This window comes from Lepidochelys kempii, chromosome 13 (genome assembly GCF_965140285.1).
Source record: "Lepidochelys kempii isolate rLepKem1 chromosome 13, rLepKem1.hap1, whole genome shotgun sequence".
Classification (NCBI taxonomy): Eukaryota; Metazoa; Chordata; order Testudines; family Cheloniidae; genus Lepidochelys; species Lepidochelys kempii.
This window is the reverse complement of record NC_136392.1, coordinates 35020385-35153841: the sequence shown is the minus strand read 5'-3', so window position 1 is coordinate 35153841 and position 133457 is coordinate 35020385. Positions and strand designations below refer to the sequence as shown.

General features: G+C 60.3%; 10 protein-coding genes across 33 annotated transcripts; 5 read left to right on the top strand and 5 right to left on the bottom strand.

Moving 5' to 3' along the window:
* Positions 1-304: 304 nt before the first annotated feature.
* On the bottom strand, positions 305-2816 carry LOC144929230 (protein mono-ADP-ribosyltransferase PARP15-like). Its single transcript, XM_078848295.1, has 4 exons — positions 2737-2816; positions 2321-2448; positions 1796-1967; positions 305-600 (listed from the first exon to the last, which is right to left on the bottom strand). The coding sequence occupies exons 1-4, from the start codon at positions 2795-2797 to the stop codon at positions 305-307; spliced, it is 657 nt and encodes a 218-aa protein (XP_078704421.1). The 5' UTR covers positions 2798-2816.
* Positions 2817-15510: 12694 nt separating this feature from the next.
* LOC140897046 (uncharacterized) lies at positions 15511-18270 on the top strand. The gene is made up of 2 exons (XM_073309316.2): positions 15511-15593; positions 16379-18270. The coding sequence occupies exon 2, from the start codon at positions 16399-16401 to the stop codon at positions 17770-17772; it is 1374 nt and encodes a 457-aa protein (XP_073165417.1). The 5' UTR covers positions 15511-15593; positions 16379-16398; the 3' UTR covers positions 17773-18270.
* A 1874-nt stretch (positions 18271-20144) lies between these two features.
* On the top strand, positions 20145-30728 carry PARP2 (poly(ADP-ribose) polymerase 2). Of its 14 annotated transcripts, none has more exons than XM_073308520.2 (19): positions 20145-20310; positions 22044-22181; positions 22265-22383; positions 22711-22923; positions 23275-23409; positions 24366-24436; positions 24675-24725; positions 24864-24960; positions 25118-25193; positions 25268-25364; positions 25795-25948; positions 26256-26394; positions 26551-26614; positions 26698-26832; positions 27046-27170; positions 27482-27581; positions 27731-27829; positions 28005-28129; positions 28747-28973. In XM_073308520.2, the coding sequence occupies exons 1-19, from the start codon at positions 20231-20233 to the stop codon at positions 28904-28906; spliced, it is 2178 nt and encodes a 725-aa protein (XP_073164621.2). In that variant the 5' UTR covers positions 20145-20230; the 3' UTR covers positions 28907-28973. The 14 variants fall into 14 exon arrangements, with proteins under 14 accessions (XP_073164621.2, XP_073164625.2, XP_073164622.2 ...); XM_073308524.2 differs by having other exon boundaries at positions 20146-20310; positions 22044-22161; XM_073308521.2 differs by having other exon boundaries at positions 20146-20344.
* TEP1 (telomerase associated protein 1) lies at positions 29308-52967 on the bottom strand. 5 transcript variants are annotated; one of them, XM_073308508.2, is made up of 54 exons: positions 52897-52967; positions 52167-52453; positions 51744-51899; positions 51471-51605; positions 51100-51261; positions 50714-51010; positions 50437-50558; positions 50143-50300; positions 49476-49585; positions 49144-49234; positions 47218-47404; positions 46692-46884; positions 46306-46458; positions 46118-46192; positions 45776-45900; positions 45391-45450; positions 45172-45309; positions 44462-44638; positions 44173-44293; positions 42915-43039; positions 42453-42569; positions 42252-42369; positions 41936-42148; positions 41496-41683; positions 41091-41244; positions 40826-41005; positions 40478-40570; positions 39969-40101; positions 39510-39660; positions 39029-39168; positions 38806-38894; positions 38456-38570; positions 37847-38063; positions 37194-37311; positions 36807-36931; positions 36576-36675; positions 36293-36448; positions 35808-36020; positions 34301-34454; positions 33875-34087; positions 33525-33685; positions 33000-33116; positions 32795-32902; positions 32563-32689; positions 32392-32456; positions 32153-32285; positions 31844-31986; positions 31541-31662; positions 31212-31358; positions 30971-31091; positions 30570-30681; positions 30302-30414; positions 29773-29877; positions 29308-29538 (listed from the first exon to the last, which is right to left on the bottom strand). In XM_073308508.2, the coding sequence occupies exons 2-54, from the start codon at positions 52440-52442 to the stop codon at positions 29344-29346; spliced, it is 7617 nt and encodes a 2538-aa protein (XP_073164609.2). In that variant the 5' UTR covers positions 52443-52453; positions 52897-52967; the 3' UTR covers positions 29308-29343. The 5 variants fall into 5 exon arrangements, with proteins under 5 accessions (XP_073164609.2, XP_073164612.2, XP_073164610.2 ...); XM_073308511.2 differs by lacking the exon at positions 52167-52453 and having other exon boundaries at positions 52897-52934; XM_073308509.2 differs by lacking the exon at positions 52897-52967 and having other exon boundaries at positions 31844-31983; positions 52167-52848.
* Positions 49150-72340, top strand: LOC140896618 (solute carrier family 12 member 3-like). Its single transcript, XM_073308535.2, has 27 exons — positions 49150-49262; positions 60214-60521; positions 60734-60865; positions 61069-61144; positions 61359-61454; positions 62208-62347; positions 63808-63918; positions 64061-64172; positions 64256-64386; positions 64473-64557; positions 64734-64894; positions 65158-65265; positions 65680-65803; positions 65914-66015; positions 66934-67089; positions 67188-67287; positions 67501-67612; positions 67707-67835; positions 68681-68787; positions 68969-69051; positions 69281-69352; positions 69583-69687; positions 70059-70170; positions 70514-70600; positions 70997-71132; positions 71288-71355; positions 71722-72340. The coding sequence occupies exons 2-27, from the start codon at positions 60231-60233 to the stop codon at positions 71861-71863; spliced, it is 3078 nt and encodes a 1025-aa protein (XP_073164636.2). The 5' UTR covers positions 49150-49262; positions 60214-60230; the 3' UTR covers positions 71864-72340.
* Positions 53421-70179, bottom strand: KLHL33 (kelch like family member 33). Of its 3 annotated transcripts, XM_078848214.1 has the most exons (6): positions 70082-70179; positions 65772-67593; positions 56363-56917; positions 55076-55997; positions 54360-54530; positions 53421-54072 (listed from the first exon to the last, which is right to left on the bottom strand). In XM_078848214.1, exons 3-6 carry the CDS (start codon positions 56901-56903, stop codon positions 53427-53429), a joined length of 2280 nt encoding a protein of 759 aa, XP_078704340.1. In that variant the 5' UTR covers positions 56904-56917; positions 65772-67593; positions 70082-70179; the 3' UTR covers positions 53421-53426. The 3 variants fall into 3 exon arrangements, with proteins under 3 accessions (XP_078704340.1, XP_078704341.1, XP_073164631.2); XM_078848215.1 differs by lacking the exon at positions 54360-54530; XM_073308530.2 differs by lacking the exon at positions 65772-67593.
* A 513-nt stretch (positions 72341-72853) lies between the features above and the next one.
* OSGEP (O-sialoglycoprotein endopeptidase) lies at positions 72854-83941 on the bottom strand. 3 transcript variants are annotated; one of them, XM_078848216.1, is made up of 11 exons: positions 83486-83937; positions 78038-78157; positions 77702-77877; positions 77497-77592; positions 76036-76085; positions 75674-75752; positions 75495-75560; positions 75094-75184; positions 74625-74700; positions 73106-73204; positions 72854-73031 (listed from the first exon to the last, which is right to left on the bottom strand). In XM_078848216.1, exons 1-11 carry the CDS (start codon positions 83604-83606, stop codon positions 72992-72994), a joined length of 1014 nt encoding a protein of 337 aa, XP_078704342.1. In that variant the 5' UTR covers positions 83607-83937; the 3' UTR covers positions 72854-72991. The 3 variants fall into 3 exon arrangements, with proteins under 3 accessions (XP_078704342.1, XP_078704343.1, XP_078704344.1); XM_078848217.1 differs by lacking the exon at positions 73106-73204 and having other exon boundaries at positions 83486-83941; XM_078848218.1 differs by lacking the exons at positions 75674-75752; positions 76036-76085.
* APEX1 (apurinic/apyrimidinic endodeoxyribonuclease 1) lies at positions 83771-89180 on the top strand. 2 transcript variants are annotated; one of them, XM_078848220.1, is made up of 5 exons: positions 83771-83977; positions 84494-84629; positions 84910-85097; positions 87455-87647; positions 87910-89180. In XM_078848220.1, exons 2-5 carry the CDS (start codon positions 84569-84571, stop codon positions 88422-88424), a joined length of 957 nt encoding a protein of 318 aa, XP_078704346.1. In that variant the 5' UTR covers positions 83771-83977; positions 84494-84568; the 3' UTR covers positions 88425-89180. The 2 variants fall into 2 exon arrangements, with proteins under 2 accessions (XP_078704346.1, XP_078704347.1); XM_078848221.1 differs by lacking the exon at positions 83771-83977 and adding an exon at positions 84240-84368.
* PIP4P1 (phosphatidylinositol-4,5-bisphosphate 4-phosphatase 1) lies at positions 86284-95601 on the bottom strand. Of its 2 annotated transcripts, none has more exons than XM_073308534.2 (7): positions 95323-95601; positions 94793-94983; positions 94269-94375; positions 93795-93900; positions 93328-93380; positions 92852-92942; positions 86284-86509 (listed from the first exon to the last, which is right to left on the bottom strand). In XM_073308534.2, the coding sequence occupies exons 1-7, from the start codon at positions 95483-95485 to the stop codon at positions 86489-86491; spliced, it is 732 nt and encodes a 243-aa protein (XP_073164635.1). In that variant the 5' UTR covers positions 95486-95601; the 3' UTR covers positions 86284-86488. The 2 variants fall into 2 exon arrangements, with proteins under 2 accessions (XP_073164635.1, XP_073164634.1); XM_073308533.2 differs by lacking the exon at positions 86284-86509 and adding an exon at positions 86958-92617 and having other exon boundaries at positions 95323-95598.
* A 3837-nt stretch (positions 95602-99438) lies between these two features.
* On the top strand, positions 99439-107965 carry PNP (purine nucleoside phosphorylase). The gene is given in 7 exon segments (XM_073308504.2): positions 99439-99521; positions 100462-100634; positions 100894-100997; positions 106436-106611; positions 106996-107186; positions 107667-107797; positions 107799-107965. Coding segments are annotated over 7 exon segments (927 nt in total). The 5' UTR covers positions 99439-99453; the 3' UTR covers positions 107883-107965.
* Positions 107966-133457: the final 25492 nt, after the last annotated feature.

Genomic DNA, 133457 nt, shown 5'->3' with positions numbered 1-133457 from the left:
TGACACACAACTGAGTGATGGGGGGCAGCAGGATGTGTCTCAGCTCATCTTTCTTTCCCATCCCCTGGCCCAGTCAGTCCTCTCTGCTGGAGCTGTGAATGCCAGGAATGCTCTGGAGAATCTCCATTAGCTGTCAGCAGTATAGGGCCGGGGACATGCAGCCGAGCGGTTCCAAATCTAACCAATGCGCGAGCACACATGTGCACATGTTCCATGCCCGATGCTGCCCGGCCCCACAGCTGTTCTTTGGCTGCCAGGCAAGCAGTACCCAGGTCCTGTGGCCTGTCCCAGGGCAGCACAGTTCTCAGTTCAGGGGCAGCCTGGTGCCCCGGAAGGTGATAAGGTACTCAGGGTAGGTGAGGTCGTCGAAGAAGGTGACAAAAATGCTGGGGCGGGAGACCATGTTTACCACGCTGTCGTAATGGCCACCCCCGTCCGGCTTCTCCGGGGGCAGCACCATGTCCTCCTTGCCCTGGGTGAACTGCCCTGTCAGCACCCGCACCTGGAACATAAAGCGGTGCCCATGGGCGTCGGGCTTAGCGTAGTCTGCCAACCGTGCAGCCTCCACCGCGAAGTACAGGCCCTGGCCATAGATGCCCACTGTGAGAAATGAGAGAACAGAACAGACACCCCCAGACACTGACAGATGGGACACGGTGCCGTTGTCCTTCGAGGGAGTGCCAGCCTTGACCCGCTGCAGGCTGAAACTGGCTGGCTTAAGGGGGCAGGGAATGGGACATAGAGGGTCTTTCATGCAGGTCCCCACATCTGTACCCCAGAATTCAGAGTGGGGAAGGAATCTTGACAGACCCTAAGCTTATTTCTACCAGCTTAGGTTAAAAACTTTCCCAAGGCACAAACTTTGCCTTGTCCTTGAACTGTATGCTGCCACCACCAAGCGCTTTAACAAAGAACCAGGGAAAAGGACCACTTGGAGTTCCTCTTCCCCCAGCAATCCCCCCAAGCCCTTACATCCCCTTTCCTGGGGAGGCTTGAGAATAAACAAGTTGAGCACAGACCAGCTTGGGTTTCTTAGGACCCTCAAAACCCAATCAGATTCTTAAAAAACCAGAACTTTACTAGAAGAACAAAACAAAGATAAAAGAAACACTCTGTATGATTAGAATGGAAGATAATCTCACAGGCAGTCAAATTCAAAACATAGAGAATCCCTCTAACCTTAAGTTACAAAAAGATACAAAAACAGGAATACACATTCCCTCCAGCACAGTGAATTTACAAGCCAAAACAAAGAAAACCTAACGCATTTCTAGCTAGATTACTTACTAACTTTACAGGAGTTGAAGGGCTTGTATCCTTGATCTGTTCCCAGCAAAAGTATCACACAGACAGACGAAAGCCTTTCCCCCGCCCCCTCCAGATTTCAAAGTATCTTGTCCCCTCGTTGGTCATTTTGGGTCAGGTGCCAGCGAGGTTACCTGAGCTTCTTAACCCTTTACAGATGAAAGGATTTTGCCTCTGGCCAGGAGGGATTTTATAGGACTGTATACAGAAAGGTGGTTACCCTTCCCTTTATATTTATGACAGGGCCCTTCTCCTAGGGCGGGCACCGGCCCCGAACCGGCCCCAGGGCAGGGGACTGGCTGGTGCTGGGGGGTGAGGAATGGGACACAGAGCCTTTCCCCTCAAGTGGGGTGGAAACATGGGGCCTTTCCCCTCTAGGGGGCCCCAGTTCCCATCTGGGCCCAGGGCAGGTCTGGGTGGCCCAGAGGGCGGGGACAGCATACAGTCCTGGTGCCCCCAGCCCGGAGGTCCCCCGGGGGCCCAGACCCACCTTTGTGACAGGTGATCCTGAGGCCGATCTCCTGGATGGAGTGCCTGTTCTCGGGCTGCGAGCCGTGGTAGAGGAGACGCTTGTTGAGCTCGCCCGGCTGGTTCTTCTCCTCCATCCAATGGTGCTGCCAGCAATAGGAGACCCACAGGACCCGGTTCTGCACCCTCTGGATCTGCGGAGGCAGGGCAGGGACCATGGGCATGGCCAGGAGCTGCCAAGGGCACCGCCATGTGGGATGGAGGGGGACACCCAGCCTTTCGAGGTCTTCCCATCCTGCCTTGGCCTGAGCTTCAGTCCCAGGTCCCCAATCTCCTGCAGCTCTGTTATAGGACACCCCCCAATGGCCGTGGCCATCTGGCCTTTCTGCCCCCACAGACAGCCCTCCAAAGACCTCTGTCCCATCCCCCACAACCAGGCAGGGCCAGGGCAGCCCCCCCTCACTGAACTCCCCCTGACTGGGCTCTGGGACCCACATGGGGTGTCTCTCAGCCCCAGCCCCAGAGCCCCCCAGCCCCTCACACTCACTTGGAGGATGCAGTAGCCCGGGGTCATCCACTTAAACCCCTCAGCCATCTCCCGGTACTCCTCCGAGCCCTCTGCTAGCTCCACCAGCCTCTTGCCCATGGGCTCCCAGTGCGGGGCAAGGCATCTGTCTGCAATGAGAGATGGGGTCTGTCAGTGGGGAGCCGCCCCAGGCCCAGTCCCTGCCCTGGGGCTGGATGGGAGCTGGCACCCCCAGGAGGGGAAAGGCCCCATGCCCCATTCCCTGCCCCATTCCCAGTCCCCTGAGGTTGGATGGGAGCTGGCACCCACTGGAGGGGAAAGGCGCCATGGCCTATTCCCTGCCCCCAAGGCAGCCAGTCCCACACCGGTGCCCCTCCAGCAGTGTCCAGCAGTGGGGCAGTGGGGGAGGTGTCTTTGGAAGGGGGATGGTTCCTCACCCAACAGGCAGATCTCCCGGTGGAGGTGGATGGGGGCCCCAGTGCCCAGCTCAACGCCCATTGCCTTGAGCAGGTCAATCTCCACCCGCTGCCCGTCCCACTCGATCTCTGCCCCTCCTACTCGATCTCTGCATACGCCGTCTCCAGCTGTTGGTTGGTGGCCACATTGAAGGGACGCCAGCCGGCCGGGGCCAGGTGCTGCCACTTCACCAGCCCGTACAGCACCTCAGCCTCCACCCGCTGGCGCTGGGCAGCCTGGATCCTGGCGTGGACAGCGGCCACGGCCTTGGCCACATCCTCCCAGGTGCCCCGCACCTGCAGCACATTGCCCGGCAGGCGCTGGAGGCTGACGGGTAAGTGGTACAGTGAGGCCTGGCTGAGCTCCCGCAGGGCCTGGGTGCCTACGGCCACCAGCTCCACATTGCAGATGCTTTTGTCATGGAACTGGGCCATGAAGCTGGCCACGGCTGCCTTCACCTGGCCCACATCAGGCCCTCAGCCCACCACGCAGAGCTCCAGCCCCTGGGGGGCCCCTGGGAACGCAGAGAGGGGTCCTGAATAAGTGGGTCAGCACCAGTGGGGCTCGGTTAGCAGGGGCAGCGGGTCAGGAGTGAGGGGTACTGGCAGAGCTGGAGGGGGCCCAGGGCTAGGTTAGCAGGGGGCTATGGACTGGGAGTGCGGCCAAGCGCTCCAGGTCCCTGTGTTGCTCTTACCTGCCTGCACCTTCTGGGGCTTCCTTGGGGCATTGGGAGCCTGCAGAGCTCTGCCCTGCGGAGAAGGACAGAGCCAGGTGAAGCAGGCACAGTGGGCACTGGCTCCTCCATGCAGCCCATGGCCGTGCTGCTCCCCCAAACCCCTGCCCCAAGCCTCAGGTGCCCTGCCTTGCCATGGGAACAGACACCTGGCCGGGCAGGATGGCCACTCGCCAGGTTCGCAGACCCAGAAACTGAGGCACAAAGAAGGGGAGGGAGGCAGGAAGTCAGGGGCAAAGCAGAGAATAGAACCCACACACCGCCCCAGCTCCCACTCTAAACACTAGGACCCCACTCCCCTCCCAGAGCCAGCAGAGAACCCAGGAGTCCTAGCTCCCAGCCCCCCTGCTCCACGCACTAGACCCCACTGCCCTCTCAGACCTGAAATGGGCCCCAGGCCTCCAGTCCTCTCAGCCCAGACAGCCCAGTTCCCAGTTCTTGTAGCGCCAGCTCCCATGTCTCTGACGCTGGCAAACCCAGCGACCCTGGGCGGCCTGCCCGCCCTCAGGCTGCCCCCTACCGCTCTCATCTGCCCACAGGTGCTGGATGGGCCATTTGTAGGGGGGTCTCCTCGCAGGCTCACCACGCAGCAGAGCTGCTGGGCCAGGTCCTGCAGGAGGGTCGCCCCCTCCCCACAGAGGCCTGGCCCTGATGGGCAGTGTGCCCAGCACCAGGGACTCCAGGTCAGCCTTGATGGCCCTGCTGCAGGTGGTGCAGGAGGCCTCGCAGCCCCAGGGACAGCACCTGAGGGTTGGGGTGCAGCTGGACGGTGACCTGGAGGTGCTCCCAGTCCATAAGGCGCAGCAGCTGCACCCCGGTTTCTGCCAGCTCCGGCCGGGGGACGTCCAGTTGCTCCTCGGCCAGTGAGTTACTCTGCAAATACTCCCGGACGGCTGCCTCCGCCTGGGCCACATAGGGCTGGAAGCCCACCACCACCAGCTGCTCCTTCTCCACCATGTCCTTGATGATGACCCACCTAGGCAGTGGCTCGGCCAGGTACTCCTGGCTCACCAGCTGCCTCTGGAAGGCCCTAACAGTCAGGCGCTGGAGGAATGGTGCCATCTCCCCAACCAAGCCGACAAAGTCCTCCCCGTCATAGACCCGGATGACCCGAACGCCTTTACCAGGGACGGCTCGGTGGCCAGGGCCTCCAGCAGGTCCTCCCAGCCCTCACGATGCACCACGTAATGCTGGCTCACCGAGCAAAACACCGCTTCCCAGCCATGCAGCTCCGCAGGGCTGGCCACTGCTGGGAAGGTCAGGATTTCCCACTGGGGACAGGCCCGGAATCCATAGCCGGCCTCCTCCAGGCATCCCTTGAACTCCCGCCGCACAGCTGCGCTCTTGTCCACATAGCGGAGGAAGGGGGGGTGCTCTGGCCAGCAGAACCCCAAGGCCTCTGCGGGGAGAGAGAAGAACGGCTGGGACCCATCAGGGAGCCGGGAGAGGCCTGGACCTGGGAGATCAGGCATCCGACTGCCCTGGATTGTACAATGGGAGGAGGAATCAAGCTACATGGGGGGGTTAGATACCCTTGAGTCCTTCTGAGATACCTCAAATGGCACTGGGGGGCTCAGCTCTCCCCCCAGCTTGCAGGGCTGGCTCCAGGGCGGCGCTAGGGTTGCTGTGCTACAGGGAGCGGGATGGGGGCTCAGCAGGGGGCACTCTCCCCCAGCAGTCAGTGCTGGTCCCATTGTTTCGCTAGGGGGCGCTGTGTTGCCGGGAGCAGGGTGGAACTCAGCACTTTCCCCTGGCAGGCAGGGCTGGCCCCATGGCAACACTAGGGGGCGCTGTGCTGCAGGGAGCAGGACTTCAGCAGGGGGCGCTCTCCCCCCAGCAGTCAGGGCTGTGGTGGCGATGCAGCATTTCAATATGGCTGGTCCTGGTGATTTGGGGAACTGGGGACATGCCTCCCTTCGGCAACTGCAGCAAGAGGCTGGCAGCTGCTGCCTTTGACGACTCCCAGCTGCCTGAGTCATGCTGCTGGTGCATGGCACCCACCCACCTGCCTTCTACTTAAGGTGGTGAGAGGCCAAGAGGGCTGCGAGTGCGGGGGTACACAGCAGCAGGGATTGCTGCTGGTTCTGACAGGGGAGAGGCACAAGGAGTCATTGGATTGGAGCTCCAGGACCAGCCCAGGAGGGTGGGCTCTGACCTCCAGCCCAGAGAATGCTTCTGGGCGGTGGGGAAACTGAGGCAGGGCTGTGCATATTACTGTGGGTATGGCTGTAAGTCGTACTGGAGTTGGGGGCCCATCAACTATCACGGGCCCCTGACCGTAACCCTCAGTGCCCCATGGCTGGAGAGACTTGGGGGTTGGCCCTGCTCCTGGGAGCCCCATTTCTGAGAAGCACCAGGGAGCGGGGCCTGCGCCAGAGAAGCCAAGCGAAGAGACAGCCTGGGGTGCAAGCCTCAAACCTAGCCACCGCGGCAGCTCTACCAGGGGGTGCTCTGCCACAGGCCCTGGAACGCAGGAAATGGCAAGGGGTCACCGGTATCACGCTCAGCTTACCAGCCCGGGTGCTGGGATCTTCAGCCACCTGCCAAGGAATGCAAGAAAGGGGTCAGTTTATTTATGAGCCATGCCCCTCCCAGAGCTGGGGATAGAACCTGGGAGTCCTGACTCCCAGCCTGCCCCCCCAGAGCTCTAACCCTTAGATCCCACTCTCCCCCTCCAAAGCCAAGGATGGAACCCAGGAGTCATGCCCTGCACCTCCCGCCCCCACGCCCGGCTGGTGACCTGCCCCATTTACCAGGCGAGGAGCCGGCAGCCCAAGCGGGTGGACAATTTGCACCAGTTTCATCCAGATGTTGGGCTGGTGCTCCAGGAAGCAGCTGATTTCCTCCAGCATGGCCAGCAGGGTCTGACTAGCCCCCAGCAGTGGGAAGGACATGGACTCCAGGAACGTGCCGTACATGGAACAGAAGCAGCATTGCACCATCTGGTGCATGACCTGCGGGGACCAAGAACAACGGGGGGATATATTATGGGAATAAGTAAGAAGATTCTCCTATCTATCTATCTATCTATCTATCTATCAGAGAGGTAAGCCGATATTCCTTCAGCAAGGCCTCCAGTTCTGGAAGTGGGAACTCGAGGAGAGAGGAGACAGACGAGCGATGTCTGTCCATTATCGGCACCTAGCCGGCGACAGAGGCTGAGAAACACAAAGTGTAACCCTTCTGCCCGTCAGAGTTGGCAGCAACAAGGGCCGGGTTCAATATCTAGGGGATCCATTCCAATAACACAATGCAAACCGGCTCGAGCCCCCACCCAGTGACCTGGGACAAATATATACCACCCCCGCTGAGCGCCTCCAAGAGGCAATACTTCCCCTCTTGCAAGCACATAGTCTGAGTGTAGCAAAAGCCTTTTAATAACAGAGAGAAACAATGTGGCATTATGTTGGGGAAACACCACCAACAGGATTCATAACACAACCCATGAGCAAAAAAAACCCACCCCAAGCAAATTGGGGCGTGTCCTTTCCCTTTGGTTCTTGAGTCCGGCAACCCCAAATCACTCAAAGTCCCAAAAGTCCAATGCCCCAAAAGTCTCTGTCCCTGGTCAGGGCAGCCCTAGAGTTCGAAAGTTTATCTGCGGAGCTTTACCTCCCAACCTGGGTGGAAATGGGACGGGGGTAAGAGGCACCTTACATGATCTGAAGCTGACCGCCCCATAGCTCCATAGCAGCGCTCCGCTCTGCCAGCCGCTCCACAAACTCCTTCGCTCAGCTGCGCTCTGCTCTGCCAGCCGCCCCACGAACTCCTTCGCTCAGCTCCATGGCCCACAAGCAGCTCCTGCCATCCACAAACTGCTCCGCGTCGAACTGCTTCACCAGCTGGTCCGCAAGGCACTCCAGCCGTCCAGCAAACTGCTCCACAATATATCTTCAGGCTCCCCCACTACTTAACACAACACTCAGTGATTTCAGCTCTTAGGTGAATTCAGCTTATAATAGGGGAGCCCCAGTGCTGGTGCACTGTCAGCCCAAAATGAGCTCAGCAGCCTATAACTAGACTTCTAATGAAATCAAAATTAGCTCTGATATTCCACAGTGGAGAGAGGAAGAAGTGCAATTAGCATGTAAAGCCCTCACCAAGGGGCCCATACCACCAAGTATTAATACTTGTCCCCAGCCTCTCTCCATTCACACAGTTTTGGAACCCATGACCCTTGCCTAGCGAGTGCTACTTAGTTGATGGTAAAAAGAAAAGGAGTACTTGTGGCACCTTAGAGACTAACCAATTTATTTGAGCATAAGCTTTCGTGAGCTACAGCTCACTTCATCAGATGCATATCGTGGAAACTGCAGCAGACTTTATATATACACAGAGAATATGAAACAATACCTCCTTCATATTCTCTGTGTATATATAAAGTCTGCTGCAGTTTCCACGATATGCATCTGATGAAGTGAGCTGTAGCTCACGAAAGCTTATGCTCAAATAAATTGGTTAGTCTCTAAGGTGCCACAAGTACTCCTTTTCTTTTTGCGAATACAGACTAACACGGCTGTTACTCTGAAACCTGTCATTAGTTGATGGTGAATCCCTCCATCATAACAAAAGGCCACGTACAGTTCCAAGCACAGTTCCCATAATCAGGGTAATAACAATTTATTCTTCCTGCCCCAATAACAGAGACACTGGGGATCCCACAGCAGCCAAAGTGACCATTTGGGCAGCTATGGTCTCATTCTAGGTGTGGTGGGTGTGCCTATGCAAATGAGATCGGCCCCTGAAGTTCTTTTCCACAACTTGCCACACCTCACCACCAGATGTCAGGGTGGAGCTTGTCCTGACACTGCTTACAAGGTATTTAGGATTCTCAGTTATCTTAGTTTTTCAAGGATGACCTAACACCGTTTTTCCCCCGGCTTGGTTAACCCGTAAGAACTCCCGGGCTTTTCTCCCCTGGAAGTCTCTATGGATGCCAGGGAAACCAGGAGCCCACTGGCAAGTTCTTTTGGTTTTCAAAACATATTTTTGCTTTTCGGAAACTGCCCATGGCAACAGCTTCAGTAAAAAGTTTCATTTTTGGCAGGGAAAAATTAGTTTTCAGAAACTGCTTCCAGCAAACCAGCTGCTTTTCGGTGACATCTCTGGGGGCTTAGGACAAACGTTCATTTTACAAAACCTGCTGATGCTAAAACAAAATGGTAAAACAATGGCTATTAGCCAGGATAGGCAGGGACAGGGTCCCTAGCCTCTGTTTGCCAGAAGCTGGGAATGGGCAACAGAGGATGGATCACCTGATGATGACCTGTTCAGTTCAGTCCCTCTGGGGCACCTGGCATTGGCCACTGTTGGAAGACAGGATACTGGGCTGGATGGACCTTTGATCTGACCCAGTATGGCCGTTCTTATGTTCTTGTGTTCAGGTTTTGGCCAAAATTTTCAGTTTGGGGGGAAAAATCCATTTTGGGGGAAGAAAGACTTTCCGATTTTCCTAGGACTTAGAGAAAAGATTCTGAATTTCCCTAACAAACCAGATATGGTGGATGGAAAATGTTTGCCACAACTTTACAGTTTATGGGCTTTTCTATGAAAACTGAAATTCATCAATTTCTCCAGGATGCTGTTTGGTTACTCCATGTTCCATTCTATGCATCTGATGAAGTGAGCTGTAGCCCACAAAAGCTTATGCTCTAATAAATTGTTTAGTCTCTAAGGTGCCACAAGTCCTCCTTTTCTTTTTGCTCTAGTGAGTGATATTCGTAAAGGCCCGGTGTACCAAGGGGTTTAGGAGCCTAAAGATAAAGTGGCACCTCATCGGCTCTTTAGATGTGCTAAGGCCTGTCTAGGCACCTAAACTCCTTGGTACGTCCTGTCCCAGGCATCTAGTGGGGCTGCGTAGCAGAGGGAGAGGGGAGATCTAGGGGCTGCAGCAGGGATCCGTGGGGTATGGGGTGCCCCCCCCCTTTTACCTCAGGTGCCCCCTGCTGCTGCAGTGCCTCGCCATCCAGCTGCACAAGGTACAACACTTTGCAGTGGAGATCCGGGAGGGCCGTGCCCAGCACTGTCCGCACCTTCCCTGGCTGGAGCTTCCCGCTGTGGCCTGCAGCTCCCAGCGCCCTCTCGGCCAGGGCCTGGACCTCCTGAGGGCACCATTCCAGCCCATCCGTCTCCAGCACCACCGGCAGCACCACCGCATCTGTCTGTCTCCAACACAGAGCCAAGGAGCATGAACAGACGCTTGGACCACCTCCTTGGGGGCTCACCGCTTCCCCGTCTGGGCCTGGGGACAACAGCCCCGGGAGGCTCCAAACAAGATGAGCCCTAGAGAGACTGTCTTCCTACAGAGCAGCTGGGAGAGAAGGTGCTAGGGATAGAACCCAGGAGTCCTGGCTCCCAGCCCCCGCTCTAACCAAGGTACTGACCTTCTGGCTGGCGAGGGACCCGCTGACCACTTGGGTGCTGACTTTCTCCTGGGCCCGGAGGACATTCCCCAGCAGCTCCTGCCGGCTCTCGCCAGGTGGCCACCGCTTGGCACACGCCCCATGGAAGGTGGCCACCAGGGCCCTGTCGGCAGCCACCATGAAGACACTGCTCAGGGGGGCGGCAGGACAGCCTCGGGCAAAGGTGTCGATGGCCTCAGCCACAGCCTCCACCAGACACACGCCTTCCAAGTCCATGCAGATGGCCACAGAGGCGACCTGCGCCCGGGCCACGGCCTCCAGGGTCAGCAGCACTGCCCCGGCTGCCAGTCCCATGGCCCCTGGCGGGGAGCAGACCTCCAGGCAGGTGTGAGGAGCCCCTCGCCAGCTCAGCACCCTCCGGGTCACCACACTGGCCCCGCTGTCCGGGCCGGACTTGCCACCAAGCCTCTCCACAGCGCTGGCCCAGAGCCCGGTGCCGTCTCCCTCCCCGAGGAACAGGCTGAGCCCTGGGCATGGCCAGAAGAACCAGCCCATCGAGGGCACTGCCCTGCCCATCAGGATCAGCAGCTCACTGATGGCCACCTTGGTGGCCAGCACTGCCTCCTGGGGACCAGAGAGGGCCAGGTTGCCGGCATCCACCTGGCAGTGCCCTCTGGCCATCACATCCCCGAAAGCTGCTCCCACAGGTCCATCTCTGGCAGTGTGATGAACAAGGTCTCTGTGCATCGGTCTCCCAAGGGAGCTCCCTGTGGGCCCCGGTGCGGGGTTGGCTCCGTCCTCGCCACAGGCCCCTCAGGGCACAGCTTGGCCCCCTCCCGGGCCTTGGTGTCGCTGGTGGGGGGCTGGAGGCACCTCCCAGCTCTGCCCCCGAGGACCACCGGTGCACCAAGCTTGCTTGAGAATCGTCCCCAGACGGCCAAGACAGGTCCCATTGTGGCTCGGAGCACCCAACAGGTTGACAGAGCGGCCCGCAGCAGCGGAGAGGGGCCAGGAACAGCTCAGGGCCCACGCCTAGTCTTGGAGCTCAGCTAGAGACAGTGCCGGGTGGTGGGTAGAGCGGGCACCAGCAGCCTGGACACCTGGGTTCTATTTTGGGCTCGGGAAGAGGAGTGGGGGTCTAGTGGTTCAAGCAGGGGAGCTGCAATCCAGGACTCCTGGGTTCTATCCCTGATTCTGGGAGTGTAGTGGGTCTAGTGGTTAGAGCGGGGGGAGTTGGGAGCCAGGACTCCTGGGTTCTGTCCCCGAGTGTGGGAGGGGAGTGGGGTCTAGTGGTTAGAGCCAGGGTGGGGGGGCTGGGAGCACAAGGAGAGATGTCCCCTCCACAGGGTGCTGGCAGCCAGTGCCGCCTCTGCCCTGGGCCTGAAATGGGTGGCCAGTGCCAACCCCAGCGCTGTGCCTGTCCCCTGGCTGTGCCAGCAGCCCCTAATGGATGCTCCACTGCTCCATGGGTACCAATCCCCCTCCACCCCGGGCGCTCCCACGTACCTGCTGCACCAGCCTCTGCCCGCACGGCCCTCTCTGGGCTCGCACACCTCCCCGGCTGGGCAGAGGAGCTGCCAGGGCAGATTGAAACCTCCCTGGGTGCCCGGCTGGGGAGTGAAGGTTCCCCCACCTGGGTTTCACTTTCCATTCCTCCCCAGTGCTGGTGAGTTTCATTCTCGTGGGTGGGGCTGGGAGGCCTTGGCCCCGGCTCTGGGAGAAGCCACACATCTGAGGTGGAGCTGGAGAGTCCAGGGGCTCCGGGAAGCCAAGTGGAGGGATCACCCGCCGGGCTGGGCACATCCAGAGCAAATCTGGACAATGGGCCAAAGGGTGTAGCTGAAATCTGTCTGCAGAACGACTCACAAACACCAGCCAGATCTCCTTGTGCCCAGGACTGAATGCTGATCTCAGGCCTCTGGGGTCAAGCCAGAGTTACTCCCGACAGCAGTGGGACAGGGCTGGATTCTGCTCCCAGCCCCATGGCCTCAATCCAGAGTCATGCCCTGCCTGCAATGGGGTCACTCCATTGGAGGCAATGGAGCCAGGTGCCCAGGTGGTGGATTGTGGCCAGTGCAGCATTTCAGCCAATAGGGTGATGCTGGTTTGTACCAGCAGCTGGCCAGCCACGCATGCCGGGGGTGTTTGGGGGGGCATGCGCGCTGGAGCAGGGGATGGAGAAGGAAGCTGGGGAAGTCAGCTGGGCAGTTGCAGGTGGATGGATGTGCCAGAGTTGGGCCGGATTTATTGCCCACAACCTGGGGGGGGGTGGGGGGGAGGTGGGAGTCATCCTATCCCTGTGCAGTGTTATATGTGGCTGTTCCCCAGGTGCCCCATCCCAGAGCTGGCTGCATCTCAGGGGCAGGTGTTCCATCTTCTCTCCTGGGCTACATTTGCCATACCCACCACCCTCCACACCCAGCAGGCAGGGCCCAAGCGGGGAGCTATCAGCCAGGCTCAGAGGGGGAATTTTGGGCCATTGGTGTCACTCGGATCAGGGGCAGTCCTCTGGCACTGCCCCCTCCTGGTATTATGTGTGGACCCCAGCAGCTGGACCCCAATACCCCATAGGCCATCAGCCAGTGCCAGGGATCCATGTGGTATTACTCTAATGCAGGAGAGGAGAGCCCGTAGGTGTTAGGGGGAAATCAGTCTGTGTGACTGTGGAACTCACTGCTACTCGTGTCTGGGATGGTGGAGGGGCAGGGTGCAGACCGTGTGTGGAAAGGGGCTTCGCTGAGCAGGAATCACAGCCCACCAAGCCACCCTGAGTCCCCTGCGCTGTCCCCTTGCTTGGGATTCCTGCGTGAGGGTGGTTCACCCCATGCTGAAATTCAGCTAGCTCTGGGGTGGGGCAGCTGGGGAACAGCTGCACATAACACCACACAGAGATTCCCAAGGTTGGGAATTGAAAGAGATGGTCTGGCTGGGCTCTGCCCACTAATTCACCTCCCCCTCCCGGCCAGCGGTCACATGGGGCATTTCAATTGCTTCCCAAAAGCTCTTTGAGCCCTGTCTGAACTGCCCGCTGGGTGCAGCTTACATCTCCCCGGAATAAATATTCACCAAGAGCCCCGGGCAGATCTCCACCCAGGGGCAGGTTTCAACGTGCAACCTCCGTGCCATGGCCCCCACCATGCCAGGAGCAATGCCCAGGTTTCCTCCTCAACTCCCAGCCCAGCAATGCTGGGAAAAGCTTGGGAATGTAAGAGAAGCTGGTTTTGGGGGGTGGGGCTGCAGTTCAGGCACCACCTGGGCAAATGGCCCCAATTGGACTCATGCACCAGACCCAGTGCCCCCAAGATATGCGCCAAGGTTCCAGGCAATGGGGATTCGAAAGCTGCTCTGAAGCGGATCTGGCACCTGCCCCAGCCCCACAGGCAGAGATCTGGCTGGGTAGCCAACAACCCCTCCCTCCAGGGACCCCTACAGCTCAGCCCACAGGGAGGCAGATTGGGTCTCAGTCCGGCTGCCCTGGTCCCCAGGCTCAGCACCCCTCAGGCCCAGCACCGCCTTGGGTCCTGGATTCGGCCCGGGGCACAGCTCTGGTTTCAGCGAAGCTGGTTTAGCAGGAGGCGCCAGTCTCCTGCGCCCATGGCTTGCCCAGCGCCAGTCCCTATGGGGGGAGGGAATTAGGTGGCTCAGTGACCCAGGGATGCCCTGAGTGGCTAGTACTCTCCCTGCCCCCAGGGATGGGCAACCCCCCCGGCCCCGCTGCTACATAACCTGTGTCCCAGGCTCCTCTGCACTTCGTCCCCAAAATCCACTCTAGGCTTTGGGATCCAATGGAAGTTGAGGCTGGGCACCAAGACTCCTGGGTTCTATGCCAACTCTGAGAGGGGAGTGGGGTCTAGTGGTTAGAGCAGGGGGGGGGCAGGGAGCCAGGACTCCTGGGTTCTATCCTGGCTCAGGGAGGAGAGTGAGGTGCAGTGGCTAGAGTGGGGGGCTGGGTGAGTTGGCATCTCCCTTCCAGCCCCTGTGCCGTGACTGAATCCCACCCCGAACCTGCAACGTGAAGAGGGGTGTCCTGGAAAGACACACCCTAACCCTAATAGGAAAGTGGCCAAGAACTATCACTCCCAGCATCCCTGCTGCTGGTGGACTACTCCTCCCAGCATGCCGTGGATGGGCTAGGCTGGCCATTAACCCTTTGTTCATCGCAGCCCAGAGGGGAATGGGTTGGACTATGGGAAGAACTGTGAGTAGCGACTTTCCTGCACTGCTGTCATCTCCGTGCACACACACCAGGCTCTCTGTAATCTGCATCTACATGTAGTTCAGGCTGCTTGGCAGCACATTGTCCCTTTGCAGAATGCTGAAGCATGCCAAATGAAACCTAGCCAAAGCAGGAAATGCACCATTAAGGGTGCCTGCGTCACCTTAACTCTGCCCTCATTCTGTGACTCCCCATGAACACAGGTAGTGTAGTGCTCCGCCATGAGCCCCGTGGTGGCTGAGATGCACAAAGCTTTTCCCCTCCTTTCCCAGCCCCCTTGTGCCCTCAGGCGTCCTGGAACATGGTGAAGAGACCAAAAGCTTGCCCACCCCACCCTCCTTCCAGCCCCCTGGAGCAGGCTGTAGCAACGGGGGTTATGTGGCCGCAGTCCAGGCGGTGGGCAGCCTCACGCTAGCAGGTGGCAGCAGTTGTTGGTGAGATGAGGATGGTAAATTGCTGGAAAACCCAGCCTAGCATGGGGACTTCAGGGCCCTTCAACGGGCAGGCTGGGAGGAAAGGGCACTGGGGGAGGGGCCAGAAAGGGGTGAAGGGGGCCCCAAATCCCCGCACACACAGGTCGGGGGGCAGGGAGAGGGGCTCCGTCCCACCTAGGGGCTGGACCCCTCAGATCTGGGAGCACACACAGGAGCAGAGAGCAAGTGGGACTGACAGTTGCCCCTGCTCTTGTTCTCCCCAGTGTGTCCCCCCCACACCTCCAACCCCAACCTCTCTCCCCTCCCCTGCCACCCAACCCCATTTATCTCCCTCCCCATAGCCCCCCTCTCCTCACTGCAGCCACAAATCCCTCTCCTCCTGTTCCCCACCCCCTGCTCCCAATGCCCCTCCCCTCCCAGGATCCACTCACAGGGAGATTTTTCCCCAAATACTTTGGGGAGTGCGGGAAGGGGGATGTTGGGGTACAGTGGCAGAGCTGGGGATACAGGGGTGGGGGGTCCATGAGAAGAGCTGGGGTGCACTTGCAGGGCTGGGATACAGAGTGGCTGGGGGTGCAGGGGCTGAGCTGTGAAGTAGGCTGGGGTGTAGCCAGGGGCAGGTCTGGGGGTGCATGGGGAGCGATGGGGGTACAGCGTCTGGGGGTGCACAGAGGGAGCTGGGGTGAAGAGGGACTGGATGCGCTGGTAGGATTGGGATACAGAGGGGCTGGGATGCAGGGGCAGAGCTGGGGGTGCAGGGTCTGGGGTTACCTGGGGATAGCTGGGGTGTACTGGCAGGGCTGCGATACTGAGGGGCTGGAGTGCACAGCAGAGCTGGGGGTATGGGATGGGGGGTGCACAGTTGGGGTGCACGGGGAGCTGGGGATACAGGGTTTGAGGGTGCACAGGGAGAGCTGGGGTGCACTGGCAGGTCTGGGGGTACAGGGCCATACACCCTCCCAGCACAGGGGCGGGGAGGCCCCGCGGTGCATGCCGGGAGCTGCAGGCCCGCGCAGGGCATGCCGGGAGTAGTAGTCCAGCCCGGGGACACTGGCTCTGAGCGGTGTCCGGGCGGAGCGCGGCGCCCCCTGCGGTAAGAGCTGAGCCGGGCCAGCGCTGTGGGAGCGGGGGCCGCTTCGGCTGCTGGGCTCGGAACCCAGGAGTCCGGCCCCCTCCCCCGCCAGCCACCAGACCCCGGGCTGGGCTCGGAACCCAAGAGTCCGGCCCCCTCCCCCGCCAGCCACCAGACCCCGGGCTGGGCTCGGAACCCAGGAGTCCGGCCCCCTCCCCCGCCAGCCACCAGACCCCGGGCTGGGCTCGGAACCCAGGAGTCCGGCCCCCTCCCCCTCCCCCGCCAGCCACCAGACCCCGGGCTGGGCTCGGAACCCAAGAGTCCAGCCCCCTCCCCCGCCAGCCACCAGACCCCGGGCTGGGCTCGGAACCCAGGAGTCCGGCCCCCTCCCCCTCCCCCGCCAGCCACCAGACCCCGGGCTGGGCTCGGAACCCAAGAGTCCGGCCCCCTCCCCCGCCAGCCACCAGACCCCGGGCTGGGCTCGGAACCCAGGAGTCCGGCCCTCTCCCCCGCCAGCCACCAGTCCCCGGGCTGGGCTCGGTACCCAGGAGTCCGGCCCCCTCCCCCGCCAGCCACCAGACCCCCCTCCCCGGGCTGGGCGCAAAACACAGGAGGCTGAGCTCCCAGCCCCACAACGCCCCAAGCTACTAGTCCCCACTCCCCCCCCCCCCCCCCTTCCAGAGCTGGGATAGAACCCAGGAGTCCGGACTGCCAACTGGCCCACTCTACACCTAACTCCCCACCCCCGAGTGGCGACAGGCCGGCCTGGGGTGCTGTCCATCTCCCTGATGTTTCTCCTCCCGCAGGTGCTGGGACGTGGAGCAGGATGGCCCAGGGGACCCCTCCTGTGATGTTGACCCCAGCTGGGCTCGCGTCCCTGCGGCGGGGTGGAGCCAGTGCTCCCCAGCAGGAGGGGGACAGCGGGCACCAGGCTAGTGGAGACGTAGGGCCGGATGTGTGGCGGGAAGAGGCGCATGGAGACACGGGGACGCTCTCAGATCTGGGCAGCCGAAGGAAGGGGGACCATGGGAGCCAGGCCGTGGGGGAGGGGGAGCAGATGAGGGCCAGGGGACAGGCTGTCCCGGCGCGCCCCCGGCGTTACGGGTGCAGCGTGTGCGGCAAGGCCTTCTCGCAAAGCTCCACGCTGATCGTGCATCGGCGCTCGCACTCGGGCGAGCGCCCCTACGCCTGCGAGGAGTGTGGCCGGGCCTTCGCCCAGAGCTCGGGCCTGGCCAAACACCGGCGGGTGCACACGGGCGAGCGCCCCCATCCCTGCCCCGAGTGTGGCCGGCGCTTTGGCAAACGCTCCAACCTGGCAGTGCACCGGCGGGCCCACACCGGTGAGCGCCCCTTCCCCTGCCCCTCCTGCCCCAAGGCCTTCGCCCGGCGCGCCGACCTGGCTGTGCATGGCCGCACCCACACCGGAGAGCGGCCCTACCGCTGCGCCGACTGCGGCAAGGGCTTCAGCACCGGCTCCAACCTGGCGCAGCACCGGCGCACGCACCAGCCCGATCGGCCTTACCGCTGTGCCCAGTGTGGGAAGGGCTTCCCTGGCAGCTCGGAGCTGCTGCGCCACTGGCGTTCCCACACCGGGGAGCGGCCTTACCGCTGCGGCGTCTGCGGCCTGGCCTTCGCCCACAGCACAGTGCACCGGCGCCACCAGCGGGCCCACCTGGAGGAGTCACCCTACCGCTGCGGAGACTGCGGGCGCAGCTTCGCCCAGCGCTCCGACCTGGTGGTGCACAGCCGCACACACACCGGCGAGCGGCCCTACCGCTGCCCCGACTGCCCCAAGGCCTTTGCCCAGAGCTCCCACCTGGCCACCCACCGGCGCAGCCACACCGGCGAGCGCCCCTACCGCTGCCCCGACTGCCCCAAGGCCTTTGCCCAGAGCTCGGCCCTCACTGTGCACCGGCGCACCCACACCGGCGAACAGCCCTATGCCTGCGCCGAATGCGGCCGACGCTTCCACCGCAGCTCCAATCTTATCCGTCACCAGCGCACCCATACGGCCGAGCGGCCCTTCGCCTGCCCGCAGTGCGGCCGACGCTTCCACCGCCGCTCCAACATGGTGGTGCACCAGCGCACCCACGCCCGGGCCAAGGGGCGCTGCCCGCCGGCCACCGGGGATGCTGCCCGCTGGGGGACCTTGGAGACAGAGAGCCCTAGCCCTGTGCCCTCTGCCACGGGGACTACATAGCCCTGTCCTGACCCTAGAGCTATGCTTGGACGCTGTGCTCTCCTCAGCCCGTGCCGGGCACAGCGCCCCCAAAAGGCCCTCAGTGAGGCGGGGCAGGCAGAAGGCTGGCACCAGCCTGGCAGGGAGAGTGCTCGGCACAGCCCCTTTGACCAGCCACGAGGCCCAGCTGCAGTAGCAGCAGTGAGACGAAGTCGGCCGGGAGCTCAGGGGCCGTGTTTGCACCTCGAGAGCAATTAGCCGGGGAACTGCCCCCTCCATTGCTGGGTGCCGTTACAGCCAGACTGTGCTGGGAGCCAGGCGCTAGCTCCACCACCAGATAGGTGGTGGCCGCTGGGATCTTTGCCAGCTCCCGGCTCTGGAGTTCAGGGCCCAGCTACCGCCGGGACGGGGACGAGGATGGGCTGTGGGCTGCAGGCTGCATGTGGGGAGGAGGAGAAGCTGGGGCTGGGTTCAGATGGGCAGATGCTTCTGTTTTGAAATAAAGCATTTGTACCCTTTTGTGAGACAATCCCTGTTTCCTCAGGGGCCGGGAGCTTGGCCCCAGGGGCCTTCGTCCCACTGGGAAGCCACCCTCCCCAATGGTATGTGGAATCCTACCCACACCTGGGTCACGCCCAGCCTTAGAGCTCATGGGTGGGGAGGAGGGGCAGGACACATGGTCCCAGCATGCACTGTGAGCGTAATGCTCTCCCCTGGTCTGGAGCACCCAGGTGAGAGGAGGCAAGCTGAAAATCTGGGGGGAGAGGAAGAAAATAATCTGCATGGGGGGAGGAGCAGAAGGGCCCATAGTTGGGACAGTGGGGGGCTGGTCTGTAGTGGCTTTATGGGCCAGCCTGAAATAGGCTGGATTAGCGAAACTGCCCGAGTCCTGGTCTGGATGAGTTATAATAACCAGACTGGGGTCATCTATACAGGATCTTGGGGAGGGTTCCAGTGATCTGAACTGGGCTACGAGTCCCTGTGGTCCATATGGGACTATATTGGCCCAGGCAGGGGGCTTCATAGATTCCAAGGCCATAAGGGACCATTGTGATCTTCTTGACTGACCTAGTATCTCACAGGCCAGAGAACAGTCCCAAACAATTCCTGGAGCGGGTGTTTTGGGGAAACATCTGAGCAAGATTTAGAAATTGTCAGCGATGGCGAATCCACCCGGTTCCTGGGACATTGTTCCCGTGGTTAATTACTCTCCTCATTAAAAAGCTATGCCTGATCGCATGGACCAGATTGGATTGGGATATATGGCCTGGCATGTGTCTGTAGTGGGTGAGATGGCTTTATTCTGTAAGAGCCCACAAAGGGGTGCTGGTCAATATGGGATTATAAGGCCTGGGTGGAGGGAGGTCAGATGTAAAAGGGTTTGGAGGAGAATGCTCTGAATTGGGTTGTGAAACCATATAAGGGGTTGACGGAAGGGTTGTATACAATTACCTCCTGGTCTGTACTGGAATATATGGCCTGGGGTAGAGCAATCCCAACTGACAAAGCTGTATTGCCCTGATGTAATTATCTGTTGCATCCAAAGGGGGAATAAGTGACGGTCGCAAGATCAATTGCTGAAAACATAGCCAGCGGCTCGATGCAGGCTATATCACCCTACAGCCCTAAGAACAGGGTTGCGTGGTGTCCAGCACCCGGGCCCTGCCTTTTTTGGTTGCATGGAATAAGCAGCAGGTCAATATCTTGGGTCAATATCAGTCGGTGGGCAGCTCTGGGCCGTATTCACAGATCCGGATCTCACAGTAGTATCTGAGCCCATCACAACTGTCAGTGACTTTATCTTCCCCATGGCTCTGGGGGAATGGCAGGGGGGTTTATCCCATCTGACAGCTGGTTTGCATGAGTTTGTGGGGAGACTGCAGGGCCCATACAGGTCTATATGACCTATGGCAGGCAGCAAGGAGGGTGCAAGGCACATACAGGGTGGCTGTAGAGAGGGTTCAGGATCCATACAGCGCTGTCCACCTAAGGGGAAGCAGGCTGAGTGGGGTTGGGGACCCCCCCAGGCCCATCGCACTGAACCACTGGCTGTTGGGAGGTTGCAGGGCCCATATAGCGCTGTATGGCCTTGGAGACGGGCGTATGAATTGGTCACCTTCTGAGCGGCAGCCCCTGCAGAGTTAGGGGCTATATAACGCTCCCTGATATTCTGAGTTTACAGGAGACGGTGAACGAGTGGAGCAACTTTCGGCATGAGCCATGGCGTATGCAAATCGCACCCCTTCCACGTCTGCACAGAAGAAGGGTCTAAAGAGGGTCTAAGGGGGAGCGCGAGCTCCCAGCATGCACCACCCCCGCTATGCAAATGCCCGGGCTCCGCCCGCCGTTGAGTGTCGCCGATCGGGTGAGCTAGGGGTGTGTCTCCCATAATGCATTGCGCGCCAACCCGCCCGACTGCTTAGGGGGCGGGGCTCGGGCCCCTCCACGCCGGCGACCGCAGGGGCAGGGGACGGAGCTAATGCAAATGAGCGATATGCAAATGACGGTGGGCTGCGCGAGAGTTCGGTTACCGGAACGTTTCCTGGAGCGCGCGCGCGGGTGGGAGCCGCCGCCGCCGCCGCCGCGCCGCCAGGTGGGGGGAGGGGAACCCTAAGGGGGTGCAATGGGGCGGGTGAGCATTGGGGGAAGGGTGCAGGGAGAGGTTGCGGTGCAAGGGGGTGGGTTTGCAGTGAGGGAGGGGTGCAGAGGGACCTTACGGGGTGCCATGGAGCTGGGGTTGGAGTGGGGGAGGGTTGAGGGGGAATGCAGGGCGACCCTGGGGGTGCAACAGGGCTGGGGTTGCAGTGGCGGCCTGGGGGCATGCCGTGGGGGAGGGGGTGTTCTGGGCGCAGGGAGTAAGGGTCCTGGGCAGATTGCACGGAGGGTTAGGATATTGCGGAAAAGGACCTAGGGGTGACAGTGGACGAGAAGCTGGATATGAGTCAGCAGTGTGCCCTTGTTGCCAAGAAGGCCAATGGCATTTTGGGATGTATAAGTAGGGGCATAGCGAGCAGATCGAGGGATGTGATCGTCCCCCTCTATTCGACATTGGTGAGGCCTCATCTGGAGTACTGTGTCCAGTTTTGGGCCCCACACTTCAAGAAGGATGTGGATAAATTGGAGAGAGTCCAGCGAAGGGCAACAAAAATGATTAGGGGACTGGAACACATGAGTTATGAGGAGAGGCTGAGGGAGCTGGGATTGTTTAGCCTGCAGAAGAGAAGAATGAGGGGGGATTTGATAGCTGCTTTCAACTACCTGAAAGGGGGTTCCAAAGAGGATGGCTCTAGACTGTTCTCAATGGTAGCAGATGACAGAACGAGGAGTAATGGTCTCAAGTTGCAGTGGGGGAGGTTTAGGTTGGATATTAGGAAAAACTTTTTCACTAAGAGGGTGGTGAAACACTGGAATGCGTTACCTAGGGAGGTGGTAGAATCTCCTTCCTTAGAGGTTTTTAAGGTCAGGCTTGACAAAGCCCTGGCTGGGATGATTTAACTGGGAATTGGTCCTGCTTCGAGCAGGGGGTTGGACTAGATGACCTTCTGGGGTCCCTTCCAACCCTGATATTCTATGATTCTATGATTGCATTGGGGGTGGGGGACGCAGTGGGGTCCGGAGCTATTGCAGAGTTGCAGCAGGGGAGGGAACTGGTTCATGGATCGCTCCGTAGATTATGATGGTCCATATAGGGCTGTGTGATTGGCCAGGGGACGGGAGGGGACATGCTCATTCATACAGGGCTGGGTTTTGCTGGTATATACAGGGCTGTGTGGATCTCCATAGGCTGGTCTGTATAGGGTTAAATGGGGGGGGGCGCTGATCCACACAAAGCTGTATGGATTGCCGTAGCCTGGTCAATATAGGGTTATATTGCCGGAGGGGTGGGTAAGAGACTCTGTGGATTGCAGTACAATGGCCCATCTGGGGCTCTAGGACCTGGGGGCGGGGGTTGTGCTGGTACATACAGGGCTATATGGATTTTGATAGGATGGTCTGTACAGGGCTATATGGCCTGGAAGGGGGGGTGGTCCACACATGGCTGTATGGATGGCAGTAGAATGGTCTGTATGGGGCTATATGACCTGGGATGTGTTTGTGCTGGTCCATACAGGCTGTATGGATTTCGGTAGGATAGTCTGTATAGGGCTATATGGCCTGGAGCGGTGCTGGTCCATACAGGGCTGTATGGATTGCAGTAGAATGGTCCATATGGGGCTATATGGCTTGGGGATCACAGTCTGTGGATCCCTGCCTCCCTTCTCTCTGCTCACCAGCCCCCTTGTCACTCCCAGGATGAGCCGGAAGCGGAGGGCAGCCGAGGTAGGAGACGTGGGCCTGGCACTGGAGCTGCGCTGGGAGTGGCAGGACCCTGGCGGCACCTGGCATTGCTTCGTGCCTGAGGAGAGCGAGGTACTGACACAGGCGGCCAGGTGAGTACCCTGGCGGGGGCATGTCATGACCTGGGCTGTGGTGGGGGAGTCACAGGCCCTGAGCTGCTTCCATCTCCCCCCAGGGCAGGGAAGCCCAGCGTGACTGTGGGCTCCTGTGTGGACCTGCGGCGGATGGTGCAGCAGAACGGACAGACGGGGCAGGACAGATGCGTGGCAGCAGCCATCCAGGACCAGGACTCCTGTGAGTGCCCAGGGACCCCTGGTTGGGGGAGCGGTGTTGTCCCGGACGCCTGGGTCCCATGCCCTGTCCTGATCACTCCCCTGAGTTATGGGGCCCCCTAGGGGTGAACACCCTGCTCTGCTATCCGGACACCTGGGTCCCATGCCTAGTCACGGTCACTGCCCCAGATGCTGGGAGCTGGGGGGCCCCCCGGGGTGAACACCCTGCACAGCCACCTAGACACCTGGGTTCAATGCCCCGTCACAGTCACTGCCCCAGAGGTTGGGAGCTGCAGGGCCCCCTAGGGGTTAGTGCCAGCAGGGAGCTAACAGGGTGCCCGCGGCCCAGATTTCGTGTGGTGCTGGCAGGGGGACAAAGAGGGGCAGTGGCTGCCCTACCCTGCCGACACCTGCCTGGCGCTGGAGGGTGTGCGGCGTGGCAACGGGGGGCCCAGCCTAGAGGTGACGTTCAGCCGGACCCGCTACACATTGGACACGGCCCAGATGACCCAGACCAACGTCAGAACCGGATACCAGCGCCGGATGGAACGGAGGGAGTCAGGTACGAAGGGAGCCAGGACTCCTGGGTTCTCTCCCTGGTTCTGGGAGGTGAGTGGGGCCTAGTGGGTAGAGCGGGCTCTGTGGGAAGCTGGGGGAAGGGGTTCAGGCTCCCAGGGCCCAGTTCCGGTTGGTGAGCAGGTCTCAGGTACCCGGAGTGGGGCAGGCCTCGCTATCAGAGCGTAAGCTCGTTAGTCGTTAATCATCCCCCAGGGAGCTGGCTGGAGAATCTGATGCTAGGCATAGCTGGGTCATAGCGACGACGCCCAGGGTGGCTCGCCTGGCACTGAGATGCGGCCAGCTCTGGGGTGTGGCACCCTCCCCTCCCCCTCTGACCTGTGGCCTCTCTCCACAGATGCTGTGGATGACGATGGGGCATCTGAGCCCAGCTCCATCCCTGGCTTCTCGTCCCCACAACGGCCCTCAGCACCAAAGAGACCCCGGGATGGTGGGGCCAGCCCCAACCCCGGAGCCGGGGGAGAGAGCACAGGTGAGGGGTGGCGAACTACAGCGCCCACGCTCTGTCAGCCTCTCTCTGCCAGCTGTTTGCTCCAGCCCTGGTTTTATGGCTCTTCCCCCTTCCAATAGTTTAGCATCTAAAATGTGTGTCCAGGAATCCCAGCTGTCCCCCAGCACCTCACTGCTCCTGGAGGAGTCACTTCGCATTGGTCCATGCTCAGCCTCGTTCTGTGTTTCTGTGTAGCCGTCTTGGCGTCACTTCCCCCTCCACCAGCCGGCATCACCGACAAAAGTGTCCTGGCTACAACGGCGATGATGTGTGGGGATCTGTCAGTTAGCCAATTTTTAATCCGTGTTTTGGGCACTTTGTCACTAGCCTGCAGTGCTTGGTTTTCAGTCAGGTCACACAGTGCCAAGTCGCACACCATATAAAGTTCCCTGTATCGACAAAACCCGTAATGCCACTAATAGATGAGATCAGCTTTGTTTGTTTTCTGTGAAACCTGCCTGCCTTGTTGAGGTTCCTGTGCTTTAACCTGGGTCGTGTGAATCCCGTATCAGCTTTTGTGTTATTCTGCCCAGGCTTTTCGTCAGGCTAACCAGCCTAAAGTTACTCACTTGCGCTGCACCCGTCTGCTCTTTGGGAATGTCCCCGCTATCCCAGGGTTGATTTCAAATGAATGCCAGCAGGTCAGAGATTATCTCGGCCAGCTCTTTTGCAACTCTTGGGTGCGAGTTAGGCAGCCAAGCTGATTTGGAAACGGGTGTGATTTATAAGCGCCTCCCTTATCCTGTGCTAGGAGTGCATGGTCCGGCCTTGTTCCAAATGTCGCGCAGACATCGGCCTTGTGGCTGCCTGGGAAGGGGCCAGTGGCATGGCTGGAGCTCCGTTGTTCCTCGTGCGCCAGGCCCTACCTTGGCTCAGGTCCCCAGGATCCCTGCACTGATATCTCTTAACCCCTCCCCCTTTCTGTTTGTCAACCCCAGAGGTCATCAAGACCCTGATTGTGAAGGGGAAGGCGCCGGTGGATCCCGAGTGCTTGGCTAAACTGGGGAAGGTAACGCAAGACCTCCTGCCCCAGGGCTGTCCAGCCCCCACCCCCCTGAACCAGCCAATCCCTGACCTGGAGCGGGATCAGAGCCAACGCCCCCTAGAGAGGAAAAGCCCCACACCCCTGAGCCAGTCAATCCCCACTGGGGTGGGATAGGGGCCAGCGCCCCTTAGAAGGGACTGCCCCTCATCCCATCCCTTCTGAGGGTCAGTTGCAGCTCAGAAAGTGCCTATCTCTCCCCCAGGCCCATGTTTACTGCGAAGGGGACGATGTCTACGACGTGATGCTGAACCAGGTGAGTGCAGCACTGTGGCCCTGCTGGCCAGGGGCACCACCTGCCCAGGATCTGTGACAAGGAGGGCTGCTGCGGGCAGAGACGCCCCCAGCCCTGTCCCTGACGCTCAGCCCCCATGTCTGTCCGTCCGTCCCCCAGACCAACCTCCAGTTCAACAACAACAAGTTCTACATCCTACAGCTGCTGGAGGACGATGGGTCGCGGAGCTACAGTGTCTGGATGCGCTGGGGGCGCGGTGAGCGGGGCGGGGGCCATGGGGGGGCTGGGTGAGTGTCGTGGGCACTAGGCATGGGGCACAGGGCTGGGGGTGTGTGGCCAGGGGCTGGGATGTGGCAGGGGTTGGGGTGGCGGGGCAGTGCCCCCCCATCACCACATCTGTCCTGTCCCTGCAGTGGGGCGGCCAGGCCAGCACATGCTGGTGTCCTGCACTGGGGACCTCGCCCAGGCCAAGGAGATCTTCACTAAGAAGTAAGTCCCTATCTTCTCCCCCAAACCCCTTGGAGCTTGCCCCCTCCTCGCCCTCCTCTCTGGTCTCTCCCCAGGTTCCTCGACAAGACCAAAAACCACTGGGCCGAGCGGGGCAACTTCCAGAAAGTGCTGGGCAAGTACGACCTGCTGCACATGGACAGCCGACCCCCTGTGAGTGTGACCCCCCCCACGGCCCCCCATAGCCCCGTTATGACCTGCACATGGACAGCTGACCCCCCGTGTGACCCTCCCTACAGCCCCCAGTTCCCTTACAACCCCCCCTGAGATCTGCACATGGACAGCCGACCCCCAGTGTGACCCCCTCCCACAGCCCCCCATCCCCCTTCATCTCCCAGTCCCCCTACAGGCCCCCCATGCAAGCTGCACATAGACAGCCGGCCCCCTGTGAGTGTGACCCCCCCACACACACAACCCCCTGCCCCATACGACCTGCACGTGGACCCGTGACCCCCATGCAGATCCCCCAGCTGGCGTGGGGAAGCAGTAAGCCCTGTGTCCCACCTCCGTGGGAGCGATGGGGGGTGATGGGAGGGGGGTGCTCTGGGCACTGCTGGGAGATGCAGTAACCACTCCCCTGCAGGCCACAGAGCTGAGCTGCGCGGGGGCCCCCCAGCCCCAGCTGGCCTCACAGCTAGACCCCCGAGTGCAGGCGCTGCTGGGGCTGGTCTGTGACCTGCAGGCCATGGAGGAGATGGTGCTGGAGATGAAGTATGACACCAAGAAGGCCCCTCTTGGTGAGCCCCCCATGGGCGTGGGGGAAGGGATGGGGGCGTAGGGGCTGGCAGTTCTGACCCACTTCCCCTCAGGGAAGCTGACAGCAGATCCAGGCTGGGGTTGGGGAGGTTCTGGGGGTCAGGGGATCTGCAGGGAGTTGGAGGACCCCCCCCATGGGCGCTGGTGGTTCTGACCCACTTCTGTCAGGGAAGCTGACAGCAGATCCGGGCTTGGTTGGGGAGGGCTCTGGGGGGCAGGGGATCTGGGGGTAGTTCAGGGGCCCCTGGGGGGTGCCAGGTGCTGGTCGTTCTGACCCACTCCCCCCAGGGAAGCTGACGGCAGAGCAGATCCGTGCTGGGTTCCAGTCACTGCAGAAGGTGGAGGCAGTTCTGCGAGCCGGGGACACCGGGCGGGCCCTGCTGGAGGCCTGCAACGAGTTCTACACCCGCGTGCCCCATGACTTTGGGTCAGTGCCCCCCCTCTACCCTCCCACAAGTGCTCCTGCCTTGCTCATGCCCCCTGGCACCCTTCCCAGCATGCCCCACCCTGCTGAGTGCCCCCTGCCTAGGGTTGGCAACTTTCTACTCCCAAAAAACCAAACACCCTTGCCCCGCATCCCCAGGCTCCGGACGCCCCCATTGATCCGGACACGGCAGGAGCTTCAGGAGAAGGTGCAGCTGCTGGAGGTGAGTTGGGAGGGGAGTGAGGATCTGTCCCTCCATCTCTCTGTCCATCCCCCTCTGACCCGCCAACTCGCCCCACCACCTAGGCCCTGGGTGAGATCCAGATTGCCATCAGGCTGGCACACTTGGAGCTGCACGGCCAGGAGCATCCCCTGGACCAGAGCTACCGCAAGCTGGGCTGCGAGCTCCGCCCCCTGGACCGGGACTCCGCCCACTTCCAGGTCAGGGGGCTGCGTGGGCTGGGAGGGCCCAGCAGTGGGGAAGCTGGGGGGCAGCTGCGGGGTTTGGGCAAAGGGGGCAGTGTGGGGCTGGTGAGGGGGCAGTGATCAGGGGCACCTGTTGAGGGGAGGTTGAAGATGTGGGGCTGAAGGGGGCCAGGCAGGTAGGGAGGGGGGCAGGGCTGGGGTTGGCTCAGACCCCATGGCTCCCCCCAGGTGCTGGAGCGGTACCTGCTCTCCACCCATGCGCCCACCCACCGTGACTACTCCATGGAGCTGCTGGAGGCCTTTGCCCTGCGCCGGGCTGGCGAGCCCCCCTTCTGCACCAGCCTGCCCAACCGGTGAGGGGCTGGGGGGAGCGATCCAGGGGGCTGGGCTGGGGGGTGTCCTGGGGCCAGTAATCCAGGGGGCAGGAGCAGCTGGGGGGAGCACGGGGTGGAAGAGGTAATTTGTCCTGGGCCTGGGGGGTTACGTCTGTCTGCCCTCCGAGCTGAGCGCTAGAGCCAATGCATGCTTGGGCGCAGGAGGTGGGGCAGGGGTTGGATCCTAGCCAGCAAAGGGGCTGGGGAGGGGAGGGGGCAGGAGGCTAGGCATGGGAGGGAAGGTTTGGGGGCTGGGAATGGGGCTCACCCCCCCCATTGTTTCCCCCCAGGATGTTGCTGTGGCACGGCTCCAGGCTGGGCAACTGGGTGGGGATCCTGAGCCAGGGGCTGAGAGTGGCGCCCCCTGAGGCCCCTGTCACCGGCTACATGGTGAGATTCCCCCTTGCCCCCAGCTATCTCCCCACCCCCCACTCAGTCCCCTCCCAGCTGCCTACCCTGCCACCTGCCTATCCCCCCCTCGGCCCTTTCCGAGCCCCCTCCCATTCAGATCCCTGACTGGCCCCTGCCCCCCGCCCCAGTTCGGGAAGGGCATCTACTTTGCAGACATGTCGTCCAAGAGCGCCAACTACTGCTTCGCCTCACGCCAGCGCGACGTGGGCCTGCTGCTGCTGTGCGAGGTGAGCACCACCCCAGGGCCAGCTACATTGCGGGGAGCCTGCCTGGCTCTGGGAGGGGAGTGGGGTCCTGTGGTTAGAACAGGATGGGGCTGGGAGCCCAGCCTCCTGGGTTCTCTCCCCGCTCTGGACAGGGTGGACGGGCAGCTGTGGACTTGGTGCCCCTCTCCTGTTGCAGGTGGCCCTGGGCGAGTGCCAGGAGCTGCTGGAGGCAAATGCTGAGGCCAGGAAGCTGCCACCTGGGAAGCACAGTACCAAGGGGCTGGGGAAGCTAGCGCCCGCCCCCGCCAACAGCGTCATGCTGTGAGTACTGGGGCAGGGCTGGTACCCCATCGCGCTTGCCCTGAGTGATGGGGGCCCGGTAGGGACGGTCTGAGGGGAAACTCTGCCCTGTGGCACGATGCTCCAGCCTGGATCACCTCCCTCTGGCTTGGCACAGTGCTAGAGGGGGGCACCATCACCCCTGCTCACCCTAGAGACTCGCTTGGCCCCAGGAGAGGCTGCTTTGGGGAGCTTTCCTGGGGCTCCTTGTTGCAGGGCCCCCCCAGTTTATTTTGTGCCCCCAGGCAAGCTGATGGGGACACTTAGAGCCAGCCTGGACCCCCCCTGGTTTGGTTCCAGGCCCAGAGGAGAAATTGGTGTCGCCTTTGAACAGCTCAGCCCCAGCCCGGGGGCTGACCCAGCTGCCAGCTCAGGGCAGTGGGTGAAGGCTGGCGAGGGGAGAACCCAGCCTGGTGCAGTGGGTCAAGCGGAGCCAGGTGCCCTTCACAGCTGCTGCTTGGTGCCAGCCAGCAGAGGGCTCAGGGGAAAGAGCAGCAAACCCATACAGCCCAGGAGCCATGGGGGCCGAGGGGGAGAGAACTGGGCAGCTGGCGGGGTTGAGCTTCCCTTGCTGTGACCCCTGGCTCATCTGCCCCTAGGGATGGGGCTGCAGTGCCCCTGGGCCCAGCAGTGGAGACGGGCGTGACAAACCCCCACGGCTCCACCCTCAACTACAACGAGTTTGTCGTCTACGACCCGGGCCAGGTGCGGATGCGTTACCTGCTCCAAGTGCGCTTCAACTTCGTGCAGCTGTGGTAAGGGGCCCTGCGTGCCTCCTGGGGAAATGGCCCTCTGCCTTCCTACTGCAATAAATTTGGTACCCGTCCCTGATTGCGCCCTGCTGCATTTCTAGCTGCAGCCACTAGGGGGCAGCATGCTGGAAAGGGGGGACAGGGCTAAGCCCAGCAGGGGGTGTTTCTCCCCCCAGTTAGGCATGGGGGCTTGAGATACAATGTTGCGATCCTCTTGCCCCCATTCAGCCCTATGGAAAGGCCAGAAGCGGTAACACGAGGGTGGGGACCCGGGGCCTGATCGTTACCAAGTTTCTCAAGGGACCCGGTGGGGGGGGGCGGGGAGAGACAGGTCTCTGGCCTCTTAGCCCCCCCTTCGCTCTGGGGCTGGCGCTCGGACGGGACAGCTGAACAAAGGCCGCATTCTTTGGAGCTCAGTTGGTGGCTTTATTGTGTCATTGGTGCTCACACGGGTTGGGGTTCAGCCTCGTCACCCAGGGGGGCCAGGCCCTGGCCAACTTCCTCGTCCCCCCGCAGACAGGCCCACTCCAGAAAATAGACGTTGCCCAGGATGTCGCCCACAGCCAAGAGCAGCTGGGAGGCTGGACCAGGCCGGGGTTGTAGGCAGGACACAGGAGCAGCGCAACGGAACTGCCCCAGCTGCAGAGAGAGAACCGGGGTCAGACAGAGTCTGGGGCTGTGGGTTGGGAGTGAGGGGCACCAGCAGAGCTGGGCTATCAGGGGCTGCAGGATGGGACTGAGGGGCACTGGCAGGGCTGGGCTGCGGGGTGGGAGTGAGGGGGCACCTGCATTGTTGGGGGGATGGGGGCAGGGCTGTGCCAGCAGGGGGCTGCGGATCAGGAGTGAGGAACATCATCATTTCATGCCACCTACCAGTCTCCCCGTGGCGTGCTCCCAGATCTTGACGTCTCCATCCAGCGCTGCCGTCACTAGCATGTCCCCACAGCTGTGCAGCGCTGTGACCTTGGCGCTGTGAATCTGAGGGGCACAGGCCATGAAAGGGTTAACGTGTAGAAGGCCCCTGCCCCAGCCCAAAGGGGTCGTACCATCAGCTGCCCTGAGGGTTTATCCCAGACTTGCCGCTTCCAGGGAAGAGAACGAACCCTCCAGCCCCCACAAGCTGACCTGAGGCTGCAGCTGGCCTGCACCGGGTTCAGCAGTGGCCAGACAGGAACGGCTCTGGTTCTAGGCCCAGCCCCTCGCAAGGATGGGGATAACTCTCTTGTCATTGGCTGTGCTGGGAGTTAACCCTGGACCCTACTGACCACACCGCTGACCCGCAAGGAGGGAAACATCTGCTGGGCTGACAACGGCCGCAGAGGGAAGACACACACACTGCCGAGCAGAGCGGGCTGTTGTCAGCAGGGAAGGAGGGATGGGCCCCCGACGCAGATAGGCTCACCCGCTGTTGCTGCCACCCCTCGCTGCTCCAGGACTCGGCTGCATCATCCTCCTTGCTCCACAGAGCCCGAGTCCAGAGCATCCCGTCGGAGCCGGCGAGGAGCAGGGATGAGTCTGCAAGGGAACAGAGCTGAAACTTCCGACTGCCCCTCATGCCTAATCTAAAGCCCCTGCTGGCCCTGCCCTCCCGACCCGCAACCCACTACTAGCCCAGTCCTGCCCCATTCCCCAGCCCTGCTGGTGCCCCTCGCTCCTGAGCCGGGACTCACCGGGGCTGAGCCAGGCACTGCTGAACCAGCTGGAGTCAGCATCTGTATCCCGATCCCAGAGGCGGATCTCGGCCTCCCAGGATTTCTCCAGTTCCTCTGACTCCCCGACCCTCTATAGAGCAAACAACACTGGTGTGGGCACCTGGACTCCTGGGTTCTCTGCCAGCTCTGGGAGGGGAGTGGGGGCCTAGTGCGCTGGGGGGGGACTGGACACCTGGACTCATGGGTTCTCTGCTACGGGGGCTAGTGTGTTGGTGGGAAGCAGGGAGGGGGGCGGGGTTGGGTACTGGGATACCCAGGTTCTCTGCTGACTCTGGGAGGAAAGTGGGGCCTGGTGCATTGGTGGGGGGGAGGACGACGGGACAGGGCTGGGCACCTGGGTTCTCTCCCTAGTCACTCACCAGTTCGTACAGGGTGGGTTCTCTCACCCCCTTCCACAGAAGAAGCTGCCCATCCGGGGTCACAGCCACGTCAAACAGGTACTCGGGGGGGTCCAGAACCCAGGCATCCGGGCTGACTAAGCTACAGGGGCAGAGACGAGGGTCAGACCCAGGAGCAGAAGAGACTGCTCCCCTCTTGAACTCCCCATTCACCAAAGGAGCTGCAGGCTCCCCCCCCCCCCCCCCCGACTCACTCTCTCACCAGAGGCGCTTCAGTGCTGTCCAGTGGTTTCTGAACAGCAGCACCTCCCCGTTCGCCAGCCCCAGGACCAGGGAGCCAGGGGCACCGGCCGGCCCCATGCAGGTAACGGGAACTGCCCCGTCCCACAGGGGGTGCTCACGCTCCAGGCTGAGAGAGAGAGAGAGGCAATAAGTGCATGGCCCAGGCCAGCTGCAGAGACTGGTATAGGAAACGGGGATTGGTAGGGCATGGCCTGGCCCTTCCCCTCCCTGCCCCCCAGGGAGAGATAGGGCCAGGAAGGGACCCAGGCATCCAGCTCGGCCCCACTCCCCCAACCCCCTGCAGCTCACCTGAGGGCCCCGGGACGGGGGTCGCCGTGCAGGCCCCACAACCAGATGCTCCCGGTCGCCGCTGCCACCAGGAGGCTACAGGAGGAGGCAAAGCCGAGAGCACAGACACCACGCGAGCCTGCCTGTGTAGGAGGGGGGTAAGTGGGGGCTGGACTGAGGCCCCCCTCCCACCTTCCCCCCGCCACCCTGACAACCTTCCTCCTGCCCCCATCCTGCCCACTCCATCCGCCTTCCCCCCTCCCCTCATCAGCCTCCCACTGCCCCCTCACCCCTGCTGTCTCCCCATCCCCCCTTCCAACCTACCTGCACTGCAGCCAGGGCCTTCGCCTCCCCCCACGCAATCAGCTCCCCACACTCCCCACCCGACACTGCCAGCGTCCCGTCGGGAGACCAGGCCAGGGCAGAGACGGCCCCACAGTGCCAGCCAGGCCCCTCGGCGCCTCCTGCTAGGAGAGAGACAGGCTGGGAGCCAAGACTCCTGGGTTCTCTCCCCAGCTCTGGGGGTGGAGTGGGATCTGGTAGGTTAGAGCAGGGGAGGGCTGGAAGCCAGGACTCCAAGGTTCTCTCCCTGGCTCTAGGAGGGGTGGGGTATCCGGTGAAGGAGTCTCTTACCCGCTTGCCATGGTGCTGCCCACATATGCACAGAACCATCCCCCGACACCGTCAGGACACGGGCAGCAGCCAGGCTCACGGCAGCGCCACACACCGGGGCACTGTGCCCCACCAATGCCCGCGGGCGGCCGAACTACAGGCAGGAGAGAGAAGTTAGCGGGAGGTGGGGGTGGGGGGCAGCCAGTGCCCTAGAGCAGGGTCCCCATGGGGGGGAAAACAGCTCCCGGGTCCCATCTCACCTCAAAGGGGCTCCAGAGCTGCACCCGTCCGTCACACCCAGCCGTGGCCACCATGAAATTGTCATCTGCAGGAGAAGAGAGACACGGAGAGACGGGCACTGGGGGAGGGCAGGGGGCACTGGAGGTCAGACCTGCACCAGAGGGGGCAATGCCCCATCCCCAGCCACTCACCTGCTCCCACAAAGCTGGCGCCCTGGTTCACCAGCCCGGGGTGTGCCAGGAAGCAGGTCAGCTCCACGCCCAGCATGTCCCACGCTGCCAGAGTCCCGTCGCGGCCCACCGCTAGCACACGCCCGGCCTGCACCGAGAGAGGGGATCAGGGATGGGCCTGTGCCCAGGAGAACGGACAGAGTGCCCCCCATGCCTGGCACCGTGCCCCCGCTCCCACCCCCCGGGTCCATACCGTGGCCAGGACGGTGCTGACAGGGCCGCAGTGGGGCAGGAACTCACGGAGCCGCTGGCCAGTTGCCGGGTCCCAGAGCCGCACGGTGCCATCGCTGGAGCAGGACAGCTGTGGGGGCAGAGGAAGGGCAGGGGTCAGGCAGAGACAGAGGGAGGCCTGCCCCACTCATCCCCCTCCCAGCTACACCCCCCCACCCCCCACTCACCAGCAGGGGCCCAACCCAGATACAGCCGCTGAGCCAGTCACGGTGGCAGAACGGGAGCGAGCGCCAGAGGGCGGGGGCTCCCGGCGCAGGGCCTCCCACATCCCAGCACAGCAGGGTCTGCAGGGACACGGGCTGGTTAGACAGGCACAGATACAGCACGTCCGCTCCCCCACGCCTCCCAGTGCCCATCTCACAACATGCCTGCCCCACACCGCCCCCTACTGCCCATCTCGCAGCACGGACGCTGCACAACTGCCCCACCCCATCCCCTAGTGCCCATCACACAGCACAGCCGCCTCACAGTGCCCCCTAGTGCCCATCTCACAGCACGGACACCACACAGCTGCCCCACACCGCCCCCTAGTGCCCATCTCACAGCACGGACGCTGCACAACTGCCCCACACCATCCCCTAGTGCCCATCTCACAGCATGGCCACCCCACACAGCCCCCTAGTGCCCATCTCACAGCAGAGCTGCCCCACACCGCCCCCTAGTGCCCATCTCACAGCATGCACGCCCCTCACCTTGTCCCTGCCCCCTGTGGCAAGGTGCTGGCCGTCGGGGCTGAAGGCACAGCAGGTGACAGCGGCCGCATGGCCCCTCAGGATGGCCAGGGGGGCTGGTGGAGGGTCCAGGAGGGCCCGTCTCAGTGTGTCAGCCAGCCACAGGCAGATGGTGAAATCCTCTGGGGGGGGGGGAGGGTCAGACTCTGGGCCCCAATGCCCCACCCCTGCCCTCCCCATACTGCCCCCCACCCTATAGTCCCTGGGCTCTCCCAGCCCCGCCAATGACCGCTGAATCTCCCCCACACTGCTCTGGAAACACCCTGCCCCCAGCCCCTCCCCACATCCGCCCCCTCTGCCCCCAGCCTTACCCGAGGCAGATGCCAGCAGCTGGGGCGAGGCGGCCAGGCCCAGCACAGCCCCCTCGTGCCCCCGCAGCTCCCACAGGGGGCAGGCTGGGCCGCTTTCCAACACCCAGCCACGCAGGGTCCCATCCCCGCTGCCTCCGGCCAGCACGGCATCCCCAAGCCAGGCCAGGCTGGGCACCGCCACCCCCCCCGCCGGGCAGCGCCGCCCGGCCGAGCCTGCGGGGAGAGGGGAGAGTGAGTGGGGCTGACACCACAGGGAACCCAGGAGTCCTGGCTCCCACCCCCCACCCCACCGCAGAACTCAGGAATCTTGGCTCCCAGCCCCCACCCAACCACAGAATCCAGAAGTCCTGGCTCCCAGCACCCCCCCACACCACTAGACCTCATCCCCCCCGAGCTGGGACAGAGCCCAGGCATCTGGGCGCTTACCCCAGGGGGTGCTGTAGACCCAAACATCATCTGAATGGTGCCCCACGGCGAGCAGGGTGCCGGCGGGGTTGGGGGCCACGCAGAGGGCTGGAGAAAGTGGCCCCGAGCCCAGAGTGCCCCAGGCACAGCCCAGGTGCCCCGGCCAGAGCTGGACCTAGGCCACAGATCAGAAGTTAGCGCTGTGCCCCCCAGTCGTGTTATGGACTTCAACTGGGACCATATAGAACATGGTTGCAACCAAGGTCCTGTAGTGGCACCAAATCTTGTATAAAGGCGGTCAAATAAGGTGTCTAAGACAAGGTTATGGTTTGCTGGTTAGGATTGTGCTGTCTATATGCATGTATCATTTTTGTATTTAAAGTTATAAGTATTGGCTCTATACTGTCTGTAGTTCAAACGTATGCTATGCTTCTGGGTGACACCCGAGACAAGTTGGTGTCAGCTCTGCCTAGCCTGCTGGATGGCCCATTAAGGGCCATCAGCTATACAAGTGACCCATTGAGAGAAGGCAGACACGCCTGGGGACTCAGCAAGGTGTGCAGGGACCTGCCTATGGAGAGAACTCTGAGGTGTTTCCAGGCCATGTGAGGGACAGCTTGTCTTTGGGAGAAAGAAAGAGAGACCACATGGCAAGAGACTATAAAAAGCTGCTGCAGCTCCTCCATCTGGTCTTCAATCCTGCTTCATACCTCTGGAGGGACTTTGCGACACTGAAACTTTGAACGAAGGACTGAATGACCCATCCCAGCGGTGGATGTGCTCCAGAGACTTGATTTGAACCTGCAGTTTATTCCATCACTGCTGCAAGCCTGAGCCAAGAACTTTGCCATGACTGTATGTAATTGTTTCCATTTAACCAATTCTAGCTCTCATCTATAGCTTTTCCTTTTATGAATAAACCTTTAGGTTTTAGATTCTAAAGGATTGGCAGCAGCGTGATTTGTGGGTAAGATCTGATTTGTATATTGACCTGGGTCTGGGGCTTGGTCCTCTGGGATTGGGAGAACCTTTTTTCTTTCCCTGTGGTATTAGTTTTCATAACCATCTGTCCCCATAACAAGGGGCACTGGTGGGGATACTGGGAAACTGAAGTGTCTAGGGAATTGCTTGTGTGACTTGTGGTTAGCCAGGGGGGTAAAACCAAAGTCTTCTCTGTTTGGCTGGTTTGGTTTGCCTTGGTGTGCACAGAAAGGCCAGCCTTGGGCTATAACTGCCCTGCTTTGAGCAATTTGTCCTGAATTGGCACTCTCAGTTGAGTCCCGCCAGAACCAGCATCGTTACATGCCCCCCCCCCCACAACTACCAGCTCTGCTGGTGCCCCTCACTCCCAACCCGCAGCCCCTGCTAGCCCAACCCTGCCCCCTCCCCCAGCTCTGCCAGCGCCCCTCACTCCCGACCCAGACCCCCTGCTAGCCCAGCCCTGCCGACAACCATCACTCCCGATCCGCAGCCCCTTGCTAGCCGACCCATGCCCCCACCCAGCTCTGCCGGTCCCAACCCGCAGCACCTTTGTGTCCTCGCCCGCCGTGAGGAGGACCTGACCCCCGGAGAGGAACTTGACCTCGGAGACGAAGCCCCGGTGTGCCGGGAATGTGGCCAGGCTCACGGCCTCCTGCCAGGACCAAAGACGCACCGTCCCGGCCAGGCAGCCGGACGCCAGCACGGTGCCTGCAGGGGAGAAGGACACGGCACGGACGGAAGCATCATGGCCTGAGAGAACCTGCAGGGGGAGCCAGAGTCACAGCCCAGCCCGTCCCGCTGGTGCCCCTCACTCCCGACCCACAGCCCCTGCCAGTCCAGCCCTGGGGCCCCAGACCCGCCGGTGCCCCTCACTCCCAACCCGCAGCCCCTCCTTGCCCAGCCTCCCCACCCCCAGCCCTGCTGGTGCCCCTTACTCCCAATCCACCGCCCCTGCTAGTCCAGCCCTGGGCTCCCAGCCCTGCCACTACCCCTCACTCCCAACCCACAGCCCCGCTCCTCTGTGCCCCATACCAAGCTCACGCTCCGGTTCTGCAGGCCCAGGATGGTCACGGCACCATCCCAGCCCCCGGTGGCCACCAGCTGCCCATCAGGGTGGAAGACGGCACAGTTCAAGGGGCAGGAGAGATCCAGCTCCCAGGTCAGGTGCCCCTGGGCAGAGTCCCACAGCTGGCAGAGACAGGAACAGCGGGTCAGAACCAGGGCTGGGCGCCCGGATTCTCTCCTGGCTGGGGGAGGGGAGTGGGGGCTATTGGTTAGAACAGGGAGGTCGGAGGGGGGTGACTGTAGCTGGTACCTTCAGGTGCCCGTCCAGGGAGACACTGGCCAGCTGTCTGCGATCAGGGCTGACACAACAGCCTGTGACCTGGCCCTGATGAGCATCAGTAGCCAGGAGCCTGGAAAGGAGAGAGATTCATGTGATGTCTCCGCCATCATCCCCCAAACCAGCTCCCCCACTATCCCCTGGGCCGTATCATGGCCAGCGCCCCCTGGAGGGGCAGCCCTTCCCCCCACACCCTGATAGTACCTGCTGCCCTCACGCAGGGCCCACGTCTCCAGCCCCCCGGCGAAGGTGCCCAGGCAGAGGGTCCTGTCGGCCAGGAAGACGCAGGCTGAGATCCCAGTGCCGCCGCTCAGCAGGGTCTTCAGCTCCTGGGAGCAAGGTGGGGTGGTGTGAACCTGCAGAGCCCCCTGCCTGCCCCCCCGGCTTCCCCTGACCCCAGCCTGCCCCTTGGCCTTTCCCCAGCTCCCCTGCCTCTCAGCCTGCCCCCTCAGCTTCCCCTCCTGCTCCCTAGCCCCCCCTCCCCTTCCTGCCCCCCCAGCTCCTTCTGCCCCTGCCTCCAAACCAACCAGCCCCAGTGTCTTCCCATGGCCAGAGATCCCTTGAATCTGCCCTGCACCCCACCCCTGGTACCTGGCCGCTCTGCATGTCCAGCAGGTGCAGGGTCCCATCGGTGCTGCCCACGGCAGCCTGGCGCCCGCAGTGGGAGACGGCCACACAGGTGGGGGACGTAGGCAGGGCCAGGGCGATGCTGGGGATGTGGGGGGGGAGATCAGGGGGGGAACAAGGCCCCGGAATGGCCGGGCACCCAGCACTGCCCAGCCCCCAAGCTTGGAGACAGGCAGCCCCCCACCCAGGACATCATGCCCCCCAGGGACCCCTCCCCTCCCCCAATGGAGCTCCCTAACCCCACAGGGACCCAGCCCGAAGGCAGAGATGTGCAGCCCGCACAAGCCAGGCTCCCAGCCCTGCAGCGCTCCCCAGTCCATGTGACCTGCATACCTCATCCCCCCAGGTCACAGAAGGGTCCCTCCAACCCAGCACAGGTGCCCCAGGCCATGGAGCAACTCAGCCAGGAGTAGGGCCGGCGCCCTGGGGGGGAGCAGGGCCAGGGCCCATGGGAGGGGCAGGTGGGCGCTGGGCGGGGGGGAGGGGAATGGGGCATGGGCGGAAAAGGGGGCGCCCAGACACTGTGGTGAGGGGCAGGTGGGTGCCCGGGGGGAGGGGCAGGCATCCAGAGAGAGGGGGAGGGGCAGGGGCCCTCCCACCCATGGTGGCCCCGTTACCTGTCGGGGTGGGGGGTGTCCTGGGCCTTGTTATGCCAGAGCAGCAGTCGCCCTCCAGGGGGGGCCAGGGCCTGGGCCTGGGCGCCCAGCGAGGAGCCGTCGGGAGCATTGGCTGCCAGCTGGGGCAGGAGTGCCGGGTTCTGGGAGAGCAGGGCCGCGCCCGCCTGCACCATCGCACGGAATGCGCCCACCTCGCCCGGGGGCTGGGCACTGCCCGCTGCAGGGGAGACATCTGTGTCAGAGGATACAACAGCCCCCAGCACCCTGGGAGCCCCCTGGTAGCCCCATTTCAGCCCCTGGTAGCCCCCTCCACCTCCCATCCCCCCCCCCCGGCAGCCCCCCCATGACTCCCACTCCCCCCAGCCCTCCAGCAGCCCCCTCATACATCCCATTCCCCCCACGGCAGCCCCCAACCTCCCCATTTCAGACCCCTGCAGCCCCCCCATGCCTCCCATTCCCCCCCTGCAGCTCCAGCCCCCCAGAACCCCACAGCAGCCCCCCCACAATTACACCAAGGCACCTCCCCATGCCCCTGTGGACAGCCCCCCCTCCGCACAGGGCTGGCTCCTGACTAGCAGCCCCCAGAGGTGCCCCCCACTCCTTGCTCACCGTGCAGAGCATAGGCACGGCCCAGCGCGGGCAGCAGCCCCAGCCGGACGTGGGCTGCCACAAAGTGCAGGTTGGTCAGGAGGGAGCCCAGGAGGTCGGGGCGTCCAGCGCAGACCTGCCGGGACAGCGGGGTCACCCAGGGGTTCTGCCCACCCAGCCCACCCTCGCCAAGCCCCAGCCCCTGCCACACTGAGCCCCATCCCCTGCCTCCCACCCTCCCCTCCTGCCCCACCCCAGCTCCTGCCCAGCCACTCCCGAGTTCCCCACCTCACCCCATCTGCCCAATCCTGCCCCCCCACCCAGCCCCCACCCTGCCCACTGCCGAGGCCCCCCCAGTGCCCCATACCTACCAGGTGGTAGGGCAGAGCCACCAGGGGCCCGGCCTCGCTGCCCTGGAAGCTCCGGGGCACGTACGGGTCGCAGAGTTTCCAGAGATGAGCTGGGGGTGGGGGAGAGACTGTCACCCAGAATGCTCAGCACCCCCCGGCCCGGGGGAGGGGGGTGTCACAGGCCCGGCCCACACCCCCCCCGGGGCCTCCCCCGGCTCTGAACCCCACAGGGCGACTCCCTGACCTGCTATCAGAGCATGAGCCGCTCGCTCCAGGCCCGGTTCCTTCAGGTAGCGCCGTTCCACCGCCGTCCGCAGGGGGGCACCACAGAGGTGGAGCCGCGAGCCAGGGGCCTCCGAGGGGGCCCCACACACTCCCGCCAGCCTGGGGGGGACAGACAGGGGACAGAGAACACTGGTTCCTGGCCATCAACGGACTGCAACAGAACTCAGGGCCAGGTCCCAGGGCCCTGCCAGAGCCAGAGAGAACCCAGGCATGCGGGATCCCAGCCCCCCAATTCCCACTCCCCTCTCAGAGCTGTAGAGAACCCAGGAGTCCGGGCTCCCAGTCCCCCCCTGCTCTAACCACTAGCCACCACTCCACTCCCAGAGCCGGAGAGAACCCAGGCGTCTGGGCTCCCAGCCCCACCCACCCAACTGTAACCATTAGACTCCACTCCCCTCACAGAGCCAGGAGAGAACCCAGGAATCCTGGCCTCCACTCACCCCCTCAGGCTTCTCATCAGGGAATAGATCGGGGCTTTGGGGATGGTCGCCGCGTGGCCCCCAGCAGCCATGCCTCCCTCCCAGGTGATGGGTGTCCCGCCCAGCTCCTTCCACATGGTGAGCACGGCGAGGAGATCGCGCTCCAGCAGGCCTGTGGGGGACAGAGGAGCAAGGGTCAGGGATTCATCTCCAGGGACTCCTACTCCAGGGATGGCTCACCCAGTGCTGAGATGCAGCCAGCTCTGGGGTGGGGCAGGGCGGCTCAGTGACAGCTGCATATAACGGCAAACGGACAGCTCGCCCGGTGCTGAAATGCAACCAGCTTTGGGGCAGGGCAGCTGGGGAACAGCCACATATAACACTTCAAAAAAACAGGCGCTGAGATGCAACCAGCTCTGGAGCGCAGTGCCTGGTAGCAGCGCCCATTAACGCCGCCTAGCACCCCCAGCTGTCTCTTACCGTCCTTGCTGGCCCAGAGGGCAGTGACGGCCATGGCCACCGGCTCGGCCCCATGCTCCTGCTCCAGGCAGCCCAGCATGTGCTGGAGCAGGGCGGGCAGCGCTGGGGGCAGTGTCTGGATCCTCTCTGAGACCTGGAGGGAGGGACACAGGACCCTGAGGGGATCGGAGAGCCCTGTGCTGCCGGCCCAGATGCCTGGGTCCCCTTCTGTCCCCATCCCTCCCCTGGGGTCCCTAGAGGGGAGAGTCCTGCACTGCCAGCCCGGACGCCTGGGTCCCCTTCCATCCTGGCACCTCCCTGGGGTCCCTAGAGGGTAAAAACCCATGCCGGTGGCCCAGATGCCTGGATCCCCCTCCATCCTGACCTCTCCCTTAGGGTCCCTCACGGGAACAGATCTGTGTCACAAACCTGGATCCCCCTCTGTCCCAGCCCCTCCCCTAGGGTCCCTAGAAGGGGGAGCCCTGCGCCACCAGCCCAGAAGCCTGGGTCCCCCTGCGGGGCTAAAGCACCTTTTCATAGAGGGTGAAGGCTCGCAGGTCCTGGGTGAGCAGAGCCAGGTAGAGGGGCTGCCGGGCACCGCGCTTCAGTAGCACCAACCGCATCTGGAGAGAGACAGACGGGGTCACAGCAGGCAGGGAGCCCCTGAGCGACAGCCAGTGCCCCCACCCCACCCAGCCAGAGCTGGAGAGAACCCAGGAGTCCAACTCCCAACCCACCCCTGCTCCAACCACTGGACCTCACTCCCCTCCCAGTGCTGGGATAGAACCCAGGAGTCCTGGCTCCCAGCCTCTCCCCCACTCTAACCACTAGACCCCACGCCCCTGCCACAGGACCCAGGCATCCAGGCACCTCCCCACCTGGTTGTTGAACGCTGTCTCCTCCAGCTTCTTGCCGTACAGGGCAAGGTCCCGGCGGACCAGCCCAGCCCGGTCGCAGGGGTCCAGGGATCCCAGGGGGATGACGACTGAATCTGCCCGTTGCTGTACGGAACCCAGGAGTCCGGAGTCCTTGCCGATGCTCAGAACCAGGCTCACACGCTGCGGGGAGAAGAGAGGGGCTGAGCAGATGTTGAGGTGAGCGGGATTGGGGGGGGGTCCCCATGGGCGGGGGTGCTGGACTTACCGGGGGTAGCCGCGCCGGGAGCCAGTCAGAGACGGGCTGCCCACTGTCCCCGTGGATCTGGTCAGCCCCGTCGAGCAGCACGGCCAGGCGCTGAGCTCCCCGGAGTGACCCGGCTACTGCGGGCAAGAGGGACTCCAGACAGCATACCAGTCCCCTGCAAGGGACAGGCATGGATGGGACCCAGGCATCCCAGCCCCCAGCTTTAACCCCTAGATACCACTTCCCTCCAGAGCCGGGGAGAGAATCCAGGAGTCCTGGGTCCCAGCCCCGCTGCTCTAACCACTCGACCCCACTCCCACCCAGTACCAAGAGTCTGGCTCCCAGACCCACCTCCCCTTCCCCCGCTCTGGGAACCATTAGATCCCACTCCCACCCAGGGCCAGGAGGGAACCCAGGCATCCTGACCTGTAGCTGGCAGGGGGTGGGGCCGGCTGGCCCAGCAGGCGGCTCAGGCGGGCACACAGCTGGCTCAGCATCACCCTGGCACTGGCCTGGTCTGGCCGGGCCCCGGTGAAGTGAGAGACGACCAGGCAGCGGGTGGGGGAGGTGTCCTGGGCCGGGGGATGGGTACTCAGCTCCCGCGCCAGCGCCGCCTGGGGAATGGACAGTGGGTCAGCTGGGGGTGGGGCCTCTCCAGGCCTCTCCCACCACAACCCATCCCCTCCAGGCCTTCAAGCTCCTCCCCCCTCCTCCAGGCCCCTCCCACCAGGCTTTATGAAGCAGACCCAGACCCTGCCCCCTGCAGGCCCTGCCTACAATCCATCACCAAGCCCCTCAACTTTCTGCCCCCAGACTCCTCCCCCCATTGCCCATTGGATGCCCCAAGGCTCCCCCCCCAGCCTCACCATGAAGACAGTCTTGCCATCGCCAGGCTCGCCTGTCACCACGTAGAGCCTGCCCCCTGTCCCACGGCGGGGGGGCTGACCCTTACGCACCCACCCGGTCACGGTGCCCAGCAGCTTTCCCCGGGCACAGAACTGGCGCTGCTGGAAGTCCTGGAAGGCGTCTTGCAGCTCCTGCCCCTCCTCCTCCTCGCCCCCGGGGGGCTCCGACTCAGCCTGGGGGGGCGGGGGCAGACACAGGTATCAGTGTGAACCAGCACCCTCCACTCTAACCACTAGGCCCCACTCCCTCCCCGCCAGAGACAGCAAGTCGCATTACCTGAAGGAACTGGCGTTGGAGGGCGCCCCACAGATCCTGCAGCACCCGGGCCCCAAACTCCTCCAGCCCCTTGACATACGGCCGGCCCTGGGCCACGCCACCCCACTGGCAGGAGTACCTAGGGGGAGAGAGCAAGGCCATGAGGGAGACACTGTGGGGCCCAGCAATCCCACCACACCCACCAATCTCCTGGCCTGTTACCTGCTGACAGACGCCACCCCCAGGTGCTGGCCCAGACGCCCCTTCAGATCCTCCATTCGGTGACGAGCGTCCTCTGACTCTGCCACGAAATCCGCCCTCCAGGCTTCTGGCACGGACCTGCCCCACCACAGACAGGTCAGGGGCCTCGCGTCCTGTTCCTGCCCCCTGAGCCAGCCAGCCCCCCCGCCATGGGGCTGGATCAGCACCCCCTAGAGAGGAAAGGCCCCATGTCCCGTTTCCCAGCCCCCTGAGCCAACCAGTACCCCACCCTGGGGCTGGATCGGCACCCCCTAGAGGGGAAAGGCCCTGTTCCCCATCCCCCAAGCCAGGCAGCCCCCCACCATGGGGCCGGATCGGTGTCCCCTAGAGGGGAAAGGCCCCATGTCCCATTCCCTCCCTCCCCCGCAAGCCAGCCAGTCCTTGCCATGGGGCCGGATAGGAGGGGAACAGGTGCACAATTACCCAAGGAAATCTGGCTCGCGGAAGTAGAAGAATGCTTGGGCAGCAGAACCAGAGTCGCGCTGGCTGCTGAGGAACTGCATGACCTCCAGCTCGGTGATGGAGCGGCCCTGAGGGTACGACTTCACCTGCAGCGATGGCACACGGGACTCCATCATCAGCCCCCACGTTGTGGGATCAATCCTGTTACCCAGAGGGATCCCACCACTCCCACCAATTGAGCCACAAAGCAAAGGCCAGCCACGCCAGCCCACAGGCAGAACGCCTCTCAGGCAGGGTTAGACTAACAGGCATCATGGGGAAGAAACACACCTGGGCCGCTGTGAAGTGGGATGCCCGGCTTCCCCCAACTGGTCTCCACCATGGGTCCCTGCGTCTGTGAGCTCCATGCTGTGTGGACACGGCCAGCAGGCCTAGGCCAGCGCCAGCCACAAAGAGCTTTGTGCTGAGATGAGCCTGGATCCCACCTCACCCACCAACCTCAGCAGAACTGGGGACTTCCCATCGTCCTTGGCCACCTCAGAGGCTCCTGTCCCTGGACGCAAAACTTCTGGAGCATGAAGCTAGGCAGCATGTTTACAGGCCTGCACCAGAGCCCCTCTTCTGTGCTTCACCCCATCACCAGAAGGGATCCCACCACTCCTACCAACACTATTCTGAGACACCCAAGTTCTGCCTCTACCCCTGGGGTACAGGACACCCTGGCAGGCTCCAACACGCTATGAAGCCAGGCGTGGGCTGACAGAATAACCCCTCCAGTGACTTTACACTGTCCTAGTGGGAGCGATGCCACTGCTACACCAATTTCACCAACTACTGGAACCCTCTGGCACAGGGAGCACTGCCCACTCCCTGGCGTAATGAGAGCAGCACATCGTCTGGCCACGGAAAAGACAACACCGTGCCTCGTGCCCAGTATCACAAGCCACTTCCCAGGCTGCCCAATCCTGAGAGGGGTGACTCATCACAGGGACGTGGGTGGGGTGGCAGAATGCCAATGCCAGTAGGTACCAGAGGCCACTGTGCAGGGTGCCCCGTCCCGCAGGCTGGGTGAGGGAGGCCACAGCACTACACTCGACTGTCCAGAGTCAAATAAAGCAAAATCCCACTGTTTCCACCAACTGTGAGGGAAGGCTCAGAGGCCAGGTTCCCGCAGGCAAGGGGGCTGCAGGGCGGTGTCAGCCACCAGCTAGGTGCGAGGGGCACCGTCTTCTTGTCTCCTGCACCCCGATACAACTGACGGGGTGCTGGCAGTGCTCACCCACTCGTACTGGGGGGCGTCCAGCAGGGCGTATTCGCGGGGCACGTAGCCGTAACGGTCTCCCAAAATGCCCACGAAGAGCTGGCTCCGGGCCACCTCCGAGAGGCACAGTTCCAGCTGCCTGTGTGGGCAGAGAGACCAGGGTCAGCACCAAGGGGGCCCCCCACCGAGCCCCGCACCCCGGCATGGCACCACCCAGCTCCCTGACTCAGCCCAGTTCCCCCCAGACTCCCCTCAGCACAGTGCCCCCTCCCGCCCCGAACCTTCCGCCCGCAGGGTGAGCGCCTACCGCTCCTGCCGCGCCTCCTGCTCGGTGATGCCCCAGCGCAGGTCGATCTCCTGCAGTGCCAAGTGGTGGGGAGCGGCACGGGCGCGCAGGGCAGGCAGCACGGCCCGGAGCAGCACGTCCCGCTCGCCCTGCATGTCCCGCACTGGCGACGAGATGAACACGCGGACGCTGCGCCACCTGGGGAGGGACCCATCAGACCCCGGCTGGGGGAGCCCGGCCGGGCCCTAGCCACCCACGGCCCCTGCCCCCCCGATGGGCCCCTCTGTCCCCTAACAAGTCCCTACTCCCCTCCTGGACCGGCCCCAGCCCCCGCCGGTCCCTGCCCCCCTGATGGGCCCCTCTGTCACCACCCCACTGGCCCCTGCCCCATGATGGGTCCCTCTGTTGCCCCCCACCAGTACCTGTACCCCCCCAATAGGCCCCTCTTCCCCTCCCCGGCCCTTGCCCCCCCAGTAGGCCCCATTGTTCTCCAAGCCCGGTGGCCCCTCCCAGACCAGAGCCAGACCCACCAACCCAGTCCCTCCCCACCAGATGGGCCCCACTGTCTCCCGCCTCGCCTGGACCAGTCCCAGACCACCCAACCCGATCCCTCCCTCTCCAGCTCAGCCCTAGGCCCCCCCCACAACTCCCTCCCACACCCCAGAGAATCAGTCCCCTGCCTGCTCTCTTCCCAGCCCCCTGACTGCCCGCAGGCCCAGCTGACCTCTCACCTGCTCCGGGGGGCGGGGGAGGCGGGAGGAAGCTCTGGGTGCCCACAGGGCGCCCCTGGCTGGGGGGGCAGCCCGTGGATCTCGTCCATCCTGCCCACGTGCTCCAGCAGACCGGAGGCGCTGCGCACGGCCAGGAACCTGCGTGGGGGGGGGGCAGTTACACACCTGGCTCACGTGACCCCCCCCCCCCACCCGCCATCTTGTAAGGCTGAGACTCACCTGAGCACCTGCTCACTGAACCCAGCCAGCTCCACCTCATCCGCGGGGGTCCCCTGGAGCCTGCAATGACATGGGCGGGGCCGCCTCAGCCGTGGGGCACCCCAAGGAACTCTCCCGGAGCCACAGGGAGCCCCGCCCCCTCCCCAAGCCACAGGGAACCCCTGCCCACAGGGAATGCTCCCTCCCCTCCCCACAGAGAGGCCCCTGGCCCCAGCCCCCTGGAGTCCCAGGGATCCCCCCTCCCCTCCTGGAAACCCCCAGGGCATAGCCTGGGCAAGGCCCTAGAACCCCCTACCCCGCAGGCTACAGGCAGGGAACAAGGGGGTGTCCTCACCCCCAAGGGGATACAGCGGGGTGTGGGGGAGAGGGAGGGGCAGGGTCATACCCCCAGGGAACTAGGCAGAGGTTCACAAAGAGGCAGTGGGGGGCGACACGATCCCGCATCAGCCGCAGGGCAGGGCCGGCCAGGGGGGCCTCAGAGCTGGGACTCAGCACAAGCAGGGTGTCCACCTGTGGGGGGGAGGGGATACTGTCAGTCTGCGCCCAGCCGTGGGCCCCCACCCTCAACATTGCCCCTCACTGCCGACCCGCAGCCCTTTGCCAGCCCAGCCCAAAGCCCCTCCAGCTCTGCCAGTGCCCCTCACTCCTGATGCGCAGCCTCTGCTAACCCAGCCCTGCCCCCCCAGCTCTGCCAGTGCCCGACTCTAGATCCACAGCCCAGACTCACCGGCTCCCCACGAGCCACCAGGTCCCAGAGGACGTCACTGACGGTGCTAGAGCTGCTGCTCGGCTGCGTTGTGGCCTGGGAAAGAGATGGGGTGAGATGTGGTACCAGGCTGGGCCCGGCGGGGGACTCCCCGCGGGCACGGGGAAGAGCTAGGGGACAGGCGGGGAAGAGGGACGGGGGGCTCCCACCTGGACCTGCTGGAGCAGGCTCTGGACGTTCTCCAGCAGCGACCCGGCCAGCGCTGGCACCTCCTCCCAGTGGCCATGGCCGTACAGCACCAGGCGCGCCTGCTCCGCCACAGCCCGGCCCATGAGGCCCAGCAGCAGAGCCACCTCCAGCACCTAGGCGAGATGGGGGGCTGTGAGCCAGGCATGGCCCCACCCACAGGGCACTGCAGGGAGGCAAGCACAGCACCCTGCCCTGCCCCCGCCCCCCCAGGCACTGCCAGGGGCTGAGCGCAACGCCCCGCACCTCCACAGGGCACTGCCAGCAGGTGAGTGCAGCACCCGGCCCCCCACTCCCACAGGGCACTGCCAGGGAGTGAGCACAGCTCTCCCCCCCCCCCCCGACTCACAGTCATGGGCTCTGGGCGGGCACCACGCAGCTTCCGGGCCCGGTGGTAGGGTGTCGCCATGGCCCTGGAGGCACAGCAGAGAATGAGAGTGCGGCCGGGCAGGGGGGGCAGGTTGTGCCGGGCGGAGATGCGGATGGCGGCATCCAGGGCCCAGCGATAGCGGAGCAGGAGGGCAGGGTCCGGGCGCAGCTCCCTGGGGGACAGAAGCCGCTGCTGAGCCCCTGCCCAGCCCCCCGCCCTGCAGCCTGGAACCCCCTGCAACCTGGCACCCCACCTGCCTCCTCACAGCCTGGCATCCCCTGACCCCCTCCCTACAGCCTGCCTAGCCCCCCCGCAACCTGGCACCCCACCTGCCCTCCCCACAGCCTGGCATCACCTGCCCAGCTCCCCCTTTCTGCCCCCTGCCTAGCTCCCCCTGCAACCTGGCACCCGACCTGACCAGCCCCCCCACCCCACCCCTTCCCAGCCTCCCCCTCCCTGCTGCCCCCCTGTGGCCATGCCCAGGAGCCCAGCATGGGGCCCTCACCTGGCCTTCCGCAGCCGCTGCTTTTCGCTCTTCACAGTGCGGAAGAGGATTGGGATGGACAAGGCCGCGCGCAGCTCCCGGCGTGTCCAGGGCGGCCGCCCCCGCACCCCAGGCAGGCCCCCCGGCTGCTTCTTCCCACGCCTCAGCAGCGCCCGCAGCAGCTCCACGTTAGAGGGGAGGGGGCTGTCTGGAGGTGTGAGCGATAGAGACACAGTGCCCATCACTCCTGACCCGCAGCCCCTACTAGCCCAGCCCTGAGCTCCCCACAGCTCTGCCAGTGCCTCTTGCCCAGGGGCCGCCAAACTACGGCCCAGGGGCCGCATCTGGCCCTTCAGACGTTTTAATCTGGCCCTTGAGTTCCCGCCAGGAAGCGGGATCCAGGTCTTGCCCCGTTCCCGTGCTCTAGCTGCGGAGCGGGGTTTGGGGCTTGCCCCCCCATGGGCCAATCTGTGCGTGCTATGGCTCCGCGCAGCTCCCAGAAGCAGCGGCATGTCCCCCCTCTAGCTCCTATGCATAGGACGCAGCCAGAGGGCTCCGCATGCCGCCCCCACCCCAAGCGCTGCCCTCACAGCCAATGGGAGGTGCAGAGGTAGTGCCTGTGGACAGGGCAGCATGCAGAGCTGCTTGGCTGCATCTCCGCATAGGAGCCAGAGAGGGGACATACCGCTGCTTCCAGGAGCTGCTCAAGGTAAGCGCCGCCCGGAGTCTGCACCCCTGCCCCCTTCCAGCACCCCAACCCCTGCCCCAGCCCTGATCCCCCTCCTGCCCTCCGAACCCTTCGGTCTCAGCCCGGATCACCCTCCTGCACCCCCAACCCCACATCCCCACCCCAGTGCCCCCAGCCGGAGCCCTCACACACACACCTGCATCACTACTCCCTGCCCCAGCTCAGAGCCCCTTCCCACACCCTGAACTCCTCATGTCTGGCCCCACTCCAGACCCTGCACCCCCAGCTGGAGCCCGCACCCCCTCCCGCACCCCAACCCCCAGTTTCATGAGCATTCATGGACACCCATACAATTTCCATACCCAGATGTGAGCCTCAGGCCAAAAAGTTTGCCCACCCCTGCTCTTGCCCCTGGTTGTTCGGGGTCTCAGTGCTGTCAATGAATCACAGTTAGCTCACGCGATTAACTCAAAACAAATTAACTGGTTTCAGAGTAGCAGCCGTGTTAGCAAATGTGTTAGTCTCTAAGGTGCCACAAGTACTCCTTTTCTTATTGACAAAATTAATTGTGATTCATCGCAGTTTTAATCGCACCGTTAAACAACAGTAGAGTAGCAACTGAAATGTATCAAAGATTTCTGGCTGCTTTTCTACATTTTCAAATTATCAATTTCAATTACCACATGGAAAATACAAAGTGATGATTATTTTCTATTACAAATATTTCCATTCACCTCATACAAGTGCTGTCAGGCGATCTCTGTACGAATGGAGAATAATAACTGCGCTCAGAAACCAACCAATGTAAAAACTTTAGAACCTGAGTCTGCTCAGTCCTACTTCTCGTTCAGCTGATCGCTCAAACAGGGGTGTTACATTTGCAGGAAATAATGCTGTGCATTTATTTACACTGTCACCTGAAAGTGAGAACAGGTGTTCGCATGGCATGGCAAGGTATTTATGTGCCAGATACACTAAACATCTGTATGCCCCTTCATGCTGAGACACGTAGCTTTTTCTACAGTGCAAATATTTGTAATCCAAACTAATAATCTCACATGAGCCCCGGACACTTCGTCTTCTGCATTGTCAGTGCAATCGCTGGATTTGTAAAAGGAGGAAAACAGCTGAAGATATTTAGGGTATGTTTCAGTTGCTATTCGATAGGGTAACGGTGCGATTCGACCAGCCATGAAAGGCGACTTTTTTTTTTAATCTCGTGATTCATTTGTGTCACCGCTTGGCAGCCCCGTTCTCACCTTTCTTCCTCAGCTCCTCCTCCATGTCCTGGATGACTTTATTTGCCGCCAGGAACCGGAAGGGGAACTGCCGGCTGTGGACGACTGACGCCTGGAAATTGGGGCGGAGGGGTGTCAGGGTGAGGATCCCAGCAACCCCCCACCCCACTCCAGCCATCCCATCTTGGGGGGATGGGATTTTGGGGCTGTATCTCACTCTAGAGATCCGGGGGGGGGGGAATTCGGGGCCATACCTCACTCTGGTGACCTGTGAGGGGGGAATTCGGGGTCCCCGGGGCCGTATCTTGCTCTGGGGACTCGGAATGGGGGAATCAGGGTCCCCGGGTCCATACCTTGTTCTGCAACCGGCTGAGCACTCGCTGGTGGTGCCGCTCGCTCACCCCAGCCCGGATGATGTTCTGCAGGTTCCTGAGCATGGCCATAAATGGCAGCTTCCCCGAATCTGTGAGGCAGAGCCCAACGCAGGGTTAGGAGACAACCCCACCCACAGGCAGGGGGCGCTGTGTCCACAAGGGTGCAGTGCTGGCTGCTGCTCCCCGGGGGCGCTGGGACCCACCAGCCACATTCATATGAGTGCTGGGCCGGTTGCAGCCCCCAGGGGGCGCTGGGAGACCTGTGGCTACCAGAGGGGCCCATATCCCCAAGTCAGCCCCCCATTGCCGAGGGGGGGCAGAGGCCAGCTCCTCATGGAGTCTCTTTGTGCCACAGCTGTGCCCAGCCAGCCCATGGGCCAATTAGAGACCGGTGCCATGCCTCCCACTCTGCCCCAAGGCTAGACTCTCCTTGGGGGTGTTAGAGCACCGAGCAAACCCTGCTCCAGGTAGGCCAGCCACCTGCCCCACGGAGAGCCCACCTGGTCCCACACATGCCCTGTCTCCTTGCACTCAACACTAGCTCGCACCCTCTGGGAAAAGAACTAACAGTGCCCCCTGGTGACACCTAGACACACTCAGGGCACCACTGGGGGCAAGCGCAGCCCCCTATGAAGGCCTTCCTTACCGATCAGCTCCTCCCAGACCACAGCCTTGTTCCCGCGCTGGCTGAGCTGCCGGTCCCAGGTCTGGGGCTGCGGAAGTTTCATTCGGGTCCCAGCACGGGCGGGGTCCCAGGGCCCTGGCAGGTGGCTCCGGGAGAAGGAGCTCAGGTCCGAGGGATACCTGAGGGGGGGCAGCAGAGACAGGGTGGGTCCCAGCAGGGCCTACAAGGGGTTCTGTGCCAGCTCTCAGGTCTAGGGGATAGAGTGGGGGAGGGGCTGGGACCCATGACACCTGGGTCCCTCCCCAGGGCTCTCACCTGCAGCCCAGCAGACTCATGACATGCTGGGCCGGCTTGGAGATATGCAGCCATCGGATCAGTGCCTTCAGGGAGAAGGGCTTCGTCTCGCGCAGTTCCTGGGATGGCTGACCACTTTCAAACTGCAGGAGACATCAGCAGAGAACCCAGGAGTCCTGGTTTCCAGCCCTTCTGCTCTAACTCACTAGCCCCCACTCCCCTCAAAGAGCAGGGGACAGAACCCAGGAGTCCTGGCTTCCAGCCCCCCACTCTAACCACTAGACCCCAGTCCTCTCACCTTTGTCTGAAGCTTGCCGAACGCCTTGCACAGCCGGAATCTCCTCGTCCAGGGCAGAGGTTTCTGTGGGGGGACTCCGGGAGGAAGAATAGGCTGGCAGGGCTGGGGCCTGAGAGAAGGACTCCTGGGTTCCCTCCCTAGCTGGCGGGGCCTTGGGCGTCCCCTGGCTTTGCCACGGCTCTTGCGCGAGTTGTACTTGGCCAGCTGGTAGGCATCGAATTGTTGGAACTTGTCCGCCAGGCCGGTGCGGAGGCAGCGGGGCAGCGGGGCTAGGGGGCGCCCTGCGCCCGCCAGGCTCTGTGAGGGAGAGGGAGACGGGTCAGTGCTGGCCAGCAGGGGGTGGCACTGGCCAGCGGAACGACCCGCCACTGGGGTAAGCTGGGTACCTGGAAGAGCGTGACCACCTGGGTCCAGTCGGAGGGAAGCTGCAGGGTGGCACACACATAGCGGCGCAGGTGGGGCCGGCAGGGTGGCAGCCGGGCCGCCAGTGCCAGCAGGAAGTTGGCTGTTCCCCGGATGTTCAGCTCCTGGCGTGTATACAGGGCAACCTGTGGGGAGAGAGGAGAAACTGAGGCCCGGAGAGAACCCAGGCGTCCAAGCACCCCGGCTCTAACTCACTAAAGCTCACTCCCCCTCCCCAAGCCCTGGCATAGGGCACTTGAGACCACCCCCCACCTACTCAGACTGCTTGTCCCTTACCCCCTAGGTAGGAGGATTGAACCCAGGTGTCCTGGCCAGCAGCCCCACCCCCCAGTACCTTAAGGATGAACTCAGGCTCCAGCTGGGCCAGCTCCTCACACAGATCCACCAGGCACCTATGTATCGGGTCACTGGGGGCTCCCAAATCAGGCCCCTCCACAAGGGAGCAGCACGCCAGGTTCACCAGGGCCAGCTGGGGGGAACAGGGAGCAGGGATGAACCCAGCAGTCCCAGCTCCCAGCCACTTCCCCACCCATCCACTAGACCCCCCTCCCCTCCCAGAGTTGGGAGAGAACCCAGGAGTCCAGACCCCCCCACCCCCATCTCTTACCTTGTGCTCTCTCAGGTGTTGCTGGGGACCCTTCCCAGGGGGCTGCTGGGCACTAGGGTCCCTCTGCCTTGGGGGCTCCAGGCTCGGCTTGGATGGCAGCTCCATCAGGGTGTACTGGGGCAGTGAGCTGGAGGGGTCGGGGGCAGCGTCGGCCCACTGCAGGGAGAGCAGGGGGTGACCCACAGGGCTGGGGACCACACACAGTGCCCCCCACCCCAACTGTCCCATCTCAGTGACCCTCTGCCTCGACTGCCACCCCCTACAGCCCCCCCACAGCCCTCCTCGGCATCTCCCCTGTCTCAAACGCCACCACTACTTCGCCCCCTCCCTCTGAGTGCTCCCAGCGGGATCGAAGGTTGGGAATTGCAGGCCGCTGTGCGTTGCAGCTACCACGAGTTGGTGCCCAGTCTCAGCCCATCTTACCCAGGGCAGCTCCAGCTCCTCGCTGCGGGCCGGGGTCCCCTCCTCACCTCCAGGGGCAAGGGGCGCCTGGCTGGGTGCAGAGATGGGGGCAGGCACCAGCCAGGTTGTGGGAGTCAGGGAGCTCAGCCACGGGGCAGGGGGCGGGAGAGGGCGGAGAAGCCGGGCCCTGATCTCCTCTACCCATGCTGGGAGGAGGGGGCTCTGGCCCCCCAGGAAAGGGTTCTCCAGCCAGCAGGAGGCAGGGCTTGGACGGGGGTCAGGACCTGGAGTTTTCATGGCTGCAACACCTGGACAGAGAAGAGTGAGATGAGAACCCAGGAGTTCAAGAGCCCAGTGAGGCCACGCTCCTGCTTGAAGACAGCAAGTGCCGCTCCCTGCTCAGAGCTGGGAGAGAACCCAGGAGTCCTGGCTCCCAACCCCCCTGCTCTGATCACCAGACCCCACTCCCCTCCCAGAGCCGGGAGAGAACCCAGGAGTCCGGCCTCTCAGCCTCCAACGCACTCTGGGCGGAGGAGAACATTGTCCCCCTGGCCCCAGACCTGCCCCGGCTCCCCCAACACAGGGTCAGGAATAGGGAGGGGGCTTCGCACGTGGATGGGGGGGTGTGTCACAGAGCAGGGCTGCCTGGCCCTGGGAGACTCCCAAGCCCTTCCCCTATGGAGCCCCCGAGACCAACCCCCTTTCTGCACTGCGCGTTCGCCCCCGCCCCACAGGCCCCCCGGCCACGCACCAGGAAGCACCGCAGTGACCGCACCCAGCCCGGCCGGTGCCCGGATCACTGGGGGGAGGGGCCTGCCTGACCCGCCCGCAGAGCCGGGCTCAGATTTCAGCCCGCCCCTGGGAGAACCCAGGAGTCCGAGTTCCCAACCCCCTGTGGTTCTGTCCGCGCGCGCGGCGGGTATCCTGCTCCCGGCCCCCCAAAGCGCCGCGTGGGGTCCGTGGCGGCCCCGCGAGGGGGGAATGACCAGACGGGGGCGGAGCCGAACCCTCTTTATTGACCCGACTCGCGCCCCAGGAGCCAGCGCCCACCGCCTGGCCCCCTCCCTCCTCAGGGGGCCCCGGGGGGTGTCCGAGGGAGGGTCCCAGGGAGAGGTGTCGGGTCCTTGTCAGAGAGGCTCCCCCACCCCATGTGGGGAAATCGGGCTCCCCTATACCGCTGAGGGGTGTTGGGGGCTGACCTGTTGCATAGGGGGGTCAGAGGGGTCCCCTGTTCTGTGGGGGGTCAGAGGGGGCCCCGTCCCATGAGGATATCGGGGGAGGTTAGAGGGGGACTCTGTCCCATGGGGGACTCAGAGGGGTCCCCTGTTCGGTGGGGGGCCGGGTCCCCACCCCGTGCGGAGGTGCCAGGGGCTGGTCGGTCCCGTGGCGGGGCACCAGGCGGGCCGGGTCCCCCCGCAGGGCAGGCGGCAGCAGCAGGACGCAGGCCCGCAGGTCAGCGCAGGCCTGGGGCAGGGTGCCCAGCGTAACCCAGCGCCCCCGTCCCGGCTGGTAGGCGTGCACCAGGTGGTTGTCCCGGTAGGTCTCCTGGCTGTAGCCCCCCAGCACATACAGCTCCCCCTGCAGGACGGCCGAGGCGCCCCCCACGTGGGCCTGGGGCAGTGGGCTCAGCCGGACCCAGGCGTCCGTACTGGGGCTGTAGACCTCGCAGGCCAGCTGGTCGGTGGAGCCCCCATCGTGCCAGCACAAGCCCCCAGCCACGTAGAGTCGCCCCCCCAGCGCCTCCATGATGTGGCCAGCCCGTTCCTCCATCATGGGGGCCAGCTGGGCTGGGGGGCCCCCCGGGCCCAGCCGCAGCAGCCAGGCCCGGCCCTCATTGGAGTCGTCACAGCCTCCCGAGACGTAGATGCCGCCGTCCAAGGTGCAGGCGGCGTGGCCGCAAAGCGGGGCGGGCAGGGGGGAGCACGGCCTGGGGGGGGAAGCCGGGGAGGGGGCACAGAAAAGAAAGGAAAAGAGAAAAATCAGCCAATGAAATAGAGGAAAAAGCAGAAACAAACAGCCTCTCATGGCCCCTACCACTGCCCATGGCAGCCCCCAGTGGCACCCCCACAGCCCCTCCATAGCACCCTCCTGGCCCCTACCACCTTGGTGCCAATGGGACCCCAGATGTCCAGGTTAGGGTACTTTGGCTCAGGCGTGCGGGGGTGGGGGCCCTGGAGGGAAAAGGGGACCCAGGGCTCCCGGAGCAGGCACTACCTCCAGGTGTCGGCAGGGGGGTCGTAGCACTGCACCCCATCCGTGCAGTAGGTGTCCTCAGAGCTGCCCCCCAGGGCGTAAATCCGCCCGGCCACTCCCACGGCTGGGAAGGAGCTGCGGGCGCTGGGCATGTCAGCCAGGCGCTGCCAGGAGTCCTGCACGGGATCGTACCTGCAATGGGATGGGGGTGGGCACTCCCCATATGGACCCCATTGCTTGCCCCAGGTCCCATTCCCTGCCCCCCTGGGCCAGCCAGCCCCCCCACCCACTCTGGATCCCTTCCCCCCACCCCACCAGCCAGCCCCCCGCCTGTTCCAGGTCCCATTCCCTGCCCCCTGGGCTGGCCAGCCCCCCACCAACCCCAGATCCCTTCCCCCCACCCTGCCAGCCAGCTCCCTGCCCACCCCAGGTCCCATTCCCTGCCCTCCTGGGCCGGCCAGCCCCACACACCCCAAATCACACTCCCTGCCCCACCCCTACCCCAGCCAGCCCCAGGTCCCATTCCCTGCCCCCTTGGGCTGGCCATCTCCCCGCCCACCACAGATCCCTTCCCCTGACTCCAGCCAGTCAGACCCCCACCCTAGGGCTGGAGGGAGCCAGCACCCCCTGGACGGAAAAGGCCATGTGCCCCATTCCCCACCCCCCTTGGCCAGCCTCCCCCGTCAGGGCAGGATGGGAGCTGGTACCCCCTAGAGGCCAGCACCTGCCCCACTCACCGGAACGCCGTGGCCAGTGTGTCCCGCACCCCGTAGTAGTGCTTCCCGCCCAGCACGTAGAGCGCGTTGTCCAGCACAGCGGCAGCGTGGCGGAACCGTGGCCCGTCTGGGAACTGGCCTAGCCGCCTCCACTCCACCTGCTTGACCAGCCCCACACCACTGTGGAACCGGTGGGCGAACAACAGCTCCCGGGCTGGGCGGCGGGTGGCTAGGCTGGGCGCCAGCCCGTCACCCCCGCAGATCACCAGGGCCCCGGCCGGGGTGCGCACACGGCAGGGCCCCTCGTCCGCCACTGCTGCCACCAGCAGCTGGTAGAGCCGGCCCGGCGGTGCCAGCAGGTCCGCGGCCCGCACCCGGCGCAGCTCCCGCGTGCCCATCAGGTAGAAGCGGACTCGGGCCAGGACGGCCTCAGCGTGGGGCAGGCGGCGGGTGCGGTCGGCGTCCAGCCAGCGCAGGGCAGCTTCAAAGGCGTCCACCTCGCTGGCCACGTAGAGCTCGTCCGAGCCCAGCAGGGCCAGCAGCTCGGCCAGCGGCAGAGCCGGGAAGCCAGGGCACCGCGCCACCCCGTCAAAATTGGCCAGGGCGTAGGCCTGGGCAGCAGTGCCCAGTGGGCGCAGGTCGTAGGCGCGGGCGAAAGCCAGCAGATCCAGGCTGCGGGCCGGGCTTAGCTTCTGTTGTAGGGCCTCCAGGCACAGCGCCAGCAGCCCCGAGGCCTGGTACTGCAGGGCGGTCTCAGCCGCACCCAGGAGCTCGGCCCAGCTGCCCACCACTGTCCCTGAGTAGGCGAAGGGCAGCAGCAGGCGCAGGTCGGCCGGGGCCATGAGTGTGGGCAGGGGGTCGGCCCCCTGGCGCGCCTCCCGCATCCCACTGCAGAACATGGCCCGGAAGTACTCACAGCCGCAGCTCAGGGCAGCCTGGTGAGCTGTGGGGAGAGGGGGAGGTCAGGCACGGAGATCCCAAAGGCAGCCCCAAGCTGTCCAGCCCTGCCCCCAGTGCCGGCCACCCCAGCCCTGGGCTCCTCCTTGCCCAGGGCTGCCAGTGCCCCTCACTGCCGACCTGCAGCCCCCTGCTCACCCAGCCCTGGGCTCCCCTGCATCACTGGCAGTGCCCCTCACTCCCGACCCACTGCACCCAAGCCCTGCCCCCAGTGCTGCCCATCCCAACCCTGCGCTCCCCCAGCTCTGTCAGTGCCCCTCACTACCAACCTGCATCCCCCTGATAGCCCAGCCCTGCCCCCTCCCCAGCTCTGCCGGTGCTCCTCACTCCCGACCTGCAGCCCCCATTCACCTCGGAAGGTCTCTCCTTCAGTGGTCAGCACCAGGTCGCAGCCCACCCCGGCTCGGTACAGCTCCTCCATGCTCCGCAGCGTCTCCCACTGCTCCTCGTCTAGGCTCCTGCCCTCCAGCCCGTCCCCCATCCTCCGGCAGATCTCCACCACCCGAGGCACACCCAGGGCCTGAGCTGCAGCCACCACCTCCCCGGCCGTGCCCGGCATGGCCGCAAAGGCCCCGGTATAGGCGAAATCCAGCATGGCCTCCCAGCCACACGGTGTGGCCAGTGGGCTCACGTCCACTTCCCCGGTGGCCCTGCACGCCAGCCGCTGGCAGAAGAAGGAGCTGATGGCAGCCAGCACCACGCCATGGGCCTGGTACCTCCGGGCGCCAGCTGTCACTGTCATGTCCGTCAGCTGGCCCTGCCCGCGCAGCTCCAATGCTGCCTCGAAGAACTGCTGGGCGTGGCACTCGCTCCGCAGCTCCCAGCGCAGCTCAGGCACATCGCCCTCCTCACCTGGCTCCTCAGCCGGCTCCAACCCCTTGCCTGGCCACATCGCCCTGGGGGTGCCTGCCGGGAAAGGATGTGAAAGGCCCTGGCCCCTGAGCCAGTCAGCCCCCCGCCCTGGGGCCAGATGAGAGCCAGCGCCCCTTAGAGGGGCAGGTCCTATGCACCATTTCCCACCCCCCTGAGCCAGCCAGTCCCCACCCTGGGGCCAGATGGGAGTTGGTGGCCCTTAGAGGGGACAAGCCCCATGCCCCATTTTCTTTATGCCGTTCAACAGCTACTCAAGTGTGTGTGTAACTGGGGGGGGGTGTTTGTGGCATGTGTGCATGATTGCAATGTGGTGTTTGTGTAACAGGGTTGGGGAGTTGTGAGCTGTGGGTGTTGAGGTGCGTATTTGAGGGATTTTATGACGTGTGTCTTGTGCACTATGTTGGGGGCGTCTCTGTGCTCCTGAGTGCTGGGTGGGAGTATCTGGGGTGTCTCCATGTGTAATTGTGAAGTGTGGGGGTGTCTGATGTATGGCCGTGTGGTGTCATTAACTTTCTGGTGTGTGCAGTGTGTGTTGGTGTGTGTGGGTATGGTATTTGCATGTGCCTGTGTTCACTTTGTGGGTGTGTGTTTGCTGTGAGTAGTTGCTGTGGGGAGTGAGAGGGGTGGTTGTGGTGTGTGTGTGTAGTTCCTGTCTGTGTGTGTAGTTGCCAGGGTGTGTGTGTCTTGCAGGCTGTGTGTGTGTGTGTAGTTGCTGTGGGGGAGTTGCAGGGTGTGTGTAGTTGCTGTGTGGGGGTTGTGGTGTGTGTGTATGTAGTTGCTGTAGGGGGTGTTTGTGGTTGGTGTATGGTTGTTATCTGTGTTGTGTGTGTGCTTGTGTGTGGTTACTGTTGGGGGTTGTGGTGTGTGTGTGTAGTTCCTGCCTGTGTCGAGTGTGTTTGTGTAGTTGCTGCAGGGGTTGCGGTGTGTGTGTAGTTCCTGTCTGTAGTGTGCGTGTGTGTGGTTGCTGTGGGGTGTGTGTACTTACTGTGTGTGTGTAGTTACTGTATCTGTGTCTGCATTTGCTGTGGGGTGTATAGGCTTGACACAGACCCTTGCCCCTCCTTCTCCCCCATCCAGGACCAGAGTTCCTGTCCCACAGCCTCCCGCATCCCCCACCCCAGCCCAGCCCTGCCCCCTACCTGCTGGGGCCTGCTGTGGGATGACCCTTCCCGAGGCCTGGAGATGGGGCAGCTGCGGGGGAGCGTTGGCCCCAATCCCAGGGGTTAATTATAGCCAGGTCTGGGCAGGCCGGGCTCCCCGCCAGCCCCCTGCATGTCCTGGCCCCGTACTGCCCTCCCCTTGGCCTGCAGCCCTGTGGCCTGGAAGCTTCTGGCCAAGAGCCCTAAGCCTGGAGGCCCCTGGCTGTGGGGTGTGGGTGGGATTCCTGGGGGCAGGGAGAGATGTCCTAGCCCCTCTACTGCCCCCACCCCCCTGAGGGGATTCACCAGTGGGGAAGGATAGAAGTTCCCAGGAGCTGGTGTCTAGGAGTCCAAAGTACAGGGGACTTCAGGGGGTAGATGGGGAGTGGGGTCTAGTGGTTAGAGGAGGGGGGCTGGGCACCAGGACTCCTGGGTTCTATCCTAGGCTCTGGGAGGGGAGTGGGGCCTAGTGGTTAGATCCTCATTAGAGAGTCTGACCCCACCCCACCCCTGCCAGGGGATTAAAGGCACTTTTCCCAGCTGGGGTCGGAAAAGTTTGTTCAAATTAGTTTTTCCATCGGAGTGTAAAGAGCCGGAATAGAACAAAAGGGGGTGGGGAGGGGGAGTTCAGAATGACAGACAGGTGGAAGTGGATGGGGGGGTGGATGTGGAAGGACAGTTGTGGGGGTGTATGTAAGGTGAAATGGAGTGGGTAAGGGGGTACAGGATGGGTGGGGGGATGGCGGGATGGGGAGACGTGATGGCTGAGGATCGGGAGACTAGAGGGCTGGGTGGAGTATGGGATAGGGGGTACAGGATTGGTGGGGGATGGGATGGCTGGGTGGGGGATGTGGGTACAGGATGGGTGGGGGATGGGGTATATAGGGTGGGGGGTACAGGATGGCTGGGGGATGAGGGGATGAGCTGGCTGGGTGGGGAGATGTGGGGATGGGATTTGTGGGTGGGGTGCTCCTAATTTTCTGCCCCACCTGCTATCTCTGTGGGGGGTTCCCCACCCTCGTGCGATCCCCTGGGGCTAGTGTCCAGCCGAGCACCTAGAGCCATTTTGGAGAGGGGGTAAGGATATTTGCGGGGGGACACAAACCTTCCTCATTGTTAAGGGTCCCCGTGGAGGCTATGAAGGCCTGGCACTCTGCTCGGCCTGCCCTCAGAGTAGCATGTACCGAGGAGAATCCCCCTCGGCAGTATGAGGCAGGGACAAACACACACCCCAAGCAGGGCCCATCCCCTCCATCAGGGGACGCATGCACACACAAGCCCTGCTTGGCGGGTGTATTTGTGCTGACCCCCACACCACCCCCTGCCCATTCCCTCATGGCTCCTGTCCCCCACACAGCTCCCTCCTCGTGGCAATTCCCTTGGGCCTCCAGACCAGCCCTCGCTGCCCCCCACAATGCACCATACATGCAGGGGGGGTGTTGTCCCCTGGCCCCTCTGCCGTGCCCCTGCCCCACGCCCGGGCAGAGTGGGCCCCAGTGGAAAGAACGCGGGGCTGATAAGCAGAGCAAACAGGGTGGCCAGGGCCGATGGAAAGTCTTCGTGTTTGGAGAAGCGGGGAGGGGGGGGGGTTGTTAGGGGCAGGGTGGTGTGGCCGGCCGGGGGCTGCCTGGGCCAGTTCTGGAAGGCCTGGCCCAGCCTCTCAGCCTGGGCCCTTTATAAGACAAGGAGGGGCCAGGGTGAGGGGCACAGGATTGAACTCAGGGCCAGCAGACAGGCAGCAGGTACTGGGGGACTGGGGGGTGGTTTGTCTGTCCATCTGCGTCTTCCACCACCCTGAGGACAGGGAACCCAGGAGTCCTGGCTCTCAACCCCCCAGCCCCCAGCTCTGGGAGGGAAGTGGGGTCTAGTGGTTAGAGCGAGGCGGTGGTGGGGGATTGGGAGCCAGGACTCCTGGGTTCTCTCCTTGCTCTGGTAGGGGAGTGGAGTCTAGTGGTTAGAGTAGGGGGGGGGGAAGGAGCTGAGAGCCAGGACTCCTGTGTTCTGTCCCCAGTTTCACAATCTTTAAAATGAAAAGAACAACTCAGAGAGAGAGAGAGAGTGTGTGTGTGTGCGCGTGTGTGTGTGACCCTGCTGCCCCCTGCTGGTGGGGACGGGGCCTGCTCAGTGGGTGGGGTGGGGTGAGTTTGACCCTTTTCTGCCCAGAGTACTGGATTCCCCCATTACCCCCAGGTCGACCCGGCACCCCCATGGACTCCCCAGCCTACAAGACGGTTCTGGCCTTGGGTCGGTTCAAGGTGCGGAAGCTCCAGACGGGCCCTGCCCCGGACAAAGGCAAGGAGGGGGCAAGCTCCCCGCCGTGCCCCTCAGACCCGTCCATGGAGGGCTCTGGCCAGGCGAATGAGGGTGGGTCCCTCTCGGCCCCCCCGGACTACGCAACCATGATGGACGTCAGCCCCTGCTATGAGTTCTACGCCCAGTCAGCCCCACCTGGGCGGGCCCGCAAGAGTCGCCCCTCGCTGGAGGTGCTGCGCAATGTGGTGAGAACTAAGGGGCACTGTGTGGAGTGGGGAGAGGGAAGCCCACTGGGGGATGCCATGCTGCAGGGAGTGGGGGGCTCAGCAGGGGCTGCAGGGCACGGGGGACTCAGCAGCGGCTGCTGTGCAGCAGGGAGCAGGGGGCTCGGCCAGGGGCGCTGTGCTGCAGGGGGCTCAGAAGGGGGCGCTCTAACGCTGTTTCCCCATCCACACAGGAGGATGGGCCCGGGTTCCCTGGCGCTCCTGACCCCGGCGAATCCAGGGCTAAGGAGGGGGATGAGGAGGATCCAGATGCAGCAAGCCCTGAAGCGGAACCAGTCCGGTTCGGCTGGGTGACTGGCGTGATGGTAAACTGCGACCCCTCGGCTCTGGGAGGGGGGTAAAGTCTAGTGGGTCAGCAGGGGGACAGGCTGGGAACTAGGACTCCTGGGTTCTCTCCCCAGCTCGGGGAGGGAAGCAGGGTCCAGTGGGTCCGTGGGGGGGGGGGGGCAGGCTGGGAGCCAGGACTCCTGGGTTCCACATCTCACCTGCCTCCCTTTTCTCTCCCCAGATCCGGTGCATGCTCAACATCTGGGGCGTGATCCTATATCTCCGGCTGCCTTGGATCACGGCCCAGGCTGGGATAGGTAATGGGGGGACGGGGGTGCCCCACAGCTAGGCCCTTCCAACACCACCAGCTGCTTGTGGGTAGGAGCAAGAAGCTGGCTGGGAGCTTGTGGTGGGTTCTTGGTGTTCCCCGATGGGAGCAGGAGGGTGCCCAGCATGGGGGAGGGTAAAGTGGGGGGCAGGGGGTGGGTCCAGCGCGCAGACCCCCATTCACCATCTTCCCCTCCCCACCAGGGCTGACATGGCTCATCATCCTCATGTCGGCTGTGGTCACCACGATCACCGGCCTGTCCATTTCCGCCATCTCCACCAACGGCAAGGTGAAGGCAGGTGAGAGCCGGGGCCAGGCCCCACGTCCCGGGGGCGCTGTGGGGCTAGGGAGGCGGGTTCAAACCGGGGCTGCCACACAAGCAGGGCTTGGCCGTGGAAGCCAGAGAAGCGCTCCCCTTTGGCAGAAGTAGGCGGGCTGTTATCTCAACCTGGCCAGGGGGAAGATACAGACAACCCCCCCCCCACACACACACACAGTGCTACAGAACGAGACCCAAGTGCAGAAACACACAGGTGTGTGGACACAAAACTAGCCCCAGGCCCACACAGTTAGACTGAACCACGGCCATATGCTGCTAGAGTCAGGGAATCAGACACACAGCAGCGGACACACCTGCTGGTATGTACACAATGCTCCACACAGCTCAGCGTTACACAGGAAATTCTACATCCCGGAGTCGCAAAATCACAGATAGACAACTACACGCACAAAATCACACACACACTTAGCTACACATATGGACAGTTATACATGCAAAACTTCACACACACACAGTTACATCCTTAAAATTATACACTGGTTGCGCGCACACACCCACTCAGTGCAGGGCTCGTCCCCTCCAGAAGGGGGTGTGGGAACACACACACAAGGGCTCATCCCCAACGTCAGGGGGCAGCAGGGACACACACACACATGTACAGATGCGCACACACTCTCCCCAGGCTCTCCCAACAGTCCTGCCTGTTCCCAAGCCCCTAGAGTCCCGACTCCCCAGCTGACCCCGGGCTGTTCCTCTGTCTGTCTGGGCACAGGGGGCACCTACTTCTTGATCTCACGCAGCCTGGGCCCCGAGCTGGGCGGATCCATCGGGCTGCTCTTCTCCTTCGCCAATGCTGTGGCTGTGGCTATGCATGTGGTGGGCTTCGCCGAGACTGTGCGTGACCTACTGCTGGTAGGTGGGGCCTGGCCTTGAACAATAACCCTTACCCAGTGGTGGGCAAACTTTTTGGCCCGAGGGCCACGTCTGGGTGTGGAAATTGTCTGGTGGGCCATGAATGCTCATGAAATTGGGGGTTAGGGTGCAGGCTCTGGGGTGGGGCCAGAAATGAGGAGTTCAGTGTGTGGGAGGGGGCTCTGGGCTGGGGCAGGGTTGTGGGTGGTGGGGTGAGGGCTTGGTGGTGTGGGCTCTGGGGTGCAGGAGGGTGGGACCAAGGGATTTGGAGGGTAGGAGGGGGATCAGGGCTGGGGCAGGGGGTTGGGGTGGGGGGAGGTGGCTCGGGGTGCAGGCTCCGGGCAGTGCTTACCTCAAGCAGTTCCCAGAATCAGCAGCATGTCCCCCTTCTGGCTCCTAAGTGGAGGTGCAGCCAGGCAACTCTGAGCATTGCCCCATCCGTAGATGCCACCCCTGCAGCTCCCATTGGTTGTGGTTGCTGGCCAACGGGAGCTGTGGGGGCGGTGCTTGGGGTGGGGGCAGTGTGCAGAGCCCCCTTGCTGCCCCTATGCTTAGGAGACGGAGGAGGGATATGCTGTTGCTTCTGGGAGCCATAGCATGCGTGGAGCGGGGCAAGCCCCCGACCCCACTCCCCGACAGGAGCTCAAGGGCCAGATTAAAACATCTGAAGGGGAAGATTTGGCCCCTGGGCCGTAGTTTGCCCACCCCTGCCCTAACCCCTTAACCCTAAACCGAATGCTAACCCTAACCCCAAACCCTTAACCCCTAACTCTAACCCACAACCCTAAGTCTAACCCTGACCCTAACCCTGAACGCTAACCCTAAACCCTAACCCTAACCCCGAACACTAACCCTAACCCCTAAACCTGAACATTAACTCTAACCCCTAACCCTAAACCTTCAACCTGAATGCTAACCTTAACCCCTAACCCTAAACTCTAATCCTAACCCACCCATACACCTAGATCTAACCTTAGAGCTAAGTCTACACCAAATCCTAAATCCTAACCCTCGATCTAACCCCTGCCCTAACCCTAGAACTACTAACCTAACCCTTGACCTCAATCCCAACTCTAACCTTAATCCTAGCTTTAGCCCCATCCCTACCCCACCCCTCCATACCAGTCTGCCACACACCTGCACAAGTCCCTTTCCCAGCTCTACTGCCCCTCACCCTGCCACCCCCAAACCCACCTGTCTTCTGCGAGAAGGGTGACCTTATCTACAGCATGCACTACGAGCTGCTGGTACGTGGGCCCCATTGAGCCCCCAGCCCTGCCCCACCCAACCCCCGGGGTCCACAATCTGCTGTTGGTCTCTGTCTGCTCTCCCGCACCCCACGCTGGGCCCAGCTGTCCCACTTCCCATACTTGGGCCCCTCCACTCCTTTCTCTGACTCCCTGCCCTGCCCTTTCCCCTCCTGGCCCCCACAAACTCGTCTCCATATACCTGCCCCCCAGGAGTTCGATGCGGTGATGACAGACCCCGTGAACGACATCCGGATCGTGGGCGTCATCACGGTGACAGTGTTGTTGGGCATCGCGCTGGCTGGCATGGAGTGGGAAGCCAAGGTACTGGGGGAGGGGCTGGGAGCCAGGACTCCTGGGTTCCATCCCCAGCTCTGAGGGGAGTGGGGTCTAGTGGGTTAGAGCGGGGGAGGGGCTGAGAGCCAGGACCCCTGGGTTCTCAGCCCTTCTCCCTGCCCTCTTGCAGGCCCAGGTTGTCTTTTTCTTCGTCATCATGGTCTCCTTCATCAACTACTTCGTGGGAACCCTGATTCCAGCCACGGAGGAGAAGATGTCCAAAGGCTACTTCAGTTACCGAGGTAGGGCTGGTGGAACTACCCACCACTGGAGGCCCTCTTGGGCAGCACAGCCCCTCTTAACCTTGCCCTCTCCCTTCCCACAGGGGACATCTTCCTGGAGAACATCGGGCCGGAGTGGCGGGGCGAATCAGGCAACTTCTTTGGCATGTTCTCCATCTTCTTCCCCTCAGCCACTGGTATCCTGGCTGGTGCCAACATCTCAGGCGACCTCAAGGTGAGCTTCTGGCCCCCCAGGCCCAACAGCTCCACCAGGGCCCCCCAGAGTTACCACAATAACCATCCCATTATCCTCATTTGTAGGACCCCGCGGTAGCTATCCCCAAGGGCACCCTGCTGGCCATCTTCTGGACCACGCTCTCCTACCTGGCCATCTCAGCTACCATAGGTAACGGGGCAGGGAATTTGGGGCAGGGCTCTCTAGGGGGTGCCATGCTGCAGGGAGTGGACAGGGGCTCTACATCCTGGGGGAGGTCACTGTGGCGGTACTTGGTTGCCAGGGGAGTTGCTGGGGGGGACACTAGGTCCTGGGGAGGTGGTCATTCATTTGCCTCATCCCCACAGGGTCGTGCATGGTGCGTGATGCGTCCGGGAGTCTGAACGACACGCTGGGCTCCCCCAACGCCACGGATGGCTGCCTGGGCCTCGGGTGTGGCTACGGCTGGAACTTCACCGAGTGCGCCCAGGCCGGCACCTGCGAGTACGGCCTGGCCAACAACTATCAGGTAGCGGGGAGGAGCCAGCACTGAGGGGGTGGGACTGAGGGAGGAGCCAGCACTGACAGGGAGGGACTGGGAGAGGAGCCAGTATTGAGTGGGTGGGACTGGAGGAAGAGCCAGCACTGAGGGGGTGGGACTGGGGGAGGAGCCAACACCGATGGGGATGGGGAGCATTTGGAGCATGGGATGGGAGCTATGGGTGATGGGAGAGGCAAGCCGGGGATGTCTCTTTCTGATTCCCCCCATCCTGGGGTCTGTCTCCCTCCCAGACCATGAGCATGGTGTCCGGCTTCAGTCCCCTCATCACGGCTGGGATCTTCGCTGCCACCCTCTCCTCTGCCCTGGCCTGCCTGGTCTCAGCCCCCAAGGTCTTCCAGGTGAGTCTGGGTGTCAGGGGAGGGGGCCCGACAACAGAACACCCCAGCTACAGCCTCAGTAACTGCAGCACCCCAACTGACACCCAAACATACCCCTTCCATCCGTACCACACCCGCAACAGTGGCCCACCCAACACCACCCTCAATGACGTGCTCTGCAATGCTCCAAAATCACTGCCAGAGATACCCATACTTCTGAAAACCCCACCACCTTCAGTGACACACCCAAACCCCAAGAGCGCCCCCACTATCCCTCCAAACAACTCTTTAGTCCTCACCTCTTATTCAGATCATCGCAGCCCAAATTCATCCCAACCCAGCCTCCCACTTCCCACCCTGGCCCTGTGCCCGTTCTGTGACCCGTAGCTCTGCTCCCACTGAACGCCCCGCCTTGCCTGTGCCTGTCCCCCGCAGTGCCTGTGCCAAGATAAGCTGTACCCCGTCATCGGCTTTTTCGCCAAGGGTTACGGCAAGAACAACGAGCCGCTCCGGGGCTACATGCTCACCTTTGTCCTGGCCATCGCCTTCATACTCATTGGTGAGTGGGGTCACTCTCCCCCCTGGGCCAAGTGGAAGGGGACCATCTCCTCCCTGCTGTGGGATGGGAATGCACCCCCATATTGACCCATCTCTCCATTGCACCCACAGCTGAGCTCAACACCATCGCCCCCATCATCTCCAACTTCTTCCTTTGCTCCTATGCCCTCATCAACTTCAGCTGCTTCCATGCCACAGTCACCAGCTCCCCAGGTACAGCAGGAGCCCCAGCAGCTGTAGGGGCAGGGGCACAGAGGGCTTGGGTGAGGTGTTCAGCTGAGGTTTGTCACGTCTGGCACCAGGGATCAACCCAAGCTCAGGCTGGCTGTCTGGCATGGGAATTCTTGAGCAGAGTAGGAGGGAGCAGGTTGAGTTGGATCAGATAGGTTGTTTGTGTTGAATTGGGAGGGTCGGTAGAGTGAGGTTGGATTGGATGGGTTATGTGTTGATTGGTGTTGAGTTGAAAGGGATATGCTTATTGACGTAGGGTAGAGATTGAGTAGGGCAGAGTGGGTTGAGTTGGAGCTGGGTAGGGGAGAGCTGAGATTGGTTCTAAGGGTTGGTGTGAGAAGGGCAGAGTTCGGTTTGAAGGGTTGGGCTGAGTAGCGTAGAGGTGTGTAGGAGTTGGAAGGATTGAGCTGGGTTGAGTTGGAGGAGTTGCGCAGGAAGGAGAGTTGAGTTAGAGATGGGTAGAATACAGTTGGACTGAGTTGGAAGGGTGTTGGGTTGAGCAGAGAGTTGGAGGGCTGCATAGGGCCGAGCAGGTTGGGTTGGAGGAGTTGGGCAGCGTTGGGTTGGGTTGGAGGAGCTGGGCAGGGTAGGGTTGAGTTAGGCTGAAGGAGCCGGGTGGCATAGGGTCGAGTTGGAGGAGCTGGGCAGTGTAGGGTTGAGTTGGGTTGGAGGAGCCAGGCGGTGGAGGGTTGAGTTGAGTTGAGTTGCAGGAGCCAGGCGGTGTAGGGCCGAGTTGAGTTGAGTTGCAGGAGCCAGGCGGTGTAGGGCCGAGTGGTTTGAGCTGGACATGCTGAGCTGGGCAGGGTGGTTACTGTTGCCCTGACCATGTGGGGAGCTAGGCTGGGTTGGGGGGTCTGACATGTGGGGCTGGGCACAGCCTTTCACTCTCCCTCCCCCCAGGCTGGCGACCCTCTTTCCGCTACTTCAGCAAGTGGAGCGCCCTTTTTGGGGCCGTGGTCTCCGTGGTCATCATGTTCCTGCTGACCTGGTGGGCGGCCCTCATCGTAGTGGGCATTATCCTGGTCAGCTTGGCCTACGTCAGCTACAAGAAGCCAGGTAAGAGAGGCACTGGGGTGGTGGAAGGGGACAGGAAGACCTGGGTGTCAGCCAGACCGAACAAGCTTTCCTCTGCATCCTCTTGCTCCTCCCCACAGACGTCAACTGGGGCTCCTCCATGCAGGCCGGAACCTACAGCATGGCCTTGTCCTACTCCGTCAGCCTCACTCAAGTGGAGGAGCACGTCAAGAACTTCCGGTAGGCCTGGATGGCTGAAAGCTGGGGGGCTGGGAGCCAGGAATCCTCGGTTCCATGCCTGGCTCTGGGAGCAGATTGGGGTCTAATGGTTAGAACAGGTGGTGCTAGGCTCTATAACAAATTCTGAGAATAATTCTTGGGCATTTCGGGCAGCAGTCTCTCTGTGGGGAGAGTGTCCCTCTCTGGAGTGTCCCAACTCTCCCTCTCTTCCAGCCCTCAGTGCCTGGTGCTCACGGGTCCCCCCAGCTTCCGGCCAGCTCTGGTGGATTTTGTCAGTGCCTTCACCAAGGGGGTCAGCCTCATGATCTGTGGGAACGTGGCTGGGGTGAGTATGGGGATGCTGGGGTGAGGGGGGGCCTCAAGGAGGGGAGTTGCAGGCCCAGGATCCTGCCCCCTAACCCTCCCCTTGCCTCTCCCAGCCACAGGACACCCCGGGGGACAGCGACTCAGAGGAGCACGTCGAATGGCTGAACAGGCGCAAGGTGCGATCCTTCTACACCCTCATCACCGCCCCGGACCTGCGCAGAGGAGCCCACAGCCTCATGCAGGTGTGTGTGCGTCTCCCAGTGCCCCCTGCTGGAGGGGCTGAGCCCTGCTGTGTGTGTGCGTGTCTCCCAGTGCCCCCTACTGGAGGGGCTGAGCCCTGCTCTGTGTGTGCGTGTCTCCCAGTGCCCCCTGCTGGAGGGGCTGAGCCCTGCTGTGTGTGTGTGTGTGTGTGTCCCTGCGCCCCCTGCTGGAGGGGCTGAGCCCTGCTGTGTGTGTGCGTGTGTCCCTGCGCCCCCTGCTGGAGGGGCTGAGCCCTGCTGTGTGTGTGCGTGTCTCCCAGTGCCCCCTGCTGGAGGGGCTGAGCCCTGCTGTGTGTGTGCGTGTCTCCCAGTGCCCCCTGCTGGAGGGGCTGAGCCCTGCTGTGTGTGTGCGTGTCTCCCAGTGCCCCCTGCTGGAGGGGCTGAGCCCTGCTGTGTGTGTGCGTGTCTCCCAGTGCCCCCTGCTGGAGGGGCTGAGCCCTGCTGTGTGTGTGCGTGTCTCCCAGTGCCCCCTGCTGGAGGGGCTGAGCCCTGCTGTGTGTGTGCGTCTCCCAGTGCCCCCTGCTGGAGGGGCTGAGCCCTGCTGTGTGTGTGCGTCTCCCAGTGCCCCCTGCTGGAGGGGCTGAGCCCTGCTGTGTGTGTGTGTGTGTGTCTCTCCCAGTGCCCCCTGCTGGAGGGGACAGGCCCTGCTCTGTGCGCTGCCCCCTGCTGGAGGGGACAGGCCCTGCTCTGTGCGCTGCCCCCTGCTGGAGCAGATGAACGCTGTGGTGTGCATGCACCACACTGCCTCGTAGCGAGTGCAGCCTGCCCTGCTGCACTGTGTGTCATCCCCCCAGCACTGCACCAGGCTCACCTGTGATTTTCCCCAGGTGTCCGGGCTGGGGCGTCTCAAACCCAACACGGTCGTGCTGGGCTACAAGCAGAATTGGCAGACGGACTCGCCCCACAACCTGGAGAACTATGTGGCCACCATCCAGTAAGGGGGCTGGGCTGGGGGGTAGCAGTGGAGTGGGGGGCTGGGGTGGCTGCCTCAGAGTGGGACTCCCTGTGGGGGCAACAACCCCTTTCTGGCACCTCCCAGGTAGTAGCAGGGCTGAAGGCCCTTGAGGGGCCTGGGACCCCCAGCTACACCTCCTGACCCCACTCTGTGCCCACAGTGATGCATTCGACGGCCAGGCCGGGGTGTGTGTGCTGAGGATGAAGGATGGGCTGGATGTGTCACAGACAGTGCGGGCCTATGGTGAGTATCGGGGGTGGGCTGGGGGAGGGCAGATGGACACAGACCCATGGATATGCCTGGGCAGGGCCCTGCCAGTAGGGGGCGGCAGTAACCTCCACCAGCACACTCTGCCTGCCCTGTTCCCCTGGGGGGGGGCTGTGCGGCCGGGGGCAGGGGAGGGCCGGCTATGCTGCCGGGGGGGCTGGGGACCGTGTGGCTCTCCTCAGCTGTCTAACCTCCTTCTCCCCAGTGAACCCCGCATTTGAGGACCCCGAGGCAGCGCTGCAGCGGGAGAAGCAGAGACAGGAGTTGGGCAATGCAGGTGAGGGGGGCAGTAGGTGGGGAGGCAATGGAGGGGGACAGGGATGAGGGGCAGAGGCGGCTGTGTAGGGGAGCAGGAACTGAAGCAGCTGGGGGCAGGGCAGTGAGGGGGGGGGGCTGTGGGTAGCAGCCAGGGGCACTGGGCCCACGCCAGGCCAGGCGAGGCCCTGGGGCACCATCCTGACCCGAGCCTGTGGGTCGCCCTGCCCCACCTGCCCCATGTGCCTACAGGCAGCAGCGTGAAGGTGCTGGGTGCGGACGAGCTCACTGAGACCCACTTCCAGGCCCAGCAGAAGAAGAGATGTGTGGATGTCTACTGGCTCTTTGACGATGGGGGTGCGTGCCCCCCGCAGCTCCCCTACCAACCCCCCAACCTCCTCCCTCCCCCAAACCCCCCAGCCCCCTCCCCTGGCAGCCCCCCTGCCCCCACCCCCTCTGCCAGCCCCCCAACCCCCTCCCTCCATCGGACCCCCACCCCTGCCAGCCCCGTCCCCTTGTCAAGCCCCTTCTTCTGTCAGCCCTCTCTCCTACAGCCCCCCTCCCCTGCCATCTTTCCACCCCCCCAGACCCCTAGCCTCTAACAGCCCCCGCCCATCCCTTGAAAGCCCCCCATCACTTCTTCAGCCCTCTCACCTCCTGGCAGCCCCCAGGCCCCAAGAGCCTGCCTTCACCCCTGGCCGGCTGCCCCTGACGCTGTCTCCCCCCAGGGCTCACCCTGCTGGTCCCCTACCTGCTGAGCCGCCGCAAACGCTGGAGCCGCTGCCGGGTCCGGGTCTTCGTCAGCGGCCACCTGGGCAGCGCCGAGCAGCAGCGCCAGGAGTAAGGGAACCTGCCTCGGCCCCGCGGGCCCCCCGAATTCCTGCCCCCCGCATTCTCCTCTCCCCCGGGTCCCCTGAATTCCCACCCCTCGCATTCCCTCCCCCCCGTGGCCCCCCTCCCGCAGGCCCCCTGAATTCCCACCCCTCGCATTCCCTCCCCCCCGTGGCCCCCCTCCCGCAGGCCCCCTGAATTCCCACCCCTCGCATTCCCTCCCCCCCGTGGCCCCCCGAATTCCCACCTCCGACATTGGCTACCCGCATTTCCCCCGCTCCTCCCTCTCCTGGGAGCCCCTGCATTCCCCTCCCCCCGCCCACAGGCCCATCGCTCCCCCTCTGCCTCACAGGATCCAGCTGCTGCTCAGCAAGTTCCGCCTGGGTTTCAGTGAGGTGCTGGTGCTGCCCCACGTGGCCTGGCAGCCGGAGGAGAGCAGGTGAGTCCCCCCACCGCGATTCCCCACCCCCCACTTCTCGGGGGGGGGCACCTCAGGCCTGCCCCCATTCCCTGGGCTCCCCACTGCCTGGGGGGCCGGGGAAAGGCACCAGGCTTGCTCCCAGGGCCTAAGAGAACCCCTGAAATGCACTCCACCTCCCTGGCACCACCCCCAGTGAAGGATCCCTACAGCTCTCTGGGCGAGGAGAATAGAACCCAGGAATCCTGGCTCCCACCCCCCCTGCTCTAACCCACTAGACCCCAGTCCCCTCCCAGAGCCAGGAGGAGAACCCAAGAGTCCTGGCTCCCAGTCCCCACTCCCTACCCCAGAGAAGGCAGCCTCTGCCCAGCCCTCCAGGTGGGTCCAGCTGTCCCCAGCCCTGTGCTTTGCCCCCAGCCTGAAGGAGTTTGAGGACCTGGTGGCCCCATTCCGGCTCAATGAAGGGCAGCGCAGCCCCGAGGCAATGGAGGCCCTGCGGAGGGAGATGCCCTGGAAGGTGTCCGACGAGGATCTGCGGGTCTACAGAAAAAAGGTGAGACCGGATGCCTGGGTTCTAGCCTAGCTCTGGGAGGGAAATGGGGTCCAGTTGTTGGAGTGGGGATGGGTTGGGAGCCAGGACTCCCAGGTTCTGGCCTGGCTCAGGGGAGGCTGGGCACACCGCCACCCCCTCTCACTCTCCCCCCACAGTCGGAGCAGCAGGTCCGGCTCCACGAAATCCTGCAGGAGAATTCCCGGAACGCCGCCCTGATCGTCATGTGAGTGTTGGCTCCATCCCCATGTGGGACAGCGCCCAGTCGGTCTGCGTGATCCTGGCCCTGTCTCAGTGCAGAACCGGGGATGGGGGAGAGGCCCCCTGCAGGCAGCGGGTCATGGGGGTTAGTGGGTAGACCAGACGGCTAGTGGGGGAGCCGGCCTGCGTGCGCCAGGGCAGCAGAAGGAACAGACCATAGGGGAAGGGCTGTGCCCTGGGTTCCCTGGCTGGGGGGAGGGGAGGGGATGGGATGTGATGTGATCATTGCCCTGGGGGATTGCCCTATGGTCCTGCCTTGGGGGTGGGGGAATGGGAGCCCTCAGGGTTGTCCCCGTGCCCCCCCGTCACTGACCCCCATGCCTCCTTGCAGGAGCCTGCCTGTGGTGCGCAAGGGGGCCTGTCCCAGTGCCCTCTACATGGCCTGGCTGGAGACCCTGTCCCGGGATCTGCGCCCGCCCCTTGTCTTCATCCGGGGAAACCAGCAAGATGCCCTGACCTTCTACTGCCAGTAGGGGGCGTCATGGGCTGAGCCCAAGGGAGTAGCTGGGAAACCTGGGTTCTCTCCCCAGCAGTGGAGCAGCAGCCCCGGCCCTGCCCTGCTAGACGGACCATGCCCCGCGGTGCCAGTTGGGAGTGTGGCCCTGCTCCGGGCCAGTGCTGCCATCTCTGCATGCTCAACTGTCCCCTCCGACATTGCCACAGGGACTCAGACGCCTGGGTCCCATGCACAACCTGGGGTGGAGCCTGCTGTGCTCTGCCCCTGCCCGGGGGCGACCCCCACCGCGCCGCACTGTAAATATTAAATATTGTTATTTACACAACACCTGACACCCCGTCAATTGACACCCATCCCCCGCACCAGCCCTGCCGATGCTCTTCACTCCTGCTCTGCCCAACCCGCAGTCTCTTGCTACCCCAGCCCTGCCCCCACCCCCCCCCCGCTCTGCTGGTGCCTGAGTCCTGACCTGCAGCCCATGCTAACCGAGCCCCGCCCCCGCCCCAGCTCTGCCGGTGCCCCTCACTCCCAACCTGCAGTCCCTTGCTACCCAGCCCTGTCCCGCCTCCCCAGCTCTGCAGGTGCCCCTCACTCCTGACCTGCAGCCCCTGGCCCCCCCACCCCCCGCTCTGCCAGCGCCCCTCACTCCCAACCCGCAGCCCCTGCTAGCCCAGCTCCCCGCAGCTCTGCCAGTGCCTGAGTCCTGACCTGCAGCCCATGCTAGCCGAACCCTGCCCCCACACCAGCTCTGCCGGTGCCCCTCACTCCCGACCCGCAGCCCCCTCCTAGCCCATCCCTGGGCTCCCCCGCAGCTCTGCTGGTACTCCTTACTCCTGACCTGCACCCCATGCTAGCCCAGCCCGTGGTAGCTAGGAAGGCAGGCTGAGTACCCCAACTCATTGCCCCGCTGGCAGGTTTCAGGCTGAGTGGGGCCCGCTGTGGTGCTGGGGCCAGGCCCAGAAGCCACTCCCTGTCCAGCCCCCAGGGTTCAGGAAAGGAATCCCAGTTACAAAAGCCGAAGTCTTTATTGTGTGTTAGGGCCGAGTTCCAGCCAGCGGGACCCTCCAGCCGCGGACGCCCTGCTCTGCGCAGGCCGGGCGCAGCAGCCGCTTTGGGGCCCATCCTCTGCATGGGAGGGAAGGGGTTATTCGCGCCAGGTCACCTCCACTTCATCTGTTCGGTACCTGTGGGGAAGAGAGAGAGTCAGGGGGCTGCCCCACTGCTGAGGCCTCCCCCCCCGCACTTCCCCCTTCTCTACCTCTGCGTGATCCATGAATCCTCTAGCTGCGTCACCTGCCCCGTGCGGAACATCTCCCAGCCGGCCTGTGCAATCATGGCCCCATTGTCAATGCAGAACCTGGGGATGGGGGTGGGGGAGGGAGATGAGACCTCCTGTAGGCAGCGGGGCATGGGGGCTAGTGGTTAGAGCAGGGGGCTGGGAGCCAGGACCCCTGGGTTCTATCCCCAACTCTGGGAGGGGAGTAGGGTCTAGTGCAGGCCTGCACAACATGCGGCCCATGTGGGCTCACTGTGCAGCTCATGGGGGGTGAGTAGGGGCAGCGAGTTATATCCTCTAGCGGTGCCTGGGCTCCAGGAATATTCAGGGCTGGGAGCCCTGCTCCACCAATGTTTGGAGCTGCATCTCTCCACCGGCCCTGTCTGGAGCGTCCCAGGCCTCCACCTGCCCTCAGAGCACCCCTGCCCGAGTGAAAGCAGCACGGCTCTCCCTCGCCTCCGTTGCTGGCAGCTACAGCACAGCACAAGAGCAAGGCGGGCAGCAGGCTGAGGCGGCTGCTGCTGCTGCTACCACACCTCAGGAGGGGGAGGGGGAGAACGAGGGGGCACACATGCTTGGCAGCCCTCCCCTCCCCCAGCTCCAGACCCCGAGGGGGCTTCCGGCGGTGGGAGACATCTGGAGTGGATCTGTGACTCACCTGAGCAGCTGCTGGGGCTTCGGTGAGTGTTTGACCCTGTGATCCACCCCCCCAGCCCCCACTCCTGCCCAACACTGGGGAAGGGGTAGCCTCATCCCCCACCCCCAGTGAGGCTACGGTGAGAGGCAGCAGGGGAGGAAGGAAGCCACATGTGATGGCAGTCCTCCCCTCCCGCCCCCAGCACCCACCACCCCCTCCCCTGCCCCCAAACTCCCTCCCAGAGCCTGCATCCCTCCACCCATCCTGCACCCCACCCTGTGCCCCAGCCCAGAGCCTGCACCCAGCACCCAAACTCCATCCCAGAGCCTGCACCCCAGACTCCATCCCAGAGCCCAACCTCTCAACCGTCCTACACCGCAATCCCCTGCCCCAACCCAGGCCCTGCACCCCAGACCTCCTCCCCCTACCCAAATTCCATGATTCATTAAAAAAATTAAAATACTTTATTAAGAATTTTTCAATTAAATCAAACAATTTTTTAAATTATCACCCCCCCTTCCTTTTCAGCCCACAGCTGTTTCGGCAGGGCAGCGCTGGGGGGTTCGGCCCTCAGCTGTTTTCTTTGGAGTAATATGGCCCTAGCTGCTTTACAAGTTGTGCAGGCCTGGTCTAGTGGTTAGAGACAGGAGGAGGGGGGTTGGGAGCCAGGACTCCTGGGTTCTCTCCTGACTCCGGGGTAGGGGTGCCAATGCCCTAAAGCACCATAGTCCAGAATCCTCATGGGGAATCCTAGAGCTCCTGTCTAAGGGGATAATTCCACCTCTCCCACCAAGCTAAGGCAGACTGAGGGGTTGCTGGGACCCCAGCTCTGCAGGGCGAGCTGACGGGCGGGGCAGTCAGTACCTCTCATCTGTAGCAAACAGCTTGGCTCCCCTCTCTGCACACATGATCTGCATCATCTCCTGCAGCCGCATGTTACCTGAGGAAGAGGACAAGGTTAGAGCTGGGGGGGAGACACTGGGGGAGGGGGCAGGATTAGAGCTGGGAGGGCACACGCTGGGGTGGGGTGGGTGACACCTGGGGAGGGGGCAGGTTTCAAGCTGAGACCCCAATCTCAGGTCACAAGTGACATAAGCTGCAATGGCCTCAGTTGAGCCTGGGGCACTAGCCCCAGGCTGCGCCTGCCAGGACTGTGGGGGAGAGCCCAGAAAGCCCCTGCCCTAGGGCAGCGAACCCAGTGGGGGTTGAGGGGGAGGCTGGGTGCACTAGGATGGAGGCAGGGGGCAAGTGGGGGTGTAGGTATGGGGACAGGGGGAAGTCAGGGTTCCCATGCAGTGATCCTTTCTGCATCCCCCACGGTCCTGGCACGTACAGCCGACACCGCCCACGATGAGGGCCTCCTGTGAGCCGCAGTGCGCCATGGCCCGCTCCGTGATCTCCACCAGCATCGCGAAGAGCGTCTCCTGGGGGGAGAGGGGGGGCGGCGCAGCTAGGACAGTCCTGCTCACTCCCGACCCGCAGCCCCCCCCCCCCAGTGCTGCTCGCTCCCAACCCGCAGCCCCCCTGCCTCAGTGCTGCTCGCTCCCGACCTGCAGCCCAGCCCCACAACTCCCATAGTGCTCCTCACTCCAGATTCTCAGCCCCCTTCCCCAGCTCCCATGGTGCTTCTCACTCCCAACCCATAGTCCCCACCTTCTGATATCCAGGAATGGTGCTCGTAACTCTCAACCTGCAGCCCCTGCTCTCCCGGCCCTGAGCTGGGCTGTTCCTCACCTGGAGAGAGAAGCAGAGATCCTCTGGGGTGCATTCTCCTGATGCCAGCATCTTGTGAGCCACCTCCTACAGGGCAGAGAGAGGGTTCAGGGCTCCTGGGATCCCTTCCAGCTGAGGGAGGGGAGTGGTGGCTAGTGGGTAGAGCAAGGGCTGGGAGCCAGGACTCCTGGGTTCCTCACCTCTATGTGGGACAGGATCCCTGAGAAGGACACATCCATTCCCTTCACTGTGTAGGGCAGCTCCACCAACTTTTGTCCCCTGGGGGGGGGGGGGGGGAAGACTTTGTTAGACTCTCCCAGAGCCAGTGATATAACCCCAGAGTCCTGACTCCCAGCCCCCTCCCACTGCTCTAACTAGTAGATCCCACTGCCCTCAGAGCCAGGGATATAACTCCGGAGTCCTGCCTCCCAGCCCCCTCCCACTGCTCTAACTAGTAGATCCCACTGCCCTCAGAGCCAGGGATATAACCCCGGAGTCCTGCCTCCCAGCCCCACTCCAATTCCCTGGACCCCACTCCCCTCCCGGAGCTGGTCCTACTCACTTCTTTGCCATCTGTTCGATGTTATAGCCAGGGCTGGGGTCATTGGATATCTAGGAGGAGGAGACACCAAGGGGGGGGGGTAAGGCTGGATGTGGGGGTACCAGAAGGCCCCATCCCAACCTCTGAGCCCCCCAGACCCTACAGTAACCAACCCCTCCCTCCTCCCGCTTTGGTCCATTCGGGGGCGGGGGGGGGGGGTGTAACTTGAAGACACCAACTCCTTTCAGGCCAAAACCTTTCCTACAGCGGGGCTCAGGGTAGGGGGGTATTCGGGTAGGATTCTGGTCAAATCAGTCCCCGCCGTTTTGAGCTACAGGGAGGGGAACAAAGCCTGGGGCCCCTTTGCCAAAGCTCTGTATAGATTTACTGCTAAATCTCAATCATTTTCTACTTCACTTGCAAACAAAAAAGGAAATTCTCGGCCAAGAACCTCAGTTAGTGCTGAAGATTTCCACAGCCCACTCCTAGCTCTTAAAAGCAGAAAACTGAATGCCAAAAATCTTAGATTAAGTTTAAAATCCATGCAAAGTCTCCAACTAAGTGAGTGCAGATTATTTGACAAAAGTATTTAATTTTATACTAGCCTTAGTTGGAAATGTCTGACTATAAAGTTACCATTAACTTTAGATTTTGGCATTTAATTTCCCCAATTTCAGGGAGAAGGAGAACAAAAGTTATGGTTTTCCTTAAAAAGCAAAGAAATTCCATGCCAGAAAATCTCATCTTCAGTTACTCCTGCCACAGGGAAGAAAAGGATTTTACAAGAAATACAGGAAATTGGGTTTGAGGTTTTTAAAAAATGGAAGGATATAGAATGTTTGTGATAGAGATTGATTTCAAGTCCTATTTTCCATGAGAAAAAGCTAAAAATTGTTGGATTTTGTGTAGTATTCTTGGATTATAAAGAGAATAAAATTGTGAGTTAGTTTGGTTGCTTTTTAAACAAAGAAAATTCTTGTTTGTTTTTAGAAAAAAAGCAAGGAAATTCCACTCCAAAAATCTTAGGTTAAGTTTCAAATCGCACTGAATATTTTTTGACGAGTGTGTGCATAAAACCAACACTAATCTGAAATTTCCTTACATTTAAAAACAACAACTTCACCCTAAAACACACCAGAACTTGGAGTCATGTGACTCTTGAAGCAGTATTTCTCCAAAGTTGCTGTCACTAAACGTTGCTAGGGAAGGAACCAGGGGGATTGGGGAAGTTCTCTCTCAGGGCTGTCACCTTGTCTTTTTAAAAAGCGAGGAAATTAAATACCAAAAACTGGTTAATGTTGAAGTGCCACAATCAGGCAACAGAGAAACTCTGGGTGATTCACTTAATGAGAACAGAACCCAGCTGTCCTGGCTCCCAGCCCCCTCTACTCTAATCACCAGACCCTCACTCCCCTCCCAGAGCCAGTGATAGAACCCAGGAGTCCTGACTCCCAGCCCTCTGGCTCCCCACTGCCCTCTCACCTTCAGCACACGGGCAAAGCGGTCCAGGCAGTTGCCCACGGCGATGTCGATGGTCTCCCCGAAGATGCGATACCGGCGCTCCGAGTATGCGATGACCTGGGTGAGAGGAGCAGAGCGGTGGGATGTGCAGTGTGCAGGGCTGCTGGGATCTCCCGGGTGAGGGCCCAGTGTAGCGCTGGGTGGGGAGGGGGAGCGCCAGCCCTACCTGGGTGTTGCCCCCACTGACATACAGCACAGTGGGGTTCTGGGCGCCTGTGATCAGCCGGCCCATCTCAATGTGGCCCACACAGTGATTGACGCCCAGCAGGGGCTTGTTCCAGAGCTGGGCCAATGTCCGGGCCACCACGGCCACAGTCACCAGTGGGGCACCCATGCCGGGGCCTGTAGGGAGAGCACTGGGTCAGCACGGGGCCCTCGGGGAGCCACCCACACACACCCCCACTCACCCTGGGCATCCACCCACACCCCCACTCATCCTGGGCACAGGCCCTGCCCCCTCACCCTGGGAGTAGCCTCCGCCCCCTGCCCCACTCACACTCACCCTTGGTGTAGGCCACACAGTCCACATCTGCAGACTCCAGCCCTGCCTCCTGTAGAGCTTCCTGCAAAAGGGCCAGCACACAGCCCTGGTGGTGCCTCGCTGTCTGCCCCGGCAGGAACCCTGCCCCAGAGAGACAGCGTCAAGGGGTGGAGCTGTCAGGGACCAAATGGGGGAGGGCTGGATGGGGGGAATAAAAGGGATCAGATGGAGGGGCCTGGAGAAGAGAACCAGACTCATCCTGGCCCAGAGCAATGGGGAAGGGGGATATGGGGGGTCAGGAAGCCTGGATTCACCCTGGCCTGGAGTGGGGTGTCCGTCACGGGGAGGGGGTTGAATGGGAGGCCAGATTCAGGGAGGAGAGACAGCCCAGGGGGGAGGTTGGGGGGGTCCCGGGGTAGGAGGGTGGACGTTGGGAAGATGGGTAAGGAAAGGGAGGGGTCCCAGCGAGGCTCGGGATGGGGAGGCCCAGGCGGGATGGGGATGGAGGGGGAAATGAGTAAGGACGAAGGAGGTCCCAGCAGGGGTCCCGGGGAGGCTCGCAATGGGGAGGCCAGTGGGGGGTCCCAGGGCAGGGTAGGGGCACAGGGGGAATGGGATCGGGGCGGAGGTTGGGGGGTCCCGGGGTGGGGGGGTGGACAGTGGATGGATGGGTAAGGATGGGGGGGGGGTCCCAGCGAGAGTCCCAGAGCGGCTCAGGATTGGGAGGCCCAGGCAGGGTCCTGGGGAGGCGGATGGAGGAAGAAATGAGTAAGGATGGGGGGGGTCCCAGCGGAAGTCCTGGGGAGACCCCGGGGGGGGAGGGGCACAGGAGGGATGGGGATCAGGGGAGAGGTTGGGGGTCCTGGGGCGGGGCGGACGGAGGGAGGATGGGTAAAGGACTGGGGGTCCCAGCAGGGGTCCCGGGGAGGCTCACAACGGGGAGCTCCTGGGGGAGGCCCGGGGTGGGTGTGTATCGGGGCTGTGGGGCGGACAGAAGGGCGATGGGGATGGGTAAGGACAGGGAAGCCCCGGGGGGGGGGAGGAGGGTCGCAGGGCAGGGTAGGACCAGTAAGGACGGGGAGTGTCTCAGGGTGGGGCACGTCTCGGCGTGGGGCGCAGGAGGGATAGGGGGCAGACAGAGGGAGGATGGGGATGGGTAAGGACGGGGAGGCCTGTGGGGGGGGAGGTCCCAGAGCAGGGTAGGGGCGCAGGAGGAATGGGGGGCGGATGGGTAAGGACAGGGAGGCCCGGGCTGGGTGTGTGTGTGTGTCTGTCTATGTGTATGGGGGCTGGGGGACAGACGAAGGAAAGATGGGGATGGGAAAGGATGGGGAGGCCCGGGGGGGGGAAGGGTCCCAGGGGAGGGATGGGTAAGGACGGGGAGGCCCGGGGAAGGGGAGGGGCGCAAGGGGGGGATGGGGAAGGACGGGGAGGCCCGGGGAAGGGGAGGGGCGCAGGGGGGGGATGGGGAAGGACGGGGAGGCCCGGGGAAGGGGAGGGGCGCAGGGGGGGGATGGGGAAGGACGGGGGGGCCCGGGGAAGGGGAGGGGCGCAGGGGGGGGATGGGGAAGGACGGGGGGGCCCGGGGAAGGGGAGGGGCGCAGGGGGGGGATGGGGAAGGACGGGGGGGCCCGGGGAAGGGGAGGGGCGCAGGGGGGGGATGGGGAAGGACGGGGGGGCCCGGGGGGGAGGGGCGCGGATGGGTAAGGACGGGGGGGGCCAGGGGGAGGGGTAAGGACGGGGGGGGGCCGGGGGGATGGGAGGGGTAAGGACGGGGGGGGGCCGGGGAAGGGGAGGGGCGCAGGGGGGGATGGGTAAGGACAGGGGGCCCGGGGAAGGGGAGGGGCACGGATGGGTAAGGACGGGGAGGCCCGGGGGGGGATGGGTAAGGACGGGGGGCCCGGGGAAGGGGAGGGGTAAGGACGGGGATAGGACGGTAAGGGGGGATAGGTAAGGACAGGGGGGCCCGGGGAAGGGGAGGGGCGCGGATGGGTAAGGACGGGGGGGCCCGGGGAAGGGGAGGGGCAAGGACGGGGGGGGGCCCGGGGAAGGGAATGGGTAAGGACGGGGATAGGACGGTAAGGGGGGATGGGTAAGGACGGGGATAGGACGGTAAGGGGGGATGGGTAAGGACGGGGGGGCCCGGGGAAAGGGAGGGGCGCGGGGGGGATGGGTAAGGACGGGGGGGCCCGGGGAAGGGGAGGGGCGCGGATGGGTAAGGACGGGGAGGCCCGGGGGGGGATGGGTAAGGACGGGGATAGGACGGTAAGGGGGGATGGGTAAGGACGGGGGGGGGCCCGGGGGGGGATGGGTAAGGACGGGGATAGGACGGTAAGGGGGGAGGGGCGCGGACGGACGGACGGGGGGGGCCCCGGGGAAGGGGAGGGGCGCGGACGGACAGGGGGGGGGGCCCCGGGGAAGGGGAGGGGCGCGGACGGACGGGGGGGGGGGGCCCCGGGGAAGGGGAGGGGCGCGGACGGACGGGGGGGGGGGGCCCGGGGAAGGGGAGGGGCGCGGACGGACGGGGGGGGGGGGCCCCGGGGAAGGGGAGGGGCGCGGACGGACGGGGGGGGGGGCCCCGGGGAAGGGGAGGGGCGCGGACGGACGGGGGGGGGGGGGGCCCGGGGAAGGGGAGGGGCGCGGACGGACGGGGGGGGGGGGGCCCGGGGAAGGGGAGGGGCGCGGACGGACGGACGGACGGGGCCCCGGGGAAGGGGAGGGGCGCGGACGGACGGGGGGGGGGGGGCGCCCGGGGAAGGGGAGGGGCGCGGACGGACGGGGGGGGGGGGCCCGGGGAAGGGGAGGGGCGCGGACGGACGGGGGGGGGGGCCCGGGGAAGGGGAGGGGCGCGGACGGACGGGGGGGGGGGGCCCCGGGGAAGGGGAGGGGCGCGGACGGACGGGGGGGGGGGGCCCCGGGGAAGGGGAGGGGCGCGGACGGACGGGGGGGGGGGGCCCCGGGGAAGGGGAGGGGCGCGGACGGACGGGGGGGGGGGCCCCGGGGAAGGGGAGGGGCGCGGACGGACGGGGGGGGGGGGCCCCGGGGAAGGGGAGGGGCGCGGACGGACGGGGGGGGGGGCCCCGGGGAAGGGGAGGGGCGCGGACGGACGGGGGGGGGGGCCCCGGGGAAGGGGAGGGGCGCGGACGGACGGGGGGGGGGGCCCCGGGGAAGGGGAGGGGCGCGGACGGACGGGGGGGGGGCCCCCGGGGAAGGGGAGGGGCGCGGACGGACGGGGGGGGGGGCCCCGGGGAAGGGGAGGGGCGCGGACGGACGGGGGGGGGGGGCCCGGGGAAGGGGAGGGGCCCGGGGAAGGGGAGGGGCGCGGACGGGGGGGGGGCCCGGGGAAGGGGAGGGGCCCGGGGAAGGGGAGGGGCGCGGACGGGGGGGGGGGGGGCCCGGGGAAAGGGAGGGGCGCGGACGGGGGGGGGGGGCCCGGGGAAAGGGAGGGGCGCGGAGGGGATGGGTAAGGACGGGGGGGCCCGGGGAAGGGGGGAGGGGTAAGGACGGGGGGGCGGCCCGGGGAAGGGGGGAGGGGTAAGGACGGGGGGGGGCCGGGGAAGGGGGGAGGGGTAAGGACGGGGGGGGGGCCCGGGGAAGGGGGGAGGGGTAAGGACGGGGGGGGGCCCGGGGAAGGGGGGAGGGGTAAGGACGGGGATAGGACGGTAAGGGGGGATGGGTAAGGACGGGGGGGCCCGGGGAAGGGGAGGGGTAAGGACGGGGATAGGACGGTAAGGGGGGATGGGTAAGGACGGGGGGGCCCGGGGAAGGGGGGAGGGGTAAGGACGGGGGGGGGGCCCGGGGAAGGGGGGAGGGGTAAGGACGGGGGGGGGGCCCGGGGAAGGGGGGAGGGGTAAGGACGGGGGGGGGGCCCGGGGAAGGGGGGAGGGGTAAGGACGGGGGGGGGCCCGGGGAAGGGGGGAGGGGTAAGGACGGGGGGGGGGCCCGGGGAAGGGGGGAGGGGTAAGGACGGGGGGGGGGCCCGGGGAAGGGGGGAGGGGTAAGGACGGGGGGGGGCCCGGGGAAGGGGGGAGGGGTAAGGACGGGGGGGGGCCCGGGGAAGGGGAGGGGTAAGGACGGGGATAGGACGGTAAGGGGGGATGGGTAAGGACGGGGGGGCCCGGGGAAGGGGAGGGGTAAGGACGGGGATAGGACGGTAAGGGGGGATGGGTAAGGACGGGGGGGCCCGGGGAAGGGGGGATGGGTAAGGACGGGGGGGCCCGGGGAAGGGGGGAGGGGTAAGGACGGGGGGGGGGCCCGGGGAAGGGGGGAGGGGTAAGGACGGGGGGGGGCCCGGGGAAGGGGGGAGGGGTAAGGACGGGGGGGGGGCCCGGGGAAGGGGGGAGGGGTAAGGACGGGGGGGGGGCCCGGGGAAGGGGGGAGGGGTAAGGACGGGGGGGGGGCCCGGGGAAGGGGGGAGGGGTAAGGACGGGGGGGGGGCCCGGGGAAGGGGGGAGGGGTAAGGACGGGGGGGGGCCCGGGGAAGGGGGGAGGGGTAAGGACGGGGGGGGGCCCGGGGAAGGGGGGAGGGGTAAGGACGGGGGGGGGCCCGGGGAAGGGGGGAGGGGTAAGGACGGGGATAGGACGGTAAGGGGGGAGGGGTAAGGACGGGAGGGGGCCCGGGGAAGGGGGGAGGGGTAAGGACGGGGGGGGGCCCGGGGAAGGGGGGAGGGGTAAGGACGGGGGGGGGCCCGGGGAAGGGGGGAGGGGTAAGGACGGGGGGGGGGCCCCGGGGAAGGGGGGAGGGGTAAGGACGGGGGGGGGCCCGGGGAAGGGGGGAGGGGTAAGGACGGGGGGGGGCCCGGGGAAGGGGGGAGGGGTAAGGACGGGGGGGGGCCCGGGGAAGGGGGGAGGGGTAAGGACGGGGGGGGCCCGGGGAAGGGGGGAGGGGTAAGGACGGGGGGGGGCCCGGGGAAGGGGGGAGGGGTAAGGACGGGGGGGGGCCCGGGGAAGGGGGGAGGGGTAAGGACGGGGGGGGGGCCCGGGGAAGGGGGGAGGGGTAAGGACGGGGGGGGGCCCGGGGAAGGGGGGAGGGGTAAGGACGGGGGGGGGCCCGGGGAAGGGGGGAGGGGTAAGGACGGGGGGGGGGCCCGGGGAAGGGGGGAGGGGTAAGGACGGGGGGGGGGCCCGGGGAAGGGGGGAGGGGTAAGGACGGGGGGGCCCGGGGAAGGGGAGGGGTAAGGACGGGGATAGGACGGTAAGGGGGGATGGGTAAGGACGGGGGGGCCCGGGGAAGGGGGGATGGGTAAGGACGGGGGGGGGCCCGGGGAAGGGGGGATGGGTAAGGACGGGGGGGGCCCGGGGAAGGGGAGGGGTAAGGACGGGGATAGGACGGTAAGGGGGGATGGGTAAGGACGGGGGGGCCCGGGGAAGGGGGGATGGGTAAGGACGGGGGGGGGCCCGGGGAAGGGGAGGGGTAAGGACGGGGGGGCCCGGGGGGGGAGGGGTAAGGACGGGGGGGGCCCGGCTCACCCTGGCCCGGCGCGGGCACGAAGGTCCGGCGGGGGTTGCTCAGCACCTGCCCGTCCCGCACCAGCCCCGTCCCCACCTTGTTGGCGCTGCCTTCCAGCCCCAGCACCGTCACCGCGGGCATGGCGGGTCCGGCGCGGCGCCTGCAGCCCGGCGTCCTCGCGCTGCTAAGTCACAACGCAGCCCCGCCCGTCTCACCCCACGTGACACCGGAGCGCGAGGACCACGCTCCTTCCCGCCCCGCGTGACACCGGAGTTCCTGGCCGCTCCCGCCTCACGTGACACGGGAGTCCCGCCCACTGCCGTCCGCGCCCCACAGTCCGCCGCAGCCCCAGGGCTCCAGCACGTGACAGCGCGGCGCTCTAGCCCCGCCCTTTGCCCTGCACGTGACCGTGCCCGCACGTGTCCCGCTCGGAGCCTGCGGCGCTTTGTCCTCAGACGGGTTGTGCGGCGCGCGGGGCTCGGAGCGGGTGCTGAGTGGTCGGGAGCCGGACGGTGAGAGAGGGGGCGGGGTTCTTGCGCTGAAGGGCTGCGATTGGCCAGGGAGGTGGGTGTTTATTGGCCGGGGAGGTTGGTTGTTTATTGTGGCAGGAGCTCTGTGATTGTCCATGGAGTGGGTGGGTGTTTGGTGTGGAAGAAGGGCTGCTATTGGCCAGAGAACAGGGAGTTTATTGTACGAGGAGCTCTGTGATTGGCCCGGGAGCGGGTGGGTGTGTATCATGCTAGGAGGGCTATGATTGGCCGGGGGGTGGGTGTTAATTGGCAGGGGAGATGGGTGTTTATTGTGCAAGGAGGACTGCGATTGGGATTGGCCAGGGAGCAGGGGGTTTATTGTGCAAGGAGCTCTGTAATTGGCCAGGGATTGGGGAGACTATAACGCAAGAAGGTTTGTGATTGGCTGGGGAGCAGGAATGGGCTTTGGGCCTGTCCTCCCTGGTTCTCTGGACTGCTGGGTCCATGGCCTGTGCCCCTGGTGCTGATTGCCTTGTGCCCATCCCTCTCCCCCCACAGGCTGCCTTCAGGATCCTGCGGCTCGCAGCTTGGCAGTGTCGGCTCCTCAGCACAGAGCCCAGCTGGTGGAGTGAGATGCCCAAACGGGGGAAGAAGGCAGAGGATGTGGACAGCACGGACGAGTTCGAGGCCACAGGTAACCGCGGCCCGCTCCCTGTGGCACGGCGACCCCTCCCTGCTCCCTGGTGCTCCCTTGTGCTCCCCACTGCACTCCTCGCGGCACTGGTCCCCTTCTGAGCCCCGCTCCAGTCCGTGCGGAATGGCACTCCCTCATCATTCCTTGTGTATCATGCTAGGAGGGCTGGATGGACCTTTGGTCTGACCCACTAGGGCCATTCTTACGTCCTTATGTTCTTGGCACCCCCCCAGCTGCTCAGCACCACGTCCCAGCTTTCCTTCTCTCTCCTGCTCCCCAGAGCCCGGGGCAAAGAAGAGCAAGAAGGGGGCAGCGAAGGGCCCCAAGGAGAAGGTGGCGGAGGGCCCCATCCTGTACCAGGATCCGCCCGACAAGCTCACCTCCCCCAGTGGGCAGAAGTACACCCTGAAGGTCACATCATGGAACGTGGATGGGCTCCGGGCCTGGGTCAAGAAGAAGGGCCTGGAGGTAGGAGCAGCTCTCTCAGGGCGCTGAGCTCTGCCAGTCCTCGCTGGGCTAGGCAGCTCCTCCCCGGTTTGGACCACCCGCGTTGGGGCCCTGGTCTACACCTGGTAGTAACAAGGTGCCAGGGGCTAAGGCCACCCCTGTCCCTGCAGCAGAGCTGTCCCTAGACATTTTGGTGCCCTACGCAGCCCCCCCACAGGGGGAGGGGCTGGCCCCAGGCCTCCGCGGGGGGGAAGGAGCAGGCTTCGGGGGGCAGGGGGGAAACCGCCCCCCAGCACGAGCCGGCGGAGTGGGTTGCGGACGGGTCGCTCCACTTCCTGCCGCCCGGTGAGTGCAGGGAAGGCCCGACCCCGCACTCCAGGAGCGGCGGGAAGTGGAGTGACCCAGCCCCAGCCCGCTCCGCTCTGCTCCCCTGGTTCCTAGCCTTGGGGACTTGAGGGGAAGGGGGGAACTGCCCCCCAGAACACACCAGCGATGCAGAGCGAGCTGTGGCTGGGTCGCTCCACTTCCTGCTACCCCATGAATGCAGGGCGTACCTGACCCCTGCTGTAGTCCCCCGGGATGTTGCTCAGGGGAAGGGGTGGAGTGGGGGTGGTGCTGGTGCAGAGCAGGGGCGGGGGCCATGGGGAAGAAGCAGGGCAGGGGCAGCTTTCCTGGCTGGCATGGGCTGCCACTGGAGCAGCACACAGCTGCGTAAGGCACCAGGAAATTTGCATATGGGTAAGGACGGCCCTGCCCTGCAGAGGCTGCAGTGTGGCCTTGTGATTACAGCTAGAGATCTTACAGCAGAGGGGGCTGGGAGCCAGGACTCCTGGGTTCTATCCCAGCTAGGTGAGGGGAGTGGAGTGGGATCTAGTGGGTCAGAGCAGTGGGGCTGGGAGCCAGGACTTCTGGGTTCTCTCCCTGGCTCTGCTATTGACCTGCCGGGTGACCTTCGGCTAGTTCCTTCCCCTTCCCATGCCTGTTTCCCCACCTATGCAGTGGGGATAAGGATCCTGACCTCCTTTGGAAGGGGCTTTGAGCTCTGCTGAGAAGTGCTCTAGCCGAGTTAGGGATTGGGATTTTTTCCCTGCCGAAAAAATCTTCCAGGTTGCGGGGGATTTCGCAGTGTATTTCATGGGTCAGATTTTCCACGTGGAGTTTGGATTCCCACATTCGCTACTTCAGGATTTTTTTGCAAATCTAGAAATTTTGGATTTTTAGATTTATTCCATTTTCCTCTCCTGCTTTGTGCCTCCAAGTTGAGTGCAGTGAACAACAGCTGGGCTGTGGGAACGTTGGCTTGTGTTGGAAAAGTCACGTAATGGCAGAGACGCACAGCTTCTTAGTGGACCTTCCCGCTCTACTGCCCCGGACTCCTAGGTCCCTTGGGCACTCACTAACTCTTCTCCAAATTAGAGACTCTTGGAGACATCCTAGAATAGGGGAAAAACAGGCAATTTGAATCCTAGGCATCCTGCCTCTGTTACATTTCCTGGCTGGTAAATGGGGATTGGAGCATGGGGGTGTCCTAAATTTCCAAACATGTTTGCTTTTCCTAACCCAGAATGAAATTTTAACTCAAAATTGACATTCGTCATCCCCCAAATCCCGCTGGACAGGGGGAAAATGATGCGGCTGTAAAAAACTGAAGCAGTTAACTTGGGTTCATGAATGGCTGATTCCCTCGAGCCTGGTCCACAACTGGATTTGTACCCAGTTTGGTTCCAGTGGGATCGTTCAAATGGGTCTGAAGTCTGAAAAAGATTTGGGGGTTGGGATGAGGGTGGATAAGCAGCTGGGTAGGAGCTCGTAGGGCATTGCTGGGGCCCACTGGAGTCATACGACTCCGGGATGAAGAAACAGGCAAATCTGGAGTAGGTGCAGAGAGGTTATTTTACTTCTGGGAATTGAAGCTAGACAGATGCAGCCTGGAAATAAGGGGTACAAATAAGGGTTACAATAATGAAGGTGACTAATTGGAACAATGTGCCAAGGGTCGTGGTGGATTCTCCATCCCTGGCAATTTTGAACAGCTCTGCGCTAGGAATTGTTGCGGGGCGGTTTGCCAGCCTGTGCTATCCAAGCAGTTGGACGAAATGATCCCACTGGTCCCTTCTGGCCTTGGATCTGTGACTGTCCGTAGCGTGGAAGTGGTTTTACTGGCCTGAAAGTGCTGTCACTGGTCCGGCTGGTCCCCAGCAACCAGCACCGGAAATCCACGGCCAGGGGCAGGGAGGACACAGGTGCTCCGAGGGAGGGGATGAGCCGGAGGGAAGTGGGGTGGAGTTGTGGGGCAGGAAACCTGGGTTCTCTTCCTCATCCTATGAGGTTCCCAGAGAAAGGCTCCCAGCCCCGCTGACCCTGCTTTCCCCCTGCAGTGGGTGCATGAGGAGGATCCCGATGTACTGTGCCTGCAGGAGACCAAGTGTGCAGAGAAGCTGCTGCCCCCCGAGATGCGGGAGATGCCCAAGTATCCCCACAAGTACTGGGCCTGCGCCGGCACCAAGGAGGGCTACAGCGGGGTGGCTCTGCTCTGCAAGATAGAACCGCTCAGCATCACCTACGGCATTGGTAGGGACCTGCCCCACCCCCCAGCCTCTGCCTGCTGAGCCCATGCTCCCTGCTCACCACACCCCCTACCAACCTCTGCCTGCAGACCCCTCTTTGCCCACTGCCAGGCCCTTTGCCTGCCAATCCCTCTCTGTGCCACCTACAGCCTCAGACAGGCCCTCTGGCCTTTCCCCTTGTCCCTTTCCCTTGACCCTTGCCATGCCCCCTATGCCCAGGGCCTCTCCCCTTTGGCCTCTGACGCAAGCCCCTTGTCTCCCGGCAGGCGAGGAGGAGCACGACCAGGAGGGCCGTGTGATCACGGCCGAGTTCCCCTCGCACTTCCTGGTGACGGCCTACGTGCCCAACGCGGGCCGGGGGCTGGTGAGGCTGGAGTACCGCCAGCGCTGGGATGCCGCCTTCCGGGCTTATCTGCAGGGGCTGGATGCTCGCAAGCCCCTGGTGCTCTGCGGGGATCTCAACGTGGCCCACACCGAGATCGACCTGAAGAACCCCAAGGGCAACAAGAAGTCGGCAGGCTTCACGCCCGAAGAGCGCCAGGGCTTTGGGGAGCTGCTGGCAGCCGGCTTCACTGACACCTTCCGCCACCTCTATCCTGACACGCCCCACGCCTACACCTTCTGGACCTACATGATGAATGCCCGCGCCAAGAATGTGGGCTGGCGCCTTGACTACTTCCTGGTCTCAATGCGCCTGCTGGGGGCGCTGTGCGACAGCAAGATCCGCTCCCAGGCCATGGGCAGTGACCACTGCCCCGTCACCCTCTACATGGCCCTGTGAGCAGCCTGATATGGTCCCAACACCCCTGTATGGTCCTGGGAGCAGGGCGGGAGGAGGGTGGGCCATACAGCCTGCTATGGCTCTGACACCCCTGTATGGCCCTATGACGGGGGGGTTAGGGCCATACAGCTAGATATGGGCTCAACACCCCCTCTATAGCTGTGGGAGTGGGCCCATACACCTCTCTATGGCCCTGTGTGAGGTGGGGGATCCATATGGCCATATGTGGCCCTGCACCCTCTCTCTCTCTCTAGTCCTGTGAGCAGGGTGGCCCGTACACTTCTATGGCTTTGTGAGCAAGAAAGGATTGGACTCACATGCCCCTATACATCCCTGTGAGGCCGGGTAGAGTAGAGGGAAAGCCCCCGCCCCCAAGATCAGGGGTGACTTCCCCCCAAAATGAGACCTGATTCAACCCCCCAACTTGTGGGCCCTGGTGTAGTAAATCCCAGAATATCAGCAGATCCCTCCCCATCTGAAAGACCATGAGCCTCCCAAATTCAGCCCTGAACCCCCTAACTCACCCAGTGACCCCCAGTCTGAGGCCAGGAGGCCCCTGAACTTAGAGGGCCATCCAAGCAACCCCCCTTATACCAACCTCCCCCCATCCTAGCCTCCAGAGAATTCCTCACCCCAGGAACTGTTTTTTACCTGTAGAACTAAGCTGCTGCCTTGCCTTTAAACCAGCCCCCCATTCTTTGCGGGGGGGGGGGGGAACGGAGCTGTGAGGAGCATTGATTAAAGGCTTTGAAAGGAGATGCTGTGTTTCATCTCGCCCTGGGGGGGAGTGAGGCAGAGCTGGGAGACAGTCACCCTCATGCTGCCCACTGGCCTTTCTAGCTGGGGTCCCGCAGAAGGCAGCTGCAAGTGAAGGGGGGCTTTGTGGGGAAGCAGAGTTGGACTGAAGGCCCTGCCTGGGACATCACAGCCTAGAACGGAGGGATCCCCGCAGACACTCAGCTTCCAGTTACAGAAATAATGGCTGGGTAAGAGGGAGCTGCTCTGCGTGTGACTGATGCTGCCTGGGTCTGCCAACAGCCTGAGCCCATTGCTGGGTGATGGGGGAAGCAACCATGAGCATGACTGACATTGCCTGGTTCTGCCAAGAGCCTGAACCTATTGATGGGAGAGGGGGAACTGTTCCATACATCTCAATGGGGTGTTCCATCCCAGCCCCACTGCTCTGGGGGAACCAACTCCACGCCTGAAGGAGAGGTTTGGTGAGCAGAGCCCTCCTGCTCCTGGGGAGGGAGGAAGGCATGGACAGGGGGTGCCTTAATCCACCTGCAGCTGGTTCAGCCATACGTGGGCTGAGGAGGAGTTGGGGTCCTACAGAGGGACACCCTCAGGGGGCCCCCCCACGTCTCCAGCAAAGGGGTGGATCCAGCCCTGGCTTGGTGGAGACACTAGCCTGTCTACAGGACGCTTCTCTCCCAGGACTCTTGCTACACACCCTGCCCCTCCCACCCCCCGGAGCTGGAAGAGATCCCAGGAGTCCTGGCTCCCAGGCCCCTGCTATAACTACTAGACCCCACTCCCCTCCCAGAAATCCCCATCCAAGCCAGGAGCAGGAGGCTCTAGGGGTTGCCAGCACTCAGGGGACTGAGCTCCAATCAGCCCCCTAGCTGGAAACCTCAGATACCTTCAACCACTACCAACCTAGGGGGCGCTAGCCCCATGGCAGGGGGCTGGCTGGCTCGGGGTGGGGAATGGGACATGGGGCCTTTCCCTTCTAGGGGGCGCCGGCCACGATCCAGCCCTGTGGCAGGGCAGTGGCTGGCTCAGGGGCAGGGAATGGGACACAGGGCCTTTCCCCTCTAGGGGATACCAGCTCAGATCAGGTCCCACAGTGCAGGCTGGCTGGCTCAGAAGTATGGGGCTCCCCCGCTCCAACCACAGTGGCTGTCCCTGGCTGTTGTTGCCCCTGTGGTGTAATGAGTTGGTGGGCTCTCAAGCTGGCAATGGGACCCCCAGACCTAGCCCTCTTCCTCCCCCCCCCCGCCAGGGTCACCATGGGGCAGAGTGATGGAGCCAGGCAGGCAGGTGCCGTATGGAATCTCTTTATTTACACTGTGAGGGCATCCATCAGTTGGGCCAGCCCTCCCCCGGGACAGACACACCGGCTTAAAGTAGCACTGCACGGGGTGGGGGGCAGAGGGGAAATGGGGGAAGAAGCCTGGGGCTGGATTTAAATAGCTATGTACAGGGGAGTGGTCAGTATGTACAAGCCAGAGCAGCAGGGAGTCCTGGGAAAGGGGGTGAACCCTATTTCTCATCCCCCCAAAGATCCCTGAAGAACCGAGGCCGGAGACGTTCTGTTCTCCCTCCCCGAGGGGGAGGCCAGCACCAGGCTCCCCTCATCACCAACCCTCCAGGCAGATCACCCCCAGTCCTTTCCACCCCACTGCCCCATCCCCCTGGGGGTCCCCAACCCCCCACCAGGGGAGGCAGGGCCCAGCCAAGGGAGCTGGTGCTGGGCCGTGCGGGGAGGGGAGGAGTTAGGGGGCGGGAGAGGGGGCTGAGTTAGGATCACACCCCCCACGTGTGGCAACAGGGGCAGCGCTCTGCTCCCCAGGCTGCAGCTATCAGCCCAGTCGGAGCAGGGGCTGGATAGGAAGGGGTGGCCCTGTGGGGGAGCTCGGAGGCATGCTGGGAAGGCTCAGGGCCCCCATGCGACAGGGGCATTACCCATTGGCTCCCCTGCAGGAATGTGCAAAGAACCAGAGCAGCCGGGGGGGGGGGGGGGGGGAAGAGAGCAAACCCAGAGCAGCTTCCCCCCCGGGCATCGGGGTGGTGGTGGGGGAAATCAGGGCAGGGGCTGCTCCCCTCCAGCTCTCCCACCCAAATAAAGGTTAGCTTTGGTCCCTAAACAGAGCTAGGGCACAGGCCTTTCCCTTCTAGGGGGTACCGGCTCCCATCTGGCCCCAGGGCAGGGACTGGCTGCTTCAGGGAGGAAGGGAATGGGACATGGGGTCTGTTCCCTCAAGAGAGCACCAGCTCTGATGTGGCCCCAGGGCAGAGGACTGGCTGGCTTGGGGGGCAGGCCTGACAGAGCACAGATCAGTGGGGTGAACAGTGGCCTAAGAGATGAACCCACCATGAAGCAGCAGTGAGCTGAATCCTACTCATCACCCCTGTCCCTGGTGTCAGCTCCCGTCCCCAGTAGGTCCCATCCCCCCCAGAATGTACTCAATGCCCCCACAGCTGGGGGCCCCCCTCCCGCCCCACTTCCCTGCAGGCCAAGGGGGTGCTGGGTGAGGCAGTGTCCCCATCAGGATGGATATGGGACCCCCAGTGACTTGGCAGCTATGGGGGCTTCCTTCTTCCCTCTGGCCACCTCATCCTGGGCAGAGAGTCGCTGCTCTGTTACCCAGAGTGTCGGGGCTGGTAGGTGCCAGCTCCACCATCCAGTGTCCCTTGGGTGCGCGGGGTCTCAAGGGTGGAGAGTCCCGTCTCCGTCATCCAGTGTCCCTTGGGTGCGCGGGGTCTCAAGGGTGGAGAGTCCCGTCTCCGTCATCCAGTGTCCCTTGGGTCTGTGAGGTCTCTGGGGTGATGGGTCCCAGCTCCGTCGCCCAGTGTCCGTCGGGTGGGGGTGGTGGGTCCCAGCTCCATCGCCCAGCGTCCCTCAGGTGCGTGAAGTCTCCTGGGTGGTGAGTCCCAGCTCCATCGCTCAGTGTCCCTTGGGGGCGAAAGGGGGTCCCATCTCCATTGCCCAGTGTCTCTTGGCTGGGGGGCGGGTGTCAGGTCCCATCTCTGTCACTCAGCGTCCCTTGACTGGGTAGGTCCCAGCTGAGCCACTGTAATCCAGCTCCCTCTCGGGTTGGTCCAGACAGAGCTACCATAGTCCAACTGCCCTCTTGGGCTGGTGGGGCCCCTTGCCCTTGATACCACCGCAGCTGCCTCCATTGGTCACGTCCTGTGGGGGTCTCCTGCTCAGGCGGGATGGGAGGGGAGCAGGACCAAGGCGAGGGGCACAGGAGCGGACCAGGGGGCTGGGCAGAAGCTGGCTGAGATGGGCGGGGCTCCCCACAGCAGGGGCCGGGGGCGGCTCAGGAGAAGTTCTGGACGGGGTGGCTGACTCGCATACAGGCCCAGTACATGGCCCGGCCCAGACACAGCACAGCCAGGAGAATGACCAGCGCCCAGGAGGCGTAGATCCCACCGTACCGCCGGGCATGCTTCCACGTGCCGAACTGCGCAGAGAGAGACAGCAGTGTCAGGACACCTGGGTTCCAGCCCGGCTCTGCGCGGGGAGGGGGGTCTAATGGTTGAGGGGGCAGGGAGGTTGGGATCAGGACTCCTGGGTTCTATGTCCAAAAGACCCTTCCCCACTCAATGCCCCCTTTCTCCCAGGGCAGCACGGCGACTTAGACCGTCCTAAGGCTCCGTCAGCACGGCCCGCTCCCCTGCCCCGGTCACACACTCACCGCTAGGCCTGTGGCAGCTACCGCCACTAGGACACCTAGGAGGAGGCAGCAGATGCATCTCTTCCGGGGGTACCTGCGCCCGATGGAGGAGCTGCGGGGGAGAGAGTCAGAGTCAGACATGGACACCCAGGAGTCCTGGTCCCCTGCCCCCAGCCACCTTATTCCCCTCCCAGAGCCAGGGAGAGAACCCAGGAGTCCTGGCCCCCTCCCCTCCCACAGCCAGGGAGAGAAACCAGGAGTCCTGGCCCCCAGCCCCACTCGACCCCATACCCCTCCCCAGAGCTGGGGAGAGAACCCAGAAGGCCTGCCTCTGAGCTCAACCACTCCCCATGGCCTTAGACCCCACACTTCGGCCTCGCTTTCACAGCCCCTTCCACCCCTCAGCCTCCCCAGCCCACATGGGCCCAGCCCCACCCCCACTCTCTCTGTCCTGTAGCTGTGGCCCGGGGCAATGGGTCTCAGGGCAAGAAACTTACACTTTGCGGCAGTGTGGGCAGCGGGCTAAGGTGCGGTCTGTGAACTCTGTCCACTGGAAGAATGAGAACCAGAAAGAAACATACATGAGACACCCAGCCTCCTGCTCTACCCACTATACCCCATGCCCCTCCCACAGCCAGAACCCAGGAATCCTGGCTCCCAGCCTCCTACTTTACCCACTAGACCCAACGCCCCTCCTACAGCCACGGTTAGAACCCAGGAGTCCTGTCTCCCAGCCTCACCATCTCCTGCTCTAACCACTAGACCCCACTCCCCTCCCAGAGCTGGAATAGAGTCCAGGAGTCCTGGCTCCCAGCTTTCCCTACTCTACCCACCAGACCCAACGCCCCTCCCACAGCCAGAACCCAGGAGTCCTGGTTCCCAGCCCCCGTGCTGAACCCACTACACCCCGCACCCCTCCCAGAGCCAGGGACAGAACCCAGGAGTCCTGGCTGCCCCTGCTTACCAGGAAAGTATTCTTGCAGTGTCCACAGATGACCCGCACTCCCACAGGCTGGGGCTCAGGGCTCAGAGGCCCCGGGTGCACTGGGCCCAGGTTAATGATCCTTTTGCTGCAGCAGGCGAGAAAAAGCAACAGGGATGAAACCAGAGCCCTGCCCTGTCCTGGGTACCAAGCCAGGCTGTGACCTAGGGACCGCTAGTGCCAACAGGTAGGGGGCACAGGGTGTGGCCAGGAGGTTACAGGGATCCCCGGGGTCAGATAGCTGCACACTAATTCACCATGTGAGACATTTGCATGGCTGAGAGCGAGAGGATTGTGTCTACACTGGAAGTTGCGTTCCTGAAGTTAAGGCCAGTTGGGCACAGACAGGTTTCCTCCCACTCAGGTACCCCGGGAAGCATCACCCAGGCCCAACGTGCCCTCAGTGCCACCCCTCCTCGCTGCCCAGCACGGCTTGGGACCCCCCCCATGGCTCACCAGTAGGGCCGGGGACAGGCAATGCGCTGGGATGTCACCTTGCAGATCAGCAGGCAGTTGCAGGGACATCTCACATACTTCTTCCCCGGGGGGGCATTCTTGATCGGCTGCAGCAGAAACAGAGAGGCGGCATGAGCCTGGGGGGTGCTGGAGGCTAGGACTTCTGGGTTCCACCCCTGGCTCTGGAGGGGGCACAGCAATCTCAGACCTTTTGCTCCACTTCCCCTGGTCCAAGCCTCGGGGTCTCCCAGCTCCAGCCAGATCCCAAGGAAGTCTTCAGAGCTGAGAATTGCCATTCCAGCTCTACGGAGAGACCATCCCCTGACACCTCGTGCCAGGGGCCGACAGACAACCCCCAAATCCCTCCCATTCCTGGGGGGGCCCTCAGGGACCCCTGCCGGGCTCACTGGAGAAACAGAGACAGGCATATGGTGGGGGAAGAGGGTAGTGGGACCTCACGGGGAGGTGAATGGGAGATCCAGCCCCCCACAGGAAGACTGTGAAATCAGTGTGGCCCAGCTCACCGTGGCCTCGTTGCAGACGCTGCACTTCACCACATGCTGGTGCATCTTGCCCTCCACGTTGATGAGGCTCTGGCAGACGCGGCAGGTGATCATGGGGGTGCTGCCACTGTCGGGGCTGGCCATGGGTGAGTAGGGTGGGGGGTCTTCGCCATGCAGCACAGCTGGGTGCCCATCCAGGAATGGTGGGAAGCCTGGGTGAGGGAACCACAGGCTACAGCCACCTGCAAGTCAGCCTGCCCTAGGCCCCTTAGCCCCACCCACCTCCCAAAGCTCCTCCCCCAGTCCCACCCTCCAGCCATTAGCTCCACCCAACAAACCACATAGCTCCTCCCAGTTCCCTTAGCCCCGCCCACCAAGACCTCCCTGACAGCTGCAGCCCCCTACCGCCCCATCGATCAAGACCCCTAACCCCTCCCCAGAACTTGTAGCCCCCACAGCCCTGCCCACTCAGCCTTAGCCCCGCCCACACCGCCCCTCCCCCACGCCCATTAGCCTCTCCCCTGCAAGGTCGTGGGGGCGGGGCCGCTCACCATGGGGCGGGGCCGGCTTCTCTGCGGCGGGACCCCCGTAGGGCGGGAGCGGCGCGGAGGGCACGAGCCCGCCAGGCCCGGCCAGGACCCCGCCCGCCCCGGGAGTGCCCGGCTCGCCGAGCTCCGCGGGCAGCAACGGGGAGCGTTCGCCGTCCCCCGACATCGCCGCTTCCCGGCTGCCGTAGCGCCCGTCCCCGGCTCCCCGCAGCGATGTCCTGAGTCACGTGAGAGGGAGACGGCCGCCTATTGGCCAAGAGGCGACCGGGTAGCAGTCATGTGATACCAACATCACGTGAGCTCAAGCCGTTCTCTCATTGACTGGCGGCTGCCAATTGCCAGCACGTAACATCAATGCTCCCCACCCATTGGCTGGATTCGTCACCCTTCTCATGTGACTCGAAATGGGCTCCCTGAATGGCTCGACTAACGGCGCCTTCCCCCACGTGATCCCGGGGGCTTCTCTTACTGGCTGGACCTTGGCAATCAGTCCCACATGATGAAAACTCTGATTGGCCAATCGCTCAGCCCGTCGTATCGTCAGCGCTTTCACGCCGTCTGATTGGCTGGAAGCAGCAACTACCCCTCGCACGACCCCTCCGGCCCCCGCCCATTGGCTACCGTCGAACTCGCCTGACCCACTAAGCCCCGCCCTCATTAGCTGCTCCGCTCCCGCCTTCCAGGCGCAGTGCGCTTCGTTGGCTGTTTCCCCTGTCAGTTGAGCCGGGCCTCACCCCGTTGGCCATACCCACTCCCAGCCAGGGCCCCTCCCACTGCCTGTCAACGACCCTCCTTATAGCCCCGCCCTCCGCAATCCCCAGGCTCCTTGTCGGGGGAAGGGGGAACTCGGCCTATGGGGCTGGACTGAGCACGCCGGGGGCAGGGGCCACCCCCCGAGCCCTCAGCTTGGCCCCAGCCCCGCTGTAAAAGCCCGCCGTTTACTGCCTGGGAAGCCTGTGGCCCCGCCCCCGAGCCCCCGGCCCCAGTGGGATGCGGGGCGTTCTGCGGGAGGTCGGGGGTCGCTCCAGCGCTGGGAGAGGGTGAACAATCGGGGGCGGCGGGTGTTACAGTTACATGTATAAGAGAAATCCCCGAATAGCGGGAGGTCTGGTCTCTCCTCGACTCCGGGGGGCTGGGAATAGGGGGGCAGGAAAGGGGTGCGTCTCTGGCGCTGGGGGGCAGGAAAGGGGTGTGTCTCTGGCGCTGGGGGGCTGGATTGGGGGGTGTCTCTGGCGCTGGGGGGCTGGAATGGAGATATCTCTGGTGCTGGGGGGATAGGAGTACGGGGTCTGGAAAGGGGTGCGTCTCTGGCGCTGGGGGGCAGGAAAGGGGTGTGTCTCTGGCGCTGGGGGGCTGGATTGGGGGGTGTCTCTGGCGCTGGGGGGCAGGAAAGGGGTGCGTCTCTGGCGCTGGGGGGCTGGATTGGGGGGTGTCTCTGGCGCTGGGGGGCTGGATTGGGGGGTGTCTCTGGTGCTGGGGGGCTGGAATGGAGATATCTCTGGTGCTGGGGGGATAGGAGTACGGGGTCTGGAAAGGGGTGCGTCTCTGGCGCTGGGGGGCTGGATAGGGGGGTGTCTCTGGCGCTGGGGGGCTGGATAGGGGGGTGTCTCTGGCGCTGGGGGGCTGGATAGGGGTGCGTCTCTGGCGCTGGGGGGCAGGAAAGGGGTGCGTCTCTGGCGCTGGGGGGCTGGATAGGGGGGTGTCTCTGGCGCTGGGGGGCAGGAAAGGGGTGTGTCTCTGGCGCTGGGGGGCTGGATTGGGGGGGTGTCTCTGGGGCTGGGGGGCTGGATTGGGGGGTGTCTCTGGCGCTGGGGGGCAGGAAAGGGGTGTGTCTCTGGCGCTGGGGGGCTGGATTGGGGGGGTGTCTCTGGGGCTGGGGGGCTGGATTGGGGGGCGTCTCTGGCGCTGGGGGGCAGGAAAGGGGTGCGTCTCTGGCGCTGGGGGGCTGGATAGGGGGGTGTCTCTGGCGCTGGGGGGCAGGAAAGGGGTGTGTCTCTGGCGCTGGGGGGCTGGATTGGGGGGTGTCTCTGGCGCTGGGGGGCAGGAAAGGGGGGTGTCTCTGGCGCTGGGGGGCAGGAATGGAGATATCTCTGGTGCTGGGGGGATAGGAGTACGGGGTCTGGAAAGGGGGGTGTCTGGCGCTGGGGGACTGGGAGTAGGGGGTCTGGATTGGGGGGTGTCTCTGGTGCTGGGGGGCTAGGAATAGTGGGGCTGGAATGGAGGTATCTTTGGTGCTGGGGGGCTAGCAATGGGGGGCTGGAAAGGGGTGTTTCTGGTGCTGCGGGGATGGGAGTAGGGGGCCTGGAAAGGGGGGTGTCTCTGGCGCCGGGGGGCTGGGAGTAGGGGGCTGGATTGGGGGGGTGTCTGCTGCCGGCCAGCTGGGAGTAGTGGGGTTGGATTGCGGGGTGTCTCTGGCGTCGGGAGGCTGGGAATGGGGAGGGGCTAGAATTATGGGGTCTCCCCCGATGCTGGGGGGCTGGAATGGGGGGGTCTCCTCTGGGCACTGAGGGGCTAGGAATGGTGGGGCAGTATGGGGGGGTCTCCCCTGATGCTGGAGGGCTGGAAAGGGGGGTGTCTCTGGCGCTGAGGGGCTAGAATAGGGGATCTCCCCGGGCGCTGGGAATGGGGGGCTAAAATGGGGGTCTCTCCCCGGTGCTGGGGGACTGGGTGGGGGGGTCTCCCCGGCTGCTGGCTGGCGGGCGGGGTGGGGGGCTCAGCCGGAGCGGGGCAGAGAGCGGGGCTGCGGCTGGCGGGGCCGGGCTGGGGGCGGGGCGAAGCAGGCGGAGTCACCCGGGCCTGGCCGCGCCCGGCTCAGCATCGCCCGGACCCGCCATGGAGCCGGCAGCGTCTGAGGAGCGCAGGTGTGCGCGGGGGGAGGGGCGGACTCCTGGGTCCTCTCTAGGAGGGCTGGAACTAGGACTCCTGGGTCCCATCCCCAGTGATGGGAGGGGAGTGCTGTCTAGTGGTTACAGGGGGGGGGCAGGTCGCCTGGGATCTCTGTCACTGATGCCCTGGGGGGGTGTCTAGGCGCTGTGGGGTGTGCCGGGCAGTCTGGGGGAGCCTTAATTAGCCCTGGCACTGACAGCGGCTGGCACTGGGGCCAGGACCCCAGGGAGGGTCTGAGGTGATCCTCTAGTGCAGGGGTTCTCAAACTGACCCCCTGAGGGGGTCGTGAGGTGATTATATCGGCGGTCGCCAGCTGTCAACCTCCACCCCAAAGCCTGCTTTGCCTCCTGCATTTATAATGGTGTGAAATATATACAAAGGTGTTTTTAATTTATAAGGGGGGTCGCACTCAGAGGCTTCCTATGGGAAAGGGGTCACCAGTAAAAAAGTTTGAGAACCACTGCTCTAGGGCAAATGGTCTGCCTGGGGAGAGAGCCCCCTGATGTGCCCCCTGCTGCACCCCCCCAGCCCAGTGCCCCCTGCTGTGCCCTCACAGCCCAACACCCTTTGCTGTGCCCCCCACTGCCCAGAGCCCCCACTGTACTCCCCTGGCTGCGCCCCCCCAGCCCAGCACCCTTGTTGTGCCCCCTGCTATATCCCCCCGTTGCCCAGCACCCCCTGCTGTACTCCCCCTGCAGCCCAGGGCCCCTAGCTGTGCGGAGCCATGCACAGTGACCCCAGCCTGGTGCAATAGGGCTAGTTCTGACCCACTCGTAATGGGTGAGGGGCCATCTGCTCCTGCAGGGAATGTGAGACTCTCCCTAACCCCTTAATGCCCTGCTGGCGGCAGGGGGTGGGGTGGGGGGGAATTGGCTGGCTCAGGGGGGCGGGGAATGAGGCATGGGGCTGTTCCAGTCCAGGGGGTGCTGGCTCTGATCCAGCCACTGGCAGCTGCAAGGAGAGTTTACTGGTGCCCCTCAGTCCCAACCCACGGCGCCCTGCTATTCCACCCCTTGCTAAGACCAGATTCTCATGTTTATGGCACCTCCAGGCTCCCCCAGCACCCGGATGAGTCAAAGCCGCCTGACCCAAACAGCCAGCTTGGTACATTTCCCTCCAAAACCCAGTGTATGACTCAATTGTGGGGGAGTAGGAGGGGGACCGGCAGGAATCGGGGCAGAGACGTCTCTCTATTCCGGGAAACCACCGCCCAGATGGCAGCCTGCCAGCGCAGGGCCCTGCAGAATAATGGCTGAGGGGGGACCGGCAGGGATCGGGGCAGAGACGTCTCTCTTTTCTGGGAAACCACCGCCCAGGTGGTGCCCTGCTAGCGCCCAGTCCTGCGGAGTAATGGGCCCCTGGGGCAGCCACTTCCCCTTCAGTGGCCTGGGCTGACCCTGCTCCCCGCCCCTCCCCACATACCCGTTAGTTAACGATCAACAGGCCAGGGAGCAATCCCAGGCCAGCCTGCCTGACTGCAGGCTGCCTACCCCCAGCACCCTTCTCCACCCTCCAGGGACAGGAGATCAGGCCCCGGCTATCTCCCGGACTAGTGGGGGCTGCGGGTTTGGAGGGAGGGACACCGGCAAAGCTGGGGTGGGGGGAGATTTCCACGCTAGCCCACGCAGGGTGGATGGTGCTGGTGAAGTGCCGTGTCCTGCCAGGCTGGGGCCCTTCTCCTAGGGACAAAGAGGAGGCAGGTCCCTGCAGGACCAGCTCAGGAGCCTGGCAGCTCAGAGGTCCCTGCCCTCGCCCTGGCCTCCCTGGGGTTGGCGCCTCGCCCATCCTCTGGCCCTGTCTCTTCCCCTTGCTCTGCAATTCCGTCCTGCCCTACTGTGGCCACTGCTCCCACCCTGGTGTTCTCCCTCTGGCCCAGCCCGGCTCCAGCCCCCTGTACCCCTGCAGCTCTGCACCGCGCTCCCGCCCCATGTCAGCCCCTGCCAGGCCGCTGAGATGGGCTGGGAGCTGGATGAGTGTGTGTGTGTGTGTCCCTGTGTCCTTGCGCCCCCTGCTGGAGGGGATAGGCCCTGCTGTGTGTGTGTATATGTGTGAGTGAGTATGTGTGTGTCCCTGCACCCCTGCTGGAGGGGATCGGCCCTGCTGTGTGTGTGTGTGTGTGTGTCCCTGCACCCCCTGCTGGAGGGGATTGGACTTGCTCTGTGTGTGTGTGTATCTCTGCGCCCCCTGCTGGAGGGGATTGGCCCTGCAGTGTAAACACATGACTCGTTTTAACTCTCTTGCATCTCTCTCCCCCAGCAGGTACACGTATGAGCAGCACAAGGAAACAGCCGAATGGCTGCTGGATCACACCAAGCACCGGCCTAGCTTGGCCATTATCTGTGGCTCTGGCCTTGGGGGCCTGGCTGACCTGGTGAAGGATCCAGTGGTTTTTAACTACACGGACATTCCCAACTTTCCCCAGAGCACAGGTACCCGGTGAGGGGCAGCTATATTGTACAATGGGCACAAGGGGCAGAAGAGGGTGCGGGAGGGGAAAGGGCCGCTATACTGTATAATGGGCAATATGGGGCGAGGGACAGGGGGGTGCAGAGGGCGAGTGGTGGGGGCGGGGGTGCAGCGGGCGAGGGGGTGCAGAGTGTGAGGGGCAGGGGGTGCAGAGGCGAGGCAGGACCTACACTGTGTAAGATGCCCTGGGGCCGGCGTTTAACCCTTTCCCGTCTCTGGCAGTGGCAGGCCATGCTGGGAAGCTGGTGTTCGGGATGTTGGCGGGGGTAAGCTGCGTGGTGATGAAGGGCCGGTTCCACATGTATGAGGGGTACCCACTGTGGAAGGTGAGTGGCTCCTTGTGGGGAAGGTGGTGTGGGGGGAGCCCAGGGCTGGGCTAGCAGGGGGCTGTGGGTCGGTAGTGAGGGGCACAGGGGAATGGGGGTCTGTGGTTTGGGAGTCAGGGGGGAGGGGAGGGGGTTGCGATTTGGGAATGAGGGGCATGGTGGGAGGGGAGCTGCGAGTCGGCAGTGAGGGACACAGGGGGGCTGCGGTTCAGGAGTGAGGGGCATGGGGGGACGGGAGGGGGGCTGTGGTTCGGGATTGCGGGGCATGGGGGGAGGGGAGGGGAGCTGAGCTGCGGTTCGGGAGTGAGGGCTGGCCTTTGACCAGGGCGATAAGGGCAGCTGCCCAAGGCGACGGTGCTGATGGGGGCGCATTTGATAGGTCCCTTGTGACTTTCCCTGTGGCCAGCCAGCTGGGCTTAAGGAGGGGAAGCCCTACTGCCAGCCCAGCCAGGGTTGGCGGGGGGGGAGAGAGAAAAACACACACATCCAAGCTGCAGCTTGAGGCACTCACTCACCCAGAGGAGCAGGAGCAGGGGAGGGTGCCCGGTGGGGTTCCCCCACTCTCCTGGCACAGGGGGCCCCCTGTAGACACCATGGGCAGGCTGTGCTGGGTCCTGCCTGATGTCGGGGGTGGGGGGATGGTGTTGAAGGAGGAGTGTGTGTGCAGCTTGTCTCTGTGTGTGCTGGCTGACTGGGGACTTGCAGCAGTCCAGCTCTCTGGTTGTGCTTTAGTGTAGAGCAGGCCAGGGTCCACCCCCCCTTCTCTTCCCCTTCCCTACTAAGAGTCCCACTTGTCCAGGGAAGGGCTTGCTCTGTCCCCTGGCATTGCCCGCAGGACTGGAGCGCATATTTAGCTCCACACAGTGAGCACCACGAGGGGCGCTACTGCAGCCTGCCTGCTCCCATCCCATCCCTTCCCTGCAGAGAGCTGACACATGGGGGGGCATGCGCTGGGTCATGTTACCCCTCCTCCCCAGTTTTCTGCCAGGATTTGTCTGCTGATCTCTCCCCCTCCCTCCCCTGCTTGCTGGAGGCACCTGGGAGCAGTAGGGAGGAAGGGCTGCTGCTTCAGCTCTGCAGGGAGAGGTTAGGTATGGGAGGGAGGAGGGAACAGCTGCTTTCCCATAGGGGACCTGAGGGCAAGGGGGAAGGCTGGGCTGCCTGGGGAGGGCGCTGTATGACACTCCAGCTGATGGAGAGGGACCTTTAAATTGTGCCCTCCCCCCCCCCCAGCAGTTGAAGGTCCTGTTCTCCCTGCTCCCCTGGTTCAGAGGCTTCACTTTCTTGGTCCCAGGGGGGCTGCTGCCTCCCCAGAGTCAGGCAGGGAGGTGCATAGGAGATAAATGAGTGTGACACTGAGATCAACGCCCCCATGTGCCTCCTCCCCTACCCCCAACCTGAACAGGAGTGGGTATGGGAATCACAGTGGGTGGTGTCTGCCTGCCTGCTGTGACCTCCTTGAAACCCGTTTACCTTTCATTCAATCCCTGATTGCTTACCCATACCCTCAGGCTTTCTTTTTTCAACAGTTTCTGTTTCCACTACAAGTTGTACTTAACAGTATACTGAAATTCCTTGGGGCAGGGCCTGGTCTAAACTGTTGAGCACAATGTTGTGTACATTTCAGTGCTGCATCAAGATTAAGAATAAGGAAACTCCTTTCTTTACTCCCATCTTAATCCCATATCCTGCAAACCTAATTCATCCTCTGGAAGTCATGGGTTCCTGCTGTTAGTGTGAGGATGGAACTGAGCATAATGTGTGATAGCCCACAAAAGCTTATGCTCAAATAAATTTGTTAGTCTCTAAAATGTCACAAGGACTCCTCCTTGTTTTTGCTGATACAGACTAACACGGCTACCACTCTGAAACCTGTGTGGTGGTTGTGATTTACAGTTTCAATCAGGCATTCAAGCTGAGAGAGAACTCTAGTGGGGATAAAAAGAAAAGGAGTACTTGTGGCACCTTAGAGACTAACCAATTTATTAGAGCATAAGCTTTCGTGAGCTACAGCTGTAGCTCACGAAAGCTTATGCTCTAATAAATTGGTTAGTCTCTAAGGTGCCACAAGTACTCCTTTTCTTTTTGCGAATACAGAGTAACACGGCTGTTACTCTGAAACCTGTCTAGTGGGGATAGGTTTCAGCAGGGTAGCTGTGTAAGGCTGTGTCTGCATTCCACTTTCAGTGCTAAAACTTTTGTCATTCAGGGGTGTGAAAAAACATTCAGGGGTGTGAAAAGTTTTAGCACTGAAAAGCGCCAGTATAGACAACGCTTTATCACCGGGAGCCGCACTCCTGGTGATAAAGCTACCATCGCACTCCCGCGATAAAGCATGTCTGTACTGCCCACGGCACAGCGTGGGGGCACTGCTGCGTAACGTGGGTAGTGTAGACATACCCTTAGTCTGTATCAGCAAAAACGACGAACATCCTTGTGGCACTTTAGAGACTAACAAATTTATTTGGGCATAAGCTTTTGTGGGCTAAAACCCACTTCATCAGATGCATGGAGTGGTAAATACAGTAAGCAGGTATAAATATGCAGCATATGAAAAGATGGGAGTTACCTTACCAAGTGTGGGGGGTCAGTGCTAACGAGACCAATGCAATCAAGGTGGACGTCGCCCGTTCCCAACAGTTGACAAGAAGGGGTGAGTATCAACAGAGGGAAATTATTTTTGTAGTGACCCAGCCACTCCCAGTCTTTATTCAGGCCTAATTTGATGGTGTCAAGTTTGCAAATTAATTCCAGTTCTGCAGTTTCTCATTGAAGTCTGTTTTGGAAGTTTTTTTGTTGAAGAATGGCTACTTTTAAGTCTATTATTAAGTGTCCAGGGAGATTGAAGTGCTCTCCTACTGGGTTTTCAATGTTACAATTCTTGATGTCTGATTTGTGTCCATTTATTCTTTTGCGTAGAGTCTGTCCAATCTGGCTAATGTACATGGCAGAGGGGCATTGCTGGCACATGATGGCATATATCACATTGGTTGATGTGCAGGTGAACGAGCCTCTGATAGTGTGGGCTGATGTGGTTAGGTCCTATGATGGTCCCTTGAATAGATATGCGAACAGAGTTGGCAACGGGGTTTGTTGCACGGATTGGTTCCTGGGTTAGTGTTTCTGTTGTGTGGTGTGTAGTTGCTGGTGAGTATTTGCTTCAAGTTGGGGGGCTGTCTGTAAGCGAGGACTGGCCTGTCTACCAAGGTCTGTGAGAGTGAGGGATCGTCCTTCAGGATAGGTTGTAGATCCTTGATGATGCACTGGAGAGGTTTTAGTTGCGGGCTGTAGGTGATGTCTAGTGGTGTTCTGTTACTTTCTTTATTGGGCCTGTCCTGTAGTAGGTGACCCTTCTGACTCTGTCAGTCTGTTTCCACACTTCCCCAGGTAGGTATTGTAGTTTTAAGAATGCATGATAGAGATCCTGTAGGTGTTTGTCTCTGTCTGAGGGATTGGAGCAAATGCGGTTGTATCTTAGGGCTTGGCTGTAGACAATGGATCATGTGATGTGGTTTGGATGAAAGCTGGAGGCATGTAGGTAAGTACAGCGGTCAGTAGGTTTCCGGTATAGGGTGGTGTTTGTGTGACCATCGCTTATTTGTACTGTAGTGTCCAGAAAGTGGATCTCTTGTGTGGACTGGTCCAGACTGAGGTTGATGGTGGGGTGGAAATTGTTGAAATCCTGGTGGAATTCCTCAAGGGCCTCCTTCCCGTGGGTCCATATGATGAAGATGTCATCAATGTAGTGCAAATAGAGTAGGGGCGCTAGGGGACGAGAGCTGAGGAAGCGTTGTTCTAAGTCAGCCATAAAAATGTTGGCATACTGTGGGGCCATGCGGGTACCCACAGCAGTGCTGCTGACTTGAAGGTATAAATCATCCCCAAATCTGAAATGGTTCTGGGTGAGGACAAAGTCACAAAGCTCAGCCACCAGGTTTGCTGTGACATTATCGGGGATACTGTTCCTGACAGCTTGTAGACTGGGAGTGGCTGGATCACTACAAAAAATAATTTTCCCTCTGTTGATACTCACACCTTCTTGTCAACTGTTGGGAATGGGTCACATCCACCCTAATTGAATTGGCCTCGTTAGCACTCACCCCGCATTTGGTAAGGCAACTCCCATCTTTTCATGTGCTGTACCTGCCCACTGTATTTTTCACTCCATGCATCTGAGAAAGTGGGTTATAGCCCACCAAAGCTTATGCGCAAATAAATTTGTTAGTCCTTGTGGCACCTGAGAGACTAACATGTATTTGGGCATAAGTGTTTCCCATTCTTCTTCCCCCCCCCCCCCCCCCCCACCCACACTTCAACTCTGCTGCTCTGGCTTATAAATAGGCTTGGTAGAATGCACTTTTTATTTTTTTATAAGGTTGATGTGTAATATAAACTTTATTTTTAAGCTTTTTTGTCTTTTTATAGTTTGTAATTTTCACAGTTGTGGGAAATTATCGGGGGCAGGTCAGATAACTTTTTAATAACAGTAGAACTTGAGATTCAAAGAGTTCAGGCTTTAAAGCTGTTAAAACACAGAGAGACAAGGTGGCTGAGGTAATATCTTTGTTTGGACCAACTTTGGTTGGTGAAAGAGAGAAGCCCTTTTGAGCTTCACAGACCTGGAGAAGAGCTCTGTGGGGTTTGAAATCTTGTCTCTTTCACCAGCTGAAGTCAGTCCAATTAAAGATATTACCTCACCCACCTTGTGGCTCTCATATCCAGGTGCCAACATGACTACAACAAAACAGCAAAACCCACTAAGTGTCAGTATCACATGTCAAAATATACAAAATAACTATCCGAAAACCAGAAAGGATTTGTTGATTTAACTATTCATTCACTAGTCCATTTGTAACAAGCCCAATTCAGAAGTTTTAGATCACTGAATTTTGACTCTAACAAGTTTTCAAGCAGCATTTTTCTTACTTTCCCTATTTGTAAATAAATTATTTATTACTGATGGAAATATTTGTGTGTGTACAGTGAAATCAACAGCTAATTTCTAAGTTATCCGCAAAAAAACCGTAGAGTTTTCACTACAGCCCCACCCCCCAACACGCTGTCATGAAAGTACTACATCCTTAAACTCATGGGGCACCAAAATATAAATTCACCTAGGGTGCCATTTTCCTTACGGCCGGCCCTGAGGGACACAGGGGGCTGCGGTTCAGAAGTGAGGGGCATGGGGGAAGGGAAAGGGAGCTGCAGTTCAGGAGTGAGGGACATGTGGGGGCTGTGGTTCAGGAGTGAGGGGAGCTGTGGCTTGGGAGTGAGGGGCATGGGAGGAGGGAAGGGGGGCTGCGATTCAGGAATGGGGGGCATGGGGAAAGGGGAGAGGAGGGGGGCTGTGGGTTGGGGGTGAGGGGCACCAGCAGAGCTGTATTGGGGTACCCAGGGCTGGGTAGCGTCTGGCATTGGATGCCCCTCCCCCCCTACAGGTGACGTTCCCGGTGCGGATCTTCCACCTGCTGGGCGCAGGGACCCTGATTGTCACCAACGCGGCTGGTGGCCTCAACCGCGGGTATCAGGTGGGTGACATCATGGTGATCCGGGACCACATCAACATGCCCGGACTGGCAGGCACCAACCCGCTGAGCGGCCCCTATGATGAGAGGTAGGAGCTGCCCCTCCCACCCACCCCCCCGCCGGGCACCCTGCACCTCCCGTCCCTGCCCCCCGTGCTGCTCTGCCCCCCCGCTGCCCTGCACTGCCAGGCACCCGGCCCCCTCCTGCTGCCCTGGGCACCCAGTGCCCTCCCTCCCTGCTGCCCCCTACCCCCCAGTATTTTCCTACAGCTCCTCCCTTGCCATGGCCAGTAGTGGCAGCAGTGTAAAGCCCGGGAAATGGGTGGGCGCCCCTGGGTGGGGACAGGACCCTGAGTCCTGGCCAGAGCCCAGCACAAGGGACCCCAGGGCCATTCCCTGCTCTGGGAAGGGATGGGGGTGCGCCTCCGTCTCCTTCCCCCCCACGAGCTCTCTCCCCTCCCCTGCCTGCATAGGTTCGGGCCCCGCTTCCCAGCCATGTCGGACTCCTACGACGAGCAGCTACGGGGCCTGGCGCTGGCAGTGGGCAGGGAGCTGGGCTATGGCCCCAGCCTGCATGAGGGTGTCTACTGCACCGTGGGGGGGCCCAACTACGAGACCATCGCTGAGTGCCGCTTCCTGCAGCAGCTGGGCGCCGACGCCGTAGGTGAGCCGAGGGAGGGCAGTGGAAAGGAGGAGGGAATGGGGAGGGACAGGAAGGAAGGAACGGGACAGAGGAGGGAACAGGGGGGAAGAGGAGGAAGGAACGGAAAGGGAGGGAGGGAGGGAGGGAAGGAACAGGGCAGAGGAGGGAACAGGGAGGGAGGGAAGGAAGGGAATGGGGCAGAGGAAGGAAGGGAATGGGGCAGAGGAAGGAACGGGGAGGGAGGGACGGGAAGGAATGGGGCAGCATAGGGAACAGGGAGGGAGGGAAAGAAGGGAGGGAGGAAGGACGGGACAGAGGAGGGAACGGGGAGGGAGGGAACGGGGAGGGAGGTAGCAAAGGAAGGGATAGGAGGGAGGAGAGGGAGGGAAAGAGGCAAACAGAGCTTAGGAGGGAACGGGAAGGGCAAGCAGCTGCGGGCGGGGGCTGGGCATCGCCGGCTCTCTGTCGCCCCCTGCAGACTGACACAGGCTCTGCCCCCAGGGATGAGCACGGTGCCCGAGGTGCTTGTGGCCCGGCACTGCGGCCTGCGCGTCTTCGGCTTCTCTCTGATCACCAACAAGGCAGTGCTGGAGTACGGGACCCGGGAGAAGGCCAACCATGCCGAGGTGCTGGAGGGCCGGGCGCCAGGCTGCTCTCAAGCTGGAGCGCCTGGTCTCCATGCTGGTGGAGCGCATGAAGGGCAATGGCCTGGTGTAGCCGGCCAGAGGAGGGGCCCCTCCCCTGGCACCTGCCTCCACTGCAAACTGCTGCCCTGCCCGCTCCCCCACGGCTTGCTCTGCCAGCCTGCTCCCCACTCTTGATTTTTGTGGCCGCTGCTCCCGGCTCCCATGTACGCTGATCCCAGCCCAGAGCCCCCCTCAGGCAGCCCCTGACCCCATCCCTTCCCCCATGGGGGGGCGTCCGAGCCTGGTGTCCTGTGGTGCTCACAGCGTGGCTGCTGGAGTCCCGCAGACCATGGGACGCCTGCCCAAGCCCATGTCTCAGCTCCAACCCCCACTAATGCCCCCCTCCAGGGATGCAGCCTGGGATGCTCCACCTGAAAGCACCTGCCTCAATTGCTGGTGCTACTGGGGAGTGTCACCTGGCTAGTGACCCCACAAAAGACCCTGCATTCGGCCGCGTAGACTGAGATATGGCGAACGCCACTCTTAAATCCCCTGGGCGGTTCGCCTGAGCCTGTGCCGCCTGCTCACAGGCGGGGGAACGTCTCGGGGGTGTTATCCGAACCCCCTTTCTCACAGCTGGGAAGGGACCAACCCTCGGCTCAGCGCCGAGGAGGTGGGGATGGCTGCCCAACCCTGACCAGGCGCCAGGCCATGTTTGGTGCAGGCAGGAGCCGGCCCCCTCTTCACATTCCCACGTTGGACCATTCTGGCTCTTTTGCAGTGATGTGTTTTGTTACCAATGCTCAGTTTGCAGCTGGGATGATTGAGAGCTGCCACTGAAATGGGGAGCCCCCAGTGAACTGCGGGTTTGGCTCCCCTCCACACCAGGCGGCTCTGCCCCTCCCTGCCCTGCTGCATTTTATCATAGGACCACTCCACGGCTGCGCCTTGCTAACAATACAGCAATGACAGAACAAGGGGGTCTCACGGCTCAGTTTCTTTGAAAGCATTTTGGGGCGGGCTGATGTGTTGTCTTGTAGGGGCGGGGCTTGGCTTGTGAGGGGTGTGGTCTATTTCTGCATCCCTTCCTGTCTTTCCCCCACTCCACAGTGACCCTCCACCACTGTATACTGGAGGGAGGGGTTGAGTCTTTGGCCGGTTAGTGCCAGTTGCGACAGTGCTGGGCCGCCTGCCCCCTTGGCTACTGTTGGGTGAAACCCTCTGAGTGGGGTCCTCCAGAATCCGGGCTGGTGGGGGGAAGGCCCTATCGCCAATCAGCTGTCACATGACATCCCCCATCTCTGTCCCCCAAGTTACCTGTCCATCCATCCCCACATGAACCCCTTTAGCCCTCCCCTCTGAGTATCTGAACTCCTTGGGCCACTCCCAGACTGGGCAGGAGTCATGGCAGGAGTCATGGCTGGATTAATGGGAGTGTCGTGTGGCAGACACGGTTGGACAAACCACCATCAGGACTGGTCTAGGGTCACTTGGCCCTGCCTCAGTGCAGGGGCTGGACTAGATACTGTGCGAGGTCCCTTCCAGCCCGCCGTGTCTGTGATTACAGGACCCCAGCCAGCCCCCTCTGAGAGTATCTGAACCCCTCTCATCTCCTCTGACCCACCCTGTGCACATCCTCTCTCGGCGCATGGACCCAGCAGCTCCTGCCACTGAGTGGGTGGACCCAGCTCTCTCCAGCTCAGCAGAGCACCCCATGTCCTACGCCAGAAGGGCCTGACTGGAAACCCCAGGTGCTTTTGGTGCTCTTTGCCCAGTGGACCCATGTCATGTAGCTGCTGGGCCCTCGAATCCTGCCCTGCGGAGCCCGGCAGATCTGGTCCTGAACCCCTCACGGATTTTCCCTTGCCTTACTAAAGGAGTCCTGGATGGGAACCAAACCAGGCTGACCCAGGCCCCTTGGCCAGCCCTGTTCTGGCCGGGCCTGTCCCTGGGGTGGGAGTGGGGAGTGGCTATCCCCTGGGGTTGCATCCTGGCTTGGCACCCGGTCCTGGGGACAATGACCTTGGCCGAGTAGGCGGAAGAGAGACAGTCATGGGGAGAGGGCTGGCAGGCGCTGAGGAGAGCTTGGCATGATAAAGCATCAGCCAACGCCGGGTGCTTGGATGGGGCTGCCACGATGCAGCCAAGCCCATCGTGCTGGGGAACTGCCCTCCTGGATCGGTCCCCACGGCCCCTCTGGGAGAGTGCTAGCCAAGTCAGGGGAAGGCACCAGCCCACTGTGGTAGCAGATGAGGGACAAGCTGTCCTCACAAGAGGCCTCCGGCTGGTCTCTCCAGTTCCTTATGGGCCTGGTTCGAGCTGTGCTCTGAAACCCCCGGCCCGAAGGGTCTCCAAAGGCAGTGGGGGCACCATGCCCAGCCCCCAGTGTCGGCAGAATTTCAGTCCCTTTCTCAGGCGACTGGGTTTGTTTCCCAGAACCGAGAGAGTCAAAGAGGCCCAGGAGCCACTGGCTGCTCCACTCCTCTCTGTGGCCCACTGTGACTGACCCCAGGCCCAGCCACCCTATGAGGGTGGCCCAACCTGGGACCACGCCATGACTGGCTCCCTTGCTCCGCAGTGGAGCTGTGGGTCTGATACAGGTCCCTCACATATGTCTCAGGGGCCTCCAGGCAGAGGAAATCTTTCTTGACGTTAATGACCTCTGGGAGGGCTTTAGGGTCCTGGTGGGAATGGTCCTGCCAATTAGTTCTGCCTCAGTGCCCATCAGGGGCTGATGAAGAAAGCGTGGTTCATTCGTGTCTATCGGGGGGCAGAGGGAAGAAGGGAGCTCTTTAGCTCCACTAATAACCTCCCCTGGGCATTAGCCTAGCTGGAAAAATATTTGACTGGCACTGAGCCAAGATGGGGCAGAAGGAGCCAGTGCATAAGCCAGTGGGGCGATTGGCCCAGGAGCATGGCAGTGGGGCAGCCGGGATGAGACTGGCAAGGGGCCTCTAAACCCCCGACTGCCAGGCCACTCGGGGATCTCAGCCACGAGCCCTCCCCTGGAGTTTGGCGCCAGCTCAGCCTCAGCAGGCAGGGAGAGATGCCCCCTGGGCACCCAGTGGCTTGGGCACGCTATGGGGGCCATGTGAAACCTGGTTCCAGGGCTCTGGTTTAGAGCAGAGATGCTCAGGTGGGTTTCCCACCTCCCGGGATTACATAGGAGGCAGGCGTGATGGGGTGCGCTCCCCATGCCTGCTGTGAGAGCACAGAGGTGGGCCAGGCAATAAACTGGGACAATTCAGGGTGGAAGGAAAAGCCCTAATTAGCACAGCTGAGCAGGGGTGGGCTGGGCTAGTCTAAACCCAGGGAGCTGGCAGCAGCAAAGGCTGCTAGGAGAAAGTTGGCGTAGTAGAGAGGGCAGGAGGGAACGCTGGGAGCATGGGGGATCCTGGGGGTCTGGCCTGGAGGGAGGAAGAAGAGAGCTTGTGGGAAGCAGCAAGGTTGGGGACTGAGCAGACCTTGGCTGTGTGTTGCAGAGTACTTGGGCTGGAACCCTGAGTAGTGGGTGGGCCCAGGTTCCCCTACCGCTAGTGAGTAAGGGGCACTGGTGGAGCAGTGAACAGGGTTGCTGCAGGAGTGACCGGGTCAAGGCACCAGGTGTGAGGCTGGCCGGCTGCCCCTCCAACAGAAGAGATTTGGAAGGATGCTGCATGGAAAATGGCAGTGCAGATGGACCGAGCTGGGGGGCCAAGGCACGGAGTGTCCACAGCGGTGAGATACGTGTGACCACAGGAAGGGGCATCAGCCTCACAGAGCTAATCCCTGGGATGGCTAGGAGGAGGCTCTGTTCCAGCGGTGAGCAGGACCAGCAAGAGCAGGCCGGGAGTTTGGAGGCTCCCCTGGGAGTTCTGGCTTCTCCTAGTACATTACTGATGCCGAGCAGAACAGATCCACAGGGACAGGCTGTGTGAGCGTGGCCCCAGGGGCTGGGATGGGCAGGGGGGAGGGGGAATTTGAGGGCTTTGGGGCACCAGCCTCAGGACAGATGGCACAAGCCCCAAACTGATGGTAGGTCCTAGAACTCGATTTCACCAATCACGTGTGAACTCTTCATACCTTACCATGTGGAGAGCCCAGGCCGACACCCCTTTGCGAGAGCTGGTCCATTGTACCAAAGATCACACAAGATCCAGTGCCAGTCACTGATCTGAGGTCGAGTGCACCGCAGACCTCACCTCAAACCAGTACCTGCAGCTAACCCTGTAATTAACTAACTAAAGATTTATTAACGAGGGAAAGAGAACAAGCAAGTGATTTGCAGTTAAAGCAGGTAACAAGTACACACACACATGAGTTCGTCTGTGGGTCCAGACAGTAACAGGAGCAGCTGTAATGTCCTTTAGAGCTAACACTGGCTAAGCAGCCTGGAGATCCCTGGCCCTCTCCCAGCAGCAAAGTGATGACAATTTCTTCTTTAAAGGGAGTTTTACGCCCTTCCTGCAGAGCTTGAGCGTCTGTGCAGGTCCCTCTTCAAAGGGGTGGGGAAAAGAATCAACCATGTCTTCCATCCACTGGTGTCCCACGATGGTTCGTCTGGAGTCTATGGGTCTTTTTTTGCTGGGCACAAGCTGACGCCTCTCGTGGTGAACTAGCAGCTCACTCTTGGTGTTCCTTCTCTCCTGTCTGGGGGGCTGTCCACTTTCCTAGCAGACACATCTGTAGTTACAGAGCAAACACTGGGACATAACACAGGATGCAGCTGGTGTGCATGAGATGAATTCAGGCAGCAGCTCCCAAGCGTTTCATAAAGGCCAAACACTGAACGCAGCCTTAGAAATATAGCATCTATTTTAACACGGCTAATGCCAATGAGCCAGCCTGGGTGCCAGCCATGCATTTGCCAGGGGTCAGTGGGGCCTTGGCATGAGCTGCCACCTGGTCTGCCAGCGTCACACACCTTGGCTCTTGCATTGATCTGCTAATCAATCCACCTAGCTGTCCCCAGATGCACCCGCTCGCTAGCTAATTTGCCCCACTCCTTTTCCCCCAAGTCTCAGCCCAAATGTAAAACAGGCTCCCAAGGCAGAAAATGGGTCCCCATTTAATGTCTGATGCATTTGTTGGCTGTTTAAGCATGCTGGAGCCCAGCTGGAGAGCGCTGGGACAATGACACCTTTCCACCAGGCAGCGTGCTGGCTCATCTGCAGCTCCCGGCACCTGTAATTGTGACGGCTTCACCTTTCCCGGATTCATAAACCAGCCCAAGACCATTTCACTGTTCGCTTTCAAATGGCAGCAGGGTTAGTGCCTGTCAAGGTTCCTTCCCCACTCTGAACTCTAGGGTACAGATGTGGGGACCTGCATGAAAACCTCCTAAGCTTACTTTTACCAGCTTAGGTTAAAACTTCCCCAAGGTACAAACTATTTTACCTTTTGCCCTTGTGCTTTATCATTGCCACCACCAAACGTCTAACACTGGTTACTGGGAAAGAGTCCATTTGGAAACGTCTTTCCCCCCAAAATCCTCCCAAATCTTACACCCCCTTTCCCGGGGAAGGTTTGATAAAAATCCTCACCAATTTGCATAGGTGAACACAGACCCAAACCCTTGGATCTTAAGAACAATGAAAAAAAAGCATTCAGATTCTTAAAAAGAATTTTAATAGAAAAAAAAGTAAAAAGAATCACCTTTGTAAAATCAGGATGGTAAATACCTTACAGGGTAATCAGATTCAAAACATAGAGAATCCCTCTAGGCAAAGCCTTAAGTTACAAAAAGACACAAAAACAGGAATCTACATTCCATTCAGCACAACTTATTTTCTCAGCCATTTAAAGGAATCAGACTCTAACGCATATCTAGCTAGATTACTTACTAAGTTCTAAGACTCCATTCCTGTTCTGTCCCTGGCAAAAGCATCACACAGACCTTTGTTTCTCCCCCTCTCCAGCTTTTGAAAGTATCTTGTCTCCTCATTGGTCATTTTGGTCAAGTGCCAGCGAGGTTATCCTAGGGTACGTCTACGCTACAAAATTAGGTCAAATTTATAGAAGTCGGTTTTGTAGAAAGCGTTTTTACAGTTGATTGTGTGTGTCCCCACACAAATGCTCTAAGTGCATATAGTCGGCGGAGTGTGTCCACAGTACCGAGGCAACCATCGACTTCCGGAGCGTTGCACTGTGGGTGGCTATCCCACAGTCTCTGCTGCCCATTTGAATTCTGGGTAGAAATCCCAGTGCCTGATGGGGCTAAAACATTGTCGCGGGTGGTTCTGGGTACATATCATCAGGCCCCCGTTCCCTCCCTCCCTCCATGAAATCAAGGGCAGACAATCGTTTTGCGCCTTTTTTCTTGAGTTACCTGTGCAGATGCCATACCATGGCAAGCATAGAGACCGCTCAGCTAACTGTCACCGTATGTCTCCTGGGTGCTGGCAGACGTGGTACTGCATTGCTACGCAGCAGCAGTTAATTGCCTTTTGGCAGCAGACAATGCAGTATGACTGGTAGCCGTCATCAACGTAGTCATGGGTGCTCTTTTAACCGGGCTCCTGGGCAAACATGGGAGTGACTCAGCAAGGTCATTTCCCTTTTAAGTTTCGTCTCGTGGCGATTGAGTCCTACCGACAGTGCACTGTCTTTTAACCTCCAGCCAGCAGAAGATGATGGCTAGTCGTCATACTGCACAGTCTTCTGCCGAGCACCCAGGAGATGATGACGGTTAGTGGTCGTACTGCACAGTCTCCTGCTAGCAAGATGTATAAAGATAGATGAAGTGGCTCAAAACAAGAAATAGACCAGATTTGTTTTGTATTCATTTTCTCCTCCCTCCCTCCCTCTGTGAAATCAATGGCTTACTAAACCAAGTTTTGAGTTCTATCCTTGAGGTTTTGAGTTCTATCCTTGAGGGAGCCATTCAGTTTCTCGCAAAGCCACCCCCTTTGTTGATTTTAATTCCCTGTAAGCCAAACCTGTAAGTCATGTCGTCAGTCGCCCCTCCCTCCGTCAGGGCAACGGCAGACAATCGTTCCGCGCCTTTTTTCTGTGCAGACATCATATCACGGCAAGCATGGAGCCCGCTCAGATCACTTTGGCAATTAGGAGCACATTAAACACCACACACATTATCCAGCAGTATATGCAGCACCAGAACCTGGCAAAGCGATACCGGGCGAGTAGGCGACGTCAGCGCGGTGACGTGAGTGATGAGGACATGGACACAGACTTCTCTCAAAGCATGGGCCCTGGCAATGTGGGCATCATGGTGCTAATGGGGCAGGTTCATGCAGTGGAACGCTGATTCTGGGCTTGGGAAACAAGCACAGCCTGGTGGGACCGCATAGTGTTGCAGGTCAGGGACGATTCCCAGTGGTTGCGAAACTTTCGCATGCATAAGGGCACTTTCATGGAACTTTGTGACTTGCTTTCCCCTGCCCTGAGGTGCAAGAATACCAAGATGAGAGCAGCCCTCACAGTTGAGAAGCGAGTGGCAATAGCCCTATGGAAGCTTGCAATGCCATACAGCTACCGATCAGTCGAGAATCAATTTGGAGTGGGCAAATCTACTGTGGGGGCTGCTGTGATGCAAGTAGCCAACTCAATCAAAGATCTGCTGATATCAAGGGTAGTGACCCTGGGAAATGAGCAGGTCATAGTGGATGGCTTTGCTGCAATGGGATTCCCTAACTGTGGTTGGGCCATAGACAGAATCCATATCCCTATCTTGGCACCAGAGCACCAAGCTGGTGAGTACATAAACCGCAAGGGGTACTTTTCAATAGTGCTGCAAGCACTGGTGGATCACAAGGGACGTTTCACCAACATCAACGTGGGATGGCCGGGAAAGGTACATGACACTCGCATCTTCAGGAACTCTGGTCTGTTTCAAAAGCTGCAAGAAGGGATTTTATTCCCAGACCAGAAAATAACCGTTGGGGATGTTGAAATGCCTATATGTATCCTTGGGGACCCAGCCTACCCCTTAATGCCATGGCTCATGAAGCCATACACAGGCAGCCTGGACAGTAGTCAGGAGCTGTTCAACTACAGGCTGAGCAAGTGCAGAATGGTGGTAGAATGTGTATTTGGATGTTTAAAAGCGCGCTGGTGCAGTTTACTGACTCGGTTAGACCTCAGCGAAACCAATATTCCCACTGTTATTACTGCTTGCTGTGCGCTCCACAATATCTGTGAGAGTAAGGGGGAGACGTTTGTGGCAGGGTGGGAGGTCGAGGCAAATCGCCTGGCTGCTGGTTTCACACAGCCAGACACCAGAGCAGTTAGAAGAGCACAGGAGGGCGCGGTGCGCATCAGAGAAGCTTTGAAAACCAGTTTCATGACTGGCCAGGCTACGGTGTGAAAGTTCTGTTTGTTTCTCCTTGATTAACCCCCCCACCTCTTGGTTCACTCTACTTCCCTGTAAGCTAACCACCCTCCTCTCCTCCCTTCGATCACCGCTTGCAGAGGCAATAAAGTCATTGTTGCTTCACATTCATGCATTCTTTATTAATTCATCACACAAATAGGGGGATAACTACCAAGGTAGCCCAGGAGGGGTGGTGGAGGAGAGAAGCACCAGGAGGGGTGGTGGAGGAGGGAAGGACAAGGCCACACAGCACTTTAAAAGTTTAAAACTTTAAAACTTATTGAATGCCAGCCTTCTGTTGCTTGGGCAATCCTCTGGGGTGGAGTGGCTGGAGGCCCCCCCACATCGAGTTCTTGGGCGTCTGGGTGAGGAGGCTATGGAACTTGGGGAGGAGGGCGGTTGGTTACAAAGGGGCTGTAGCGGCAGTCTGTGCTCCTGCTGCCTTTCCTGCAGCTCAACCATACGCTGGAGCATATTGGTTTGATCCTCCAGCAGCCTCAGCATTGAATGCTGCCTCCTCTCATCACGCTGCCACCACCTTTCAGCTTCAGCCCTCTCTTCAGCCCGCCACTTACTCTCTTCAGTCTGCCACATCTCCTCCCAGTCATTTTGTGCTTTCCTGCACTCTGACATTGTCTGCCTCCACGCATTCATCTGTGCTCTGTCAGTGTGGAAGGACAGCATGAGCTCAGAGAACATTTCATCACGAGTGCATTTTTTTTGCCTTCTAATCTTCACTAGCCTCTGGGAAGGAGAAGATCCTGTGATCCTTGAAACACATGCAGCTGGTGGAGAAAAAAAAAGAGACAGTGGTATTTAAAAAGACACATTTTCTAGAACAATGGCTACACTCTTTTACGGTAAACCTTGCTGTTAACATTACATACACAGCACATGTGCTTTCGCTCCAAGGTGGCATTTTGCCTCCCCTCACCATGTGGCTAGCCCCTCTCCCCTTCCCGTGGCTAACAGCGGGGAAGATTTCTGTTCAGCCATAGGCAAACAGCCCAGCAGGAACGGGCACCTCTGAATGTCCCCTTAAGAAAAGCACCCTATTTCAACCAGGTGACCATGAATGATATCACTCTCCTGAGGATAACACAGAGAGATAAAGAACGGATGTTGTTTGAATGCCAGCAAACATACACTGCAATGCTTTGTTCTACAATGATTCCCAAGTACGTGCTACTGGCCTGGTGTGGTAAAGTGTCCTACCATGGGGGGTGGAATAAGGCTGCCCTCCCCAGAAACCTTTTGCAAAGGCTTTGGGAGTACATCCAGGAGAGCTGCAAATGCCAGGGCAAATTAATCATTAAACATGCTTGCTTTTAAACCATGTATAGTATTTTAAAAGGTACACTCACCAGAGGTCCCTTCTCTGCCTGGCGGGTCCGGGAGGCAGCCTTGGGTGGGTTTGGGGGTACTGGCTCCAGGTCCGGGGTGAGAAACAGTTCCTGGCTGTCGGGAAAACCGGTTTCTCCGCTTGCTTGCTGTGAGCTATCATCTTCCTCATCCCCAAAACCTGCTTCCATGTTGCCTCCATCTCCATTGAAGGAGTCAAACAACACGGCTGGGGTAATGGTGGCTGAACCCCCTAAAATGGCATGCAGCTCATCATAGAAGCGGCATGTTTGGGGCTCTGACCCAGAGTGGCCGTTTGCCTCTCTGGTTTTCTGGTAGGCTTGCCTCAGCTCCTTAAGTTTCACGTGGCATTGCTTCGGGTCCCTGTTATGGCCTCTGTCCTTCATGCCCTAGGAGATTTTGACAAATGTTTTGGCATTTCAAAAACAGGAACGGAGTTCTGATAGCACGGATTCCTCTCCCCATAAAGCGATCAGATCCCATACCTCCCGTTCGTTCCATGCTGGAGCTCTTTTGTGATTCTGGGACTCCATCATGGTCACCTCTGCTGATGAGTTCAGCATGGTCACCTCTGCTGATGACCTCTGGCCAGCGTGGCAAGCTGCAGGTGACCATGCAAACAGGAAATTGAAATTCAAAAGTTTGCGGGCCTTTTCCTGTCTACCTGGCCAGTGCATCTGAGTTGAGAGTGCTGTCCAGAGCGGTCACAACAGAGCACTCTGGGATAGCTCCCGAAGGCCAATACTGTCTAATTGCATTCACAGTACCCCAAATTCGACCCGGCAAGGCCGATTTAAGTGCTAATCCACTTGTCAGGGGTGGAGTAAGGAAATTGATTTTAAGAGCCCTTTAAGTCGAAAAAAAGGGCTTCATCGTGTGGACGGGTGCAGGTTTACATCGATTTAACGCTGCTAAATTCGACCTAAACTCCTATTGTAGACCAGGGCCTAGCTTCTTAACCCTTTACAGGTGAAAGGGTGTTTCCTCTGGCTAGGAGGGATTTTAAAGGTGTTTACCCTTCCCTTTATATTTATGAGAGTGCCTTTGGGGGCCGTTGGATTAAACATGCAGCCGGGGCTGCGGCATGGTCCGTAGCATCTCCAGTGTCATCCCATCAGTTACCAGCCCCTTGGCGAGGTGCCTATTGTGGTGGAAAAATTAACTGCACATTGTGTTTGGATCAGAACCAAGCCTGAGGCTCCTTTATTGATTACAAGCGCAGGGGTAACAGCTCTAAGTAGCTGCCCCCCGATGCAAAGCACACACAGTTTTTTAAAGCTTAAAACCTCAGACAAATTACACATACTTTTGTCTTAATTACCTTATTTGGAATATAGCAAAATAAGCTTTTCCTGTTATTGACAGGTGTTCTTTTGCGGTTAATGTTTCTTAAGCTGTGCTGCTGCAATTGCCTTACCATGGAATTTTCCACACTCTTTTCTTATGCTTCATATATGCAGTTAGCTTGACCAAAATTTAGGCCTACTTGGGAAGTTTAGGCCTACTTGGGTCCACTGAATTTTTCCTCCACATTGTGCTATGCTGGTGCAGACTGGCTTCTCCAGGGACCACTGGCCACAGCACAATAGCCTGGTTTTAAACCAGCGCAGGGCCTGGGCCAGCAAATGGGCTGGACCCATGGAGGGTCCCAGGGCATAGGAGAGGGTTGGAAGGACTCAGGCCCCCCATCTCAAGCCCCCTCCCAGTTGTTCCAAGCTAGAGCTATGATGAACTTTTGACCACAGGGAAAGTCCTGGGGTGGGGCTTGGCAGGCCGATTCCTGCCCCAGGCCTTTGGAGGGCTGGACTAGTGGGGTTTTCTTTGTGAAGCTTTTATCTAGGAACACATGGGCAGGACTAGGCTGAGCTGGGTGGTAACTCGACCCACTGGCAATGACTCTGGGGTTAGTCTCAGAGGAAAAGGCAAGAGAAACCGGCTTGGGCAGCATGTCTTTTGCTGGGAATGAGCCAGGGAGAGCTCATATGCAGCTGGGAGAGGCCCCGGGGAAACGGGGGAGAGACGTGGGTCTCCACCCAAGAGAGGAGAAGCCTGCATGTGGAGGTCCCTGCCCTGCTGTGAGCTGTGACAGATGTAGAAAAGCACTTTCACAGACTGAATCGTCAGCTGGAGTAACATCAGGTGGTAGGGAGTTCCATGGGATACCCATGAGAGTGGAAAGCAGCTAGTAAAGATGGCTGAACATTGCTCCCTAGCCTGGGGTATGACTCTCTTTGGGTGCGAGAGATTCTGGGTTCAGATCCCTGAGAAGTCTGTAGGTTTTAGTTTTGCAAGTTACCTTTAGAAAGCGGCTCCAGCCATGGAGAGGTGCCGGCAAGCTGGGGAAGCCCCAGGCACTACTGTGGGTTAACGAGCGCTACAAGGGCCCAGAACTGACGGGTGCAGGCAAAGGGGTTAGAAAGTCCTGCACCAGTGAGTGCCTAATTCCCTTTGGCTGTTGTGAAAACAAGCTCTCAATGTCTAAATGCAGCCCTCCGCCCCTTGGCACAAGGGTTTGTGAAATCCCTCTGATGAGGGGCCCATGGCATTGGCAGGATTCGAGCTCTCATCTCCAAATCCACTCGAGCCTAAATCCAGTCACTTGTACCACTCAGCTACTTCACTGGCTCCAAGCTCTGTCTCTCCACCATTGGGAGATCTTGCGGTGAGCTGGTTGCTTTCACCATAAGAAGGGGCAGACTCAAATCCTGCATGACTTGAGTCTGCTGCACTTGTTCCACATCCCCTTGTTCTGGTGTCCTCCCAGGGAAGGTCCCGTTTTCCCTTCTCCAAAGGCTGCCATTCATCTCTATCCTCTGTCACATCCCCTCTCATTCATTTCCATTCACAGGCCCAGCCTTCTCCATCTTCTGGACATGACACTCGCACCTGTCCTGCTGCCTTGTCTCGGAACCCTCTCTGCTTGTAGTTAGAGATTACCCTTAGTGACAAATAACACAGTTAGTTCTTTAATGAGAATCTGGCATTAGACTAAGGGAGCTGGGCTGGGGCTTTCCCATCCTCTGAGTCTCTGAGTAACAAACCTGAGCACAGGCCATTGGAGGGATGCTGGAGATGAAAAGGAGTAAAGAGCTGGGTTAGACAGTGTAGCAGGTAACTAAAGGAATGATGCAATCTGTTGATTACATAGAATTACCCGCACTAAAACTAAGCATCAAGTCTAGCCCAGCATCACGTACGATAAAATGATTAAGTGAGGCTAGGGAAACAGCGTCACAAAGTCAGTCTAAATCCACAGGTCACCCCCAATGACATGACAATGTTGTTCAATTTGCCACTTATAGAACAATCTCATTTGGAAGAATGAAGCCAGCCCTGGGGAACTCACCACAGCCTTAGTACAGCTGGCGCCCAATCCTGACAGAGCCAAGCAGGAGCACTAGAGACAGGAAGGAGCCCTGTGATGCCTGGAGCTGAGGTGTCAGCCTGAGTAACATCCAGTGGCAGGGAGTTCCATGGGCTGATGCCAACGCCAGAGACACTAATGAGAGGTGGATCCTGCAGAGTGGAGGCAGTCATTGAAGAGGCAGATGTGCCTGAGGGCAGAGTGACACATCCTGACTAAGAGAGGGCACTGCAACAATATTATGTGTCTGGGTTGTTGGTCTAGGGGTATGATTCTCACTTTGGGTGCAAGAGGTCCTGGGTTCAAATTCCGGACAAGCCCCATCATTAGAGTTTTGCAAATGGCCTGGAGAAAAAGGCTAGAGCCAAAGACAGGAGCAAACCAGGCTGGGTGGCCACAGCTGGTTAAAGAGTTCCAGAGGGGCTGCAGGTCCTGCTCTGCCAGCTCTTAATTCCCTTAGGCTGTTGTGAGTCTAGCCCTGAATGTCTAAACCCAGCGCCCATTTCGTTTGTGTGAAGCTCTGTGGAATCTCTCTGAAAGGGGGCCGGGGGCAGTGGCTGGATTTGAATTGAGGTCACCAAAGATCCTGGCGCCCAAATCCGGCTCCAGAGACCACTCGGCATCACTTTAATTGGCAGGATGGGTCTGCTCCCTCTTGGACGATCTGTGGGGGGGGATTGTGCTTTAGATGCAAATGATCAAAGGCTCGAATCCTGAGAGAGTTAAATTGGATGCCCATGTTCAATGCCCCGGAGGGGGGGCATCTCAACCAGCAAGAGGCTGTCACCACCTGCCCTCTAACCTTGGGTGCCTTTCCATGCTTTGCCAGTGTGGCTCCCACCTCGGCAGCTCATAACCAGCTACACCCTGAGTGTGTCTAGCCACAGCCCTGTGCCAGCAGCCTGCCAGTGACACACCAACCGTGCTCTGGCCCCCACCAGCCTTGGTTACTGCCTGCAGGGTGACCCCAGCACATTCCCAGTCCCGAATTCCCCCAGAACGGTTGTTCTGCACTGACCGGCCCATCAGAGGGCCATTGTCCCTGTCAGGGTTCAATATGTACCAGTTTGCTACTTTAACTGGAGTTACCAAATGATTTGGTTTAAACACAGCCCTGTATGGGTTTAGCTTAAAAAATCAAAGACATTCATTTAACTACGATGAGAGAGATTTCAAGGGAGCTTGAGCATCGGGCATTAATGTCAGGAATGGGCACAAGAGAAATGAAGACAAAATGCTTCCCAGCAGCTAAATCTTAACAAGCTAAACTTAGTTTAAGGGAAAATTCTTCCCACATGGTCCCAGCAAAGGGGCTGACCACATGCTCAGGTCAGAGCCCGACAGCTGGTTCCTTTGTCTCAGGTGAAAATGAGGGAGACAGACAGGGAGAAAGAAAGAGGGGTGTTTGTGGCCCTCACTCGTATAGTTCGGTCACCCTTTGATATGCAGTTTCCAGAGGGTCACCCCTAGATAAAGTTGGTTCCTGCTGCGAGGACAGAGACACGGGGTCTTGAAGTGACGGACATTGCATGCTGTGGTTAGCCAAAACACAGATTGCTCTGTTCCCCCCCACCACACATCTGCTGCCAAAGACCAGCCCCATTGCCCATCAGCTTTGATCACACCTGACAAGAGGAGTTAGCCTGTCCTATGTCTTTGAGACACAGGTTTACCCCGTCCTCGGACTCAGCTGGTAACCACACTTCAACCACACTTCAGGGTGTGGGTGTGAACCCAGGGCTGCTTTCGATCCCACCTGGATCTGGGGTTACAAAGGGAAGGTCCTGTTCTATCTTTCCTCAGCAGTCATTCATATCTAGCCTCTAGCACATCCTCTCTCATTTGTCTCCTTTTGCAGTGCCAGCCTTTTCCATCTCCCTTCATACAGACCTCTCCTGCCCTGCTGCCTTGTCTCAGAGCCCTCTCTGCTGGCAGTTAGAGATTGTGCCTTAGTGACAAATAACACGGTTAGGTCTTTAACGAGAATCTGGCACTAGTCCAAGGGAGCTGAGCTGGGACTCTCCCAACTCCCGAATGTCTGAGTAACAAACCTGAGCACAGGCCCTTGGCGGGATGCTGAAGTTGAAAAGGAGCAAAGAGCTGGATTAGACAGTGTAGCAGGTAACTAAAAGGAGTGATGAACATATATAGATGAACATAATTTGCTGAGGAAGAGTCAACATGGTTTTAGTAAAGGGAAATCATGCCTCACCAATCTACTAGAATTCTTTGAGGGGGTCAACAGGCACATGGACCAAGGGGATTCAGCAGAAATAGTGTACTTAGATTTTCAGAAAGCCTTTGACAAGGTCCCTCACCAAAGGCTCTTATGCAAAGTAAGCTGCCATGGGATAAGAAGGAAGGTCCTCTCATGGATTGGTAACTGGTTAAAAGATAGGAAACAAAGGGCAGGTATAAATGGTCAGTTTTCAGAATGGAGAGAGGTAAATAGTGGTGTCCCGCAGGGTCTGTTCTGGGACCAGTCCTATTCAACATTGTGATAAATATAAAGGGAAGGGTAAACACCTTTAAAATCCCTCCTGGCCAGAGGAAAAATCCTTTCACCTGTAAAGGGTTAAGAAGCTAGGATAACCTCGCTGGCACCTGACCAAAATGACCAATGAGGAGACAAGATACTTTCAAAAGCTGGAGGGGGGGGGGGGAGAAAAAAAGGCTCGCTTTGTCTTTGTGATGCTTTTGCCGGGAACAGAACAGGAATGGAGTCTGAGAATTTAGTAAGTAATCTAGCTAGAGATGCGTTAGATTCTGATTTCTTTAAATGGCTGAGAAAATAAGTTGTGCTGAATGGAATGTATATTCCTGTTTTTGTATCTTTTTGTAACTTAAGGCTTTGCCTAGAGGGATTCTCTATGTTTTGAATCTGATTACCCTGTAAGGTATTTACCATCCTGATTTTACAGAGGTGATTCTTTTTACTTTTTCTTCTATTAAAATTCTTCTTTTAAGAACCTGATTGCTTTTTCATTGTTCTTAAGATCCAAGAGTTTGGGTCTGTGTTCACCTATGCAAATTGATGAGGATTTTTATCAAGCCTTCCCCAGGAAAGGGGGTGTAGGGTTTGGGAAGGATTTTGGGGGGAAAGACATTTCCAAGTGGGCTCTTTCCCGGTTATATATCTGTTAGACGCTTGGTGGTGGCAGGGATAAAGTACAAGGGCAAAAGGTAAAATAGTTTGTACCTTGGGGAAGTTTTAACCTAAGCTAGTAAAAATAAGCTGTCAAGGTTCCTTCCCCACTCTGAACTCTAGGGTACAGATGTGGGGACCTGCATGAAAACCTCCTAAGCTTACTTTTACCAGCTTAGGTTAAAACTTCTCCAAGGTACAAATTATTTTACCCTTTGCCCTTGGATTTCCACTGCCACCACCAAACTTTATCTGGGTTCCTGAAAAAACGGAGTTTGGACACGTCTTTCCCCCAAAAATCCTCCCAACCCTTGCATCCCACTTCCTGGGGAAGGTTTGGTAAAAATCCTCACCAATTTGGTAAAAATCCTCACCCTTGGATCTTAGAACAGTGAAAAAGCATTCAGTTTCCTTACAAGAAGACTTTTAATAGAAGTAAAAAAAAAGAATCACCTCTGTAAAATCAGGATGGTGAATACCTTACAGGGTAATTAGATTCAAAACATAGAGAAGCCCTCTAGGCAAAACCTTAAGTTACAAAAAAGACACACAGACAGGAATATTCATTCTATTCAGCACAGCTATTTTCTCAGCCATTTAAAGAAATCATAATCTAACACATACCTAGCTAGATTACTTACTAAGTTCTAAGACTCCATTCCTGTTCTGTCTCCGGCAAAAGCATCACACAGACAGACACAGACCCTTTGTTTTTCTCCCTCCTCCCAGCTTTTGAAAGTATCTTGTCTCCTCATTAGTCATTTTGGTCAGGTGCCAGCGAGGTTACCTTTAGCTTCTTAACCCTTTAGAGGTGAGAGGATTTTTCCTCTGGCCAGGAGGGATTTTAAAGGGGTTTTACCCTTCCCTTTATTTTTATGACATAAGCTTAGGGGGTTTTCATGCAGGTCCCAACATCTGTACCCTAGAGTTCAGTGTTGGAAAGGAACTTTGACAAACATATTCATAAATGACCTGGAAAAAGGGCTAAACAGTGAGGTGGCAAAATTTGCAGATGATACAAAATTACTCAAGATAGTTAATACCCAGGCAGACTGCGAAGAGCTACAAAAGGATCTCTCAAAACTGGGTGACTGGGCAACAAAATGGTAGATGAAATTTAATGTTGATAAATGCAAAGTAATGCACATTGGAATGCATAATCCCAACTACACGTATAAAATGATGGGGTCTAAATTAGCTGTTACTACTCAAGAAAGAGACTTTGGAATCATTGTGGATAATTCTCTGAAAACATCCACTCACTGCGGCAGTCAACAAAGCAAACATAATGCTTGGAATAATTAAGAAAGGGATAGATAATAGGACAAAAAATATCATGTTGCCTCTATATAAATCCATGGTACACCCACATCTTGAATACTGCATGCAGATGTGGTCTTTTGTTCTCAAAAAAGATAAACTGGAATTGGAAAGGGTTCAGAAAAGGGCAACAAAAATGATTAGGGGTATGGAACAGCTTCCATATGAGGAGAGATGAATAAGACTGGGACTTTTCAGCTTGGAAAAGAGATGGCTAAGGGGAGATAGGATTGAGGTCTAATAAATCATGACTGGTATAGAGAAAGTAGATAAGGAAGTGTTGTTTACTACTTCTCATAACACAAGAACTAGGGGTCACCAAATGAAATTAATAGGCAGAAGGTTTAATACAAATAAAAGGAAGATGTGTTTGAGACCCCTGCTTTAGGGCAAGAGATTATGAACTCTGGACTCCCATGAGTTCTTTTATCAAAGTTGTGGGTAGGTTTATTTTTAAATCCTTCCCTCCTTTTAAATTAGGGTGAAAAGTGATTACTCTTCCCATGGGACTTATATCCTTCCCAAACCCTATTTTGCATATAAGCATCCACAATTTCTGTGGCCCTCAAGACTGAATCAGGTTCTCTATCACAGACAGCTGCTCTAATATTGTCAGGAACAATGTGCGGAACTGCACATCGAATGTTGCTGCAGACGTTTCACCAGGACCAGCAATTATTTGTTTTCAAATGATACTGCACAAGGCACATTTTGTACAAAGATCATCACACTAGTGTGTATAGTACAGTGGGAATCCAGGGCTCCTTTCAGTCCCACCGTGTCTGGGGTTACAAAGGGAAGGTCCCGTTCTAACACATCCCCTCTCATTCGTCTCCTTTTGCAGTACCAGCCTGTCAGGGTTCCCTCCCCACTCTGAACTCTAGGGTACAGATGTGGGGACCCGCATGAAAGACCCCCTAAGCTTATTTCTACCAGCTTAGGTTAAAAACTCCCCAAGGCACAAATTCTCCCTTGTACCTTGGATTAGGTAATGCTGCCACCACCAAGTGATTAGACAAAACTCAGGGAAAGGACCACTTGGAGTTCCTACTCCCCACCTAATATCCCCCCAAGTCCTACACCCTCTTTCCTGGGGAGGCTTGAGAATAAACAAGATGAGCACAGACCAACCTTGGGTTTTTAGGACACTAAAAACCCCAATCAGATTCTTAAAGAAAACAGAACTTTATTAGAAAGAAAAAAGGTAAAAGATGTGCCTCTGTAAAATTAGAAGAGAAGTTAATCTCACAGGGTAATCAGATTTAAAACACAGAGGATTTCTCCTCTAGGCAAAACTTTAAGGTTACAAAAACAGGGATAAACCTCCCTCTTAGCACAGGGAAAATTCACAAGATGAAACAAATGATAATCTAACGCATTTCCTTGCTATTACTTACTATTTCTGTAAGATTAGATGCTTAGTGCAGATATGGCTTAGGGAGATGTATTTTCCCTGTCCTGGTTCCTTGCTGACCCCGGAGCGAACAACCAAGAGAACAAAAGCAAACCCCTGCCCCCACAGATTTTGAAAGTATCTTCTCCTCTCATTGGTCCTTTTGGTCAGGTGCCAACCAGGTTACCTGAGTTTCTTAACCCTTTACAGGTAAAGGAGGGATTTTATAATACTGTATACAGGAAGGTTGTTACCCTTCCCTTTATATTTATGACAGTACCAGCCTTTCCCATCTCTCTTCATAGAGACCTCTCCCGTCCTGGTGCCTTGTCTCGGAGCCCTCTCTGCTTGCAGTTAGAGATTACCCTTAGTGACAAATAACTCGGTTAGTTCTTTAATGAGAATCTATCATTAGACCGAGGGAGCTGGGCTGGGGATTTTCCATCCTCTGAGTCTCTGAGTATCAGACCTGAGCGCAGGCCATTGATAGGATACTGTAGATGAAAAGGAGCAAAGAGCTGGATTAGACAGTGTAGCAGGTAACAAAAGGAGTGATATGATCTGTAGATAACACAAAGTACCTGCAGTAACACTGAGCATCAAGTCCAACCCAGTATCAAGTATGATAAAATGATTAACTGAGGCTAAAGAAACAGTGTCACAAAGTCAGTCTAAGTCCACAGGTCACCCCAATGACAGGTGGATGCTGTTTAATACACCACTTACGAAACAATCTCACTTGGAAAAATGACTGGAAAGCCAGCCCTGGACAGATGCAGGAAAACTCTCCACAGCCTTATTACAGCTGATGCATCATCCTGAGAGAGTCAAGCAGGACTGGGTAACTAAATACAGGAAGGAGCCCTGTGATGACTTGAAGGTGAGATGTCAGCCTGAGTAACATCCAGTGGCTGGGAGTTCCATGGGCTGATGCCAAGAACAAACACACCCATGGTCGGTGGAGCCTGCAAGGCAGAGGCAGCTATTAAAGAAGCAAAGATGCTGACATATTCTAGCTTAGTGAGGCACCTGCACTGCCTTTTTAGGCAGGGCTTGTTGGTCTAGGGGTATGATTCTTGCTTCAGGTGTGAGAGGCCCTGGGTTCAAATCCTGGACAAGCCCACGGATTGCCCTTTTGCAAATGGGCTTTAGGAAGCAGCTAGTGCTGGGGCAAGCAGCAGACAGGTGTGGGTGAGCACAGTTGCAAAGGTGGGATAAAGAGCTTGAGAAGGGCCCAGAACTGAAGGGTGCTGGCGAGGCTGGGGGTGGGTTAGAATTCTTCCCTCAACCTAGCTCCCAGCTCTCGGGGAGGTGGTTAACCACGCTGCTGGGAGAACCGCTCTGGGCGGCATAGGTGTGCACAGCTGTGACCCTCTCGTATTTTCAGTGTAGCCAAGACAACGTGCAATCACCCCCGCAATTGCATTGTTCATATAGAGGCCCCCAAAGGAATTAAACAGTGATGGCTGTCTTTATTCCATTAGCTTAGTCCAGCACATGGCTGGATGGTGTTATAGCTGTCACAGGCTGTGGGTTTGTATTCCCCTTTCCTGCCTTGAGGGGTAAAAGGGGGTGCTTCAAACTGGTGAGTCCCTGGGAATTTTAACATTCAAAATGAACGTAGCAAACGAAAAACCAAACCCAAATTTTCCAAATTGCTAACAGGCAGAAACCACAGTCTGTCCGACGGAATTATTAATTCATTGCATCTCATCCGACAAACAAGAACAAAGGCTGGAACTGGGGTTATTAGTTAATTTCTGTGCCTGGTTCGTTCTCCCCCTAGAGGGTCCAGTCCAGTCCTTTCCTTTGAAATAGATAAAAACTGTTTAATTCAAATGCTATGGGAGGAAAATGAAACTGAATGAAACCAAATCAGAGAATCATAGACTTTAAGGTCAGAAGGGACCATTATGATCATCTAGTCTGACCTCCTGCACAACGCAGGCCAGGGAATCTCACCCACCAACTCCTGTAACAAACCCCTAACTTATGTCTGAGCTATTGAAGTCCTCAAATCGTGGTTTAAAGACTTCAAGGTGCAGAGAATCCTTCAGCAAGTGACCTGTTCCCCACACTGCAGAGGAAGGTGAAAAACCCCCAGGGCCTCTATACATTGATGTGAACTGTAAAGAAGCAAGACAGTGATTTCATGGTACAAACTGAGGTAACTAAAGGAGTGATATGATCTGTTGATTACACAAAAGTAACCATATGAACTCTGAGTCTCAATTTTAGCCCGGTATCAAAGGTTAATGAATAATAAAATGGTTAATTACGTGTAAAGGTTCAAATGAAGGCAAGATAAGCCCACAGGTTGCCCCAGTGACAGGATGATATTGTTCAATTTGCCACTTATGGAACAACCTCGCTTTGCAGAGTGACGGGCAAGAAGCCAGCCCTGAACAGAGGCAGGGAAACCCTCCACAGCCTTAGTACAGCTGGTGAACCATCCTGAGAGAGCCAAGCAGGACCCTGTGGATAACTAGAGACAGCCTGAGGCTGAGGTGTCAGCCTGAGTAACATCCAGTGGCAGGAAGCTCCATGGGCTGAAACCAACACTGGACACACCCATGAGAGGCGGAGCCTGCAGGGCGGAGGCGGCTATTAAAGAAGTCAACTTGGCTTCGTGTGCCTGGTAAAAGTGGGCACCATTCTCTTCTCACATGTCAAGAGTTTCGAAAGAGCCAGAGTTATTCTAAATGTAAAAGGAATTTTTGAAACCAAATTTCTTCATCTCGTTCTTGAAACATCTGGGGTTTGTCTGCAATGTCGCCAGCAGCTTAGGAGCAAAGGATAATTCTTCTGACAAAAGAATTGCCTGAAAAATGTTTTTCGTTTTGTGCAAAATAAATGTATTGCAATTCTTTCAGGGTGTCGTTGATAGAATGAACCCCCCCCAAAGCCAGGATTGTGCTTTCTGGTTTGTGGGGTGAAAACTAAACTTTGTCAGGAAAATGTTTCAGTTCCTTTGAAAAAACGAAATTTTTTTCGGTTGAAAATTTCAGGTTAATGGAAACTATCCCCATACACTCCTGACTGTCTAAATCAGTGGTCCCCAACACAGTGCCCACAGGTGCCATGGCGCCCACCGGGGCATTTATGTGTGCCTGCCTAGTGACACGGTGTGAAAAGTAGTGCCCAGCATGGGAGAGAAGCCGTGGCCCTGGACCTGCCGGGAACAGAGAACTCCGGGGCTGCAGGCTGATGTAGCCATTTGTGTTACCTCTGTTTGGCAAGTAAAAGGATTCACAAGAAAGGCAACTAGAGGCTCAGTGATGGTGAACTGTTGAAATCTCTTTTCAAATTGTTCCAGAAGTGTTTGAATGTGGATAACAAATGGTGATGGGTTAAAATCACTGTCACATACCATTTTCTTCATACTTGGGAAATGTATGAGAGACTTCGTCTTCATATGTGACATTCACAAGATCAGTTTTGCTTTGAATGATTTTACAGAACCTATCATTTGAGCCACATGTTTGTCTTTTCCCTGGAGCTCAAGATTTAAAATGTTCAATTTGTCAGTGATGTCGGCAAGAAAAGCCAAATCTATTAACCAGCTGGAGTCTTCTAGTTGCTCGAAGTTCTGATTTGTGGACTTCAGAAATTCTTTGATCTCTTCAATTTGGCTTAAAAAAACATGCAAGAACTTTACCTTTGCTCAGCCATCGTACTTCTGTGTGCAAGATAAGGTCAGATTGTTTATCATCAACATCTTCCAACAGGGCCTTAAAAAGTCAGTGTTGCAAAGGTTTTGCTTGAATAGAGTTAATTATTTTAATAACAATATTCATGACTTGTTGAAAAGAAAGAACTTTGACGCACAAAGCTTCTTGGTGGATAATGCAATGATAAGACATAAAGTTCAGAAAGGATTCATTCTTCTTGCAGGGTGCAATGAATCCATAGGCGCTGTCCATCATTGCTGGTGCCCCATCAGTGGTGACTGCAGACAGCTTGTGTAGTGGCATGCTAATTGATGTTGCGTATGATTTGAATAAATTATAGATGTCCTCACCCTTTGTTCGCCCTTTCATAGGCAATACTTTTAGTAACTCTTCTTTTACGGGGAAGTCACTGAATACCATCCTCACCATAACTGCCAACTGCGCTGTATCCGATATATCTGTCGACTCATCGAACTGCAGTGAAAACCAGTCACATATTTCCGAGTCATCCTTTAGCTGAGTTTGCATGTCGCTTGAAATTGCATGTATCCTCCTCGTAACTGTGTTGTCTGATAACTGCAAGTCTTGTATTGCCGACAAAATCTCATGCTTGTTAGGAAATCCTTGAAACAGGCAATCTGCACCAGTCGAACATGCTTCCTTCAGCAATTCGCCATCTTGGAAGGGATTTTTCTTCTTTGCGAGCAGATGAGCAATTTTAAAGGAAGCAATAGTAGCATTTTTAGACTTTACCACTTGTCTGGTGAAAACAGGTTGCTGGGCAGGTAGGTTTGATTTGAGTTGATTAATTTTCTTCTTTCTCAACTCAGATTTAAGTGGATGGCTAATGTCAAAAGAGCCATGATTAGTTTGGAAATGGCGTTCGACATTATGTTTTTTCAGCGCTGCAACAGTTCCATCGCACAATAAGCAAACACATTTCCCTTTATTTTCAATAAACCAATAGGATTCTTCCCAGTCTGCATTGATATACTATGTATGTTGTCTTTTATTTGAACCACTCATTTTGGGGCAAAATGTTAAAAAAATAATAAATCGCAAAGCACGAGAAAACAGCAGTATCAGTGCAGCGGAAGAACACTCACTTACAGGGCCGGCTCCAGACACCAGCGGAGCAAGCACATGCCTGGGGTGTCACATGCTAAGGGGCGGCATTCCATCCATTCTTTTGGCGGCAGCGTCCGAGCAGTTTGTTTTTTGTTTTTTTTTTTGCACTTTGGCAGTTCAGGCGGCGGCAGTCCGAGCCGCTTTTTTTTATTTATTTTTTTTGCAGTTCTGGGCAGCGCGGAGAGAAGCCGGAGAGAAGCCGCAGCCCCGCGCCTGCCAGGGACAGAGAACACCGGTGCCCGCAGCCTTTAGCCCCGGAGTTCTCTGTTCCCAGCAGGTGCTGAGCACTATTTTTCACACCATGTCACTAAGTGGGTGCACATAAATGCCCCAGCAGGCACCATGGCGCCCGCTGATCTATTTACATACAGTTGTCTATCCATCCCCACACACTCCCATCTATCTATTTACATCCAGCCATCTATCCATCCCCACACTCCCATCTGTCTTATCTACATACAGCCATCTATCCATCCCCATACACTCCTATCTACAAAAAGCTGTCTATCTATCTCCATACACTCCCATCAGTCTATCTATTGTGACAAAGCTCTGTCCTTGACTCCGTGGGCCCCGCATTTCCTGGCGGATTTCGCTAGCCTCAGGGGCTCACTGTGACCCTCCACATAACTCTTCTCTCTCTAGAGACAAGGGTCACAGACTACTGAGCCATTTTCATCATAAGCCAGCGAGGGAGGTGAGGAGAAGCTATCCTCCCTTGCACAGTCTCTGTTGTCTCCCAGTCTCAGTGATTAATCGGGGGGGTGGGGGGTGGCAAGGGGGAGCCCAGGCCCACCCTCTACTCTGTGCTCCAGCCCAGGGATGCTAATAGTATCAGCTATGGTAGCTGACCTTTTAGAAACATGACACGTATAATTCCCTGGGCTACTTCCCCACAGCAGCCCTCACTTCCTCAAGCTCCACTTCACCCTTACCTCAGGGCCTCCTTCCTTGTGCCTGATATGGTGTGTACTGCTCAGTCTCTCCAACAGCGCAACTTCCTTCCACAGCTCCTGATATCCGCACCCACCTGACTAACTGTGAGGCTTTTAACTAGTTCCAGCCAGCCCTTGATTGGCTTCAGGTGTCCCAATCAACCTAGCTTTCTCCCTGCCTTCTGGAAAGTTCTTAATTGGCCCCAGGTGTCTTGATTGACCTGGAGCAGCAGCCATTTAACTTATCCTGGTACCAGGGATTTGTTTAGCCTGGAGCTAATATATCTATCTCCCACTACTTTTCTTTAGCCATCTGGCCTTGTCCTGTCACACTACATGCAGCCATTTATCCATCTCCACACACTCCCATCTGTCTATCCAACTACAGCTGTCTATCCATCCCCATACACTCCCATCTATCTACATACAGCCATCTATCCATCCCCATACACTCCCATCTATCTACATACAGCCGTCTGTTCATCTCCACACACTACCATCTGTCTATCCAAATACAGCCATCTATCCATCCCCATACACTCTCGTCTCTCTATCCAAATACAGCCGTCTTGCCCTCTCCACACACTCCCATCTGTCTATCTACATACAGACTTCGATCCATCCGCATACACTCCCATCTATCTACATACAGCTGTCTGTTCATCCCCACACACTCCCATTTGTCTATCCAAATACCGCCGCCTATCCATCCCCAATACACTCCCATCTCTCTATACACATACAGTCATCTATCCCTCTCCACACACTCCCATCTGTCCATCTACTGTGACAAAGCTCCGACCTTGTCTCAGTGGGTCCCACACTTCCAGGTGGATTATGCTAGCCTCAGAGGCTCACTGTGACCCTCAACATAGCCGTTTTCTCTCTAGAGGCAAGGGTCACAGCCTACTGAGCCATTTTCATCATAAGACAGCAAGGGAGGTGGGAAGAAGCATCTCTCCCTCACACAGTCTCTGTTGTCTCACAGTCTCTGTGATTAATTGGGGATGGGGGTGGAGAAGCCCGGGCCCACCCTC

Excerpts from the sequence above, each read along its gene's own strand:
- LOC140897046 (XM_073309316.2), top strand. The coding sequence starts at position 16,399 with ATGGCCCAGGGGACCCCTCCTGTGATGTTGACCCCAGCTGGGCTCGCG.
- TEP1 (XM_073308508.2), bottom strand. The coding sequence starts at position 52,442 with ATGAAAACTCCAGGTCCTGACCCCCGTCCAAGCCCTGCCTCCTGCTGG. Across the intron at positions 46,459-46,691 it reads CCCGCCCAGAGCCCATGACT|GTGCTGGAGGTGGCTCTGCT; the intron begins GTGAGTCGGGGG and ends CATCTCGCCTAG. Across the intron at positions 43,040-44,172 it reads ACGCCCCCCAGTACGAGTGG|GTGAAGTCGTACCCTCAGGG; the intron begins GTGAGCACTGCC and ends CCATCGCTGCAG.
- OSGEP (XM_078848216.1), bottom strand. The coding sequence starts at position 83,606 with ATGCCCGCGGTGACGGTGCTGGGGCTGGAAGGCAGCGCCAACAAGGTG. Across the intron at positions 77,593-77,701 it reads TCAGTGGGGGCAACACCCAG|GTCATCGCATACTCGGAGCG; the intron begins GTAGGGCTGGCG and ends CCTCTCACCCAG. Across the intron at positions 73,205-74,624 it reads CTGTTTGCTACAGATGAGAG|GTTCTGCATTGACAATGGGG; the intron begins GTACTGACTGCC and ends CCCCATCCCCAG.
- PIP4P1 (XM_073308533.2), bottom strand. The coding sequence starts at position 95,485 with ATGTCGGGGGACGGCGAACGCTCCCCGTTGCTGCCCGCGGAGCTCGGC. Across the intron at positions 94,984-95,322 it reads GAAGCCGGCCCCGCCCCATG|GCTTCCCACCATTCCTGGAT; the intron begins GTGAGCGGCCCC and ends TCCCTCACCCAG. Across the intron at positions 94,376-94,792 it reads GCGTCTGCAACGAGGCCACG|CCGATCAAGAATGCCCCCCC; the intron begins GTGAGCTGGGCC and ends TTTCTGCTGCAG.
- KLHL33 (XM_078848214.1), bottom strand. The coding sequence starts at position 56,903 with ATGTGGCCAGGCAAGGGGTTGGAGCCGGCTGAGGAGCCAGGTGAGGAG. Across the intron at positions 54,531-55,075 it reads ACACTGGCCACGGCGTTCCG|GTACGATCCCGTGCAGGACT; the intron begins GTGAGTGGGGCA and ends ATCCCATTGCAG. Across the intron at positions 54,073-54,359 it reads CCCCCTGCCGACACCTGGAG|GCCGTGCTCCCCCCTGCCCG; the intron begins GTAGTGCCTGCT and ends TTCCCCCCCCAG.
- PARP2 (XM_073308513.2), top strand. The coding sequence starts at position 21,787 with ATGGCTGTATGGATGGCAGTAGAATGGTCTGTATGGGGCTATATGACC. Across the intron at positions 25,194-25,267 it reads AAGGAGATCTTCACTAAGAA|GTTCCTCGACAAGACCAAAA; the intron begins GTAAGTCCCTAT and ends GTCTCTCCCCAG. Across the intron at positions 25,949-26,255 it reads CACCAAGAAGGCCCCTCTTG|GGAAGCTGACGGCAGAGCAG; the intron begins GTGAGCCCCCCA and ends CACTCCCCCCAG.
- LOC140896618 (XM_073308535.2), top strand. The coding sequence starts at position 60,231 with ATGGACTCCCCAGCCTACAAGACGGTTCTGGCCTTGGGTCGGTTCAAG. Across the intron at positions 64,558-64,733 it reads GGCCATCTCAGCTACCATAG|GGTCGTGCATGGTGCGTGAT; the intron begins GTAACGGGGCAG and ends TCATCCCCACAG. Across the intron at positions 67,288-67,500 it reads GAGCACGTCAAGAACTTCCG|CCCTCAGTGCCTGGTGCTCA; the intron begins GTAGGCCTGGAT and ends CCTCTCTTCCAG.
- APEX1 (XM_078848220.1), top strand. The coding sequence starts at position 84,569 with ATGCCCAAACGGGGGAAGAAGGCAGAGGATGTGGACAGCACGGACGAG. Across the intron at positions 84,630-84,909 it reads GGACGAGTTCGAGGCCACAG|AGCCCGGGGCAAAGAAGAGC; the intron begins GTAACCGCGGCC and ends CCTGCTCCCCAG. Across the intron at positions 85,098-87,454 it reads TCAAGAAGAAGGGCCTGGAG|TGGGTGCATGAGGAGGATCC; the intron begins GTAGGAGCAGCT and ends TTCCCCCTGCAG.
- LOC144929230 (XM_078848295.1), bottom strand. The coding sequence starts at position 2,797 with ATGGGCGTTGAGCTGGGCACTGGGGCCCCCATCCACCTCCACCGGGAG. Across the intron at positions 1,968-2,320 it reads CGGGCTACTGCATCCTCCAA|ATCCAGAGGGTGCAGAACCG; the intron begins GTGAGTGTGAGG and ends CTGCCTCCGCAG. Across the intron at positions 601-1,795 it reads CAGGATCACCTGTCACAAAG|TGGGCATCTATGGCCAGGGC; the intron begins GTGGGTCTGGGC and ends CATTTCTCACAG.